We start from the raw sequence: 144179 nt of genomic DNA on the forward strand, positions 1-144179 counted from the left end.
CTTTCATTAGTTATTATTTTTTCAACATGGACTGGAAAGTTTCCCTTTTCAGATTTCCAATATCAATGGCAAAAATCACACATGAAATGCCGGGCAAGAATTTGTAGTGATAAAAAGAGCCTGTTGTAGTTCCCCTCTCCCATAAGATTCTTGAAATCAATAATAGGGTCATCCAGAAGAGACAGACCACAGAGGGGTTGCAAGGACTTCTTTCACTGAGTAGTTTTAAAGAACTAATCAAAAACAATTTCTTGGATATGAGCTCTTTCTAGATTGTTGTCATCTAGAAATAAAATATTAGTGAATCAGTAAGAAAAAATCTACATAATCTAAAATCTTTACAGTATCTTTCAGATGTGTTCCTGGGAAAATAGTCCTACTATGCTGGAGGAAAATTAATAGAAAATGGCCTATTAGTGTCTTTATTTATAGTTCAAGACTCAACAACTCAGTGATTTATGTTTTCAATTTAATCACACCAACTGATATAAGAAATAACTGGAAATGCAGGTATGGCCTTGCTCAAGCAGACTATGTAAAATTCAACGTAGCAAAGCTTGCTTATTGAAAATTGTGCAGTAATAGAATGTTTTTTGCATTGTGCAGCTTGCCAGCTATGTCAATACGAGATAATGGTTTGGGCAAATTACACGGCTAAAGAATTAGAAATGTAACTGGAAAAAGGAAACATAATATTGGGTTTGTGGCAAAAACTCGTTTTATATGATGCAACTAATTTGTAGTTTGATCTTTAAAGCAGAACACAAAAAGAGTACTGAAGCACTTGAAATTCAAAGTCTGTTAGAGAAAAAAGGAAGTGTGAAGACAAAGGAATAGTCTGACTGCAGCCTAGACAAGGGCAAAAGAACTCTTAGTGGAAATAGATAAATCTTGTATTCTTAGGAAAATAATTTGGTTATTTGAAATAAGAAGCTGATGGAGTTCACGGTGAGGAGAACAAGAAGTTATTTAAGAATACAAAGTTCAGGTTTAGAAATTTCATGTAATTGACTGTAATATTTATCTTGGTTTAAATCTTCCTTTGTATACTCAGGCAATAGAGGAAAGTTACTGAACTAGTGGAAGGACAGAAATTCAGCTTAGGAAATACTTTTCCTTATCAAAGAGCTTTCTAGACTCCATGTGCTTATGCTGGAAAGAGGAACAAAGGACTGTGAGCAACTTTGTGCAGTCACACAGGCCAGGAGGGTGGGCCCAGAGAATCCCTCCTTGGAACAAACTGTCTTGGGTGGAACATGGGCATGGCCTTGTGTAGGGAGATGAGACTTTGTTCTGCCTGCACCCTTCCCCACGTCAGCGTTAATCAACTCTGAGCTGGAATTCATGCAAGTGCCTGTTTTAGGTTCAGCCTTATGATAACCAAGGCTCAGAGCAGGCTTACAGACCAGGGGACTGGTTCTGGTTTGAAAAACACTGCATGGACAAACCCGTACACTGCAAGGATGTCACGTTCCATTGGGATTGCCTTCATTTCTCCTTTTCCATCCACACATAACCTCCAAAACTCTTAAGCAGAATAGCTTAGAGAAATGTTGTAGCTCATCCTGGTGATTGTGAGGACTGATGAAGTAGGTGGGGAGCAGTTTCTGATACCCTATTCTGTTGAATTATATTCTCTGTCAGTAAAAGTGTAGCTGCTTTTACTGACCTCCGAGATCATCAAGTCCAACCCTTGATCCACTACCGCTGCGGTTGCCAGACCATGGCACTAAGTGCCACATCCAGTCTCTTCTTAAACACCTCTGGGGATGGAGAATCCACCACTTCCCTTGGCAGCCCATTCCGATGTCTGATTACCCTCTCTGTAAAGAAATTCTTTCTAATATCTAACCTAAACCTCCCCTGGCACAGCTTAAGACCGAGCCCTCTTGTCCTGCTGATCGCTGCCCGGGAGAAGAGACCAACCCCCACCTGGCTACCACCTCCTGTCAGGGAGTTGTAGAGAGTGAGGAGGTCTCCCCTGAGCCTCCTCTTCTCCAGGCTGAACAGCCCCAGCTCCCTCAGCCTCTCCTCACAGCACTTGTGCTCCAGTCCCTTCCCCAGCCTCGTTGCTCTCCTCTGGACCTGCTCCAGCACCTCAATATCCTTCCTGAACTGAGGGGCCCAGAACTGGACACAGTTTATGTGAGGCCTTCGTCTCTTGGTGAAAGGACTCTTGGTGGGAAATGAAGCATTTTCCATTAATTAAGAAAGTAAAACCTGTTCCATCCTGGAACATGTGAGGTGTATAGACATATCCAAATAACTAACTGAAAGGAAATCCTCTGAATAAATGAATATTTCCACTAATGTTGTGTGCTATATTAGAAAATGACCTTAGGGATCAAAGAAAAGTCTATTGAAATGGTTTGAGGTATTTCTTGCTAACAGCACTGATTTTTTTGTCAATCTTCTCATTTACACCTCCGTGTTGGAAGAAGAGGGCCTAACCCCTTCAGTGCAAGCATCTTTCATACAATTTAGATGTATTTTTTCCAAGGGATAGTTTCTCTCCTAGTACAGCTTCTCATAAAATTATAAATTCATTAATTTGTTAAAATACCCTAGCAGCCTGGTACAAGTGCAAGAGGGTGTGATTTTTTCTGAGTTATTAAGGGAAGGTTCATTTAGATGCAGAAGTTCACATTGCTTCATTGAAAGACTCTAAAACAATTGTTGAAATAGGTTTTTGGTCTATTAAACTCCTCACTAATCTTTTGGGGGAACTCATTAACATGCTTGATGATAAAAGGCATAAGGATAGCTTTCATCAAGTGAAATTGTTACTGGTGCACATCATGCATGAGATGCATTATAAGCTGTGTTTATGATGTGAGAAACCTTGTAATAGCATCTGATGCGCTGCATAAATCACTGCATTCTTGGGACATGATAAATGCAGAGAAATTTAATTCTGGGGCAGTTCTCAAACAAAATATATCACCAAATAGTATAAAAAAATCCCTCGTCATACCATTCTTTGGCCTTCAGCATATAGAGTACAGGAGATGCACTTCCTCTCCTTTCTCTATACGGCACAGCTGTAAGTATTGGGTGTGAGTGAAGAGTGCCAATGCTGAAATGTTTGGCCTGTGTCCTCTGAGTTAGGTAGAAATAGTTAATCACATGTCAGAAGCAAGCTTTGGGCTATGATTAATCCCACATGTTGAGAATTATCTTTCAAGAAATCGTTTGAGAGAGGACATGAGCCTTTTTTGAAAGAAAATGAGACCACTTGCCAGAGGAGTATTTTCAACATTCTGTTTGTTTAATAGATACCTGGTGAGAGAACTCAGCTGAATATGTTTGAAAGAGTTATTATTCAGCAAATGAAACCCTTTCAGAGGACTGTTATCCCAGTTTGAAATCTGGTAATGTATCTTGGAAAGATGAAAAGCACTTGGGAGTGTTGAAAGTGTCAGGGAATATAGGACATCACAAACTTCTATTCATCACATTTTTGTATATTTGCTCTATTTTACTAGTGCTTTTATAATAAACTGACAGTTTGATCAGACTTTTGCTTGTCAGTATTTATTTTTAATTAAAATGCTCAGGAAAACCCTCTAGTAGTAGAGTTCTCCTTTTTTTTTAATGCAGGTAAGTATGCCTACAAATCCAGGGTGTGCTCTCATGGTCTTTATTTACAGTTCCTATCTATCTAATGAGTAGTCCATGTGCAAACTCAGCTGTGAAATGTCTGTAGAAGGCTTAGGACTATATCTATGCAAGCTGCAGAGAAATATTTTAATAGATTTATTGAACTACATGAGTTTGATAAAACAGTGCAATGTGCTTCACTCCTCTGCTTGAGCAGAAGTACTCCGTGTGTTTGTTCAACAACTTGCAGTTGGTTAAACCTCTTTCATCTCAAAGATAAAACTGTTAATAAGTTTTATTAACAGCATCCCCTGCAATTGGATGTTCAATCCATAATTCTCATCTGATCTTGCGTGTTCTTTGATACAGAGAGGTCGTGTTACATTGGGGATTTACATTGTCAAGATTTACAAAGCAAGAGGCAACATATAAATGGAAAAGCTCTGCTGCTGAACTAAATAGGGAAAGCATGCTTTCTATGTTCGAGTCTAAAGGGAATTTGTGCCTTGAATATGGATTTCTCCTATGTTGGGAAGTTTCTTCTTTGTTTTTTTTTTCATATGAAGAATAATTTTGGTGACAATCCATAACACTGTTGTGAAGAATGATCAAATGAAAGCATAAAATTAGGTTGTATTACCTGTTTGGGGATGACTTTGCAAATAGGCACAAAGGGCTTCATCCCTGCTGAAAAGGCCACAGAGCAAGTAGGTGCAAAGAAGCCTGAGAAAAGTTTCCAATGATTTCAGTAGTTCTAAAGCTTTTTCTCATGGGCAAAGCTTGCAGAGTGATTTGTTTGAAAGTACTTGTTATGCTTACAGACTGTACTCTGATTTATGCACTTTTATCCCACTTCTTCCTCAAGACTGGGATAGCTTTGTTCACTGTTCCATTCAGTGAAGGGGACAAGGTGTTTCTTAATTGCTTGTGATGCAATCAACAGGTGTCTTTTGCTTATGTCACAGGTAAAACTAAAGAAATAAAAATTCGCCATTTTCTCAGTGTGGCTGTTACCAAAATGGTTCTGAGCATGTTTTATAAATAGTGTTGGTTTGATTTTTTTAAAATGACTTTACAACAATTCTTTTTTCCTTTGTTCACTATTTCTAGCCCATCAGGGTGTGTTTGAAACCGGTATATAAATAAGGTGCAGTGGTTAATAATGGAACTTACGCAACTTTTAGTACTGATAGTATAAAGTTTGCACAGGGGAAACATGAAGCAGATGTTGCATTCCTTTTTAGCAATAGCAAGGTCAAAACTGCACTATAGCCTTTGAACTCCTGAAGTCAGTCAGACTGTTTATGGTTTTACATACCCAAAATAGAAAAGAGGCAAGGAGCAGGGAAATGCAAAATGACCTCCATCCTCAGTTCGACACAAATGTAACTTAGTCTCCTTCTGTAACTATTTCAAAAATAGCAAACCATATATTTAATTTATGTCAAAACAAAGCCAAGTAGTTTTGGTTCAGTATTTTACTTTGTTAAATGGAAAAGGACGGATGATGAAATACCATATCTGAGAATATGAGACTCTTCCACGTACCTTGTTTTGAGAACTCTTATCACTTTTACCCTTCTTTAGTGCACGTTTGCTATATCAGCTCTTTTCTTGTTGCTGATTTTCTGTTTATCATGTTGCTCTGAAAGCTCCCCAGCTTTGTATCTCTCCATAGTTTGAAACAGAAGGAAACATGCTAAACTGAAGGACAATTACAGGTATTGCAGTTCAGAAATATGAGAGTATTGCCCTAATTTCAATCTCTTTTGGTCTCTTTTATTAACATTAACTTTCAGAAACCTTTTAATAGCCAAGGGGACCACATCTTTTGATCTCAAATTCATAAAACTCCATTTTTTACAAGAATGGCAAATAGAACAAGGAAGGCTGTAAATGGTGATATGACTTACAGAAGGTGATATGCAAGTTCCAATCTATACATAAAATAGAGCAAATTGATGTGAACATTAAAAGAAATTATATATATTAGTAACAACAGCTACACTATTAAAATTAATTTGCAAAACTGAAAAGATTGGTCTCTGCTTCATATTGATCACTGGATGCATTCCGTTACAATGTGCAAAACTAGGAAGATTGATGCTCATCAGTGTAATAAGGTAAAGCCTTAACATCTGAGTGCAGTGAATAAATGCATTAATTAATATGAATAAGAAGCGAGTCTTCTTTTGGTATGTTGCATATTTTATATTGCCAGAGTTTTAGATGTCCTTAAGGTACTCAGATATTTGTTCAAAGAGTGACAGTCCATACCCAAAGAGCATATTTGACTGAGAAGGGGAGAAAAATAGTGCTTTTGTTGTGGAATGTCACTGGTGAGATTTATGTCCTAGTTCTGACAGAAGTGCTACATTTCAGAACCCTGTAGCATTAAATGGTTTTTTTTTAATTTAAAATTTACACTAGCAGCAAGAACAACAAAGAGATTTTGAAACAAAGAACCCAAATGCAAATCAAAGCAAAATCTGCATTATTGGAAATAAAGAAATTGTCTTTTATTAGTGTTCAATTCAATTGAATTTATACAGATTTATATTGTTTTGTCTGACTGGAAAGTATGACCTCAGAAGAGGCTGAGAGCTGAAAGCAAAGCAGGAGCAAGCAGTGGCTGGAAGTGATGGGTACAGAAAGGGCTAAACCCTGGAGCTGAGCAATGGGAAGGCTGTTAGATGGCACTGTCTTTTCTCAGGGCATCTGAGAAAATCTTCTCTCGTCTGAAAAAGAAAGATTCAGAGGTAATACTTAAGAAGTCTGAGTTAAGAAAGGCCACAAAAAAAAAAAAAAAAAGGAATAAAACCCAGAAGCTGTAGCAGTGCAGCCCAAAGGTTGGTCTTGTACTTTCTGGAAGATTACCATTTATGTGAGGTAATTTTTTTTCTTTCTTTCATCCTTTTTCTCGCTGCTCTGTATCTTTTTGGGGAATAAATAATTCTGTGCTGATTTTGGGCCCTAGTGATCCAGCGCTGTGACAGGATCCTTGGGAAAAGCTCTGGTAAAATCAAATGCCCCAGTGTTAACCCCTGAAGGTTCAGGGATGCAGAGTCCTTGTTGAAGGGCAGTGACAGCAAGTAGTTACAGGCAAAGAGAGAAAAAGAGAGAAAAGACACATCTGTTGGCAAAAGGTTTTTTCTAAGAGAAAAAGATGTATAGAGGACTGGTAGTGGACCGTCAGACAGCACAGCTGTAGATTTGATGGTCTGTATCACAGCCTGTGCCAGCAATGGCGGCATTGCCTGGCTGGGAGATGGACAGTCAAACCCAGGAATTTTATAGGTTACTACAGGATAGGAAAATGCAGAAGAGTACAGAATATGTCCTTTAATATAAATTATGTAAGAGTACTTAGGTTTTCTCTGGAATATATGACAATGAAATGTGATATATGTGATGTGACTGTGTTCCAGGAAGGACCTTATGCATTTAGAGTTGTGTGGTACAACAGCCATTTTGGTTTCTGAGTTTCTGGGGTCTTAATAAGACATAAATATGTTGTGCCACATCCTGATGATCTTGCCTTTGTTCTGCTTCTTCTAAGCTAAAAGAAATCACTGTAGACTGAAGATGATTTCTCATTGCTTATGGCAATCACAGCTTGAAGAGAAAGGGTAATCAGCCATTGGAATGGGCTGTCCAGGGAAGTGGTGGATTCTCCGTCCCTGGAGGTTTTTAAGATGAGGCTGGACAAGGTACTTAGTGCCATGGTCTAGCAACTGTGATGGTAGTGGATCAAGGGTTGGACTTGATGATCTCAGAGGTCCTTTCCAACCCGTCTGATCCTATGATTCTATGATTCTTAATACTCCTGTTGTTAACATTTCTGTACACTGTACTGAGTGGGGAAAAGAATATGTACAGAAAAAAAACAACTATAACCTTTTTTATTTTTTTATTTTATTTTATTTTTGAGTGCTTAAGCCACTATTAGTTGGCTAAGACTTGTCTGGCAAGTATGAGTGGAGTCATAGAGAGCAGTCATCTATCTTTCTCTTGGACTGGATTGTACATCTTGTTGGCTGGAGTAAGGTCCCTTTATCCTGATATTAGCTTTTTCTTAACCTGTCAGATTAGGAAGATGAAGCCTTGTTAAAGCCAGACACTTCCACTTGGATGCATTTCAGCTGAACTCTGAGAGACATTTAGAAAAATCCAGGTTCGATTAAAAAAAGCAGCTTTAAACTTTTGTATAGGTCTCCATATGATGAGCAGCGACACTGTACATTTCTATCTTTCAAAACTCCAGTGGGAACACAGTCATTTTGATTTTACATCTGTCTTGACATGAGTATCTCCCAGTTTAGCCAGGGGAAGTGTATTTATTTAATGATTGATACCATGGCTTCCTCATGTGTTACCTGCCTGAGGCTGACATGGTGTTATTCCTGTGCAGAGGCCCACACGCTCAGGTTTGTAGGACTGCTCTCTGGAGTCTCTTGACCTAGTGCCTGAAAACTGATTTACCCTGTGGCATTAGCTGCCTCTCATGGCATGTCAGCTTTGCCTTAAAAAGCAGGAAGGATCAGACCAGGAGCAGTAGCAGTAGTAAAAGCACTGTCCATTACTCTTATCAAGGGGCAATAGGAAGAGGGTCAAGACAGGATCCTGGAACTTGCTTAATGTAAGGTACTGTTTAAAGCTGCTACTCATAAAACTTCCATTAACTTTGCAAATGGAACAAACTAGTCCGAACCTTCAGTAATTTAATGTAGATCCCTCTTGAGATCTGTTGAAGAACTTATGAAATATCAAGTACTTGCTGAAACAGCAAACAAAAATGCCTGTGAGGTTTGAGCAGTCACCCAGGAGCCGGACCCATGCACTTCAGGCTGGCTTTGTGTCAGGATTTTTTCATGTTTTCACCATGGATAGGAGGCAGCCCCTCTCTGACAACTTAGAGCTGGCAAATCCCTGCCCCATGGCAGAGCATTGATCTTTGTGAGACCTAACTTAGGTTCTAGGTGGACAATTTTCCATATGCAGTGCTTGCTATTTTACAAAGCTGGTCCGGTGGCCTAAGTAGTATCTTAACTTGTCCCTGAGCACAATGTTACTGTCATGTTAACATGTGTCAGGCAAGTAGGTTTAATTTTTTATGTCCATGCATCTTGGCTGTTCGAAAAAATATCAATTTTAACTGTTCCCTTTAGTCATTCTTTGGTTTTCATCATTGCCCTTCCTCCAGAAAGAGCAGTCAGCTAAGCCTAACTGCTTTGGCTGTGCTGTGTGTCAGAACAGACACATGGCCAGCTCTTACAGCTCACTTAGCACAGGGGACCTTTTAGCAGCACAGAATGCTGGCCATTTTTTAGAGTTGCCCCTGCCATGAGGGTGTTCTAGGTCTTATTGCTCACTGGGCAATGAACAGGTTGAGGAAGAGGGAAAAATCCCCATTTGTGTTCAGCAGTGACTGGCGGCTTCCTCAGACACGAGAGCACACGTGCTTTGTAAGCATGAGTGCAACCACTGAAATGTATAATCCACTTCTAATCTCTTACTCTTCTCCTGCAATGAATTGTCCTGTTTAATTTTATGTTGTATTAAAATATCCAGTTAATCAGTTTTTAATGTCTCTAAATGCAGCCTTGTGATTTCATTAACTGTCTCCTCTGTGTTGTGAGAGAGCACTTGATTTAACCTGCCTATACACTCCATTGCTTTGGGTTCTTCTGGTATGTCCCAAATTAGTTAATCACTAAGGTGAACTGCATCAGTCTATTTAATTTTTGCTCACAGAGGACTCTGTTTCCCTAACAATGCTCATTGTATTCCTCTTAGACTCTTGCTGTCTCCGCTCTTACGGTTTTGGAAGAATACTTGCGGGTTTATAGCATCATTATAGACTGTTCCAGTCTCTGGCATTTGTCTGTGTTCTGGATAGCTTTGCACATGCATCATTGTTTTGTAAGATTCTGTTACATCAATAGAGCACTGCAAGTCAAGTTTTGCAGGGCAGTGGGTGTAGATCTGAAAGCAGTCACAACATTGGTGGTTGACTATATTTAGTTACTGGTTTAGTCTCATGTTTCCACAGTCACTTCACACATTACTTCATTGACTGGAATGGAAACTGAAAGGAGCCTTTTAATGGAATTATTAGTAAGGATAAAGTAGTTCACACAAGCAGCCTTGTCAAATTCAAATTGCCTTGATTTGTGATTAATAATCTAGGCTCAGTCATTTAGATGCATGTTTAAAAAAAAGTTGGAGGTATTGACAAAATTTTGAAAAACAGTTCTTTACACTGTTGAAAGAGACTTCTGGAAATAATAAAACAGTAAATGATTTAAAAACATGTTTTTTAAATTATTGAGTAAATAATAACAATAGGATCAGTAGAAACTGCAGAAAGGTACTCTGTATTTCTTTTGTCTTTTGTGAAGCGTGGGCCAAAATACTACTGTTATTTAAAGATTCATGGATTTTAGAAAGCATCAACCAGATAATATTATATGTTGATATTATTTATATTATTTTAATTTTTTCTAAATTCTGAATATACTGCAATTATGATAGTCCTGTGCCAGTATGGTAAAAGACATGAAACGAGCTTGGTGAAATCTTAGTCTGAAAGAAAAAGGTTAAAGTATGAACATCTCTCCCATTATGTTGAGGAGAATTGGGGAAGGCAGTATTTTGTCATAATAAGTAAATAAAAATGCAGTATGCAAATTTCCTGCTTTTTGTTACCTATTTTTGTCCTTCCCTGTCACATACATGCACTGTTTTTCAGACAAACATTCCTTTTTATTTTTTTTTCAGTTATTAGTGCTAAGTCTTATTTTTCTCTTACAGTTTTTTTGCACCATGTTCTGTACCATTTCATCAGCTGTATCTCTTGGGCAGAGAAAGAATACGTTCCTGTACCCCCTATAATATGTCCTCAAGCAGCAGAAAGGTTCATATATCCCATATGGAGCTTTGTGGCTTCAGGTGAGAAAGAATTTATTGAAGCAGATGAATTTTGAAAGTGAACTGATTTTATGCAAATGTACCAGTGAAAGTTGGTGATTCAAATGTCTGTGGGCTAAATTATAGAAAAAGTGTTTATTGGTTAAAAATTCTTCATGAAGAACTTTAAAATACATTATGAAACAAGAACTGGTAAAATAAATCTCAAACTACTGTAAAGCAGTTTGAAATATAACACTATTTTTTCCTTACTATTACTGTTTCCAATTTTACTTATTTATTGATTTTTGTTGTTAATTTTTTTTGGTCTTCAGGTCAGTTGTTTTTAGTATCCCCCTCTATATCTTTTGCACCAGTTAACCTAAGATGTTTTATTTAAAATATCCTAAAATGCATAGGGTATTGCCATGTTTAATTACAAGGAGTTTTCACTAGATTGGCAGTAGATGTGGTGTTTTGACTGCTCTGGCAGAGAGATTACTTTTCCAGTTTCCTCTTCTGGTCAGATGATTCAGAGTGGAAGTTACTAATAAGGTGAGATTAACATATTGCTGTAACAACTTATGTGGACTCCCTATGGAATAAAGCCTTATTTTATGCAGTGAATATAAAAATATTGAAATATATCTGTCTATTCTTCAAAAAAGAAAGAATTTAAAATTAATACAGCCCAGCCAATGTGCTTGTACACTCTTTTTAATGACTTACCTCTAAAAGAAAAGTTACTTGGCTAATGAGATGCAGTAATAATTCCTGATCTCCCTTGTTTGTTTTGGGGCTTTTTCATTTTGTTTTTCTTTTAATTTTTTAACCATGGAACTTCATCTCTTGCATATTACACTGGTGTTTTCCACAGTGGTTTTGAAAATTAGGTTACCTCTTCAGCTGATTATATTGCAAAGTTTATTTTTAGATTAGTTTTTTTATCACTGCTGGAGAATTATACAAAAAATTTTAGACACGTTGAGATTTTTTTTTTCTTTGTATACTGTAATACTCAGAAATAGTTTTGCACATGGGAAAGGATTAAAATAGCAACAAGAAAATACTGTAGAAAAATGTGGACAGCTTTTACCTTAGGGTTTTGGTGAATCAGCATGCAGTGTGCAAATCGTGCCATTTCCAAACCAGTTCTTGTTCTGAGCAGTCCATGTTACCCTTCTGCAGAGGTTTTGTCTTTGGGTTCATGAGATGGGATCTGTATGTGCTCCAGTCTCTCTCTTAGTGTGTGTGTTTATGTGTCTGTGTGTGCTGACCACCTCAGCTGCACTTTGTTCTCACTGTACTTGATCTGCTCCACAGCTTTGCCCAAGGGCGGGACTTTGCCGACCAGCCGCAGAGCCGTTTCCTGCACGTGTCCTTCAGAAGGCTCCCCAGTACTGAGGAGCTCCCAGCTGGTGTGTGGTTAGCAGATATTTAGCAAAATTGTACGTATTTCTAAGTGTTGTGTGTAAACCTTTCTTTGTGGGTGTGCTGGTTTAAAGGCAAACCAGCAGGGGAAATGAATCCAACTCAAAGGAGAGATTATAAATCAGAGTAACAATTTAATAAAATAATACAGTAATTATGATTATACGGACAAACAATTGGCTTTAACCCACAAAACCCAAATGCATAACCCAGCACCCTGGGGCATGAACAGAGTGGTGTTCGTTGGGCCCCCTGAATCCAAAGTAAAAGGAGAGGGAAAAAACTTGTTGAGAGTGCTGTTGCAGTCTGGTAAAGAGTGGTGGTCTGCAATCTGGTTGAGAGTGATGGTCTGCAGTCTTACTCTGGATCCCACGAGTGGTTAAAAAGGTCCCAAGACTCCAAGATTATATATCTTCCAGTTCAGGCAGGAATGCTCAGTACCTCCCTCAGGGCGGGGAGTTCCACAATGGGTGTGAGGACAGGAGCACCCTCCTGTCTCGCAGGCCTCTTAACACCCAGTCTGTAGCCTGAGGAGTCAGGCTGCTCTGGGTAGATGGTGTAAATGGTCTATTGATAACAGTTTCTGGGAAATGGCATAGAAGGCTGTAGAATACACAGTTTTGAGTTACACCCATCCAGTGATGAACTGGTCCCAGCTATCCTAACTAGGACAGTGGGGCATCATGAAACCACAGGAATTTCAGGGCAAAGATTGCACAACGGAAGTTCTTGACCAATATTCAAGAAGACACTGTGGTACAATCAAATGATAAAACCCCTGTAATTTAAGAAAAGAAGCATAAAAAGTACGTATCATATTTGTAGTTATCACACAGCAATATCCAAATATTGCAAATTTTCATCTTTAAATACTCTTCTCAGTTATAAAGCAGAAAGTATTCAAATTTATCTGATTACTTTCTCATAAAAGTTCAGTTGGAACAATTAGTTAATTTTACTATTTACTGCTGACATTGCACTTTTCTAGTAACTAGTGCCCCAAAGTACCATTTGCTGAAATCAATAGCAGTATATCCATTAACTGTGAGGTTACAGATCAGTCTCTCAAACAGTTTTAACATGATTTGTTATATATGCTCTGTCAGTCACTCCAGAGTTACAAGGTTCTGCAAGACTTTATGCCTCTACCATTTCACCCTGTCAGCACAGTAGTGGATGGTGACAACTGTCACAGTATTTCTAGATCCTCTTTAGAAAATGATTGATGTAATTTCTTAAAGGAGATATACTCTCTTAAGCAGCCATCAGTCTTTCAAAACTTGTGAAATCACTGATGGAATATTAAGATTCTGAGATTGTATGAGTGCTGACAGGAAGGTTTGGAGAAGAGTACAAGAACTTTATATTTTATTCTGATGGTCATGGTGGCTTCAAAGCCTTGTTCTGTGTATTTCAGTTTGATTTAACCCCGATTAGAATCCATTGGATTATTTGCTCTGAGGCATGTCATGCTTAGAGCATGGGTAACACAGTAAAGCCAACCTCAGGGTGTTTTGTAGAAGAGCTGGACACATTAAAAATGCCAAAATTCAATTTCATGGTGGTTTAGGATAAAAGCTTTGAAATTCTTCTGTGAAGGAGAGCAAGGCTTCAGTGCAGTCGTTGCTGCAACAAATGAAACTAAAGATAGGAGAATGAGAATAAGAGTTCTGGGAAGAAATCCAGCAAGGTGTATTGTAGCTGAAAGATGATTTTTTTACAGAAAATGAGGTTGTTAACCCCATTAAGGTGTGGAGCCACCATCCCAAAGGACTCCTAAGAAGGGGCAATGCTAGGGCTGATAACATATGTGCTCTTTCCAGGAGATAGGCTGATAACTTATAAACTCTTCCCTAAAGGCATGGAAGGAGGGAGGGAGTTTGGGTATGGTAGCTGGTGAGTTGTTAGAAATCTCTAGAGGTCAAGAAAGTAATCTTTTTATTGGTACATTAGCTGCCAGGTCACTGGGAGAATCTTTTAACAATTTGATAAAGTAAAATCTCTGAGAAAAAGGAATTTCTCAATTTTGACTCCTTTATTTTTATTTTATTTATTTATTTATTTATTTATTCCTTACCCTTACATTTGGGACTCTTCCATAGTTTCATAAAGAAGAATTCATTTTGCTTTGAGAAATAAAACCCACAGAGGGATACTCTTTTTTCCCCTCCCTGAGTGAATCTTTGTTTATGATCAATGTCTCAGTTGATGATCATTAACTTATTTTCTCATTGGACATCTCATTTAAAAAGAAGACAAAGAAAGACAAAATTCATATGTGCTATTTCATTGACAGCAAATGTCAAAAATGTAGTTAGATATTCTGAACTAGGCTTTCAGTTACAAAATTCCAGACAGAAGAGAAAAATACTGAAGCTGGAAATCTAAATACCTGATTTTGCAGCTCATTATCTATATTATAGTTCACCTACTACAAAAATTCTTGGTATCGATGTCATTATTCAAAGAATGATCGCAGTTGGGAACAAAATTTGGGTTAAATGTCTCTCTTTGCTACAAAGCTTCTCGAGTGACAGTGGCATTGCAGCACAATTTCTCATGTTGGTGGCAGACAGGTACAGGCTGTACAGGGCCACTTGTGCCTCGACAGCAAGGCAGCACCTGAGAGGTGCTGGTCAAACACATGCAGGGCTAATTGATTGCTGAGCAGCTGCACAGAGCACATTGCACCTGCCGTAATCTCTTTGTAGCCCAGCTGGTTGCTTTTCCTTCCCTCATATATCTCTGACTTCACTGCAATTTGTCTTTGTTGTTGCAGTTCCGATAGTTTATCTTGCTGCTATGTCTTCTTTTATGAGCATTCTTCCTCTGTCACTGTCTTTCAGGGACACCATCCCGAGCCTTGCTCTGCACCACATGGGTATGTTAGACCTGAGCCAACCTCTCTACATTTCACAGAATAGTGAAAATGGATGAGTTTTTCATTCTTTAAATAAACAACCTGAGTTCTTGTTAAGCATCATCTACCTCTCACTGAAGCTGTAGTGCTTGCAAATCCACTTGGTGTGTGTGTGCAGTGTATATGTGCAGCTTTGGTGCAGGGATAACCACAGACCTCTTTGGTATGGGGGTAATCGCAGACCCCTGCTTGGAGTCAGTAGCTGTTCAAAAGGGCACCAGCCACGCTCATGGCTCTTGAAATGTGGCAGGATATTCTGGTTATGGTTATGCAATTTCTGCTCATGCTGTGGGAGTTGGTTTTGCAGGTTTTTGTTTACTGCCTATTTACATGCACAGATTTGGTTTTGGATTTCATACCCATACATAAATTTTAGCAAAACCAGAGCTCTTCTGCTTAGCCATCTGACTCCAGCATAAACAGACAGTGTGCAAGAGGGGGTCCAAATCCTTCAGAGATTTATTGGTGGTGTTATAAACCTCAAAAATAAAAATAATGAATTAAATCCCTTAAATTGAGGACTTTTCTGAAAATGTAATGATGAATGTTGAGTTCTTTATACATCTTTTTTTCTGGTTCTGTATTACAAGGTTGGAAATTAATTTCTTAATAAGATCTGATAGGTACTTTTGGCAAGATCATCTTGGATGGAAAGTGTGCATGAAATCCAACCAGACCAGCCAGGTGACTGCAAGAAGAGCAAGAAATAGTGGGTTTTCTGTATGACCATTGGCTAGATATGTAATTTAGCTGGGAAATTGAGATCTTGATGAAATATAGTCTAGCCATTTGAGTAACTGTGCCTTACAGTATGATTTGGATAGTGTTTTCCAAGCATCTTATTTCTTCCCTGTGGGGAATATGCAGGCTGAAGGCCTGGAAAGAACCAGACCTTAGCAGGTTTCGGGCCAAGCAGAGTACTGAGCAACAAGGATGAGTTGCAACCACGAAAGCCTACCGTGCCCCCATGTGACAGCCAGCAGCCAATGAGATGCTGTGGTTCCAGTTTTTGCCTTAGAAAGAATACTTCCATGTTTGTATAGGTTATAAAAGGCTGCATCCTTTGAACAAAATTGTCTCAGTTCCTCTCCCCTCTGAGTCGATGCCTTCAATACGCCATAGTCCAGATCTCTTATGGTCAGATTTCTTGCTATTAAGAAAAGCAAATCCACAGGTGTGCTGAACTAAAAGGATAGTCAGACAGATTCCAGGGATCCTGAGTGGATGCACAACAAAGGAAATATCAAGGGCTTAATCCAAGTCTGTGAAATTGCCAGCACTGAAACTCCTGTCCTTGAGGCTGACTAGTTGCTAATGTGAAATTCTGGCAGTACTTCCCGGATCTGTTGAATCTGTAGAAGTTTGCAGCAACAAAAGCCTCAGAAAAATTAAAGCTTTATGTGTGGGCACGTTTGCATTCCTGTAAGCCTGTGTCTACAACGTATGTTTTATTCTGATAGCTCTCAAGTAAAAGAGCAATAAAAATTTTAAGCAGCTGCCCTTTCTCATATCTGCTACCCTGGGGCTCATTCCAATGCTCATTGAAAGTCAATGACAAAGATCCCATTATCTTTAATCATGCAGGATCTGGGCCTTATATGACATGGTCAATCTTGCTGAGCATTTGTGCAGTGAATATTCTCTTGAATAGTTATGCTTTTAACTGCACTAACTCATCTCTGCATTAGCTCTTTGTAAATATTCTGGTTCAGGCGTGTCGGTAACCAGGGATGTCTGTCCATGGAAACGGGCAGAGCTGAGTAAATGTTGGAACCGGGTCTTGAAAACAGGTTTTAAATCTATGACTGTTCATACAAAAACATCTGCTCTGGAGGTGCTACCTAGCAACTCAAACCCCAGAAGGGGATCATACAATTCATGGGTTCAGTAATAACCAGAAAAGTCTGAAGTTTAAACCCCAAATATGTCCTGGTAACGAACTGGTCACATGCAGGCCACAGACGGGGAATGATCTACCCATACTGTGTGGAACAAATATTTGTGAGGCTGTTTTCTTACTTGGACTCTCCAACCATTTACAAAACCAGAAAAATCTCCCTTTCTAAAACATAACATATTTGCTTCCTAACTGTGAACACATATTTTTGAGGTACAGCCTTTGTCCATGGAGATGGCAGAATCTTGCTTTGTCTTAGTAGAGTCTACTACTCTTTACTGATTTTGATGCCATCCTTCTTATAACAACCAAGTTCATTCAGACCAAAATACCTTGACAAGAATTCTACATATGTCACATACATTATGTTATTTCAGGAGGGAATAGGAAAGAAAATCCTCAGCAGAATTGCTACAGAAACTCATTTTTGTTCTTGGCTTTGTTGTTTTATCTCCTCTGCTTCATTGTGGCAGGAGAACTGAATGCAAATGAGAAAACCAGGGCAATCTCAGGCACCAATTCTATGGGATTTAATTTAGGAACTGAAATTCCATCTTGAATTTTTCCTAGGCAATTTGCAAGTCAGATTATTTGAAAAATCCCATCAGTCTAAATATTTTTCCTAGGCAGAGCAGTGTTTCAGCTTTATCTTATCTACATTTTTTTTTTCAGAATCTGGTGATAAAAGGCTCCTTGCTTTGGGACTGTTTATGTGGATGTGACATTATCTCTCTGTGCCACTGCCTCTCTAGGTTCTAGCAAAGTGCTTTAGAAGTCCAGGGATGTCTCTTCTGTTCTTTTGATAACAGTTTTCTCTTGTTTTCTGTCTCTTCTTTCTCTACCTTGGCAGAATCTACCGTGCAAATAGCACATAGACGAAGGGTATCTTCTGAAATCTGTGCCAATATTTTGTATCTTTTGTAATTAACTTAAGACAATAATGCTTCCTTCTTGGAGAACATTTTTTCACCTTACCTTGCTAACATTTTACGCTTTAATCAAAAGTAACAAAACCTTTTGTGGGGAATAATTCTATAGCTTTGAGTGTTTGATCATTTCTTCAAGGTGATTCTTTATATGAGGATGCATATGCAGCTGTTTCATTTGAACGGCTGTGGTAGTTTGGTCTAGGCCTTCCTTGGTGACCAGTTTGTAGTCAAGGAAGGGCCCAGATTTACCCAGTATTCCCTACGATTTTTACATAACCCAGACTATAAGAAGAAAGGAGGAGAGGCCTTTGCTCTCTTTCCTTCCAGCAGCTTGGAGGTGCAGGTTCCCTGCTGTTGAGTCTGCCGTGTTGGGGAGCGAGGCCTGGTAAGGCCTTGTCAACCTTGGGAGACGGAGGTTGCCGGCGATCATCCCGGAGCGACTCTCGGTTGTCCCTAGGAGAGTAGTGAGACATTTCTTTGCTAACGCTTTTAGTGGATAGATATTGGGCTAGTAATTGGGATATATATATTTTTTTTTTTTTATTTTGGTTTTGTTTCTTTTCCCTTCCCCCTTCCCTTTCCCTTGTGAAATTGTATATATTTCAATTGTATATAACTGTAACATAAGTGTAAATATATTTATATATATCACTTTAGCTGTCTCTCTCTCGTTTCGGGTTTTCTTAGTTGTTTTTCTCCCTCTTCTCCCTGAGGTTTTGGGGGGGGAGGGACACTTCTTGTGGTAAGGTTTGGAGACTTGGCAGGGAGCCAGCTTCAAACCATATCAAGGGCCCATTAAAATCTTTGGTCATTTTTCAGCTCTGGGACTGGATGAATTTTTATTCAGGTCTGCTTCGCTGGGAAGGCTGGGAGGAATGTGTTTGCATTTTAAGTAACTTTCACTGGTAGAGCTGATATAGCTCTGAACTTGGAAAACATAGAAAGGACGTTATCTTAATTTTGTCTAAGTCACCTCCATCATGCAAGTTGATGGCCACTTTTCTTTGTAGCTATTCCTGTGCACTGGACACCAGTTCCTGGGGTGTGAAAAGCCAGAATTTCTCATCTGCTGTTTGAGAGTAGACCTGTTTCCATTTCCCATAACCCTGTTCTAAATTCCCCATGCACTCATTTATTTCTCTGTTTGGACCATATCTTTTCCCTCCAGCATTAATTTGGGAACTTCTGCTTGATCCACACCCACTAGTTTTGTAATTTTGTTACAGCACCCTCAAGCCAATAATTCATGCAAACATATAATGTGCACATTGATTTGGTTTTCATGGAGTAAAAACCAGTTCTATTCTCCATTAAGTGTGAGATTAGGTTTTTCAGCAGGGATGAATGAGCACTGAAGTAATTCTACCTCGAGTTGGCTGGGTCCCGTGGAATCCTGGAAGAGCAGGTGAGATAACCCCCTCCTGGGAGCAGTTGTTCCCACCTTTCTGCAGAGGGATGGACTAAATGACCTCTGAGGGACAGCTCCAGACTCTGTTTATTTGATGACAACTGTGTTTTCCTTCATCAGCTTGTGGGTTTGCTTGTAGGTAAAAGCAGCACACAGTGAGGTAGCACAAGCCTAGACTTCAGGGCTTTCCCTTTTGATCCAGAGCTAAGAGAGGGGATAAACTTCCTTCCCTTTTTACCCTCTCAGGGTGACCTTTCCTCTGCCCATCCACACCTACTACTTGTAGTAGCTGTGCTCAGACAAGGACACCCTTTCTCCTTGCTTCTTCTGCATTTGCTTCTCCGCAGGTCACTGCCATGTGTGAGCCTGCCCAGTCCTGCCCTAAGAGTTAAAACGGTTTCCTGCTGCACGTGCCCTGCTCCTTTCCAGCCCTCAGCTGCTGAGGCTTTTAATTTACCTCAGAAGAGGGAGAGGTTTTATTCTGGATTGGTGCTTCCTGCGGCTTGTGCATTCCTCTCAGCTGCTTTACACATAATCCCAGCTGAAAGGTTGCTTATTATACCTACAAGAAAATGGTATTCTTAATACAAAGGCATTGTGAGTAGGTTGGCAAGTATCCTAAAAATACAGATGCATTATTAAAGCATTGTCTGTCTTGCTCAATCACCATATCTTGAAATGTATCCTGTGGTTTTTTTATTCTGTCTGAACCATTTTTAGGGTTAAGCTCTCTGCAATCATCACTTAGACTTTCTTTGCACCTCCTAGACACAGTGTATTAGTGTTACTATTATTGGCATAGCAGTGGTTCACACCAAGTCAGAAAAATCTCAGCCTGGCTGCTGTAGTGATCCCCTTCTGAGCAAAATACAATTTTAGTTTGCTTATCTAAATTAGTCTGTGTGCTTACAATATAGACCTAATCGACAGGAATCTGCATTTGTGAACAAGACTAATGAAAATGATCCGAAGGAAGGAAGTATCTTCTGAACTGTAGTCTCTCTTAGGTTCTTCATGGTGCAATACCCTCCTTTTTCAAGGCAATTTGGTACTTTTAGTGTTTAAACTAATCCGTTGAGGAAAGTCAGAGCCAAACTGTATAATATAATAAATACCAAAAGCAGCTTATTTTACTCTTTAAATCTATTCCTTCAGTGCTGCACAAAGACTCCTCCTTTGGTTTTTAAGAATTTAGGGCATGGATAAATGTCAGTGGGAGTCTGTGGAAATAATTCCATTGACTTCAATTGGATTAGGATCAGTTTCTTATGAAATAATTGCAGGAAATCACTGTGTAGGAACTGTTGCTGAAATGCATAACTCAGAAAAATCAGACTAAAAGGAATAAATATCAAGGCCAGTTCCTTGTCATGAGACACAGACAAGTCAGATACCTTCCACGAGCTAATTAAGAAACATATCTCCTTTAATACATCCACAAAATGCTTCAGACATGCAATGTTAATAAAATCAGTGTTAATTTGGGGCTTAGCTTTACTGAGTCAGGGCTTGGCAAATTTTTCTGGATTATGCAGAGCTGCTGTCACAGAGAAAACCTGTCTGGTACTGCATTTGAGGTAGGAATTCACATAATAATTTGCGGGAACTTTATAGCATTATGAGAAACAGAACTTAATGGTAGAATATCAGATTGTTTCCAGATGCATGAGCAAATATACTTTGTTGAATCTGTGAGAAAATGGTCCCTCATATTATCAGCCCATACCTAAGCATCTGTCAAATTACTTAATGCTTAGATATTATTAGGTAAATTTTCCCTTCTTTTCAAAGAAAAAGTAATGGATCTAGATTAAAGTAGTACTTTTCCTGAAAGAAAAAAGAAGTTATGTGAGGTGTTTGAGGGCTGGTGCAATCACTGAATTAAATCTGACTTCATTTTTTTACTTTTCCATGTTCTGTTTTTATACAAACTACATTTATCATCAAAGAATTAAAATATCAATTATTTGTCTCAACTGACACAACAGCAAATCCTTATGTTTTATAATTCAATATATACTAGATTGATTTCTCACAATTTTTGATCTCTGATAAAAATATATACAGTATTCAGCCACTAAAAGTGTTTCTGCATCATTCTTATTTCCTTCTGACCCCCACTGAACTTAAAAATAGACACTGTGCACTCCTTAACTGAGGAAAAGTTTGATTTCTAATAGCCAGAAAATATTGTTTTGTTTACAGCTGAACAACATTTTTCAAGGACATTGCTCAACATGTCCATATAATCAAGTTCAAGAATATTTAAAATATCTCGTATAATTTTGAAACTGTTGGGAGAAGAGTAAAACTCATCTAGAAGCTGTTATAGAAGATGAAATGAAGACTCATCTATCGGTTTCTTTAGCTGTATATCAACTGAGGTTGCTATACAATTAGATGAAAGCAGATATTTATTTTCCTTTCCACTTGATTCTCGGCAGAAAGGAATCTTATGTATTGATGGTAGCATTTTGCAAAAGAATACGTATTAGAATTCAAACCACTTTAGTTTAATGCACATTTTAAGAAAATATTTGTGGTTTTAATATGTTTTCAAACATTCCTTAAGCAGCTTCATTTCCATTTTGCAGGTCATAGTGAAGGTGATGATCTTTCACATGAATGACAATGAATAGCTATCAGAAACATTTTGGTATATGTTTGAGGCAAGGCTGGCCACAGAAATAACAGGTCTGTTTTTCAGCCAACTCTTTCTATTTTCTCAATGTAAAAAGGAGCTACTCTACTGTTGGTATAATTCCACAGTGACGTGGCTTGGGGAAGAGCAAGTCATCAAAATTCCTGGAGAACAAGGTATCACATTTTTGTCTCTCTGCCATTCAGTGCCCTCTGGGCAGGTTCTTCCGTCTCCAATCTGGTGGAGCAAGGCCTACAGTACCTTCCCCAGCTCAGAGCAAACAGTGCCTCTATGCTCAAGCATAATTTCAGTCCAAATCTTTCTGTCCTCCGTTCTGAATCAATATAGACATTTCCAAGAGTTTCTTGTGAAGTTCCTGCTTGGAAATTGCCAGACCTTTCCAGGAGGGTATGTTTTCTGCAGTGTCTCCAAGCAGCGCTGTGCTTGCTGAGCTCTTGCAGTGGCTCCCAGTATCACTAGCCAGATTTCCCTGGTTGCACAGCCATTAATGAGCCTTGCACAGCCTTTCCCTCTCCAGATCCTGAGCAGGACATTTCAGGCACAGCTAGAGACCTGGATTATTACATTATTTAAACAAGCCAAGCAGCAAACTCTGTCAGATTTTTGTGTGTACAATTCAACGCTGGTTTAAAACAATAAAAGCAGAGAATAGTGTTGGGGGGGGGGGTTGTGTTGGGAGTATGGCTAAACTGTATTAAGACGTCAGGTTTCTTCAGGCCAAGTTCAACACTAAAAGCAAGGTCTAATCAATAATATAGCTCTGCACAGGTCTGATTGATTGATTCAGCCTTTCTTGTGCTCATGAGATGGATTAATGAAATAAAAAATGTTCCCTGGAATAAGCAGTTGATGGTCCTTTAATGTAAATGGTTGTTCTCTCTTCTTGGGGCTAAGCCCCAGGATGCTTATTCATGTCATGATTTATTATTCTGCTGCAACTATATTGTCTCATAAGACAGGCTCTCACTTCCCACATCATCCTGGTGATCATTCACTTCATCTGTTCCAACCTCGATTCCTCTCTTCTGAATAGGAGAAATCTGAATGGCACCTTCTATTTTTAAGTGAGTTTTCCTCCAAGTCATGGACATAACCCTGATCTTTACAAACAGAATTTCAGCAAAAAAAACAAAACAAACCTTCCAGAATTTCTGCACACAAAACTCTGGAAACTCAGGCTGGTGAAGTATGAACTCAGTCCCAGATACTGCTTCCTGTACCAGATAGAAGTCTTCTAAGATTAACTTGAATTTTTCCACATGAAACTGAATTTAACTATGCTTATGCAACCAATTTATGCTGCAATATATATGTAAGCACAGTACAGGGAAAAAGGCACTTTCAGAGGGCTTCTGAGGATACGTATAAATTGGTGAGGGCACCCTGATGATGATACACACATTATATAAAGGCAAACTACTAGTCTCCATAACTTTATATAAAAAGAAATGTTGTTAATGGTTATACAATAATTTATTTATAGTATATTATATAATTCCCTTTGAATTCTAGTGACAAAGACTTGTGTCAGTCCCATACATGCACTAAGATGCACTTCAGTTTGGTTCATTTACTATTTACTGGGGTTTCAGTTCTGCTCTGCTCTGCCAATAGTTAATTAAAAACTTCCATAGTACTCAACTACCAATAAAATAAATGTAGCTCAGTGGATAAAAGTTCCCCTTCTACAAAAGTTGTGATATTTTTATTCAGAATGTTCCCTTGCACTTTTTGTCCTCATGTAATATTGGTGGCGATATTTTTATCTCTGTCAGCCTTAAACTTTTAGAACTTCATTTGATAGGCTAACATTATTACAAGATTTAGTAAACCAAACCAAACCAAAACCCAACCAAACCAAACCAACCAAACAAAAACATCCAACAAAACTAACCAAAAAAAAGAAGACAACCAAGGAAGGGTGGCTTGCATGTGGAATTTAAGATTGGCAAATACAGTTTTATTTTACTATTCTGGATATTTCTGTTGTTATTACTTTCCTGTTCCTTTAAATATCCTCCTTTTTTAGTTTAATGTCTTGCTATATTAGGTATGTTCAGCAATGCATAAAACATTTGAGAGGTTTCTGAACATACTTTAAATTTTAATTAACTGGTTAGCTTTTCTGCCAGTGCCAGTATCTTTCTATATCCTCTGAGCTAGGTAACCATCTCTGGTGACTAATTCACTAAGAAGATTTTGATTTAGGCTTTAAAATCCAGTTATTAGAAAATGGCATTTCAAATAGAAATAGGTGTTGGTGAAGTTCAATTCATTTTACCTAGTCTACATTAAAAATGTCAACTACATGAATCAGCACATCTGCTTGATTGGGTTTCACTTCAAATGAGAGAGTAATGTTTAAAAAAAAACCAAACCCCTTCCTCCAGGGCCATTGGTGAAGCACTAGTCATGTTAATAAGAGTATTCTCAGAAACAGCCCAAATTAGAAATAGATTAACTATGAAAATCGTGTAACTGAGACTAATTTTACTCCTATTCTCCTGGGTTTCTGTCTTGAATGTGTCTTGGAAAGAGGAGGTACAACTTTTACATTTTGTTCATCTTAACTAGAGAAACACCTGATCTTTTTTCCTCGAAAATTTCCTATTTGTGCCCGTGCTTGGCCTTGGTTTGCACAGGCCAAGTTCTCTGATTTGCCAGTGCTTCTCTGGCAACAGGGAACCCACATGCCAACAGAGTCGTTTGTTTGCGCTGCCTATACCAAAACCAATCCCAGCTGGTTGCAGCAGGTCGGTGTGGAGCCTTTGGCAGGCATGGATTCCTCCTAGAAAGGTTATTAATATACTTGAAGTAAAACACGGATTGAAATGTCTTCGTGGGGGTAAAAAACCACAAGTTGCCCTCAGCAGAGTTTCTCTTCTAAACATTTGCTGAGTTCTCAGTGCATACCAAGTCTCTGCTGTTAATTGCCAAGGCTGCATTTGTATATGTGCAGCAGAACCTGAGCTGTATTGACAAGGCCCAAAGGTCTCATCGGGGATAAAATCACTTACAAGGCATCCCTGGACTTGAAACAGTCACTTTCTGTCTTCTTGTTCCTGGCTATTCATAGAACATGTAGACATTTTTTTCATATGCCAGGGTTATTCTTTAATAGTTTTCTCTAGTATGATACTTTTTTGCTATCTCAAGTGTCAGTTACTGATCATCGGATTCATTTCTAAAATGAATTTTAATGTCTAACAGTTCCTTCTCCTTCTATTTATACTCTAGCACAGAGCCTACAGATAGGAGACAATATCGAAATCCCTCTTTTAATGTTTGTGTTTATGTTCATAGTGTCTGTTAACATTAAGAAACTATACACGGGTTTAAAAATACATTTTACATAATCACTAAATATATTGTTTCTGGAACATTGCTAAACTTTTTCTTTTTAAAAGCAAATACCATACCCAAGAATATACAGAAGATTATTATTTCAAAATAAGATATTGGCAAGACAGTGTACCAGTATTTATATATGCACACATGTACTTCCTCTTGTTGGAGTGTGTTCTAGAACCTTTTCAGTTTCTCCTAACTTTGTGCAAATGTGCTTGGTAGACTTGAGTTTTCCTCATTGATTGCTAATACTTCTTTTTTTAAAAGAAATTTTCAGCCAGTTTCACATAGTTTTCATATATCGGATGAAGGAAAAAGAACTCTCTAGCAAAAGGAAATGACAGCTAAAAATAGGTTCAATTTAATATGCTTTCATGTTTTCAAAAAGACATAGGAAATTTAAGAAGGTGTTGGTTTACCATAGTCATGAAAATACCTGTCCCAACACAGCCAAATTAGGTTTAAGAAGTGGAACTTCGTGGGTATGTAAGGGCAGACTGAAAGCTCCCAGGACTCTGCCTTGGCTGAGGATACTCCGTCCCATCCCTCCGGCGCTTGTGGCACTGTCCAGCTTGTATGCACTGAGCCCAGGGAGCAGCAGAGCAGGCTCTTCACAGCTCTTGGGGCTGAGGACACAGCCCATGTGCCACCCCCAGGAAGGAAACTGGACTTCCCTGGTGATCACCATCCCCAGCTGCTCTCCAGTATGTCTTGGATGCTTTCAGCAGCACCCATGCTGGGAGTCAAGCTGAGTGGATTGAAAGATGGCAGGTTTAATCTGAATGCAGAACAGCCTGGAGCCAGACCAAGGACAGAAAAGGGATATTTTGGAACAACACTAGTGACACTAGAACTGAGGGGCAGGCAGGGGGGAGAAGAAACAGTGATCAGTTTGGCTACTTTGAGCTGAGGATATAGGAGTGGCAGGCAAGGAAGTGGAGCTTTTTGTGTGCAAGAGGAGCTTGGGATGTGGTAAGCCCTGGGAAACGACAAAACCGGGAGCCAGTGATGTACAGTGGGAACACACACATTGAACGTGACAGTGAGAGACAGCTTTAACTTGGTCAATAATGTGTAAGGGCTAAAGAGGAAAGCAATCAGATTATTGCAGACGTGAGCTTGGGAGAAAGACTGTGATAAGGAGTTACAAAAACCCAGTTGTGAGAAGGAGCCAGAGTATAAGGAATCAGGTTGGTATTTTTATTATTATTATTTTTTAAACTCCATCTTGGGGAGTTTAAGCACTCCGTCTTGGAGTGCTTGAGTTTGATGTTTTAATATCACATTCTGAAGAACAGAAAGTCAAAATCAGTCCACGAAGGAGATGAATCTATTGAGTAAAAACCAGCGGTAGATATTTAATGCAACAACTTGGATTCATTTGGGTAGTAGCAAAAGATAGCCAGTCAGTGCATCATAACTATTTTCCTGTTTGTGTTAACACAGCCTTGTACTGTCACAGTTGTAATTAATGTCACCATTGAGGTGGAATTGGGGAAAGGCTGTGCCAGCCAATTAAAATGGTAATATGACTTCAGAATCTGTTTGTGATTGTATTGATTCCTTTAATGGAAAGCTTCTCTGTGACCTTTTCCAAGCACATATTGTACTTTTCACACTTTTGTAGATTAATCTTATAAAGCACTATTTTAAATTGTCGCACAGTAGGCTTGTAGGATTTTATAAATTGCCTAAAAGATGATAAAAACTACTGTGATTTTGTTATGAAGAGCATTAGAGCACTGCTAGCAGATCACGAAAAGTGCCTCTGAAAGTCTACTGGGAATCCCCCCATGGCAGAATGAAAATCACAGTAGAGCAATTAGGAAAAAGAAGATGTCTTTTATTAAGACACAGGTATTTGTTGTGGTGGAAAACTTGTTTTAAAAACGCACCATAGCTATAGCTATCAAAGAAAATTTAGAGTGAGAACAATCTATGGTTCATAAACTCTAAAAATGTGAATAAAAGGACCTTTCTGAGTTTTGGAAGAAAGCAGGCACTGTAGCCGAGTCTGTTGAAGCATAAAACATCAGGCATGCCCTTCATTCGTCAGATACTCCATGTTAGAGATGAACCTAAAGCAAAATTCCACACTGGAGTCCAACTCCTCTCAAGCTTTACTAGCCTGACTCTTCAGATAGAAACCAGTGAGTCAGATGTGACAGGATTTGAATTTTCTGGAGAGAGAGGAATACCTGGGGAAGAGGCTGTGTGATGAAAAAAGGCTTTTGAATCTCCAAAGAGCAGGAAATTAATGTGCTCCCAACTTTACTGTGAGATTCCTTGTTGCTCACTGGGAAAATGTTAACTCATCGTTCACAATTGTTGATGAGCAGTTTTGTTGTGATACAAAACAGGCACTGAGACTCCTTTCACTCTGAGAGGCAGAAGGCAGCCTGGGAATGCTGCTTACCTCTGCTTATAGATGTAAAAGAAAGGTAAATGCAGATGAACTGCCTATTGACTACTTGCTTATTTGAGCCAGCTCTACCCCTTTTGCAGAAAATATGAGGAATGTAATTCCTTAAGTCTTTCTTGATGGGTGGTGGGTTTTGCCTCACACTGCCAGGTCTCTTGGCCTTTAGGCTGCTCACACTGTTGCCCACGCTCTTTGTGTGATTCCCAGCCAGGTCCTGCACAATCCTTGAGACCAAATCAAGGCTGAATCTTCTCTTCAGAGCTCTCTTAACAGCTGCCTTCTGAAGTAGTTTTTGCTGGAAGCTAAACACTGTGTCTCTCCTTCCCATTCCAGTCCTGATCAATCACCACATCCTGGATGGCCTGTGGGTAATATAAACACAAAGTGGAATTCTTTCAATTGAGGCCCGTGGGTTTATATTCCTCATTCACTGGGATATTTGCTAATTTGATTGTAAATTCTAAGGTCTCTTAACCATCACATTCTGCTCAGTCTTTCCTTTCTGTTTTGATTTGTATTACCTTGTCTCCTTGATTATCTGCCTGTAATCAAATTTCTTTATGTGAAATACATTGATACTTATCAATTAGATTAGCTAGACCTTCCAGTTCAACTCCTCAGTGATGTTTTTATGCTTTGAGTGTTTGTTTCGTGGTGGAAGTGTTGTGTCTGCATGAGGGGGAATAAATAGACATCTTACTGGGCAGTATGTGCTGTGAGGTTTGTTCACCCTGGTGTTCTAGTCCATCATGTACAATAATGAGCACGCTGCTGTGCATCAGCAGAAGTGGTCTGATAGCTTTGTCAACATGTGTTTCACTTGCTGGTGCAGGAAGATGTGTATGGACATACAGAAATGCAGGAATTGTTTGAGTGGTGTTGGAGAGTTGTTCAGCATGGCAGGCACAGAGGCTCATCCCCACCACCCCCGCATAAACTAATTGCTCTGAGTTTTGTCACAGAAGGAACTGCAGGGAGTGTGGATGATAAAATGAGAGTCTGGGAGCAAAGACTAAGACTGAATTAAGCTGATATGCTAGGCACACCCAAATTTTGAAAAAATTTGTAAATATTGAATCAGCTGAATGTAAATAAATACCTTCTACTAGAATATACTCCTGGGCAACATATGTTGCATTTTATTTAGCTTCAAGTCTGAATTTCTGCTGAGAAGATAAAGATTTCTTTGTTGGATCAATTGTGCATGATAAATTGTCCAATTTATACAACAGTGATAGAACTGTGGGTTTTGCAACATTCATCTGTGCAAGTCTTGGATCCGATGACTCCACCCTGTTAAAGGTAGTATTAGTGAGTCCTTGCAAAGAGCCCTCAGATCCATCCCTGAAGACTTTCTGCTTGGGCTGCTTTCCACCCACGGGTGGATTCCAGCCATTAAACACACAGGTGACACGCAGTGGGAGCAGACAGGGCTTCCACACCTTTGCTTTGCATCCACATGGAAAGCCTGGGCAAAGCTAATGAGCTGCACAACAATCTCCACCTGTTCCTATGCCCTCTTTATAGTTCTTTCCACATCAGTGGTCATTAATGATGGGCAGTTTACTGCAGGAATAAAATACCCCAGGGTATCCTGAGCGGACAACTGGAGCGTTTCCTGCAGGAGATGGGGTGTGAGGTCTTTGGCTTGGTCAGTCATCATTTCCAGGGGACACACCAATGCTCAGCCACCCAGGTCTGTTGGGGCCATCTGAAACAACCTCTCAGTCCATGCTGCTGTTTGCCTGTATATACAACTCCTCACTGGAATTTTGTGGTAACTGTGCAATAACTGAAGCACAAGGTCCCCAGTCTGGTGAGACACTCTGTCAGTCAAGTAGAACTCTATTAAACTATCAGCTTCTGGTTTGAGTATTCCTATATGAAAACAGATTTTTCTCTCCAATATTCACAGGTTTGACAGAGAGCAAAATATTTCCATTTCCCCCAGCAAACAGCTTGTCCTCATGTAATGACAGTTTTCCATCTGCAAGAACTGCCTTTTTGATACCACAAACCACCTGAGGTGAAAATGTAACTGACTTGCTTTGCTGTAAACCTGCCAAAAGTAAAATTATTATTGCCTGTAGCAAGAACTGTTTTCATGCCAATGTATTCTCCAACTTTGCTAAAAGTTACATACTTCTGATTTTATCAGAACAGAAGAATAGCTGTAGTGTATCTCTTGGCAAATTAGCCTATTCTATTGTGAATCAAGGCAGCAGTTTTATGTGGGACTTCAGGTTTCATATTCACTGAAGAAATCTCTGATGTGTCAAATTATGCCTTGTCAGTACCTGAATCTGAGCTTCTAAATCACAGGTAAGACAGAAAAGCAGACCCATTTCTGGAAATAAAGGGAACTGCAAATATGCATTTGTAGCTCCTTTTGAAGTCAAGGTAGTTTTGTTTGGGTTTAGTAATATAGATTTAAGTACCTAACTTTATGTATTTATTTTGAAAATATTTGACCTGGAGAATCATATATTAATTAAAAATGTTCCAATTAGATGCATTTCCAGAGTGCAGAAAGATGACATGAGAGAAAAGAAAATAAAATCATTTGGTTTTTTAGAGGTCGGCATTGTAATGTTTTGGCCAACATCATCTTCTGACAGACTCTGAGGCCGATCTCAAATATGATTATTTTAAAATGATATGGTTTCATAATGTACTCTTAAAACTGACTTCTAACTGTGACTTATTTTTTCCGTGAGCTGCGATCGTCCTTATATTGGGAGATATTTAATAAAAAGGCATTACTTGCTCTGACCTTGCCAGCATTCCAAAGGATTTGATAATTTGTGTCATGTCTTTAATCCAGCACAGCATTCTAGATGCTAAAGAAGTTATCCCTTGTGTGTCTGTGCTAACTTTGGCTGATGAGGGGACTCTCAGAACAGAGTACAAGCCACAGAAACCTGCAGGCTTCTTCCTGCTCTGTGATCTGAACCAAAGAGGGTTTTCCTTCCCATCATCTTGCCATTTCAGGAATATGCTGGTGATGGGCAAAGCTTCTTCCTTACGGGGCATCCCATTTATGCAAAAATCCTTCTGCTGTGGTTCCTTTATGCCAAACAACATGTCCTTTTTCTCCCATTACCCATGACAACATCTCACTGCTTAGTCCGTTATTCCCCAGGGAGGTGATTCCCCCTGGAAGGCAAAGAGTAACAACTTTATCCTGAATCCAGTTGTGTTTCTGGTGGGGGTGAGGAGGGCATTCTGCAGTCCTGCCTTTTTGAGTAGTCCCCAATGTCCTTCAGAGAGGCCCTGATGGGAGGAAAGGACTTCAACCAATACCTTTCCCAGTTCATTACTGAAGAAAGGATGGAGATTTCTTTAATGAAGTTTTATGCAGTGTGAAATATAAAGTGCGAAAAATACAAATACAAGGTACACAAGTATCCATCACAGTTGCTTCCTAGGAGAAAAATATTTGTCCCTGTGAAATTGATATCAATAGTAGTGTCTCTGTTGATTTTTGCAGAGCTGAGAAAAATGTCAGCATGGAATAACAAGCCTTGGATGCCTCTTTTGCTGGGTCTATTTGCATTTCGTCAAGTAATGGAGTATCAGCTACAGCACATTAGAAAAGCCAATCTATAGGCTCAGCAATTTGACAGCTCTTTAAGTCAAAATTATTTTAAAATAGTTTTAATCACAACAACATGAAAAATAGCAGGGATTATTACTCCACTAGCAAGTTAATGTAAAAATGTGTAAAAATGCAAGACAGTTAAAAAAATAGCCCTACTGCTAGAAGAGACTCTCTTTAACAATATGCAGTAAAGCTTAACACTGTGACAGTGTAAAAACTGACAGTTGAATCATCTTAAAATAATGCAATTAGAGCTGTGCAAATGTAGTGTATCAACAACTGCATAATACCAAGTGCCCTAGAAAAAACATTGCAATCACCCAGGTTATAACAGGCATTCAGAGTTTCAAGATATATCAGTGCAGTAGTGTTTGCATGGTAAATATGCAGACCAGTGTTAAATCATGTCTTGACTGCTTTTGAACCAACCAAAATGTTCCCCAAATTAAAGTACTTAGAACAGAATATAATTTCACAAGAAATTAAAGAGACATTCCACATATTGATATATATTATGTACATAAAGCGTCTTGAAAGGATTTTGAGTGCCACATTGGATATAAGCAAAGAGGCATTACATTTTCTGTGTGAAAGAATTATTAGGCTGCAGCACCAGATTGGGGCTGAGGATATTTTGATTCTAACAGTAAATAATTTCAATAGAGATGGAATGCAAAATGTTTCAAGCCAAACCTTTAGGGAAATGTATAGGTCCTGTCATCATATCCTTAAATATTCTAGAAAAGAAAAACAAAATTAAAAAATGAAAAGGGTCATCACAAAAAGAAGGACAATCTCAATCTAGAATTTCTGCTGGGAATAAAATTGCTGTGGTACCCAAAAAGGTCACAAGGTTTCTTCCTTGGAGCTGTAGGTCAAAATAACAGAACAATAATGCTGTGTTTGCCTTGGAAGTCAGCAATGCATAGGAGAAGCTAGATGAAATAAGTTTACTATGAAGATCCTTAAAAATTCCATTGTTTTAAACAAAATCAATTGATGCAGTTCATATCTCAGTACACAGCACTTACATCACTTGGAGCAGTTGCTTTCTGCATGCTCAGTGTGGCCTTACAAAGGCTATGCTTGATCTGAATCAGGATTCAGAGGAAGATCTGTAGCTATGTCACGGTGGGGGGTATGTATTTTCATAGTAGCCCATGAAGACAACACAATAAACCTCTACTCTTTAAAATAAAATTTTAGTTTCTAGGAGGGGCAATATCAAAGTGACCCCTGTTTATCAGCATGAAGTCTTAACTCTGTCAAGCTGTAATACATGGCAGCAACAGAGAATTAGTATCAGATCTTAATAATAAAATTTTTCACGAATTTTTATAACACAGTTCCAAATACATGTAGTTGATCTTTTGAGTAGCTTTCCAGCAATACTCAGCTGATTTTGGAAGTGCCTTGTAGAGACATTCTAACTCGTAAATGTCAGCACTGCAGCTCTATAGTGAAAGTCCACTTGCTCAGTCTGTTTTTATTTCAGGCAAAATGACAAACTCATCCCTTATTTCCCTCTCTCTGGAAGCAGAAGAAATACTGTTTAAGTATTCAAAAATTCACACCTTCTGGGGGACAGTCTCCAGCCTCTGGGGAGAGCTCTGTGTGAAGGTACTGTTTGGAACCAGGGAGCATCTTCACAGACTCAGGCATCTTTTGAAGCTCTAAAGCCTTTGCTTTCTCCTTTACCATTCTCTCTCTATATATGCTGTTGCAAATCCTTAACTCCCTCAGCCACGGATTACATCAATCCCGACTTTGTAACTCTGAGGTTTGCATGTAATATCTGAAAATTACACAGCATTTTTTTTTTGCTTTCTTACAATTATTCTGGATCAAAACCCACTGTTCTTTTGTCATTGAGAAATTTCATATTTCAATATTTTTTAATGACAAGAGGTGGAAATGACGAGAACTATGTGTTACTACATCTAAACCCAGACTTTGCTGCAGGCAGCCTGTGCTCTGCTCTCCAGGCTCCACAGGTGCCATGGTAGTTTAGTTGTTGTAGCATGCCTAGCAAAAATCAACTTGATCTTTATAATCTGTTGTTCAGCAGGGGTATCCTGTCAATGTCAATGACCTGAGAAATGAAATCTGTTATGGCTACATAATTTTCTTACAGTCATTTGAAATAAATCTTTCTGTGTTAGCTGTATGGGATATTTTTTGATTATTACCACATGATAATATGTTTTATATGACCTCATTTTTATGGCACATAACACAAAGCCAAAGAAATTATTAGTATTGTCTCTTGAGGATTTTTATTCAAAACCTGGTATTTTTCTTCTGGCTTATTCTCTCTCTTCCCCCCTGTCATCCCCCACTAACATCTTAAAAGCCCTTTTCTACTGTAGCTAAATAAAAACCAAACTGCAACTCGTTGCTTCCTATAAACTGTTTTAAAAAGCCCAGAACATTGCTGTTAGAAATGCCATCTTCATGTTTGCAGACCTCACCCTGTACTAAAGTTCTACAGTCACAGTTTACATGACAGATTTTAGCATTCATATAAAAGCATCGCTGTCATAACCAACCATAGCACTAGATGGCTACGGATCCTGGAAAGGATCCTCTCATAGGTAGCTAAGTTTTGTGGTTACTTTTCCCAGTGCCTCAAACTCAGGTTTCTTTAGTTCAGGTGTTTGTTTACTCAGAACATTTTATTCAAATGTATTTCCAATATAACCTTGTATAGCAAAGTTTTTGGACTTTGTGTTTGTACAGCTGTTCTGGATCTGTTCTCCCAGGAATAAATTAATTTTCCCACTTTAAATCACAATCGTATTAATCTTTTCTGTCTTGGGGAATCTATGTTTAATTTTTTTCAAGTTTTTCTCGGTGTCCACATCTTATATTCCATCTCCTCCAAAGCTTGGATTTTCTGGTGGCAGATTTTCTGGGTCAAGACAACCTGACCCCATGGTTCTGGTGCTGATGAGTCCCTTCTGGTACCTTTCCTTTGCAGGTTCTTCATTCCCGTTTTTCTTAGCTTCCCCTGTCTTCCCATATTGACTCTTCTGACTGTCTTTGAATGACTTCAGAGGTAATTGCTTTTATCCCTTTGTTCTGCCTCCTCTTCCTTCCTCTTTCCTTCCACCATCTCACACTCCAGTGTAATGAACTAATCCTCAGTTTATTTCTCCTGCATTAGCTTCTCTCTTTGCCTGTTGTGTCCTTGAGGGTACATGCACATTCTAACGTGCTTTTTGTCAGCTCCTTCACAATCTGCGTTTGAGGGTGATGAATCCAGAATTTAAATTAATTCATGGTAAATTCAGAGATAGTATGATTTGTAGTGTCGTCTGTATGATCCACAGTTCATGATGTAGTAGAAGAGATTGTGGGAATTAAAAAGCCTGAGGTGAAGTCAGAGGTGAAGCCTCCTGCTCCTGCATCCTTTTGCTAGAACCAAGCTTGCTGGCTGGGCTCAGTAAAAGGACAAATATTTGTGGACTGCCACTAGTCAGGACATCATTCACTTTGGTTAAAGTCAGGAGAACATGCCTTTCATGCAGAAGGAAAAGCTGCAGTAGCTCATTCGTACCATCAGCAGCATTTCACGGTAGTTTCCATTTCTCGTGGTAACTGTTGTATTGGGCTGGTAGGGATGCCATGCTGCCTGCCTGACCCATGGCAGGTGTGGGCTGCTTGCACTGTTCATCCCTGCAGGAAACAGCTGCAATCACAGGAATGGATCAGGGTTAATGAGCACGTCTATCTGCTTGCAACAGTCTGGGAGTTTGCTTGCTTATTTGTTTCCTGTAATAGAATTACGGTAGACAAATGTTCATTTAGGTGATATTAGTAAGGTCTCTGACATATAAATTGTGTTTTTAAAAGTTTCATCCTGAAGAGAAGTAAATAGAAGATAATTAGCTGCATAGGGCTGCAACGATCACTGCGTAGTGGTAACTGATGCATTGAAAAATGGTAAGACTATTCAGAAGCATTTTCAAAATGTTTAAGTGGTTATTAGTGTGAAAACCTATCAGTGGCCTGGGAGATGTATTAGAGGTTATCAGTTGCCTTTCACTGTCTCGTTCTCATGTCAACTGCAATGGGGGATTTTTGCAGATACCAAAGAAATACTTCAGTCTTGATGTTTTTCTTGTAATTAGCAGGTTGGTGTGGGAAGATGTCAGTGGGACATAAGTGATGTCTCCTGATGTGCGGGAGGTAATGCTTCTGAGTGTAATCAGCAGCTTTTCAAAATGGATTTTGCAGCCATGATGTGACAAGATATCAAAGTGAAACACTTCAGTAATTTAACATAGTTTATTTCATGTAGCTTTCACGTACTGCAGTATGTTTATCCATTCACTGCATGGTCATTTAAAGGGTTTAAACCAAATAAAACTCTGTACATATTCAACAAAATATGTATTCCTTTTACTTAGCATTGAAAAGTAGGTAAAGATTTTCCTCTATTTATACTTAATATCCCAATAGGTAAATAGTGTTATCTTTGTGAGTACACGTCATCTAGTTTCTGAATTGGGCTAACTACAAATACATAAGGTTGGGGAAAAAAAAGAAAAAGGTGTATTTTGTAGAGAATTCACATCTGTGAATTAGTATCTGCCCGTTGTCCCAGAAATCTCAAAATCCAGATAAAAATGCCTTCATTTACATCAGTTCATATACATAAAAGAAGATTGTCAAATATAGAGTAATCATCTGTAAAAAGGCTGCCTAAATATTTCAGGGCCATGTTGAAGAATAATAATAGGGACCCTAAATATGAGGATCTATTTTCATCCTAATAAAACTGCAACTCCAGAAGAGGCAATTGGAGAAACCTAATTATTCATTTATGTTCTAATAAGGAAGGGCCTTCAGAGATAGAATGCTACTGGCAGTGGAGTGGGATGTCATAACTGGAAGGCTTCAGAAATTCTGCAAAAAAGGACAAACTGTCTCTTACTTGTGTGGCCTCTTCACCTTGATCTGCAGGCAGACACTTAATCCTTGTGTGTCTATCAGTGTAATACTCAGACACCCCCAAGTAACTCCCATTGCATTCAAAGGTAAATGATTTTAGCCAATATTCAGAAATTAAGTGAAAACATAGCACATACTGGAGCACTCAGTTCTTGCTAAAAATGAAAATAAAAGATGACAAAAAGAAGAAAGGGATGAGGGAAGGACATAGCCAGGCTGAGAACCATACCATCATTTCAGAACTTCTCACCTCACACACTCAAACTGGAAGGTGTCTGGAGGATTCAAAACCATACAGTGAGCTGCTGAGAAGGACAGAGAAGATGCTTTATGACTCCCCTACTACAAGAAACCGAACAAAAGGTGAATGAATAAAAGCCCCAAGATAGAAAACTGTGCTGCTAACAGGATAGAACAGCAGCTGTCTCAGGAAAGAGCTAAAAATATGAGGTGTAAGGAGCAATGGTGATGGTGCAGTGAGCTGGAGATGTCCCTAATCCAAAAACTAATGAGAACCAGAGAGTGTGGTCTTGAAGTGAAGCCAAAAGCTGTACCAAAGGAATTCAGTGGAAACGGAGGTAGCAGCTGTCATCAGGCAGCAAGGAGAGCTTGATTTGTGGGCTAATGAAATGTTCAGGGAACCTGTTAATTTGACTGAAAAACTTTAAAAATGCTGACTGGATGAGAACAGACCCAGTGGTTCTAAAGGACATTGAGGTGTATTATGGGGACAGGAGCCTTGAATTCTGGGCAGAGACAGCTTGTATGGAGTTTAACCTTACACATGTGAAGGAAGCATCCATGTAGGATGTACTAGGGTGGCCCTTTGAAGGCCAGTCCTGCATGTGCTGACTGCATGTGCTAGATAATCTCATCCAGGCTGCCCTTTGCCAGAGGATTTGGCAAGGTTCCTTCCAGCCTGGGTTGTTCTGAGATTCTGAGCTGTGCAGATGATGTCCATGTAGGTGGGAGGAGGATGGAGATGGGATATTCTCCTAGAACAGGCAGTGTAAGCAGCCACAGTAAGAGCTGCCTGCAGATGGGAGCACCTACCAGAGGAGCCAATCCCAAGGGATCCCTAGGGACTGTGGGAGCGAGAGGGGATACAGCTGTGAGGCCTTGCCTGCACAGAAATATGGGAAGCTTTAGGAGAGCTGTTAGACAAGAACCAACAGAAGACTAACAAAAAATTACCTCAAGGACCATAGAGAGAGTCAAAACCACAGGTGTGACTAGAGATTCATATCCTTACTGACCCCCAAGAAGGATGCCCTGAGAAAGAGGTTGGTTGGTGCTGTCCTGAGAGGGGAGATGCTCCTAAAAAGCTATTTTCTGGGCTCTATTCAGTAACCAAATTAGCAGACACAACCTAGAAGGCAGATCCCAGCTCCTCCCGATTTACATACCCATATTCATTTTTGTATGATCCAAAAGTACTTTTTCCTTCCATTTAACACTTATATACCTTTAATGAGAAGTAATATAGTATTGAGTCTGTTTTATTAGGTAGATAACAAGTCCCAACCCAGTAAATTGAGTCATGCTTGTAACAGTTTCGAAGCAGAAGAATTGAATTTCTTTGTATGTCCTACATCGTACAGGAATTTTTCCTAAATTTTGACAATTCCCCAAAACAATCAACTTTTTTTTTTAAAATTTTAATATGCATCCATATGTGTACCCAGCAAAGGAATTGAGGCAGTAGAGAAAATCACTGTGCTGCAATTCATAACTAGTTTTCAGTGTGCTCCCAGCCTGCTCTTACTGCAGGAGTGAAAGGGACCACAGGAATATTCAGAGTAGGATCCTCAGTGCTCTTTATTGCTTTAAGTGAAACACTACATGTTTCTTTATAGCTGTAGGAGCGATATATTTATGATCATAAGAGCTCACATTTCATGGTGAAAGATATTTGGGGTGATGGCAATTCTACTAAACACAGATTTCCTACAAAAAGGTTTCTATGCTGATTCCAATCTTAAAAGAGAAAAAAACGTATTATGGAAGCAGATGGTGGAGCTTGGTTTTGTTCTTGTTGTTTTAGTGGAAGGTTCAGAAACTATTTTTTTTTTAAAGACCTGTGCTTTCTGGTGAGAGCACTGGGTAAGCCTGTGCTGTGTGCTTGGGTTTTAATATATGACGTGGGATCGAAAAAATTGAGCTATTAGGTAAAATACCAAGTCCTTTAGGAATCTGTCTTTTTAATCTTTTTCCAAAAAAATAATAAGGAACGACTACTTTCAACTGTTTTGCTCAACATTTAACTGTTTCTCTCAAGTATACTTACCATGAGTTAATGTGGTTGTCAACTTCCAGGCCTGTTTTTAGTATATATTGAATTATTGCTGTGTTCCTGTGTTGTTTAACCTGCTTGCCCCTTAGGTTCAGCACACAGTTTGAATTGGAGCGTGCTCCAGCTTTTAGGAATTGGGTTTTTATGCATGTTTTGAACCAGCCCTTGCTTACAAAGCTTAAATCCCATTCATTGCAGTGAGAATAAAGTGTGTGTTTCAGTATTATCAAAGCCTGTGGTTCTAAATACAGGAAATGGTCATTAAAAGAGATTGCATTCCTTAGGCTGGCATTATCTTGTGTTAAAATATAATTATAGTCATAGAATTGCTAGGAGAAATTACATAGTAATGAGGAGGTGTATTAGGTGAAATTACAAGAGAAAAATCATAAGTGGAAACAGCAGAGTATTTTCATTTTGAGTTAGCATTATTTATAACAAAGTGTGTTTGTCTTGCTCTTGTTAGCTACCTGTTTTTGGGGGAATATATGTTTTTTAAATGGTTTTATACATGCAAGTAAGGCAACTAATTTTTTCTTCCAGGATTAGCTAAACAGTGTTTTAAGTAGGAAAACTCAATTTCTATTTCAATTTTCAATTTTTTCTATTGAAATGAAAACCGCATCAGAATATTACCAGGTATTATAAGCTAAAAAGCAAAAGCTGTTTTTAAAATTAGTATTAGTAACACACAGAAATATGAGAAAAATAAATAGATAATGTGTGATAATTTACAAAATGCAATATTCTGTTGTAAGTTGATTTTCTGGAAAAGCATTTGCATCTAAGAAGTTGTTTTCTATGGGTGAGGGGCAGGTGGAGTATTCCACTACTTCCTGTCATTAACTGAGCAGCAAGGTGCATTTGCACACACAAAGAATGCTATTATTTCTCATGCCTATATCTTAAATGTGGTTTAAAATACGTGTATTTTTAAAAAATGCATGCATTGGAAAAGTTTTCTCCTACACACATGCATCCAATTTTAGGTTCCACTTTTTTATTGCTCTTAGTGAGTGCTATTCCACGAAAGAAATTCCAGGCACATTATGATTGAGTTATACATTTTTGTTTGGATTTTGTAGTTCAATTGTTCCATATACATTTTGATATTAAAAAAAACCCCTGTGTTCTTCTACCCCAGCTGCTTGTGTTCCATGACAGCAAAGAAGACCTCAGAACAGATGGTTATCCTGCTGTGCTGGGCAAAAACTGGGTGTAAGGTGGTGTTTTTACTGAGGTTTCAGTTAAATGGGAATTATGGGATGTCTCATTCTATTCTTAATTAGACTAATTTGACCCCTGTGTATATCACGTACAGGTCCAGAATAGAAATAGTGCTTTATTTTTTTCCCAACACTTTTTAGCTTTATATGCAATGGACTATTAAAATGACATCCTGTAACTATACATACAAAAAGAAGGGAAACTGTGTATTATTAGTGGCATTTTGGACAAGAAAAGGCAATAAAGAGTAGGGATATTTTCCACAGTCCATCCGTATTTTGTGCACATCCTGGTATACATGAAATGTGGCATATATATTTGAGAAAAAAATTCCTTCTTCCAATACTTCCCAGGCAGGAACCTTTCATGGTAAGTAGTCAGCTAAAACTAGGGTTTTGTGGCAATTTGTGTACGTTTGATTTGGATCCCTCTGTTATGGAGGAGTTTTCTCCCGTTTTCCCCAACTGAAGAACAATTCTGAATCAAAGCTTTTCTGCTATAAAGAAGGTAAGCAAGTCCATTATAGACTGAATATTTCAAAATGGAAAAAAATAGTCAATCAACATTTTTAGGTCACTTCACCAATTGCCTTGAAATTTTACAGGACTTTTGTCCTTTCTCTTCGAAGAGAATAAGAGAACCAATCTAAAGGTAATGCAGGGAGAAAAATCGGAAATTAAAATGTCAGATGCACTTAGTAGTGTCTCCATAAGAAGTACATTCTCTGATTAAATTCTGAGTAGTCAAAGCTTTGTGTGGGCAACATGCTTTTAGGCCAGATTTATGACACTGTGAGAACAGGGTCTGCTTAAGAGCCAAACCTAAGACAGCTTTATTAGCTGTATTTTAATTAGTATTTCTTCCTTGAAAACCCTAAGATAATGCTAAGTGCTTAAATATTCTCAAGCCACTTTATATCGGTAAAACTGAGGCACTGAAGAGAAAAACTAGGAACCTTTAATGGTCTTTAAAACATTATCGAAATTAACAGGCTCTTAACTGGGTGTGAAATACATTTGAGATGCTTGAAGTCTGATATTTTATGGATCAGAAGTGAGTGGCAATAACTATTCTGAGAGAGCTCTGGAGCCCTGAGCGATCTGCGGTCTCTTTGCTGGTGTGTAGGGTTCGCTGACCTGCGCTGAGGTGGGGAACTTCCCATTTTTATCTCATTGCTCAGTATTTACAACCTGGTTTGGGGTTTTCCTAGGGATTTTTAATGGTTGATCAAAGGACAGTAAATGTGGATCACGATATTAAACTGTCTACACCTGAATGAAGTCTTCTGTCCTAAATTCTTGTTCTGTGGTGGCTCCTCAGTCCTGCTGAACAGTTGATACTGGTAAAAATAGCAGGTTTTGAACATAAGTGACAGAATGTTGTTTAAAAAACTAACAAGACTTAAAGTTGTGACAAAACAGTAAGAATTTTTTTCCCGTTTGATTTGTGAAAGTCAAATAGATTAATTTCCTCTTCTTTTTCTAACATCCATACCACTGAATTGTTTAGTTTTCCTTGTATATGCACTACAGGTAAATTCTTGCATCTCTAGCTGCAAGAAGAAAACACAAAACAGGCTTTCTAATGCTTTTTTCCCACCTGTTCTGCAAAAAAAATTATTTTTGCATGTATACAACTTTGCTATTTTCACACTGCTGTACTTGTAAATAAGTTATGATCTCCAAAAGGATATTTCCATTGCTAATAAGATTAGAAATACCTTTGCTGTGAGATATAAATAATTCATTGTTTTTCATGTCATCTGTTTGTAAGCAGAGAAACTTGTGTCTTTTTATTTCTTAAAATAGCTAACAAAACTCCCTACATGTGGATTCATTTTCTTTGGAATGTTTTCATCCACTGTTCAATTTTTCACTTTTTTATTTTTAACTCCAGTTATTTCGGGGGTTGGGATGTTGTTGAGTTTTTGTGTTGGGTTTTTTGGATTTTTTTTTTTTTAAAGTACCTGACCTCAATGTATGGTATCTATGTGATACTCCATAGCATCTGATTTGCTACAATCTGTGTAGTAAAGACTAAATTTCCACTATATGCTTCTGACACCTAATGTAACAAGGCCCAGAGACATTCAAAGGTCACGGCCATGGTGGCAATAAAGCATAATAATATTAATTATAACTTTAAAAATGACAGTGGATCAAATCTAAAATTGACATAAAATCATTAGTCTTAAATAACAATACCCATTTCTCTAAAATACTTCTCAAGGCTTTTCTAAACATACATTTACTGCGTTCTTTAGGAATATAAAAATAGAAAGCCACTGCAAAGCCCTGAAAAGCAGTGATGGAGTTTGCAAAGGCAAATGGCAAAGGCTGGGTTGGACCAGCCCCATACTTAAATTACACTGATCCTGCAGATGGGCAGAAGCATGAAATCAGTGCTGTGGTAAGCGTGGAATGGAGCACAGAATTAAACCAGGCACAAAGACTTCAAGGGGATCTGGTTGCAGAATCAGATATTTGCCACCGTTCCTATTTTTTTACTACTCCCTTCCCTTTGTCCTCCATTTCCACAGAGCTGATTTTCAGCATTTTCTTGATGATGGACTTTCTGATTTTCTCAGGGCTACTTCCACATTCTTTGAAATTTTTCTCAGACTTCCAAGACTTGAGTTGTATTAGTTCTATTTTTTTTCCTTTGTGTTTCAAATACTTCTGTATTCTGTAAAGTACCTGGGTATCAGTTTCCCAGTAGCCTCTGTTTTATGGTTTGATGGCTGTTCTTTAAGCATATACACCACCTATTCTCCAAATTAATGGCCATCTTTGGAGGTGCAACTGTTGGATGAGTATTCATTGGAATGCTTTTATTTAGACTTTCATTTTTGTGAAAACAAAAAGCAAAACCAAAACAACAACTTGTTGACTGCACAGACAGGGACTAATTTTAAAAATCTACTTAGTTTTGAAAACCTACTGTCCTCTAAAGTCTGATTTCAAAGCCTTTATTTTCTAGTGATGTTAAAACCAAAGTGGAACAGAGGCTTACTAGCCTGATCTGAATCTCTTAGAAGAGGACATAAATTCATTGTGTAGCATTCCCCCAGGAATTAGGTAGAACAAATCTTTTGTGGATTATAATCTCAACTCGAAGATTTTATTCCCATAACACAGCTAGTTGTGTGAATTATGTTTGCTTCCTTACACTGAAGCTTATGATTTATTTTGGTTTCAACTTTGTAGAATAATAGAATTTCTCACTGGCGTTGTTTGTGTTGTAAATCTTTATAACCCAGGAGTTGTAATGGATAGAGTTAGTGTTCATATTCATCCATGCTCATTTTTGCAAACAATAGGACAGTATCAGCATGTGCTAACCTAGTACAGAGGAGGGGATTGAAGGATTTGGAAAATTGGTCCTGTACGGTTTAACGGATCACTACTATTTAGAGGAATGTGTTTTGACTGCAGAATACTTTTCTTCCCATTCCTCCTGCTGAGCCTCCCAGAACATTCAAATATAGAAGCAATTAAGTGAATTGCAATAAAAACACTTCATGCTTTCCCCTTTCTGTACCATGGACATGGATCACATTTGAGTGTACAATTGATTGCAGTGGATAAAAACTGATCTGTAAAGCCCAAGGAAATAATTCAAAACAGTTACTGCTTCTGTCTAGCAGTTCCAAACTTCTTGTCAGTCATACTAGTGTATGCAGCTGCCAGTTAATATTCTAAGAATCAAAAGAGAGAAGCTTGTAACACAAAGACACGACAGAGAGTCCCTTAAATTAGTTTATTAGAGTATTCACATAAATGAATGTAAAGCATTTTTATGTGAAATACAGCTAAAACATTAACCTATGGAAGTAAACATCAGTCAAATCAACGTTCTGTGGCAGCTGTTTGGTCACAGGTATCAGAACTGATAGCCATAAAAAAAGGTTCTTGGAACACACAGAGCTTGTCTGACATGCACGTTTTTTCTCTCTGTCCTCCCAGTTACATTTCTCAGCTCCATATACAGCTTCTGGCGGGTCCCTGCATTTGTGGGACTTGTTAAATGACTGTTACAGCTGTGCCTGTACTGGCTCTATCTTCCCAAAATACTCTTGGTGAGTGAATATCCAAAGGTAGTCCTTTTCCCTGGAAGTCAGTGGTCTGTAAACCTGTGAAGTAAGAATGCTGTGAAGTAATTATTGGCTGTTAAAAAATATTTGCCAGACACTTTACACAACCAAAGCTGAGACTGAAGTACAGTGTAATATGCACCTTATCGCTTGTTGGTGAGAAGTCATTTAAGCCGTGTAAGATGCTGAAAAAACTTTGCTATGAGTTACACAATTTCTTTACATTATACAAAAACTCTTCTAGAATTATTTGTAGCTGGTTAATAAGACTGGAAAACGTGGCTGAACAAAATACTTACTTAGCATTTGATTACACCTGTACACAAATACAGAAACCAGTGTTGCTTAGGCTGCAAATCAAATACTCAGAGCTTCCACAATTATGATACCAATGTATCCCCTTCTCCGTTTGCAGTCTGATAGTACATGTATGCCAAGTTACAAGCTGTGAAGGGAATTTGTACAAGGAATAAAGAAGCTCTGCCTGTGTCCTTCAAGCTTTACATTCCCTCTGCACCATCTCCATCCCACCTCAGAATGGATCCTTTTTTGCAGACTCCTCAGCCTGGTCTCTTCTTCCTCCTGAGGAGTATTCAAGCCAACCCCACTGAGGATTTTTAATGACACTCCTACTCTTCCTGCCTTTTAAACTGTAGCCTTCAGAGAGTTTTCTGGGCTTTTTGTCCAGTCCATGTATTTGCTCTTTGTTCTGCCCTAACAGAGATATGTTGATAATATCCTGTTGGAGAAGATGGGAAAAAAATGGCTATGACAGAAAGGAAAAGTTTCTTTGTTCAACAAGGTGAGAATAAGAAGGCATTTCATGTACAGTCAGCAACTTTTTTATCTTTGGGATTTGGGGGTGGAGGCAGCAATTACTTTCCTTGGTTGTCTTATAAATGTCTGAGTAATATTGCCTGAGTTTTTAATAAGTCAGTCTGGGGCAGAGTTATGACTTAGAAGGGCTTTATGCAAAATCCATACATTTTTGAGAAATGCTGAATAGTTATAAAAAGACTCTAAATAATATAAAATATAAATAGAATTTTTTTTATGCTAAGATGAACACTAATTATACAATTGTGTTAGTGTAAAATTTGTTTCTGTGATGGTACAGAATTTCTTGTGATGTGCAATTCTATCAGGAGGGAAACTGGCTACTGGTGACGTGTTTTCCTGGTTCTCACTTGGCCACATCCACATGGAACTAGTTTTTCAATCACTGTGGTTATGTCATGAATCCAGGTTAAAAAACCAACCAACCAACCAACCAAAAAAAACCAGAGGATTTGTAGTTGAAATAATAAAAAAAAGTTTTCCTAGGCAAAAAACCCCTGAGCTATGAGCATTTACAGAAAATGAAGCTTTATATGCATATTATAATTACTAGTGTTGCATTTACTTGAAGAGATATCATTACATTACAGCACAGTTATTTTGAAAGAATGTCTTACAAGCTTATTTAGACATGTTTTCAGCTCTTACATACAGAGTTTAATTTACCAATTACTTCTGGCTTTGGTATAATGTTATTTTACTTAAATACATATGTGCTTATACAGTGAAAAAAGATTTTTTTTTCCTCAATGCTTAGGCAGAATTGTCAAATCTGAAGCTTTACATTTTAATGTTAAAATCTGCAATGTTAAAAAAAAAGTGTTTAGCATTGACAATTACAGAACAAAAAGTCATGGCAAAGAGGTATGCACCAGAAAATGTTTGGGAAAAATAACCTGTGACATAATTTCATATAATGTAATATATTTTCTTTGTCCATGATTAACTGGATAAGTAGAAAGAAACTCGAATTTCAGAAAAGAAAAAGAAAGATAAAATGATTTATTAGAAACTATTTGCAGCAGAAAGAATGAAAATAGGTTGCCTGGAAAAGCTGTGTAATCTCTAGCATTGGAGATATTTCAGAACATATTAGATACAGATATGTCGGAATGACTTAAATAAATTTAGACAGCTGGAAAGAGGATAGGTTAAATAACCCCTGTTTTTTTGACTGAAAACTGTGAAGGCACTGAAGTAGTCAAAATAAATAATATGTAATGTTTTTAGTTTCACATACAGAAATATAGGCAAATATTTACACAACAGGTGTTGGGAATTTCTGTGCCATTCCAAGGAGATTTTTACTGACCTGATTCCTCAGTAATAATGAAAGCTTACGGATTAATTTGGGGGGACTTAGTAATGAACAAGAATAGAGATAAATGAAAAGAATGCTAATGAAATGTGAATATTTTCAAAAATCAAAATCCACTTTTTTTACTCACTTAACTCTGCCCAGCTCCATTGAAAATCCTAGTTCCAGGCACTGTTTCCTAACATATTCTCATGCAGTTGGTGTAAGTTTAAATATTCCAAAAGCAAGTGAAACTGTAATTTGCTTTGCTGGACAGGGCCACAGTGCAGTTCAGATCCACAGCCCGCCCTCAGTCACACCTTCTCCTCACCACCTTCTCTCGGATAACACCTCATAATGCCTGAAAACATAAAGATCCATCCCAAAAGCTCTGAGGGACCTAAGTTTATTAAAAACACATGTTCATAACTCTATATAGGAACAGATTTTCCCCTTGAGGATAGAAAGGAAAGGGCTCTGAATTAAATGTGAATGTGACTTATTAGCCCCATGATAGCAACCCATTTTCTTACCTTACTGTCTGTCTCCTTAGCAACTGTTTGTGGTTCCCAAAATGTGTGCTTTAAATAACTCTAAGAATATTATTTCAGTCTTAAAGACAAAGTGTTGCTGGTGTCAACTTAATAAAAGTGAACTATCTACTGCAAATTATTTGAAACAGGAATATTGCCCATTATTGATGTTCATGCCTCAAACCAATTAATACAGGAGTTCTGGTATGGGTTTCTTGAAAACAAGCTGCTACCATTGGAAATGACCTGGTAGTTAATTTTTCCCCTCTCAGAACTGGAACATTTTCCATGCCAAGAAATGTGGAGAAGAAACTACTATGCAAACTGTATGATTTTTGGAAACTGCTAATTACATTTCCCCTGGCTGCATCAACCTCAGGGCTTACTATTTTGATGTTCTGCTGAGATTATCATCAGCATTTCGGCTCTTTGAACACAGATCTTAAGATGTTACAGCCACATCCACATGTTTTTATGCTTAAGTTCAACAAAGGCCTTTAGGACATTAATGGAAGTGTTTGCTCATGAAAATGTGTGTCAGGACCATTGTGCTCATGAGAACTTCAGGGACCTTTGTTACCTGAAAAGGAATCGCCCTTTCCTGTTCTGCCCCTGTTTGGCAGCACTTCCTTGAAGGACCTCTGGAGGCAATGTCACCCACCTAAGAGTGTGGATCTGTGGCAGTTTTGGCCTGTAAATTCACATTAACTTTAGGACACCATCTTATTTGCGGATTAGGCAAAATCTGTGCCTGTTGCACATCTGCAGTAGTGATGGGACTATTGAGCGAGGCCAAAGGAACCTGCAACATGCAGTGACTTTAGTACATGATCACAGAGCTGGTGGTCAGAAGAGATGTGGAATATTTCAATGGAAAGATCCAAAGAACTCTTTCCCTTTCGCCTGCCCTATTCCCCTTCCCCCTTTACCATCCCCCATATTTTCATTACTGAAGAATGAAAGGCAGTTCAATACAAATTAAATTAAATACAAATACTTCAATACAAATTAAATTAGTTATTACCATATCAATTTCAATTGGGCTAGTAGGAACAAGCAATTATAATAAGTGGGAACTTAAAAGGTTTACTACTGGCCATTTTAATTCACAAATGGCCTGGTTAAGAATTTCTTACATGAGAAATGCTCCTGTTGGGCTTCAGAGGAATCTGTGCTCAAGCAGCAGCATTTCAGCACGTGGCCAGAAATGATGAATCTTAACAAACATATTCATATACTGTGTTTTGGAGATTTTTTATATGGCACATCAGTGCAACGTCTACAGATATTTTTAAAACATCAGCATTAAACTGACAGGAGAAATTACAGAAAGTGATTTGAGGAGATATAGTAATAGGAAGAAACTAATTGAAATATAGTAGATTATTGAGGGTGGAGAGATACTTGCATCAGGACTGGGACACAGCAATAGATTTTTCAGCCTGATGGTTAGCACACTGATTTCATGGTCACAGTGAACATTTAAATTCATTTATACAAAGTCCTAAGCAGAAAAGGAAAGAACATGGGCTAAAGGTTCCTGTAGAGTTCATGCCAGAACTTTTTTATATTCTCATCTTCCCCCCTCCAGGATATTCCAGATCCCTGTCACCTCGCTGTTTCTTGAAGACCTGAATCTTTCACCCTGTTCTGTCAGCTTGCCCAGTTGTTCAATCCAGCTGCTGTTTTTGCTGCCAGATAGCCTGGATTAAACAGGAGGAGTTGATTTCAAAAATACTAATGAGGGTATGGTTTCTGACTGCCAAGGAAAAGGTGTGAACTGCCAGTTTGGTGGCAAGGAGGGCACTGAGCATTTTCAGAACAGGGAAGGATTGGGAAAGGGTTCTACAGCAGTATCTGAACACAAGTAAATATATATAGTTTTGTTAAAGGCTAGAGATGTGTTACTTTATTACAGCTAAGGATTAAACCCTGTCTCTGGAGCTCTTTCCTGACATTGGTGCTCATTTCATATCAAAGGTGTAAAAATCTGGTTTAGATGTCTAGGAGAGATTCAGAGCTATAAAGCAATATAAAGGATGAGTAAGAAATGTCTTATAGGAAAATCCATGGATATCAAGGGATATAAGTTGTATTTGTGCAAGTTATGATTGTGTAAATACTTTTGCACAAATTTCTGGGTCTGCCTCCTCCTGTGGTTACCCAGAAGAGCACATGAGCACGCAGTCAGAACTAGGCTAAAAATCCTGCCTTCCTCATCTCTGGACTCTGTACTGGGTGGTGCTCCTGGTGAAGGATAAGCAGGCTGCTTTGCACAGCAGCAAAATAGGATCCCTGTATTTAGGGATTTTGCAGAACTGCTTGTTTTCAAGGTTTTCTTTTCAGCCTGTTGAAAATTTAAATCACAAAAAATCTGCACAAGTTATAAATTGTAATACACTCTGTTTAGATGTGTCTTGTGGTTTGTCTCATAGTCAGAGTGTGATGGATGCACTGAGCACTTTTAAAATATTCATTCTCACATCCTTTAGGATGTACCCCAAGAATTCACAAAGCTATCATTGCTCAGTTCTACTGTACTGTTTTTACATTGTCAGTTTTTGGCACTTAAGCACATTATTAACGTGTAGCTCCATTGTTTACTTAGTATTACAAAATCATTTTTCATTCTGTAGAGGATATCTGGAAATTACATCCTCTTCCATTATATCCTCTTCCTTTTCTACCTGGAAATTATATCCTCTTCCAATTATATCCTCTTCCCTGTAAACCACCTATACTTTGTGAACAGCAGAGCTTGTTTCTCTAATGAGAAAGAGAACAGTACTTGGCATGTGTTAAAGCATTCCAAAGTGATCCTCAGCAGTTGGCTGGGTTTTAATTTTTTAATAATATCTAACAGTTTATTTGATATAAAGTTTGAAGACAGCTCACTATGGTTCTGTAATATAAAAAAATAAGCAAGAAATTACAATTGAAATAAGATTTAACTGTCTTTTAGGTTGATTTTTCTTACAAGTATAACATTGTATTATTTTTTTAATGTGGTTGAGTTTGTCCTAAAGAGCACTGTAAATGTGTGTTCAGAGTTGAACATACATAAGATCGTTTACTCTCTTCCAAACTAACCTTCATTTGTGTTTGCATTACTTTCTGCTCTTAAGGAATTTTTCCATGTTTTTGTGCCTGTGGTTAGCAGGGAAATTTCTGCTGATGGATCCTGAAGGGATGTATGATGGATCCTGCTGTGATGTGTGGATCCTGAAGGGAGTAGCTGGACGGTGGTTTCAGCCCTCCCTGTTAAGTTCAGTAGTTCAGCCCGCAAAGACAGATGTGGTTGTGAATCTTTCAGCACAAAGATGTGTAAACAAAATGCCTTTCCCCACACTTTTTAAAGAATAGAACAATGAAAATGATGAAGAATTAGTGATCATTGAACTCCCTTTTATATAGCTTTGTAAGCTGTAAATCATTTAGCTAGGCTGAAAACCGAGATTTTCATTTTCTTTCTCCATGAGACAGTATGTCATGGCATCTGCAGGTGGAAGCCTGAACCATTCAGAGGAAAACTGGTTTGGAATAAGAAAGGGTCTCCTCATACTTTGCTGAAGCCAAGGAAAGCATCTGTTTGTTTAAGCTGTGTTTGGCTGGGGGAAAAACCTGAGGTAGTGCAAGATCCCTCTCAACTTCTTAGAGAAGAAAAAGAATGGTCATTTCTTTTCTACAGGATTTGCTAATGCATAAACCCTTGGACCTCTACTAATCATCCATAAAATCGGTGGGGACTGCTCAGTTCTCAAGATATTGAAACTTCTGAGCAGGGGTGAAAGCAGAACTGTCCAGGGAGCTTTTAATGCATGTGCAAAGCCTTTAAAGTAGGTCAGCAACATTTGAAGTTGGGCATCCTGAAAGCACGAGGCTGCTCCTTTAAATTGCAGGGGAGGGGGAAGAGGAACTTAATGATTTCCACTTTTTGATCAGAAAAATCTTTATAGCCCTTAAATCCTTTCTAAATCCTTGTGGGGATCTTTTAGTTTTATTATGTGCTTGATGGCCACGAAATATTGGAAGGAAATTGGATGTGACAGTGTCAGGAAGATTCTGTATGTAGCATTTCCGTGTTCGTTGTGACTCCAGTTGTGCTGCAGTTCCCTGTGTTCCATGCTGACCATTGCATGAGTGAGATGGATGAGCTGCTGGGAGAGGAATTCAGACACTGGGACGACGCAATCAGTGGCTACTGAGCTAGCACGTAATGTGGAACAAGGGTATGGAATGTGGAACCAAGGTATCCATCATCATCATAGACATTTACAGGTGTGATTCTGGAGGTATCCAGCTAGAGCCCCATCATGTAAGGGAGTGGTACTTTAGGATTCCTAAATGCAAATAGGATGGAAGTACTGCCAATACTTCACAGGAGAAACCACGTCCTGATGCAAGTCAGCAGATACTTTTCCATAAAAATTTAGTGAGGCCAGAATCTCATTGTGTATCTAGGTTGGCAGGCTGGTTTAGGTCCTATATTCTGTGACTATCCTGTTAATTCAGGGACTTAGGAATGTTCTTTTTTCCGGTTGGAAGTATTACATTTTAGCAATCTTTTTCAGTATTTTTCTTTCTCTGTTATACAGGTATTTGTACTCACAAATTATCAACAACTAAAAATTCACATTTTTTTGTGATTATATCACCCAATATTTGATCAAAGATTATCTTAGTTTGCCATATAAGTATAATTAGATATCCTACACAATAAGATAGATGCTGAAATTTTTCTGTTTGGTTCTCCTAAGGTGCAGAGGGAGCCCTTGTGAGCTGTATAGTTCAACCAGCCCTGTGTTCTGTACATTATCTGTAGCAACATGTAGTATCCAATAGCTCTGGCAGGAGCCTGAGGGTGTGGGAAATACAGAAAGGCTCAGAGGCACCGAAGAGATCATAAGCTACTTAAATTCTATATTCTTTGTGACTTTTTAGGCTAAAATTTAAAAAGGAAAAGGTTAAAATTTCAAATAACAAAGGGATAGGTTAGAAAAAAACCTACAGCTACCACAGGTAGAGTTGGAATAGCTGGTGAGTTTTATACCAACTGCTTAAAGGGCATAAATAACTACAGGGATACGTATGTGTGAATTCTTTTTAAATAGTATTCTAGGTCTTGCAAGCTCCACAAATTTTGAATCTGGAAGGCTAATGTATTTAACTCATACAATGATCTTAAAAGAACATTAATTTTAGGGTACATTTTAGTAACGTCTTCGCAGCCAGTGTGTGGGCAGTGCTCTGTCAGATCCAAAGAGAGGCACAAGCCAGCAGCTGAAAGTTCTGTCATTCCCATCACGTATTAAGAAAACTGAACAAGGACTGTGGTTTCTGTGCTGGCTTGTTGCCATCCAGGCTTTGCAGCTCCAAAGAAGGTGGAAAACCCAAGTATTTCTCACCCTTCAATATTACATAGTACTGCTGAGGTAAATGGTTTGCCAAATACTAGAACCCTTGGTCACATTTCTTATAGTTTAGACTTAAGAAGAGAAGATACTGTATATTGTAATTGTAAATTCAGAATAACTGTGCCTTACATGGACTGTCACACTGTACTCCTGAACAGAAATTGGATTTTGGGGTTTAATTGAAATCATACCCTTTCATTTTCGAGTCCTGTTTAAGGAGTTCAGATATTTCTTTTGTTTTCCCCCACCTTAAAAGCTGACTGGATATTAGGTGAATATAACACTGGAAAACTTCTGTGTGTAAGGGTGCATAAGGTGTTGTTATAAAACAAATAGGATTGAATTGCTTATGCGAGCTGTTACTGTTATACAGTCATTGCATTAGGGTATTTTGAATTGTAAATAGGAGGAGAAGGTCTCTTTTGGGGAAATTTACTCCTTTTTGGATTGTTACGAAGAAATGCATTTGTGTGTGTTTTGAGATATTCTTGAATTAGGGAACATAAGGGTTGCATAATCAGGTCCTATTTGTACATCTGGTAGACTCGGGGTGGCTGTCTGGGAGTTTTCACACAAGGTGCAGGTAATTACTGAGAGTCTGAAAATTCTTCCTGTCCTGTTCTCTCACCAGCCAGGTTTAGGTAATGCTCTTCCACCATGGCCCTGTACCAGAAACAAAGGGTAAATGTAAGGAAAAGTCTTCAAAATGCAAAAGCTTGTCAAAACTGCAGTTCTCCTAAGGAATGATCTTTGGGACAATTAAAACAATAAGTAGTCTTTGCTATAGTTCAGATTATGTGTCCTTGACATTAAGTGTACTTTTATGTTCTCAAACAGGAAAACACTTCATGACTGGGTGGTAAAATGCTCCAGCACTAACAGTTTTACTGCTTTAGTGGTGCTGTTCGAGGGTCGCTTAGTGGGGCTGCTGTTGGAATACTGAAGAAGTAACACTGATTAGTCTGTCTCTGTTCCCTATTGTATTTCCTTACCTGCTTTAATTGTGATATTAGAAAAATCATCCTCTCACCCCTTTTCCTGTGTTAGGGGCTCAGCACGGTCTGAATACACAGAGTCGTTCTCAAAATGCCTTCAACTTTCTGAAACAGAAAGTAGGAACTGAGGGGGAAAAATCTACCAGTTAGATTTCAGTCCTTTACTTAAAGTTATTGTGTGCTTATTATTCAGTAAGCAGAGCAATAGGCTCTCTGTTGTTTTTTATTATGTATTATTTTATCTTCAGAAAAGCATAACATCATAACTGTAGCTGAAGAACCCAGAACTTCAATAAAGATGATTTATACTGTCTTTAACAACAAACTATTTGACAAGTACAGTAGGAATAATACATCAAGAGATTGGTTTCTGAATATACTCTGAAATTTTGATTTCTCTGTAGTAGGTTACTTCATCCTAATAGATTAATGAAAGTATCATTCTTATGATTGTTTACTTTCCACAAAAACTCTGGGGTTTTGGAACAAAGGAAATAAGTACATTTATTCATTAGAAAACATTTCATTATTTCTGCTTCATTTTGCGTTTCTTTGTCCTAAAGCATTTAAGCTTCCATTTTTCTCCTGTCTCAAATAGAAGGTTACTGACTTTAAAAAATGACCAAACAGAAAACAAACAAACAAAAAACCTAAGAAAACTCTCCCCCCCAGAAGGCAGCTGGTTTGATATGATGAGGAATAATTTTGTATCACACCTGGGGAAAAAAATTAAAATTAAGTAATAGGTATAAGTTCATTGACTAAACAAAACAGCTGCCCTTTTAATGGTGGTGGGTTTACATATTCCAGCTTCTTGGAGAGTTCACAGTTAGAGAAGTTAGGATGAAATCAGTATGAAATTATCTGAAGTTGTCCAGGAGAAAGCTGGTTTGAGTCCTTTGATTTTAAAGGCAGAGGAAATAAGTTATTAATATATTAGAACAAGTTTAAGCACCTCTGACATCTCTTCCTGTAGACTGTGATCCACTACTGGAAAGTGCTTGATGGGGAATTCAATGTTCTGCAAAGATGGGTTTCCCAGTAAACATAAGACTTAAACTATCTTGGAGAAATTGTAATCTTCAAAATATATCATGTCATTAAATAATTCTTTTCTAGTGGCTTCCCCCCGTTGGTTCAAGGTGCTGTTACTAATTCACTGATATCATTCTGATAGTGGAAGTAAATCATAGCAGCACAAGCATTCCCGTAAAAAAAATATTACATCTTTGGTAACATGGTTCAAAGAACTCCCCATAAAACAATTCAGGAAGGAGGAAGAAAGTTTTAATAACCATCCTTTCTCTTTTGGTTTTATAGAGTGTGGCTCTTCTATCCTCAGCTTTTTTTAGATGTTTCTTAAACCACTTAATTTACTATTGTTAGGGTGACAACACCCAAAATAATAATTTAATTATTATTTTTGTCTCACTAGAATTCTTAGTGCTCCAAAAGATTAGTTTTGTCCAGAAGTTTTCTAACCGTGGCTTTATAGAGTATTTGGATGTTTTCTAGATCACATAATTTGTATTAATTATTTAAAATTGTATGGATGCAGGTTCTGTTGAATATATATATATATTGCTATGTGCAAAATGTCAATCATGGTTTGCTCAGTTTTCTGAAGGAGAGGAAGATTTAAGTAAATTCTGTAATGAATACAACACTGTTTAGGAGCATTACGTTTTCAGCTGGAAATTTTCCTGTGTCAGAAGTTCCCAGGCAGTACCTGGTGGTTGTGTGCACTCTGGCCTGCTTTGAACTGTGCACCACAAGCTGTTCAGCCGAGTAGAAGGAAGGTCCTCTTGTGTGGAATTACCCCATCATGGAAACAAGAGGCAGATGTGACTCAAGACATCTTCTACATCATCTGCCTGCCCTGGGAGTGCAACACTGGGATGAAAGCATCAGTGTTGTGCGTTGTTGTGTAAGGTGCCACCCATCCTACCTCGTGCAGGGAGCCCTGAGCTGCTGCCAGGCAGTGCTGATACCCCAGGAATGCTCTGCAAGTGCTACGACCTGTGAGCATCTCGAAATGGCAAAGGAACCAAAGACCTTGTGACTGTTCAACTCTCCTGCCAAGAGGCTCTTGAGATCATGAGTGTCTTAAAAGTCTTGAGATGTGAGAGTCCTTGATAGTCTTAGGAGTGCTGCTGGTTCTCCCCCCTACTTCTTGAAAACACGAAAAATCCCACCTGCCACAGGCAGTCTAGAAGCAGCTGGCAGAAACACACGCTGGCTGAGAGCAGGTGTGTAAACTGGATTAGAGATGTTCAAATATTCTTGTAAATATAGTTAACCTATCCTCAGTGATCAGACTCAGCTGGATGAGTACTACAGAGTTCTGACACTTTTAGAAAATCTAAAACTGGCTATGCTGTCTCAATATCTTTTTCAAAAAGAACCATCTGTAATAAAGCACATGCGTATATTAGAATAATTTTAAGAAGATGTTTACATCATAATGAATGGGAAAAAAATATTGCAGTACATGATTTGCATCCTTAGAACTCAACAGCCTCAGTGAAACTTCCCTGTGTCAAACATTAGAAGAATGCGAGCTCATATTAGGAATTTTAAGGAAATAGAAATGGAACAACTTCTAAGCTGTCCTAAAAGTCTGCCTTAAACTTTAAAGAGATTTTAAAATTGCTAATTTTTTTAAAGGTTCCCATGGCAATGCTGTGGTTAAATGGTACAAATTTGCTGAAATACCTAATGTAGAGCATAATTATCTACCATGGAATATTCAGCTGTTTTAAGTTTTGCCCAGGAAAGCCTTGGCACAGGTGCATCTGTTTATTAAATGAGAACTACAGAAGACATGTTTTTCTAGTGGGGACTTTGTTTATCACTGTGAGAAGGCCGTTCGAGGTGCATCCCATAAATGACCTGTGCATCTCTTGTTGCCAGCAAGGGTTTGGACCCCCAGGTGCACATAAAAAAGTGGTTTGTGTAAGAGTGATATGTACAAGGACTGAAAAGAGAAAATGTAGTCTAATTCCAGCCTGCCATAAGGCTGAGGCCAAAACCTAATCTGATTTTGCACTAATAAGAAACTGCAGAATATTTTAGCAGATTTTGCCTAGTTAGTTCGCAGACCTTCCATGCATTTGCAGAGGATCCACCAGTAATTTTACCAGGATGAACATGACCAAGAGCTTGCTTTCCACTCATCAGGAACCTAATGATCTTCTGGCGTGGCTCAGTGGGAAATAAGGGTTCAACCACTCCAGAGTTAGAGGGTGAAATGGTCATTTATTGAAAGGTGCACTGGCTTATAAAGAGTAGGGTTGGAAGGTACTGGAAAAGAAGGTGGGTTCTGGGTGGAGCATGCAAATGGAAGACATATATGGAAGACAGGAGTTGGACATAACCATAAATGGAAAGGGATAACCATATAAGGGATTACCATATAAGGCAATGCTGCAATGCAGCACTAAACAACCAATCAGGGGAAAGAGGAATAACGGGGAATACAGAACAACGGGGATTTTTATGAAAATTGTGAAATAGGGTAAAGCGAAGGGTAAAAATACAATAAACTTAAAACATAAACTTGGGTACAGAGTCACAACAGTCCAAGCAGTCACTTAAATGTGCTACAGGTGTTGGTTTTGGGAGTCCCGCAGATCTCCTCGCAGACATCTATCTCTTTTTTCAACATTTCATAATCAGACTTCTCTTGGTCTCCCACAATCTTCAGCTGTGACCAAGGCAGGTCGTTAGAAAGAGCCAGCAGTTTTGAGAGACAGTGTGGGCAACAGGTGGAGCAGTTGGTTGGGGTAGGTGAGAGAAGCTTCCAAAAGAGTATTTCTCCAGAGGCAAAGGAGCCATGCAACAGTGAGTAGGAGCAGCGTGGGTAAATGGTTAAGGAAGGAAGAAATGCTTCTTGGTTGTTGAACAAGAACAGAGAGGAGAGTCTGGAATTACAGGTTCGTTTCTTCTCTCAGAGCGGCCGTGCCAAGGGTCCAAGGATTCCCGTGTCAGATCACAGAGAGGCCCCGTGCAGTGCACAGGACTCCTCTGCTCTTTGGATTATGGTTTTAAACACCACTTTTTTCCCCTCTGCTTTCAGGCCCACTCCTTTTTGGAAGAGAAGATGGGTGATTAGGTGGCACCTACCCCAGGTCTGGATGTTCTCATACCAAACATTCTGTTCTGCTTGATGCCTTATCCTTTCTCAGTGATCTAAGTACAGATTTCAACAAACATTTCTATTTGGACAGTTGGATGGGAAGGTTACTGAACTTGATTTTGCTGACTTCAGGCCAGCAAATAGGAAGCATTTGAGGTGCACTTTTTATAGTCTTTTTCCCTGTAACATTTATTCTTGTGGAAAGCTTTTTTAGCACGGTGCTTTCACTGTTAGACGTTCCTCTTTCTTGGAAAAAAAAGTCTGTTATTTATTCAAACCAAGGTCTGGCTCATTTCCAAGGCTGCAGGTGCATTATCTCAGGGAGCAAAATTGTCAGCAAAGCTGTGCAGACTACAACATCATAAAGTCATGACACTTTTATTAAAGACCAGGACAAAAAGAAAGCAACTGTCTTAATTTTTTCTCACAAACCTGCTGGTGGCTTAGAGTATAGTTTGTAGTAAGTATACTTTCTGAAAGGATAGATGTACTGGACTCACCCTTCTCTTTGGAAGAAATGGTAACAGTTCTAGGACTTTATTAAAAATATGAGGGGGTGGTATCTAACTTTTGGAAAAGATGTATTAGGAACTACTATGCTAAAAGGTTGGGTTTGTGTTTATTTATAGTCTGATCACCACTTTTTTATTTGCTTTATGACAATATTAAGGGCTTGTTAAGTCTTAATTTGATGTCATACACACCATCTTCATAATATATGTTTGGATTTCACACATTATCTCTACAGTAGACAATAAGTATGCATAATCACCTAATCACTTCTGTGGAAATGATAAATCATAAGATGAATGGCTTTACCAGTTTGAAAGGGAAAGAAAAATATATATTTTATAAAGGAGGTTCTTCTACAGGAGGTTATGAAGAGGCATGATACAAAATGAAAACCTTTTTTATTTCTGGGTGTGATGTTTTTAAATAGCCTCTTCTACAGTAACTAGATTTTCATGTTCATTCAGGGTACTGTAGGTGCTGGTACCTCACCTACACTCACGTTTATTTCCCCTCTATATCAGCAAGAGTGAGGGGAGATGTTTCTGAGGAAAATACTTGGGACCAAAGGATCCTAAAGAGCTGACAAATTTATGTGTTACCTTTGCCATCACAGACGTTTTCTTTAATGCCCAGAAGTATAACCAGCTGAATGCGAGCAGACTGTTCAGCCTCTGGAGAACCCCATTGCCTTCAGGAGTAATCAGCTTGGGCACAGCAGTATGACCCTAAAGTGAACTACTGAGTACAGTCATGGAAACATCACCAGCTTTATCCCATTGCTTTGGTTCTAAGAGTATGATTGTGAGAATGAGAAAAGCCACAGTAAATCAAAGCAATCTACATAAACACACCAGGAAAATTTCCCTTTATTCAACACGCTATTCTTCCACTCTATTTATCAGTCCTTTTTTACCTTTCACCTCTTATTAAACCTAAATGGAAAGATCAGAGGGGAAAAAAAACACCAAAGGGAGGGAAGGATCAAGTAAGTTTTATCTCACTGAAAGGAGTGATAAAGGTCCCATTGACTTCAATGGACACGTCTCCTTCTGTGCTTTACTTTGATTCAGAAGCGTGCTTTTGAAGCAGATCATCAGCACTTGCTGTGCTTTGGCTCACATCCTGAAGTGTTTGTAGAGACACAAACTGAGTTCCTTTTGAGTTAGACTGAACTTAAGGATGTATTCCAGACACACACCTAATGTGCTTCAGCCTCACATTCAGACCACAGGATGAGAGAAGGGCTAATCTGAAGTACAAATGCTCTCGAGTGAATGTTAAGTAGACATTAAGTTCTGTGCAGCACCACCTTAATGTTTTAAGTCTTCTCCTGCTAGGCCACATTATTGGCAAACACAGACAGGAGCAATGAATCCAGGATTAGTCTATATGTTTGTTGTTTTGAAAGACATTGGACTCTTTGGTGTGTTAACAGCTTCCTTAAAATACATTGAGTGATGTGATGGCTTCCAGAAATGAGGAAGGATTCAGCTGAGATTCAATATGGAGCTGAAATTATGAAAAAAAAAAAGAAATATCTGAAATTAATTTGGGATTCATCTTTTGAGTTTAATAATATTGTGGATTATAATTTAGGGGGTTCACGTATAAAACTGTTGTTATGAAGTACTGTCAATGTGCTTGACTGGTCTAGAACATCTTGAAGAAGATGACATTTTGAGAATGGGTGTTTGTAGAACCAACTTATAAATTAAATACTCTGTTTAGAGTGAAATAGCTGAGCTGTATTTGCTTTCTTTCTAGCACTGTAATAGTACCTTGTGAGGCATCATTATAGTTTTTGAGGGGTTTTCTAAATGAAAATTTGAAAGGAAAAATTGGGCAGCTCTTTTGTGACAGGGAACAGGAACATACACGGATGTGATTTTATGCATTATATTAACTTTTTGTGGTCTTACAGCACGTCTTTTTAATTGGGACCGCTTTAAAATATATCATTAGTGATCTGAATTAATTAGAGGTAATGTAAAAATCAAGGGCTTAAAAAGACATGTCACATAGCATGTGTTTGTTCATTAGATATGACAGTAACTCTGCAGGGGAAATTAATATTGATATGTATATTGAAACAGAAATACACTGGAGAGGAAGAGAGGCTGAGGAGACTGCTCTTTGCCAGTCTTAATACTGGAAAAAAATTATATTGACTACAATTTCTAAGCATGTTCTGTTGGTTCCTCCCAGTATGATTCCATTTCTCTGAGAGAAGTGATGTTTCAGGCAAGGAAAGCTCCATAACTGAGTCAATTTTCCTAGCTACCATTACACTAAAATAATTCTGTGAAAACTTGGAGACTGTGCTACCACCTACACAGGTTTTGTTGGGTACATGAAAGCAGGAGCAGTCAGTCTACATATTAAGTTTTACACAAATTTCTCCATTTAATTTTCTGACTGTCTTTGTGGAGTAATCAAATCTATGTCGGTGTTGCTTCTATGTTCTCTTTGGTAGCAAGCCAGTAGGTTTTGTGTATTTGGAGTAGGGCAGTGGGCTTTTGTGTCAAGCATAGATTTTTTTTTTTTTTATTGTTTAATTTTTAACTGGGTGAATTTAGAGCTGTATCAAGATGCATATCTTACATTTCAGAACCATTTGTAAATGTTTTGATTAGCAGGAGTTTGTCTGCAGTTGGGTAAAATTCTAGTATATTTTTTTAACGTAAAAAAATATCCAATGGTCAGTTGTTAAATAGCTAAGAACATGAAGTGTGATGTGCCTGGTTACTGCCTATAAGAAGAGCCTCATCTCTATTGGGATTCTCTAGTGGGACAGTAAATCGAACAGAGTGTTCTGATAGGGTTTCCTATCATTCTTAGTTTTTTTGCTTTGTTCCTGCTTTCTCTTTTTGAGATACACACCAGACATAAGATCCTCCCACTACAAAAGTTCCCATAGTAACATCCCCAAGGAATTCAGAACAAAGTGCATGCCATCAGCAGACTCCTAGTTTAGATGCAGCTGTGCTGATGAGTGCCTTGGCTGGCTTAGCTTCTGGTAGCTGGGAATTTCTGTCTTTCCGCAGCTGTACCACAGAAGAACTCTCACCTGTGATATCTCCAGTAGAAGTGTGTGTGGCTTCAGCTGTGCTACAGTGGCTGTGTGGGATTAAAATTTGATCAGTGCATGAAGTCTTGAGGGTTTTAAGTGCCTTGAAGTAAAGAAGACTTTTGTATGTGTGTTTGTGTGCATTTATATAACTTCCCTGAGTACCATGGGGTACCTGGCTTCAGTGCTTTGCAGTGATGTTCTAACACACGCTGGTTATCTGTAAAAAAGTACTAGTTCAGTAGTGAGTGGATTGTAAACTTCTGACCCCTTTCTCCCATGTGAGATTATGGCCCATGACGCAGAAGGTCAGGGCAGTTAATCAGAGCCACTGCCATTGAAACACAGTTTTCTGGGTATGAGCATCTAAACAAAAACTTGCACACATTTTTATTCTCTCAGTGTAGCCCAAAATAATTTGCCAACAGTCTTGTCTTCATTGTTGCCTTTCAGGTTTGTTCCAAAGGATTGTACAGAAAATTAATACTTTTTCTAACACTTTCTCTAAGAAGGTTCATTCTTGCATTCTTCTTGCTGTTAGGTTGTTGGTTTGGGTCTATGTTTTTCTTTATAAGAAACAGAGCCTATATTCTTTTCAGTTACTAGCAAGCAGAGAGCCTTATTTATGTTGAGCATAGAAAAGGTTATTTGAATGTTGAAATAAAATCCTATTTATGTTAATCTGTTGTTTGAGTGCTGTGACGAGGATATTTTTTTTTCTGTTCAAGACAACAAGGTGAAAATTAAGTGATCAGCTGGAAAGGACTATAGGGCATGTGAGGTAGTTCAGCAGCATAACCAACTCTATTTCCTGTATCCTCTTTCTAGCAGGATTGAAGGTGTGTGCCTGGTCTGAATAGCAAAACCATGTGCAATGGCTACAGTTCAATTCAACGAGTTCCTTATTTGTCATAATTTATGCCAGAGAAATAATACTGGAGTATTTCCTTTGTGACCAAAGGGACGTAGATCGCTGAGCTGTCTCAAGATTTATTTCACAGAAATAATAGGAGTGCTTAGTATGTTGAAAGTTTCTGTCATTCTGGTGGGGTGGAATCCTGACACACTCCAAGAACTGGCTTACCAATGGAAAATTTGAGACCTCTCTGATAAAGCAATCGAATACTGAGACTTTAATTCTTTTTAACAAGAGTTTACTTTTATTGCTTATTGATAAAATCATGTGATATTACTCAAAGTCATGAATTATGTAAAATTACCCTGTAAGCTCAGAAAGGCCAGGAGTGTCTTTAAAAGTGCTGTTTCAGGACAGGCTGTACATTTTTTTGCACTTGGAGAAAATTCCCTTTCTTTCTTCCTGTCCATGTCTTTTTACAAACAGCTCTAATGATCCAATTTATATGTCTATCAATACCTTATGAACTGAAGGAGTTGAAACTTTGCAGAGCAGACTCATATCCTTTCAAGGGAACAGAGGGAAATTAGGGTAGATTGCACTGTTGCTTGTACCAGTTTTCTCTGAGGATGTGAGCCAGCAATGGCAATCCTTAAGGGTTTGCAGAAGGCCAAACAGGTGATTCTGGCAATCTCAGGAGCAGCTGGGAGCTCTGAGTCGCTCTGGCTTTCACCTGACAACCAGAGAAAAGCCGTTGCTCAGCCATGGAGAGCTAGCTTAGGTCTGAGGAAGGACATGGAGTCTTTTAGGTGTCATCAACTATTGTGCTCTGTCCTTCAGCATCCCAATGATCTGTAGATATTCCTCACCATCTGTGAAGTAGCTGATGAAGTAGCTAACGCCTGTGAAAACCATTAGGATTAGCAGGGCAAAAGGGTGCTCTGTTGGAGAAAAATGTGTGCATGTGTGTATGTACAAGTGAATGTACATCCCCTAGTCACTTCCAAACTACATACACAGTGTCAGGAAGCTTTGGGACAGCTGCAAGGGCTGTTTTCACTCTGTTAATTGCAGGTGTAGAAACCTCTGCAGCACTACCAAAAGTTATTTCAAAGCAAATAATGTACTCTACTAAGCACTCTGCTAAGATGCTAGTGACCACTCCTTTGATGGCGTTTAATTTCTCCAGATAAACCCGGAATTCATGGAATTGTAGAAAATGATTTTTTGAATGAACTTGAATTCTGAAGCAAATACAGGTACTGACCTAGAAGTCAAGAAAAACACTGTTTTATGAGTGGTGAAATCTGGATGCTATTTCCACCTTTGTTAATGAAGGAATGAAATAAACCTTCCATGCAACAGGATGAGGTATAAATTATTTTGAATAGTGCTCCTAAGATGAGCGCAGGAGTCTGCAATATTTTATGGAGGTGGTAAAAATTAAGGAGGCATTATATGCTATTCATATCAATCAATCAGCATCTAGCTGTGATATAATTGTGTGCATTTGACAACAACCTTTCCTACTAGGTTGCACTGATCAAGAAAAGGCAGTTCTTTGAAGCCCCACAGCACAGGATACGTTTGTGCTGTATGAACTTTATATTAGTTATCCACTTTATGCTGGAAATATAATTGTAAAAGTGTGAGTGTGGACTTCCAGAAAATAATACATATGCAAATCTTTCTAAAAAAGAGAGAGAAATTGGTTTTGCTTGCTGTGCTGAAATTTTCAGATATTAAAAATAGTAAGTGCAAATTGAGCTGTGTTTTTTTTTTACTTTATTCCAGTGCATGCTTATTATTTAATAGAATTTTCTTTATAGGCATGCTGTATATTTTATTACTAGAATGTGGGAGCATATACTGCATTTTGCAGCTCAAGTATCATAGACACCTAATTTTAGATTAAGCAAGCAAATCCAGGAGTAAATATGGTCATGCAGGTTTAGTTGTACAGCACCTCACCGTACCTGTTTTTTCTTAACCACTTTTCTTAAGCCTGAAAAACAGCTTATGATTTGATACATTGGCCTGTGGTAATCAGTGCTATTAATCTCAAAGGAAATGACAGCAAATGGAGAAAAAAACACATGCAAACATGCTGCAGTGCAGTTGCTACCTGATGGGTGTTTATAGGTGTATGTAGCACAAATGCAGGCAAATCAAAACCATTAAGATAGCTGATAAGCAGGAGGTGGACAATAGCCAAATGATAAAACTGAGCAAAAAAAGAATTAGCCACCCAGGGGAGCAGTCTGTTCTTAAAAATAGAATAGCAGTCAGACAGCAGTCAGGGGCAGGGACATCAGAGCAATAATGGGTAAAGTCGGTTAAGAATATTGACAGGAACGGCAACAGTGGGGTTATGAAATTTCCTGTTTCAGAGGAACTTTATATTAAATCCCATGGACCTCATCCAATCATTATGCACAAAAAATCTCTTTTAGCCAAATATCAGAGTCTTTGGATAAATTTACTTGCACTTCTGAGAGTGGAGGAGCTTACTCATACTTACCAGTCCTTTCCCCTTGCACCCTGATGCTCTAACTCTGCATCCTTGGTCGAGGTGGATTCCAAATGGACAAAAACATGGTTGGATCTGTCTGGCAGAGTTTTGTTCTTTTACCATAATTTTATTAATTTCAGTAAAATAAAAAAGAAAGCGGATTATGACAGAATAAATGTGTGAACACAGAAACAGCTATTTTGCTCTAATTTGAAACATCCTTTTTAAAAAAAAAAAAGATGAGTAGTGAGTAGTCACAGGGTAAATCCTTCTAGGAAGCAATACCATCACAGGCTCAAGACTGCTTGGCACAGGTAGAACTTCAACTGGGAATTATTTGTTACATACATAAGTAGTCTTGACTATGTGCAAAGTGTGAATGCCTGCACAATGGTGGAATGTCGAAGGAAGGACTACTTTGAACGTGCTGTATTCCCTCCAAATTTTTTGCTTCCTGATTACTGCCTGGAGCCCCTTGAATCAAAATGTAGGTCAGAGCAACTTGAGGTTGCTTTAAGTTCCCATGTGACCCAAGGAGGCATTTAGACTGTACTGTAGTATATGAATTCCTGATTGCTTTCAGCTTTGTTTCAGTCAAGCACAGCTCTCAAAAAATAAAGCACTTCCAACATAATAACTTTTAATGACATTCTACCAGGGGATTTACCTCGGCTCTCACTTATTCAGCTTGAGAAATGGGTACTGGCTCTATGTGTTTACATGACACGCTTTGTAAAAGAAAATCTTTGAAGAGGAATTATCAAAGTGTAAGTAGCCTGCTACTATGTTGAAAACAATTTTCTAGATTCTGCTCTGTACCAGTGGAGGGCCATCATGAAGTGTAAACTGGAGTGTTTTTCTCCCAAGATATATGTCAAAGCTGCTCCCTGGAAGATGTGCCAAAAGCACCCCTTAAAGCTGGATTTTTGAGAGTGCTTGACCTCAGCTATGCTGAAGCTATTTAGCTGAATGCTAATGCTATTGAAGTTAAGAGGAACACAACCAGCCCAACAGTGAACTCTTCTGAAGGATTATTCACCTCCACATCCCTGCCTCCTAGCATTGTACTACAGGGAGAAATCTTCAAGAGAGTGTTAGTGAGCTCTTAGTTCTGGTACATCCTGAGTTCCTTTTACAACTGTAATAATAGAAAACTATAACTCACACACTCTGTCATGCAGTCTTTCTCCCTCTCTCTCTGAGTTCCATCTCCCACAGTGCTGTATAAAATCAAAAATGCAGCAAGAAGATGCCTAATTAAAGAGTATCTTCCTGTGTGCATTAATCTTCTAAGTAGGAATCTCTGGTTTTCTTTCTCTTCTGTTTTTAAAATAGTCAACCTTCCTAGAGTTTTATGGAAATTTTTTTGTAAAAGGACTAGTTTCTTGTCTTTGTCAGTATAAGTAGATTAGACTTTTAAATTTACAATATTGCCATTTATTTTTAGTAGGTAAAATACTGTGTGTTGTGAAGGAGAAAATTGCAGCTTTTAATTACTTAGTATTTGTTTAATTTCCTAGTAATCACTACAGCTAATTCTGATGGATCATAGCATATTTACTTTAACTTTTCACATTATTTCCTCTGTTTGAGTTAGAAATGCATTATTTTACCTTTTGCACTGTTATTCTGGAGTTCTCAACTATGCAGTAATCTTTATTAGACTTTTGAATGGAAAGCATTGTCTCTTAATGAAAATAGACTTGAATTGTGTTCTGGAATGTTACCATCACTCCTTAAGAAATTTGTAAAATAATGACATGAAATAGAGATCTTTGGCAGTGCCTTGTTGCACAACTGTTACAAATATGAATAAATGTGCTAAGATGAACAAATGGGAGATAAGGACCTGCTGTGATTTGAGTATGTGCAAATACTCCACAGAGTCTGGGAGCTAGTTTAGAAAATTCAGTGAGTAACTTACAGAGTGTATTTAAAATAATTCAAGGCATAAAACTCCAAAATAAAAAACCAACCAATCAACCAACAAAAAACCACAAACAAACAAAAAAAAAACCCAAACAAAAAAAACCCAAACCAAACCAAACCAAAACAAAAAGGCAACAACAACAGAAACAAGTAACTAAACCAAACACACAGAGAAGGTGAGTGGGGATTTTTCATTATCTACTGTCAGATCTTTCTACAGGAAATATTTGGAAGCTTTCACATAGATTGCAACGTGATAATCTCGTTAAAGGTACCATGAATGGTGCATTTCAAGGGGAACCTCAGATCTGCATTGTCTTAGCTGCTTGTGGAGTGCCATGATGTAGTTAGAAATTGATCTCTGGGGGAAGCACAACTCAGGTTGTGAGTACTCAAGATTTATGCAGTCCAGAAAACACCCTGAACACACACAGCAAGGCTTGTGGGTTATGTTTCTGTAACAAACTGCAGAAAAATGCTGTATAATTTTACACACTAGTTGAGAAGATAACCTTCTTCTTGTGATCCTTCAGCTGCAGTATGGTAGAGGCTGACAGATGTAGGGAGCTATACTTTAAAAAACCCCACATTATCAAAGCAGTAACATGAAAGCCTGGAAACAGCAGAGCTCCTGGTGCTGGGTGGAGACCGTTGGATAGCACATGGCCCATGGCTGGTTTAGTACACCCTAAGTACTGAGAAACGAAATGAAATGATGTGACACAAAGCATATTTTCAAGGAGATATTGGTGCAGTCCTCAGGCAATAGCATAATCAAGATAGTGACTAAATGATAAACACTGCTTGAAGGCACACTTTTTAACCCACTTGTTGAAATGGCACCACAGAGCCAAGTCCAGGGCTGTACTCAATCTTCTGATTGGAATAATTTTAAATAGCGCTCTCTCTTCAGACTGAGTACATGCAGCAGCATCCAAGCTTATGGTTGAGACAGAAATTGAGTTAAAATATTCAAAGTATATGGCAAATTAAACCGATGTAAAAATAAAATGGTAGCTGTTTAGCCAGATACATAGAGCTCCAGTTGCTTTATACTGCTTGTGGATAGAGTGGTTTGAGTAAATGTCTTTAGGATTCCTGTGAAATATGTGAAGAAATATAGAAAAAATTAAAGAGGTTACTTTGGGTGTAGAGGTAAAAGTTATCTAAGGAAAAGATACTTTCAGTGAGCAGAGCCAAACAGGACCATCATTTTCAAATTATGTAGTAGTTTGGAAATATTAATCTTTCATGAGATTTTATGAGTTCTTTACTGGAAGATGCTTCCATTAAGCAGGAATCATCCATGTCAAGTCAATATTTGTGAACTATGAGACAGAGAGGTCTGAAAATATGTCGATATGCTTTCTAAAACCTCCATGGAATCAGAAAAAAGTTGTAATTAGTACAAGTCAGAGGCCGTCATTGTTAAACAAGACATCAAAAGGCAACCAGAGTACCTACCATGGCAGTGTCTGACAGAGGAACCAGCAGTTCATAGAAATATAAACATGTAAATAAGATTAAGAAAACGGATCAATATAATGTCCAAGGGGAGTTGAGATATTTTCAAGGAAATTATTTACTGTTTTCCCAGTAGTAATTGTTGACCATAAAGAACCAGTGATATTCCCCAGAATATATTTCCAACATAGCCTGGAGAAGAGTAAGTAATATTAAGTCCATAATTTAGGAAGAAGAGAAAGTTGTCCTGAGGGTGGGGTACTGCCCAGAAAGGTCTTGGGCAACCCACAGTCAATGTAGAATGTGAATCTTGGAGTATATGAAGATAGAGCAAAAAAAGTCATAGGCCATTAAAAAGTTATTTATTTGGCAATGACTGCTTGGAGAAACTAAATTTTATGTGGAAAGTATGAAAGACATTATTTTTCTTAACTTCCATTTTATGTTGTGAAGTTGTCCTGAAAATTTACAATGTTTAGTATCTGATGCTTGCTTGGTGTCATGGACCTTATTTTGGGATTTGGCAAGGCAAAATCCCAGTTTTAAGACTTCTACTTGTAAATCAGCATGGAACTGTTACCATTTTAATACAAGAGTTTTGAGATATTGCAGCACTGAGGAAAGGAGATGTCAAAATCCCCTCTAATACTGATAGGAAAAAAAGGTGAAGAACACTTCAGAAACCATTACAGATTATTTAGGAGGGAATAGCTGTGGTTGATTATTTAGGATTGAAAAGGAATTATGTTAATTTGAAAACACTGTTAATGATAATTAAATTACGGTCAAGTTTCTGAAAATAAAGATAATCTGATTTGGAGAAATTGAAGTGGCTCTAGAAGCAACTTTAGAAGGTCTAAATAATTATAGCTTTCAAATGCATGAAAAAGGAAGGGGATAGCTGGTTTTTTCACTTGTTTGCAAAAACATAATTGCAAATTGGGACTGGAACAGATACCTTCTCTGTTATTACCTGCCTCTAATAATTCTTATTAGAATCAGGTTGCTTTTAAATGAATATAAAAGATCTTCATAGCTGCCTGTTTAAATTTATCCAAGAGATAGGAATAGGCTCAAATAACTACATTAGTATTTGTTGTTCACATCTATTTATTTACCAAGAACAGCCTCCTTCAAGTCTGTTTTGTATGCCCCTTTTTTAACATTTCCTTATTTCTGAGAGCCATTGTATTTTCAAAAAGTTATTGTTTCATTTAATGTTCTAATTTATAAAACTTAATCAAGGTATTTTTATAAAATGAAAGATGATTGTGGTGACAATGATAAATGAAACAGCATTTGTTGAAGTAACCAAGCTAGGTAGTGATTTGGAGTCATTAATGCTGTACGTTCCTTAACTCCTCACTTGCAGCTGTAAAGGGACAGTGCACAGCAAGTGCTACTAAATATTTGAGGTACAGAGGCCATTAGTTATTTTGGTAGTCCGGATTAATAACTTTGAGCTGCTGCCACAGACACTAAGGCTTAGCTCAGAAGAGTGTGTGATGATGGAACTGCTGATTGAGTTGTTTCAGTCTTCGATTATTACGATGGTGATTAAAATTATTTCTGTTTAAAATGTGTATTAAAACAGCTACTAAATGTTATTGTTACAGTAGTGATTAAAAATTACTTACATTGTACTCCATATGGTTTGAGTTTCAGTACATTGAGGTTTACTGGAAGAAAAAGTTAAATGCTCAGTTGAAGGTTTATGTGCTGGGAAGAATGAAATTACTTGGTAAGAAACAGTGCTCTGGAAATCAAATCTCTATTCCTTGAGGGCACAGGGCTAAAGCTGGTTTAAGCTTGATTTTGCTCCTCTTTGATGGTGAATTAAGAGGTGTCTAGCACAGCTGATGTGCCAGTTACCCTAGCTGTGGTATATGGAAGGCTTGTCCCTTGAGGACTGCTTTGCTCACTATGAACTTGCAGTCTGCAACTTGGAGTGGAGCCTGAGCTTGATGTGACCTAAGTGAAACCAAAGAAAAGGTTTGAGCATAAAAAGACTTCGGCTATAGAATTTCTTTTTTTTTTCTAAGTCGTTTGCATGGGCACTTAATTATATTATTGATTATTTATAAGTTACTCCTTTAATCCCTTTCTCTTAAAGATCTGTTTCTTTCATCTTGTTGGAGTTGACTCTTTGAAATTCATGCACAAAAATAAAACTGTGTCTAATTCTCTGCTGATTTCTTGGAATTAATGTGATTCTTGTTCTTGCATTTTTTTTGCAAAGAAACAGGCTTCAGGCAACCAACTACATTGAGGGAATGAACAATTACGCTACACTTAATGAATTCACAAGTTTCATGTCAGTAAGTGGCAGCTCATTTTCAGAGTGCAGTTTCATGTTAATGTTGAGAAGAGGAAGAGAGTGTAGAACTGTGCTTTTTTTTCCTTTTCCTCCTGCTTTTCCAAAGTCCTTTGTTTCTTTTCCAATTGTGATAGGAGATAGCTAATACACAGATGCTTTATTGTCATATGTAACAACACATAGGCAACCAGGTCAAAGTGGGTGCACTGTAGAAATTGAGAGCAAAGTGTTTACAAGAAGCATCCATCAGAATGGATGTGAAAATCTGAGAATGTATTACAAGATCAAATTGCTTCTCTTTGTTTAATAATTGCAGATTGCTAATTGAGCATAAAAATGTGGTTCTAAAGTTTGGGTGATAACTTGTTATGGAATACTGAGTCTCCATATTGTGAATAACTCAGTCTCCCTAAACTGCTCGTGAGAAGAAACCTCCACATGTACTATTCTGAGTGGTTGGTTAAAATAAAAATAACTTTTCCTCTATAAATTACCATAGAATAAAAATTTTTCTATTGTGTAATTCACTGTCCTCTGAAATTTTTAGTGTTTCTGCAACTTTCTTCAGCAAGGACCAGACCTGCTTGTTATATGCCGTGTGCCTTGAGCCCTGCCCTGTGCCGAAAATTCTCAGTTCAGAATGTTTGTAGGTATTACATTTATTTGTGGTGCAAAATCCTGCAGTTTTCTGTCACAGTCAGAGGCTTGCCATTTGTCCAGTGTCTTCAGTCATTAGATCAAACAATTATAATAAAACCATTTGTCCTTTATATCATGCACCTAAGCAAACAGTAATTAGGTATTTGACCACTTAATGACAGTTTTAAATCTACCAGTCTTAAAATTCAAATAAGTTGCTTTAGTTGTGATTTTACTTGGAGTGATCTTTGCTTATGAGGGTGAGATAGTTACTGGGAGGGGCGAGGAGGAGTCAATTACTAGGTACTGGAAACATTCTTGTTCAGTAAAGGTTGTGAAACCATTGCTAATTAAACAAATAAAATCTCACAGACTGTTCCCTCACTCTATCCTTTTAGTCTGAGGTTGTTCTTCATGATAGTTACTCTTTAAATATCAAAAATGTTTGTTGATCACCACTGGCAAACTATTCTAATTAATAGTGAAATTCATTAAATAAGTACCTGGGAAACAACTCCATCTGGCTGTAGAAAATGAAATGAATATTTGGTAGTTTGTGAGTTTGTGATTGCTGTGTAAAAGCCACATGAATAGAAAGTGGGTTTAGAAACATTTTTAACACTTTTGCATATGAAGGTTATTAAAATGTACCTTGAGGGAAGTGAATCTTAAAAGTACTTAGTTTGTAAGGAAGGTTAATGTAGAATTACACTGTTCTATAATCAACAAAGAGCAAGTATGCTAGAGTAGATTCAGGCCCAGAAAAGTGAAGGGATGGGAAAATGGATTAGGAATGACAAACCTTACAAATATTCTGATCCTTGCAGAATCACATAATGTACAGTTAAGAACTATATACACAGAGAGCAAGGGAGGCTGATAAGCACAGAGAAGGGACAAAATTACAGGAAGAGGAATATTCTTAGAGTGGAAGCAGGAAATGGATGTTGACAAAGAGGAACAAAAACTAGATCAAACGCAATGGTAGAAAATAAAATTTTGCTTCAAAGTCCTAAAAATACTTATTTTGATAATGTAAGATATTAAATGTATGTTACACTTGAGTTTTTCAAACTCCTGTTTCAGGAGGGGTGCCCTAAATCACAGTCTAGACATAACCGAGAAACATTAACTTGGAAGGCAATGGTGTATCTATACTTAGCAGAACCTGTGCTAGGTACACCAATAGGCATAAAGAGTTTTAAATCCAGTCTAGGCAGGGATTGTCACAGAGCTTCTATTTGGTGTAAATTAGTGTGAATATTCTCATTTTTCTCAAAGTTGAATTTGGTTAGAAAATGGTGTGAATAAAGCAAACTGACAGTGGTTAGTCACTTTAAAATTGCCATTTTAATGAACCTCTTGCCTCTGTATAATCTAAATTTAGCAGTGTAAGTTTTAGCAGAAGGGAGAGAATTCCTTTAATCTGATAAAATGTTCATGATCTAACAAGGCCTCTATTCAAAAGCAGCATCTTACAAAAATCCTGCATAAAGAAGAGATTAAAACAGACAATGGTCTAACATTTGTCTGAGAAAATAACTTATCAAAGAAATTTTTCTGCAGTTCTGTAGTGTTTTTATTTACTGTAAAAGACTTCTGCTGTTAGAAAGAGATTGGTAAGAAAATGTAGCTGAAAGGTAAAATACCTCTCTTTAATAACAACATGAAGAGGTAATTGAAATTAAAGAGTTCTTGAGGAGTGAACCATGTGCTCCATTAGCTTGAGTATATCTTTTTTTTATTAGGATACATTTTATATTTCAAAGCTGCATTCACATTAGTCAATGAGTTAGATTTAAGTGAAGCAAGGCTGAGTCTTTTTTGATTGCTTTTGATTTTGCTCTACTGTTAGTTCAGTGTCCAGAAGGATTCCTCATTCTGAAGCAGTGTTTCCATAGACTCAGTGTTAATCATTGTTGGGATAACTCTGTTAATTGACACTAACTTTAGTTTCTTCTGTTCTTGACATGCTTGCAAGTTTTTTCCCATTTAGTGCTTCTTTCTTCTTTGAGTTGTTAATTCCAATATTAGTCTTTTTTTCCCCCCCAGTGTTGACTCATTCCTTTGTTTCAATTTACTGTGTTCTTCCAGTCTTTCTTCACTGTGCTACTCAAAATCATAACTCATTTTCTCTGAATCCATAAATGGCTCCAAGGGACAGGCATTTCTAATAGAGGACATTTTGGAAGTTCAGATTAATGATTCATGAATGTGCAGGTGAATGCCAAATTCCCAGGTTGCTGCTCTAGCATTTCACTGCTCTGGTGTAATATAGATTTCCAACACATGGGCCCGATACTTCCAGCAAGATGACTTCAAAAGGCCATTATATTACTTTATCCATTTCTATTTGTGTAAATTGGCAAAAGTAGTATTATTTTTTCAAATTATTTCTGTTTTGGTTTTTTTTGTTTGGGTTTTTTTTAACCTCATTAATTATTGCTTTATTATCTCTTAATTTAGAAGTCACCATTTTCAAGAGAAGTCTCCATGCACAGTATCACTAGTAAATGCTCTAAATATATAATGAAATAGAAATACTGCTGGATGCCCGACTTTATTGGAAAAAACCAGAACTCTCACAGATTTCAAACAAATGTCTGAGATTTGAAGCATGGGTGTGTACACAGTTTGTGCAGTTTGTTCTGAAAACCATTAGAAATGTCTCTGCTGTAGCAGGGTGAGAGAGATCTTAAGACAGAGGTCTGCCTTTTGGTAATTCTGTGTTAGGGGCTCTTACTGAATGTTACCACAGAATGACAATTCCTAATGTTTCTCCCTTAGAACTTGACATCTTTCTTCATGTTAGGAGAGAAAACACCAAGGAACTAACAGAAGGTATAATGTATGCTGTCACATACTGCATGGGCTTAAGCAATATCCAGAAGCATATCTTCTATGATATTCACTAGATAGAAGAGTATTTATTATACAAAATGCTATTTTATTTATCTACACCTGTCAAAATATAACATTTCTGTCTTTTAACAACCAAAGGGCAGGCTCCCGTTAGCAGAAACTGAGCTGGTGACATGAATTTGCAAAGGCAGAAGACGCTATCCCTTCGAGTAACATATCACAATTTTTAAGGGTAATTATTCATCTGAAGTTGAAACCAAGTGCATTAGAAATCCTAGTAAGGCACCTGGATATATATTTAGGTATTTGAATACCTTTGGCTGGTAGAGCTAGCAGACAGATTTTCTATGTGGATCAGCTGGAAACAAAATGGAGGGTAAACAATTTACTGCAACATTACAGTGATGAGACAGAATATGCTGGTGCTGGAACATGTTTAAGAAGCCAGCATGGGGAGCCTCAGATTAGACAAAGCAGTGAAGGATGTTGGTGAAGTATATTGTGTTCATGTTTTCAACTTTTTGACTTGACTTGTTCATGTGTACAATTTGAGTAAGGGATGTTCTTGCTGAGAATTCCATCTTGTAGATCTTCCACATCTAGTAGTGTATCATGGCCAGTGTTACCAATAGGCTGGAGGTAAAGTTTTGAATCTTAGATTTTGAGTGATCTGGAGCTTGGATGTTTCATAAAGTATGAGAAATTGTGACTTTAGAAAGTGGATGCACTGATCTGTATACATATATCTCAAACAATCTCTTTCAACTGAAATGAGAAGTTCTCCTATGAAATCCTAATTTCCTTTAAAGGAAAACATGTTATATGCTCCTGAAGGAGCATTTCATCTTTTTGAGGGTTCAGAGTTGTCTTTTTCTGGAGGTTGATGCTTCATGTAATTATGAAGAGTTTTGCTATGAAATATACTTTCAAATTTTTTCTCATTGCCTTTTGTTCTTCTGATAGTCTACATATCCATGTAAAGTCAGGAGGAAAAAATGAGAGGAGAACAATGAATTATGCTTTGGTAAGCTCTTTTTGTAATGACTTAATTTGGTTCCTCACTCTAAAACAGCTCACTGTCATCAGTTTGTCACTTAATGGCTGTACTAGGTCTAAATCATAGGTGATGGTCATATTTTTACTTGGTAGTCGTACAAGTCTTGGGTCAGCATTGGTTGTGGATGAACGTGCACACATATGTAGTGCCTTGAACCCACCTAGGAAATGGTTAACTGCTTTCACTTGTGACAGGGAACAGCAGCTTTATTTTCCTCTGCCTGCTAGAGGCAAGTGAGATGTCAGCCCATAACTGTTAGAACCCTGATTTGGGGATTTAGTATCACAATCAGTAAAAGAATTCAGAAAAGCATTTAAACATGCACCTCTGTGAAAATGTTATCTATGTTGCCTGTACTATTCAGTCAAAACAGACTATGGGCAGTAACTTTGGAAAAAGAGGTTAATATTCTGAAAGGAGAGGACAGTGATATGAAAGGTATGGAAGTAAATAATAATAAAAAAAAAAGAATAAAGAGCAAGGCAGCAGCTAGAGTAGCTGGCAAGTAGCTTGAGGAAGTTACACCTCAAGGGAGAATGTGAGGACAGCAAAAATGATGAAATAAGAAGAGGTGGTGCAGGATTATGGAAGAGGGAATGGCAAGGAGGCAGTAAAAGAAAAGTTTGATCATCAACAAACCCTGAACAAATGAAATCAGGGTCACAAAACTAATTGAAAACACTTTTATTCTGTATTATGTGGAAGGAGTAGTGGTCCTGTGCATTCTGAGTACTCCTTCTCTGCTGTAATTTATATTAAGAAGCTTCTTGTGCTGATTTGGTTGCAGAAGCTGATAAATCAGACAGAATCCAGAAAACAGACCCTCAGCAAGAAAAGCTGTGACTTTGTGTATTTGGAGGCAAGTGGAGTTCCTGCTCCGCACTTTAGGACAGGTCAGGGATGCTTTTCCTTTCTCCCTGTTTCCCTCCCCACTCTGTAGTTTGGTTGGTTTGGGTTTTTATTTTCACCTCGTGTGGAGCACAGTGCTTTTTGAGGATCTGCGAGTTAATAACTGTCTGGGTTCAGATCAAGTTGCAACCTGAACTCAGTTTATTAACTAGTCCTGTAACTCTCTCTTTCCTGTCTAGTTTTAAGAGGTCCATGCATTAAGTCTATTCTTAAGTTTGCTGTGTTTTGTTTTATTTTTATCCTTTCTCTTCCCCTCTTACACAGGTGCTGAAGGTTTACCCCCCAGTCTGGTTTCTGAAACTATGTGGAGTTTATCAAAGATCAGTGCTGAGGTGATCTTATGTTAAGAACATACAAGAATGAAAAAAGAGTAAATTGCTTAGATTTGCACATAAAGAAAACCAAAGGTGAAATGTGCTGCAGAGCTGTCCAGAGGCTGGGCAAGCAATTTTTATGGCCTTGGTGTTTGAAATGGGAAGCAATGAGTCTGGTAGAGAATAATTATCTTTTATTATTGCTTTGTAAGTGTTCACAACTACACCAGTCTGCTCCAAGGCTGGATTATGGTGGATAATCCAATCCTAAATAAAAGCATGTAGGATTAAGTTAAATTTGAGCACCTGCAGTGTTGCACAGATCAGGAGGACAGTTAAGTGCGGAGAACACTATCTCAAGATAGTGTCCATTGAAAAACAAGGGAATGACCTAAAAAGGAGAAACAAAGTTGATATATCCTCAATCTATTTCGTTAGGAAAACAAGTTATATGTTGGAGAAGAAAGAATATTTTTATTTCTATGAAGGTATGACTGTAGTTCAGTTTCATTTAAGATAGTCACAATGGGGACAGAATGGAAGAGAAGGAATACTTCAGGTGCTTGGTAATTTTAATATATGCACTGCTAGTTATTGTGCTGGAGAGAGCTTGGTGACACATGAGGTCCTTGAGAGAACTATTGGATTATTGGTTCAATGACTGGCCTTGAGCAGCTGTTAAAATATTTTATCTTCAGTTCAGTTTAAAAATTCTGTGATCCTGGACTCATCTTGTAGATCTCACTTGGAGTCCCCGGAGGGAAAGGTAGAAGAGAGTTACAGTAAGAATAAAGAATCAAGTCACCTGGGATTTCAATTTTTTACACATGTGCTGCCTTCTTTATTTTCTTAATAATGGCAAGCCACTTCTCCATCTTAGGTTGATATCATGAGGAATATTTATTAATACCGATAGGATTTAAAGCCTTCCATAGATACTGTTACCAGGCAAAAGCAGAATTGGGCATTCTGCAATTCCCTGAAAAATATTTTACTACACAGTTCAGGTTGTGTTTTATTTCAGTGAATTTTTTCTTGATTCATGCCTTGTATTTTTTTTAATATACAGTACTTTTCATCTCCTTCACTTATCTCTTGAAAGTGTACATCTACTCATCTTTTCACTCGTGAGCTCTCCAACAACATTTTTAGATTAGGTAATGAAACATTAATCACTTGAAAATGCAAACAGATAAGACAATTCATTAATAACTTGGAAGGCAAAGAAAGAGGGAAACCCATTCTTTTTCTGTGACATGGCACTTGTTTTGAGTAATATTTTATGGTTTCTTCTTCTCTGACATTTTTGAAAAAAATTGCTGAACCACAGTCAAATTAGTTCGTACTCTTTAGTGTGGCTGCAGTGCCACAATCACTTTGGTTGTGCCAAACAGGACTGTCCCAGCCTTTTTATGCCTTTTTGCTGTGCCTCTTGTGCTGACCCTTCTGTGGTTGTGCAGTCAGACAGTTCAGGGGCCTGATTTGGGTTTAAATCATCACACACCACAAAGCCAAACCAACCAAACCTCGAGTGGGAAACTGTGATGGGACTGCCTCATCTGCAGCAGCCCAGGTTTGTGGTGGCTGAAAAATACTATGAACCAGCCATCTGAGTTATTTAGTTAAGCCTTCAGATAATGTTTCATAAGCTTTGCTTTAGGTATATTTATAATCCTGTTAAAAGAGATGAACTTGTGTACACCTTGAGTATTTGCAGCATGGAAGCTTCATTTTGACACATTTGGGAATCTAAATCAAATTTTTTGCTTTTCAATTCCATTCAAAGCTAAATGAATATTGAAATGGATACCTTTGAAAGGTAACACAGGCCACTCAGAAGATATAATCCTGCTCTGATCTTGTTTGGTTGCTGATCTATAGGAGGCTATGTGTGCCAAATGCAGTTTTCCACAGCTGCAAGTGCTCTTTAGACAAAGGCAGATCAGTTAAATATATATTCTTTCAATACTTTTCTCTAACTGTGTAGTCCCATGTAAGCTGTGAAAGTTTTCTCAGGAAGTGCTTTTGCTGTTTGTGCGGTAGAAATCATATGGTCTAGATGTGAACATCTTTGTAACTAGCAACAGTAAAGAATGAAGAAAGGAAAAATCAAATAGGGGTTTTTTTACTCTCTGCTTTTGTTTCTTAGCAAGAATAAGACAAATGACAACATAAGATCTGAAGCTACAGAAGTAGTCTTTTCTCATAAATAAATATACCCTCAGAAATGACTCCTGTCTCAAGAGTGTCCAACTGACATTCAAGTTTAAAAGCTTCACACATCAGTCAGATAGACAACAATATACGTGGAATATCTTTGTTTTATTCATTTTGCACCTGCTCTTGCCTCCCTCCCTTTATGTTATTTTGAATTTAGTAAATCCTCAGTGTAAATCTGATTTTTTCATTCTCACAACTGTCTTGAAAAACTGTTGCAGAATTTATGCAAACCTGGCCAGATACTCCATTCACAGAGTGTAGTTTTCAATGATCTGCTACTGAATTGGAATTAGCCACGTTTCCAAGGGAGACTGTCCAGAGGTCTGTATCTTCGTTAGTGGTTCTACTGATTGCCTGTTATACCTGACAGCAGCATGCAGCTGGGAAGAACAGAGCAGGCTGGAAGGCAGGTCTGTAACTAAAAAAAAAAAAAAGGCATGAAAAATGGAAGAACTGGTCTAAAAATCAAAGCCTATGGTTCAGACAGAAGTATACACTGAGTTGGAATTTATCAAGCACATAAGGTAGGATTAAGCACATTTATCAAGCACATAGGTTCAGGTAGGATTAAGTAGGAAATAATTTTTTTTTGTTTTGGGTTTACTTTTGGGGTTTCTCTGTTTTTTGTTTTGTTTTGAGTTTTGTGTGGTTTGTTTGTTTTGGTTGGGTTTTTTTTTAAGGATCTGGTATTTGAGGCTCCCAAGCTGAAGAGGAGTGAAAAGTACCATGCTGTTGTGGAAGAGAAAGTAAATGCAGTACTTCATTATATACATAGTGGTAGGATTTGTCAGACATAAGGTATATAAAATAAAATAAAAAAATCCTTCTGACCCAATTTCAGTGGAGTCAGATTCACAGTTTGAGGGGAAAAATCATGAACCACGTAAACCATAGGAAAAGGGTCCAGAGGAGAGCATAAGAATAATTCTCTTTCTCTGCATTTTCCATAATTCTTCAGACACAGTAATGAAGTTTCTGTAGCCTATAGAACAAAGATATGAGGTAGAGGAAGGTTTAGGAGGAGATCTTAAGAATCTTCTTAGGTGTGAGAGCAGACTTTTACAGGGATGTGAGTTCAGGAAGCTGCACTGCAGTACAGTAAATCACTCCATTGCTGTGCAGACAGAAAGTCTTCACAAACCTCTGTGCATTTCCCACCTAGAAATAAGATGATTTCTCTCAGAATTTAAAAAGCCTGTGACTCCAGAAGGGATATACTTGTTCGTTCCCACGAAAGAGTAGCAAGTAGAATATGTCCAGCAAAAGAGAGAAATTACCATGCAAGGATCCCTTTGTGCAAATCTCAAGGGAATAGTTTTCAGAAAGCTGTTTTAAGTTCTGACAAAATAAAGAACCTAGCATTAACCACCCTCTTCTTCCAAATATGAAATATCTGAAAGAGCAAATAGAGTCCCCAAGTTAATCTCTGTAGAAAAATTTGGCTGCTTGCTTTTTTTCATATAATGTCTTTATAGATAAAATTTAGTGGATTTGAAGGTTGTGTTTATGTATTAAGAAGACTTTAGATTGCAGTTCTTGACAACATGGATATACAGGATTGTGTCAACATTGCACGGATTCTGAGTTTTAAATTGTTAGGTTGATTTCAGTGGCATTAGTGAAGCGTATGTTTATTTTCTTTCCTCTGTGGGAACTACACAAGATCAGAAGCATAGATGTTATGTCACTGAGGAAGGGCACATGTGCACTTCAGAAACACAGAAAACAAGGTGTTTGAAGCAAGTTCTGATAGGCAGAGAGAACAAAATTATTACTTTCAAATACTGCTCTGAAATAGCTTTCAAAAAGGGAAAAGCAGGAAGTTGGTTTCCCAAAATGTATTCTGCAGACAAACTGTTGCAAACCATTTGCTGCACTGGTTTAGCTTTTTATTTTGTTTGCAAACTGTTTTACAACAGACTTTGAATTTTACAGTTTTGTTCTCCTGAGTTATTTAGCAAATGCTTAATGAGGAAAATCTTCATCTTGCAGATTGTTTACTAATTGTGTTTTCCATATGTTGATATGTTCAGCTTTTCTGTTGAGGGATTTCATCACTTTTGTCATATGCTTGAGGACTGTTTTTTCCAGAAATGATTATATGTAGCATAGTGCTGGAAAAAAAATATGTAAGCACTAAAATCTTTACTTTCTCTCAGATGGTATCTTTGAGACCTTGCATGCTAAAGATTCTATAGAACTTTGTTTCATACATATCTTGAAAAATGAGCTCATAACTCTAAAACCTGGTGATACTAAACCCAGTGTTCTTGGCAGCTTTCATCTATATGTGGAGCTTATTCTCTGTCAAATATAAGCATTCATTTTCAAGGAATGATAGCCAACTACTGTGTCCACATGCCAGGCACTGTGTTTTATGTTGTGGGTCTGGTGCAAACTTAGGATGTAAAAAAGCAAAGAATGTCTATGTGTGACTTGAAGACTCTGAGTTCAGTTCTCTTCTGTTGCCTTTTTTCATACTCATCCTTGCATTTCCACTTCCCCTTCTCTACTGATTTATGTTCCCTGAGGCCCTTCTAGCTTTCTGCTACCCTTTTTCCATAGTGAACCTTTAGGGTGGCCTGCCAGGGTTCAGATGGGGGGCTTTTCAAGGTCTCAGTTCTACTGCTTGATAAATATATTAAATCACCTTACGAACTAGAAAATCTCATCTGCAGTCATTTCCTGGTTCTTGGAAAAGTAATTGGAGAGAGGTGGATGATTAGGCTGATTCAGCATTTCAAGTAGGCAACATGTTGGTAAATATGATGTTTTGCTATAGCTCTTTTTTTGGTTTTGAATATGCCTATGGTATCTTCTAGTAGGCAGAGAAAAGATTGAATTATGCTTGTTGTTGAAGTGAAATGGGAGTTTGAGACTATTAAGGGGTTTGGAAGCATTACAATTTCTGCACTGATGAAATCCACAATTTCTTTATGAAACCAGTCATAGAGCATAAGCCTAAGCAGTGTGAAAGCAGTTTAAAGTGCAATGCTTATTGATTTCAAAGCAAAACATGACATGGCCGTCCAACTCCCACTCTGTGTTTATTTTGTAGTAATTGGGGAAAAAAGAGGAAGAGAAGCAGCAGAACAGGATATGAGTCTACCAGTCTGTCAGATATCATATGAGCTGTTCTTTCCTAAATGAAGTCACTCACAAAGATCCACTCATTTCCATATGAATATAAATCAACCTTTGTGGAAATGGATGTTATGGGGCGTCTGTCTGAAAGGATCTCTTTAAAATTGCACTCTTTAAGTCTGAAGTGTGCTTCTACATAGTATTGCCTGGTTCTCTCTCTGGTACAAAGAATATTCAAATGTATAAACACAGTTCCAATTAATATTATTACAGGAACAACTATAGGAAATTATTATTTTTTCTAGAATGGAAAAGTATGATTACTTGACTCCATGAGGTTTCATGTACTCAAGCCTTCTCTGTTTCAAAAATTCTGGTAAGGTGCTTTAAAAGTTTGAGCTACACAAGTTTAGTACACAAGAGAGGCTGACTGTAAGCAGGATTGTGCTGAGCAATACTTGAGCCCTGTCTAAAGACATACTTAAATAGTTGTGAGTGAAACAGTAGTAGGACAATTTCATGTCAAGCCCAGGTGCTTTCTACACAGGTGGAACTACATTTTATCTTAGATTCCTGTACAGAAAATCTAAGGTCTGAGAGAACTGACTTATAAAAAAATTAAAATTAAATCAGCTGTTTTGGATTATTATCAGTGCATGTCTATTCTTTCTCAGGTGAGGCAGATTAACGTTACTCACATAAAATTATATCACAGGTGTAATAAATACACGAAAAACCAGGTTGGATGTCACCCTGGTTTTGATCTAAACCTGGGAAGAAGCCTCTCGTTGTTTCAAGAGCTGGCATCTGCTCTGAGTGCCACCTACACATCTGCCCAGGTTTGATCCATGCAAACCAATGAAATGCAGCAGAGCCTTCTGTAAGGCCCACAATAGCTCCAGAAGCCACAGACTGACCATATCTTCTGTCAGCATCCAGGGGTGGAATAGCTGGCAGAAGTGTCAGCCTCTGGAGAGGAGTCATTGATTACATGGTGTCCTTTTCTTCCTCTTGTAAAGGACGGGCCCCCTTGCCAAGCTTGGAGGAGCTTGGTAGAATTTCAAGAAAGCACTTTGCTTAGAAACATTGTTTAAGATCAGTTTATTGACTCTCAGAATATTTCAGAATTTTGGGGGGGTTTTTATCCCAGTTTTTGGCACGTAGTATTTTTAACACATTGTTTTTCCAGGACGGTAAATTTGACTTTCAGCTCTCCTTTCTTGCCATGGCCGTGTATAATCCACATTGTTATTTTGTTATAAGTGGTCTTTTTTCTTTGTATTTTTTGTTTGAAATAAAAACTCAGAAGAATGTTCCTTAAACATTGATTTCTATGATCAAGTGCTTAAAACTCCTACCAGAAACTGCTTATTTGCAGGACTCAATTTTTTTGCAGTCAGTTGATTTAAGATTTGCTGACTTCTGTGACAATACAGAGGCAGGGAAAAGAAATAGTGAAGTAAACTAATATAAAAGTGAAAACAAAAGGATTTTTTTAATTGACCTAAATTATGAAAATGAAGATACATACAGAATATAATCTTTACATATCTTTTTTCATTACTGCATGCTTTTAGTTTATGCTTCCTTAAAACTTTAATGCGCTTTAGAGTTTTTAGCTGACAGTTGTTGTTTTTATATAGAGATTTTCAAGTGAGAGATGAGGTCTGGGAATTTGTTGAAACAATAGTTTAGAGATTAAACAACCCAACCCTGAGAACACTTGGTACTTGCCACTAAAGGTTGAATATTAAAACTATCAGGTGTCTGAATTTAGATGCCAAGAAAAGAAACTCTCCATGTGGATCTAAGTTGCTGTGGGGTACTCTTATTGGTGTTTTGGAAGATGATGTAACAATATGTAATCTATGAGAGTGTTTTCAAAACATTTCACTTAATTGGAAGATTTATAAAATTGGTGTGGGTTTCAGGCTTCATGTGTGTTTACAAATGCACATGCATGCAACCAAAACATAAGTGCACGCACATATGGACATTCATGTTGAACAAAATAATTATGCAGCAACTTCTTTGGTTAGAGAAACTTAGATTAAGTGGACTTCTTATGCGGATGCAGTTAAATAGTTCCAAAGGCCTGTGGGAGAGTGTAGTTTCAATGTCAAAAGGTAGCCTTCACAAATACAAATATTAGCTGCTCTTTGTCACTACTTCTTCATTTTACTTATATGTTTATTTATTTATTTATTTATTTAAAAATCCCTGCACTGTGCTACTTTTGATGTCAGGGGACATTACTTTGGCACCAGAGTGCCAAAAGATGTGGTCATATTGTCATTTGATCACTAGCCTAAACAGAGGAATTTGCCTGAGCTCAGCAAGACAAATTGCCATCACAATTTATGTAAATAGTCTCCTCTAAGTTCAGGACATTGCACTGTCCTTCAGGTCCCCACCAGTGGGTCACATGAATCAATTTTGTTCAGCCTGTAAGGGCTTTAGGGGGCAGCACCTACCACACGTCCTGTGTTAGCGAGGAATTTAGCCATTGACTCAGGAAATACTGGATCTCTTGGCCATGAAGAAGTAAGAGTCATCCTCCTCGTTGCCTATGTGTGCTGTGACTGAAAAACAATTAAAAAAATCCCCAGACAAACAGAACCAATAAGCACAAATTTGCTCCTTGAAAACAGACCTGACAGTGATCCGTTTCCTGTTCAGGGACATTGGGGGTTTTTGGACCCTGAAGGGACTAAGGCCAACAATACAACCAATCATTTCCTTTGTGAAACATCAATGCAAGTCATAAAATGAGCCTGTTAATTACAGCCATAATACTTTAAGATTAGAGGGCAAAACCAGTGTTGTGCTCTCTATAGTGCTATAGGGGGCATTAATTTCTCTCTCACTTAAACTGTTCTGACAGGTGGTGCTGTACTGGGTGTAATCAGTTGCGGTTAAGGTTACTTCCAGGGAAAATATGGCAAGGTAGTAAAGCAACAGATTTTTAGCTGGTAAAAACTGAAAACAAGGATTGTCTAGAATTCATTCATAATTTTTCAGACATTAGATCGAGAGCTATCAAAAAAATACTGCAGAAAAAGGAGACATTATGACAACTAGCCTTAAAATTACATCACTGTTATGGTTTGAGATAGCCCAAAATCTAATTCCCTAGCTCCATTCCCCCTCCCACATCTCAACCCAATGTGAGATGGGTTTTTCCAGACAAAACACAACCAGATTCAGAATGGGGGAAAGGGAATATATTACAATGACTGTACAAATAAATATCATAATACATTATACACACGACCACAACTATCTCTACCATGACATATAGTATTTAAAATGGATCAGATCTCCTCTCCCCTCCAAATAAAAGTCCAGGAGGGAAAGAAGGACAGAACCCTTCCAGTCCCAAAGCAGGAGTCTCTTCTAAGGCAGCAGGTTTCTTCTTCTCATGCATGCAGCAGTAACTGGATTGTTGTAGCTGGATCTCTGTTCAATACACACAAGGGGGTCTCCAAGCCCCTCGGCTCTCCTTCGGTCCAAGCGAAGGCCTCACCTGTGGACTGCGAGCAGGGACAAGACTCGCGTCACCACAGGTATATCACGAAATGCAGGGGCATCTTCGTGAAAGTCCCTTCCTCAGGGGATTCAAATTCCCCTTTGCAGAGCTCCGTGCTCTGTCTCAAGGCAGCGGGGGGGCGAAGCCCTCCTCCACATTCCTCTCTGTCCCGGTCCAGCTTCCCAGGACGCTCTGAGCTTCTCAGCTCCTCTCTCTCTCTCTCTCTCTGGTGCTGCATGTCCAAAACTACTCTCCAAAATAGGAGTCCATCTCCCTCTTTTTCTCAGAGGGATCAAAGGAGTTTGGGGGGTCTGGTATCAGTTCTTACCCCCAGAACTCTGTAACTCTGCTGCGGGCTCTCTTTTCCTTGGCTCTCCTTCCAGGAGTTCTTTCTCTGGTACTGCATGTCTCTGTTGCTCCGTCTTATCTCTTCTGGCTCTCTGCCACCACTTCTCTAGTCAGTGCCGGCTGCTGCTTTCTCCGGCCGCTGCCCATGATGGAGAGAACATCTCCCGGCATAACTACAGGCACCTAGCCCAGCTTTATGCTGTTCCAGGTCCCTGCAGCTCCCCCAGCCCGGGGCTGGGAGGCCCCAGAGGCCCCGAGGGGCTCTGGGTCCCTTTCCTCGTGGCTCCTACAACATGGCCACCTCACCTACAACCCAAACTACAACTCCTCTCTTCCGGTCTGGTTGTGGAATGTTTACATTTCTGCAGGAGCGCCCATTGGACAGAACTTCAAAACTTCCAGGGGTTTCCACCCCTTGGGGGTTACCACTTTTCTTAGCCTCTGGGGGAAAACAAGGTTCAAACCACTACAATCACATAAAAGCAAAATAAGCAGATGGGACATGTAAAACTGTGGAGGATCCACAAAAAGCTGCAATATAGCATCAGGTGGTAAGATGACCTAAATACACAAAGGTGAGCTTACACTGATAGCAACAGCAGTTTGCTCACTTTATAGGCTGCACAATTACACTACAGCCAAATGACAAAAAAAGGGAGGAACAATAAACATAAAAAGAGAGGAGATGTACCATGGGACCTACTTCTTGGTGTTTTTCTAAATACAGTGCACCTCAGAATTCTACTTCCATCACTGTTGAGGGATGGCCATGCCAAAAAAAGCCAATTTCAGTGGTTGCAGTTTAGATCAGCAAGCAGAGAAAGAAGCAAGGTCTTTGTAATACAACACAAACTAATGGATTTTATCTTTACTGGAAGTTTTATTGTGGCTCAGATGAAACAGCTTGATACTGTTAAGGACAAATGGGCTAAGTATGTCAAGCCCTGTTGCTGTGCTGCTTTTCAGCTGGCATCATTTTATTTGGACAAGCAAGAAAAACATCTCAGTGAATTATTTTGTACCTACACTTCCCAACTTACTCTAACAATGTCAGAAGTATGGAAGCAGGGGAACTGGCTTAGCCCAGAGGCTTCATTTAAAGCTGAATGACAAAACACCAACTGTCAGACAAAAGATAATAATGACATTTATCATCCAAGATATTATGTAAGAATGAAGAAAATCTTCTCAGGAATGATTTGCAGGAAGAACTATCTTGAGAATTTATATAAAATACATGGAGAAAAATAATAGATGATAACCGCGGGGGGAAAAAACCCCAACACACACACAAAATCCCAAATCAACAGGTGTAGCAGCCAGCCATGTGAATATGGAATAAAGAAAGTCACTACAATTGCCATGGTAAACCACTTTTCACAAAAAAGAGAAATATCAGAATATGCTTCCTGTATAACCATTCTGAGAGAAAATATTTACCTAAATGTCTATGTTACTTGTGCTGGTCTTCCTAATATGTTTCTTGTCTGTCTGGTGTTAAGCCATAGGTCAGGTTCGAATCTTAGGCTAAGGAGAATGTTCTGGAGGGGTTGTAGGGTTGTTTTGGTTTTGCTTTTTTTTTTTTTGTAAACTGAAGACTAAACCAAGCCATTTAATGAAAATTAATTGGGCATATCATTTAGCTTCCTAAAATCTATGAATTTTTGCTCTTTTTTTTTCTGCACATGTAAACATCAAGGTGGAAAAAGGTGGAATTTCTAGGAAGAACAATCCAAATTTTCAGACTGTGGTCTCAAAAACAAATAACATAATTAATGTATGCATATAACTCAGCTTTGTTCTGAGTTTGTATAAGGTGGACAGTTTGATGAACGAAATGTGTTCTTAAAATTCAGTGTCCCATTTTGGCTTTGGCAGTGTTTGTTTTTTTTTCTGAAAAATCTGTAGCACTGGTAACTTTTATCAGACAATATTGCCTTTTAATTGACTGGGTTAGAAATATAATTTGGGGAATGCATCCAGAAAGAAATGTTGAGATTTATAGAGGTTTTTGGATTGGTTAATTTTTACTGTTTTGGGTAAACTAAAGAAGGTGGTCTGGGCACTGAACTAGATTGTCTTTTGAGGATTTAGACTTAATTACACTAAGTCTGAAGGGGAAGTTCAGAAAAAGAATTAGATGTGTTCCTGGACACATGGACTCATCTCATGAGTTTTCATATCCAGCTTGCCAAAAAGCCATCCAGACAAGCAAGATTTAAGAACTCTCCAAGTGGGGTTGTTTTGTAGGCATCCTGAGATAGCTGTGATTACTCCTAAGTACTACTCTAAGTTAAGAAAATCTTTAATTACCAAGTAGGGCATGTATTCAAATGATGTTTTAATTTCTAAAGGCTTTTTTAGCTTTGAAGAACCTGACCACAGCTGATAGACCTTATGAAGCCCCACACGTCTGTTAAGATTAAATAAGCAGAATTGCTTGTAAAAACTCTGGTAGGTGTGGTAATTATTTTTTTCCCATCAGAGAAAAATTCCAGAGACAACTTGAAAGAAACAATTAAAGGATGGAGGAGGATGAGGAAGATGAACAGAGAGGATGAGGAAGATGAACAGAGAAAGGGATTGCGTGGAGGGGCAGGTGTGACGTTGACCCCTATCATAAGTACTTGCAGACAGAGTTGTACAAAGGAGACAGAGCACGTTTATGGTCGCAGAGCTGATGGTGGGGTAGCACAGAGCTACCTCCAGGGTCTGTAACTGAGGTCAGCCAGGTATTAATTGCCCAGATAATTAGCAGTATGTGTCGTTGCTAAAGTCAGGATGGGCAGAGCAACATAGAATCTTCTTCCAAAGTAGGAACAGGATTACAGGAAGGCTGTAATCACTTTATTGTAACAGGTTGCAAACAATTATACTTTTCACATATCACACATCAACCTTCTATTGGCGTCTTCATATATCAGGCTATACACATGTCATCCTGCTATTGGTACACATAGATCAGGTCATACTTGTCAGCTTAATTATTGGTATTTTTATGTACACACACATCAGGCCATATTCATGTCAATCTACTATTGGAGTCTTGATGTATAAATAAATCAGGATTGGCTGAAATATAGTAAACACAGTTTTTGTTGAGTCATCCTGACTTGCAGAAAGTACAGGAAGTCCATTTCTGTCTTCCATCTTCTTCCTGTCTGAAAGTTGTCCACATTCCTCTGCATGTTGTGTTCTCCTCCTTTCAGGGGTATACTGTAATCATGTCCACTGCTTCGTTGATAAATGCCAGGCTGCTGACAGGCTTGCTGTCAACCCTGACAAGTATGTGCTCTGTACATTCAGCGGCAAATAGGAGCAAAACCAGCAACTCCTGCTTTGTCTGTAGTGCTCCTTCTCCCACAGGAATTGCCTAGGCCTGTTCCAATACCCTTCCAGAGCTGAAAACCTCACGTTACAGCACTGAAGTGTTTCAGTGCCGGAGAACCAAGGTGTGTGTAAAACGGTCCAGCTCCTCTCTCAGAACAACAAGCTCAACATGCACATGCCCCTCCATGAAGAGTGATGGTTGCTCTGTGCTGAAGATGACAAGGGAAAGACAGCTCAGGCATTCCTTAAAAAGTGTACTAGATCTTAATAATTCAATAATATCAGGGCGTTCCTTGACAAATACCCTAAAAGCAGAGAGACTGAATCACTGCTATGAGGCTATTTCAGCCTTGTGTTCACTCCTCCAGAGGGCTTTATGGGTGTGTTCTGTTTTCTGTCTTTTTATTTTCCTTATTTGGTCTTTACCAAAGATACAGACTTAGCATTTTATCACAATTGCTTTTTCATCAAGCAGGAATTGGTTTTCTACTGTGGATAGGTATTGTCCAGTGTATTATATTAGCTCTAATAAGCAGCTCTAAACAAACGGAGATGTTTAGATTTCATAAATTTATATATCATATCTATTAATGACCAACAATATGATATTAAACATTAATAAATTGGATGGTTTAGATCTGATAAGCACCTCCAAACATCCAGAGAGACTAATGGAAGTTGGAATGTGTGTGAAGGGAAAACAAAGCCCACTTGCATTGACCCTAGGAACAGTGGTTTTCAGTCTGTCTGTTCTCCACTTTCATATAGCAATTTATACCGAAAATTTGTCATAATTCTTCAGTACAGGACAAGTTTTAAGCCATTTTTGCTTCGTGATAATGGGTTCCTGGAGTTCTTTGTTTTAGTAAGTTGATTCCTCTACTAAATAATCTGTGCATTTGACCGTTCAAAATAAGCTCTCTTACAGTTCCTCCTCAGAACCTAGTATTTTATAATATTTTATTTAGTGGAAATTAATTAGCTTGTTAGAATGGAATTGTGTGAGATCTTGCTGAAATGTAGTCTCTAAACTCAAAATCAGTCATGTATCTAGTTTCTGCCTCATTTAATCAGACTCTTGGAAATTATATTAGGCATCACAAGAAAGTTATACTGGATATTTCAGGTCCCTGGAGAAATAAAGGTTGTGAGTCAGATCTGGTCAGGAGTTCTGGTTTAACTGGCTTTAACAGCTGTATTCTTACACAATGCTTAAGGCTTAATGAATCAGAATTTCTGATAGAGAAGAAAGGTTCCTCAGCTGTTGAGGATAGAGATGGACTCAGAAGATGTGGTTTTGGTGCTCTCCCACCTGCAAACCATTGTTCAAATTCTGCTCTAATTATTATTTAGTTTAAACAGTGGAAGAGCTCCAACAGGAAAAATTTGGATAAGCCTATTTCAAACTAATTCAGAGGCTGTTTTTCTGGTGGCATTTATTAACACTGTGGGAGAGCCAAATTCAAATCCCAGGTCTGCCAATAAATTACGCGACTGTGGAATTGCTCTGTTACTTCTTAGCAGTTATTAATTTTTCCCCCTATTCTCAAAGCCAAGTTCAAGGATTACATTAGAACATAGTGTTGATTGTATAATGTAATTTACACAGTCAATAGCCAGAAGAGAAAAATAGCTCATCAAGAGAAAGCAGCAGAAAAGCACAAGTTGAAAGACAGAGTTTGGCCTCTTCTATACTCTTGCATGTCCTGTCTCTATAATACTTTGCAGCTGCTTCAGGCCAGCTGTCCTACCTGCTCTAAGCAATTCCTGCTCCTCTTGCTTTGTAGCGCTGCTCCTGATGGTCCTGAAAAACAGCTGTGAGAGCTGTACATGTTACACGTGTTGGAGAAGTTAAAGAAACATTGTATCATATTTAATATATATTTGTTTTAGGCTGATAAGTCCTTGGTTGGTGCTTAGGAATTGGTAGGAATGAGCTTAAGGGTCTGAGAACCCTTTAAGCCAGCAGTGACTGGCCCTTGATACACAGTACAACTAAGGCAAACTTATAATGGAAATAAATGCTCATTTGGGTGCTTCATGGCCTCACCAAATTTTGCTCTATGTGGTCAGGGACCAGTTTATCATTGTTGCCCTAATTATGCAGTGCATTATACATATGATAGCCACTTGCTCTCAGCCAGATGGCAGCCCTCATCGATGTTCAAAATTGAAAAACCTTTTGAAAGGAATTGCAAACAATTGAATGCTGAGATAACCTTTGCATCGTAGCCAGCACTGCTGGAAGAAGTTTGCTTTACCTTTTCTTTTCTTTTTTTTTTTTTATAAATAGAGCACTCATAAGAACTGTTAATTATTCTTCTAATTAACTTTCTGTCATGGAGACATTTGCTTATTCAAAGTTTTCTAAAAACAAGAGTATAAAATATTTATGCCAAGTTTGACTGGTACTGCTTTTGAGTTACAGGTAGTATTTGACATTATCAGGGCTTGAAACAAAATCCCAAAAGAATGCTTGCCTTTCCCTCTTCTGTATGGTTATGTTATGTTTCAATCAAACTTCATTGGGCAGGTGTTGTTTTGGTTTCGATATTAATTGTTAATAATTACTAAAATGTTGCTCACATGCTACAAACCGTATTGTCATTCTGTCGGATTAACTCATTTAGAAAATCAGGACTGCCTACGAGTATTGGAGTGCTCACTTTCATTAGGATAAACTGGTGTTAGATTTTGCTCTAATGCATTAAACTCTTGCAGTATTTTGGACTATACTGTAATTCATTCCAAAATAGTTATCTAGAAAAATGGCTGGTGTCATACAGAGAACCCAGGGTGGCCTTTCATATAACTCTGCTTGGGACAGACTAAGCTGCATGAGAAACTATTAGTTTACTCTACATTGCTTAGTTCCTTTTTGTCTTACTATTCTGGGTTTTCCTGGGACTGATTTTCAAGACTCGAAGCTGAGCAAAACTGGAATTTTACAGACCTCTTCAGAAAGAATGCAGAGAAAGAGTGAATGAGACAAGAAGGTCTCAGGAAAGGAGACAGTCCAGAGGAAAGTAGGAGAGGAGCTTGGCTCTTGAGGAAGGGGGGGCATGGGATATGGAATATTCAGCTTAATTCTGTGGAAGCTAAGAGTAGAGAGACTTTTGATACAACTCTGAGCAGGGTGTTAGGATAATTCTATTAAAGTAGGGTGTTGGCATTAACTTCATTTCAGATTGCCTACTGGTACTGCTTGTCTGTCATCTGCTGTGGGAGAGCACGAGTTCTTTTCTGCTTCTTTTCTGGTTTAAACTTACACACCTGACTGAAATCAGCCTTGGTGTGACCTGTACAATTCCCACCGAAATCTTATGCCAGGGAGAAATAATTGATGTTGTAGGCTTTCACTGATTTATAGAGAAAAAATTACCCTGAATATTGATTTTGGTCTTCCATTAACTGTTGGGGTAAGTGTTTCTTTGTAGGGCAGTGACACTTGAAGTTGTTATAATAGTTTGAGAAAATCCAAAGATTTGTTTCACTTGATACTATTTCATGGGGTTTGTGTAAACCTGTGTGAAATTCAATTTGTCAGTGAATGGATAAAAGCCACAGTCAAAGCAATATAAATCAGTCTGACTTTTGTGTTAAAATGTATAACATATCTGTGGGAAAAGCATGGTACAAATTAAATAGAAGTCATGTAATCTATAAAAGCTACATACTTCTTCTGCTTTGAAATTTCATTGAACTTTAAAAACTTTTTAATTTGGTAAATTCCCTGGCCCAACATGTATATGCTTTCAAGGATGTGTTTGTTAAGAGGTAATCAAATGATACAGCTGATCCTGGTTAATATTTTTCTTTTTGCATTCTTGTCTGAAAAGAAAAAAAAGAGAAAATGATGAGCATTTAAATAACAAGAAGAGTGGCTCAAGATTTTCTTTTTGGTTCTAACTGAGCCATTCCTTCCCAGTATTCTTAACTATAGCAGGAGACTTTAGTAGCTAAATAGCCAAAAAGCAGTGGCTAGAACTGGAAGATTCAAGTGTGTTGTAATATTTATATTGAGGTTTGTAAATGAAATTACAAGAATTTTAGATGTGCTGATTCACACGCAAGTGCCACTTCTCTCAAAAGGAATCTGAAGACCCCAGGAACTGTAGGATGTTGCTGATTTTTTTGAGTTTCTGTTGCATTGGCTTCTGTGAGGAATTTTGTCTGTCCTAATTCATGGAAGAGAAAGGATGAACTGGATTGGAGCTTCGATAAGTTCAGGCATAACTGTAGGACTCCAAAAAAGATGTTAAATAGCTGTCCTTCAGTTGCCTGAAGTAATTTCTCTGATGTAGTGAGAGCTTGTACAAATGTGCAGCCAGTGCCTTGGCCCCCCAAAGGCAGCTCTTCATTATCCGTTCAGGCTCAGGGGCCAATTCCTCCAGCCTCTGTCCACGTCCCCTCCCCTCCACAGTGGCTGTTGAGGTCACAGGTGCTTGGTCTGTTGGCAGTGGCCCCATTACCACAGAATCACAGAACTGTTTGGGTTGGAAGGCACCTTAAAGTCCATCCCATTCCACCCCCTGCCACAGGCAGGGACACCTTCCACTAGCCCATGTTGCTTCAAGCCCCGTCCAATCTGGCCTTGGACAATTCCAGGGATGGGGCAGCCACAGCTTCTCTGGGTAACCTGTGCCAGGGCCTCACCACCCTCATTTGGTTGTGTAACTTTCTGGAAGTAAAAAGACAGCTTTCTTCTGATCCAGATAGATTGATGTCATGAGAACAGTTACACGACAAGATTACAGCATTTCGAGCATTTTAAGGATGGATAAAATTGCCCAACATTACATATAATCTATTTGACTAAAACAATTATAGGTATTTTTTTCTACAAGTTCTGCTTTCTTGTGTTTCCCCAACCTCAACACTTAAAATGTGTGGTAAACATTATATTTTTTGAACCATATGTGAACATCAACAGTTGGGCTCCACATTTCTAATGGTGAACTTGTCTGTAAAGCTGCTTTTGTACAAAAGGCATCCAGATTTTTAAATTTTAAATTGCTTTTAAAATAGAATGCAGTCTCCTAGTCAGGTTCCTGTCTTTGGAAAGCTAACTACTAGACATATGATAAGAACTTCAGAAACTAAAAGAAAAGCTTCTGGAACTGGGAGATCTAAATTTGCACTTTCAAAGTTTTTCTAGCATTTAAAAATTGCTGCTCAGTTGAGAAAGAATTGATTTGTGAAAAGAACACTAGTTACGAATCATTGTCATGAAATAGTGCAAATTGTGTTAAGTATATACTGAGCCAGGGAGTAAAAGTGAAGATAATTAATCGTCACCTTTTAGTCCATATCTTTGGTGTGATTGGTGGGGGAGGCTGCTTAACATTCTTGAATACCAGGAATAAATTGTCTTGGGCAATTTGCAGTGGGAGTAAAGAACAGCCTCTTAACTTTTGGTCCATATGTGTATTAATTCACCAGACAACAGAATATGGCTCTAAGAATATTGCTGTACTATGCAGTGAATCAAGGCATTTTCAGTCCAGCTGCTTTAGCCCAGGCTGCAGTTTTATGGCCTCTTGTCCATAAAACCAACAGCTACCTGTCACCTGTGCACTCTGTATGCTCCACTTTGTTAGAAGAGGGGAATACAGTTCATTAAGGAGATGGAAGGCAATAAAAATTTCTGAAGCTTAATAGCTTCCTTGTCTCAAAACTTTTAAGGATTGAATTTGTTTCTCTTATATGTAATAATTTTTTAACATACAAAAGGGTAGCATAGTAACAGTAAGAAGGTATTCCTTTCTTCCCTTCATTCTGATAATTCACTTTGCTTCATGAAGAGCTTTTCTTTCCTCAACAAGCCCTACAGGATGGTGTGACTACCTTTGTATTATCTTTTGCTTTTTAATTTTTTTTTAATTGCCTGCATGAAGATCATATTTGGAGAGAGTTTGAAAAAGAGAGATTTCCCTTAGATAGGTACCTTTTCCAAAATTTTAGCTAAACCTTCAGGAGCGAGCCTGGCTAGTCAGCAACTTGCATTTGGCAGGTATGACTTGGTTCCTTCACTGTTTTTTGGAGTTTTAGTTATGTAAAGGCAGCAGTACTGGATAGCAAAATCCATAAACAACTAGCAAAAGAGGTTTCAGAATTGTTGGCAGTCAACTTTGGTGCTAGGAAAGAACATCAGGAAGTATAGGAGAAGGGAAGAGGACACGCGCCCACCCAACAGACCAATCTGATGCTCTGTTGCATATGTGAAGAATTGCAGTCACAACAGGGTACAGCTCATAAAATAAGTGGCAAACAAGACTCTCCCATTTTTCAAGGTGGAGTAAGCAGAGAGACCACAGATTACTGATAAAGTGAAAGTAAAAATACATTAGAGGAAATGCTATGTGGCATTTACAAGCCTGGTATTTGAATATACACTGGTTGTGACACAGCTCACTCACTGAAGTCTGCATTTGTACACCCCTACTTATCTGAATGTTTTCAGGTAAAAAAATCAATGAAAACAGGAAATCCAATAGATTGAGATTTAACAAGTTACATGACTGAGGTACATGAGGTTCTGAAACAATGTGTTCACTGGTTAAAAAATTGAGCAAGAAAATTGTCATGAGAAAATAAAGCAAATTAAGGAAAGAATGGAGACTGCAGCAATCATATTTGTTGACAAAAATTAATCTAGGAGAGCTTGCTAACATTTGTGAAGTTGGACATAAAAGGCTGTAGGAAGCAGGGCAGTTAACAGAGAGGCAGATGTTAGCAGAGTAAAATGTAATCAAGATGAACGCTAAGAGGTTCTCACTCAGTATAAAAGCCAACAATGAAAAACATAAAATGTGGGAATGCTGACTAAGAAACAGTATTAGAGAAGCGGGATCTTGGGAATGCTAAACTGAACATAAGCATGCAGTATGGTGCTGCTACAAAAATGCAAATGTGGGCATATATCTGAAAGGGGACTTATAATTTCTCTTTCTTGGGACTAAGAAAAATGATAGTTTTCTTAGAGAACATTCTCTCACTGAAGCAGTAACAACCAGAATTGTTATGGAAACTGTTGGGTCACTTTATCAAACCAACACTAACCAATGCCATTAAATAACCTCAGTAGCACTACTCTACCTTTCTTCAGAACTGACTTTTCAAAAGGATTTGGAGACAAAAGACTACCCTGAGTTATGGTAATTCCCTACTCATGACATTAGAGCAATTGTCCCTTATAGCCTCTGTTTCTGTCTTTGTCCTGTTTGTAGAGCACTACTCCTCTTCTGCAAATAACAACTAAAATGGCTGCTGTGTTTATTCTGTGTAACGTATTTGTCATTGCATCTCTTCATTGAGTTTTCAACTTCCGCCTAAAGAGCATCCTAGAATAAGTATTCCTTCAGAGAGCTGTTTTTCCAGTTTTTCCCTGTGCTGCTACCATGTTCAGCTGACCTTTTGTACATAGTCTCTGCTGTTGAGAACTAATTATGCTGCAAGAAATAGAGATGAGAACTTACTTAAGACAAATGTTTTTGTTTCTCCTTAGGTTAATCTTCAGCTTTTCCATTGCCACTAAGTTAAAATAGGCCAGTTTTGGAACTGGAATTCAAAGGAGGAAGAAGCTGGATGTTTTTGCTGCTATTACAGTGATTTCTACTTTCAACAACTTTCATCTGATTCATGCTTTCTAAATGGTCTCTCGCAGAGATCTTTCAGAGCCTTCTTTGCTTAATTTCCTTTTTAGCATTCTGTTGATTTATTTCCTCTGTTGCCATCTGAATCTCACTTTATATGGCTTTTGACAGATGCTTCTGTTTTTAACTTGCTGCGAGCTATGGCTGTTAGATTCACATTGTACATTTGCTCTGCTATTGCATATTCTGGATTGCACTTTCATATTATTCCCTTTTGGTCTAATAATGCAAAGACATCCGCGATTTTACCTTGAGAGTTATGAACTAGACACATAAAATTCTTCACTCATAAACAGTTACTCTCTTTGAAGCAGTGGCTGTTCTTCCTGCGAAGTTGTCTGAATGATAGGATGCCTTTTCCTGCTTCCAGACTCAGTACCATGTATTTCATTGAACAACTCCTAATACAGGTGGCATATGAGTTCTGTGATAGGCTGAGGTCATTACTGTTCAAAAGAAATAAAACTATTCTTTTACTGTCGGTGCCTTTTAATTATTTTTAAAATTATGTCTGTATGCAGTACTATATAGAATTTTACTTTAACGTTATCTGTGCTGTAGTAAGGTAAGATTTAGTTACTCGAAAAAGAATTTGGAAGTTCTTAGTTCTCATGGAATGAAAAGTAGGTAGGGTTGTTTTTTCTCTGCAAATCCCTCAGATATATGTAAGCTTCTGGGATAACAGCTCATGTCAGATACAACTGCTGAGAAAAAAAGGACAGATAAATCAGAAGTAACTGCCCTTACTGATAACAGCTGTGGTCATGGAAATTAGGAAAGATTTTTCAAAATGTTGGATTTGGGGACAAGATCAAGGACTCTCTCAGAGACAACAGATAGTTCTTGAACAGCAGACAAGGACGGCAGCACTTGTGCCACAGCACAATTCAGATCAAACATATTGTCAGGAACTGTGCAAGTAAATTTCCTGCTCTGGTTCATCTAGTTCTTGATACTTGAGCTGAGCAAAGGAAAATGGATGAGAGAGAGACAACAGTAAGTTTGCCAAAGTGAGGAGGACAAGGTTTCTACTCATGTAACAATTTAATACCTTTTCTTCTATAACAAAACTATAAGGCTCTATCTCACGGGTCTTTGCAAATCAGGCAGATGAGGTGTGAAACGAGAACAATTAATGTATAGTAAGGCTTGCCCTCTGGAAATTTAGCTGTGAAGAGACTGTGAGGGACAAAGGGACTTGGTCATTATGGGCTCAGCTGTATGACTTATGAATGGAGCTGCCTCTTCCATTGAACTGGAATTCATATTTTAGCATGAAATCACCATGAAATAACAAAAGATAAGAACTATAGGATTTGGAAGAAAAAAGCAATCACATTTACAATAGAGGAATTTGCTTAGTTTATAACAAAAGGGATGTTTTGATCTTTTCATTTAATGATGATTCAAAAGGGCAAAGTCTGCAATCAGAGTTTGCTCAAGACAATGATGAAGATATGAAGGCATGAAGTACATTGTTGGACTTGCCAGTGACTTCAGTGGAAGTCACATCCACAGTCCTTTACTGAAACACTGAATATGTGCCACAGTAATGGTAACAAAATAGTAAAAAGCACCTTGTTTTGGTAATGACGTGGTATATGGCATTGGAGAATTTGCTTCATGTGTTTTTTTTAACCTGCACTTCAGGTTTAGGCTGTAATTTGCTTGAGGCAGGGCTGTCTCCTACTGTGTGTAGCTATAGAGTCTTTAAAATGGAGCTTTGATCATACACAAGGCCACAAGGTACTGGCTCAAATTGTTGCTGAATGTAGGTACACTGGACAGAAATCGGTGGGGTCAGTGCCCTCCTACAGCGAATCACAATTGCGTCTCGCTCTCAGTAGTTGAGGAACAGAAGAATACCACACTTCCAAGGATGTTTTACAAGAATTCCTAAATTAACTGGATTTAATGAATCGCAATTTTCCTTCTCAGTTCATTATTGTCTAGACACGTGCTTCTGTACTTGCAAATCTTGGTAAAATACCAGTTTGTCTAGAAAAAAAGTAATGTCAGAAGATCAGGCTGGCAATTAAAAGCCTAAATTACACCTATAATATGCTTTTGCTGGATTGTAATTAAAAATCATATACACATATTTTTGCGTTATTATTGAGTAAATCTTGCAGTCTGAAGTCTTCTTTAAATCCATTTTAGTGCAGAAGGCTGCAGAAGTCGTAAAGAGAAGAAAATTTACATAATTCTCTTCTGTAATTCTATAAATTGCCATACCATGTTATTTCAAAAGAATATAATTAGATGGAAGACTTCATTAAAACAAATAGTCAGTTGTAGTAGAATGTAACTTCAGAAATGGAGTTTATCTGCTGCCCTTTGATGACTTCGATTATTCTAAATGAAAATGCATTTTGAAGAATGGTTTTGTGGTGTGGCTTTTCATTTTTTAAAGTTCTAAATTGGTAAGTTATTCCTAAAATTTAAATTGGATTGTGGAGATTGTAACTTGTATTAGAGCAACAAATATAGCTGAGAAAAATGAGATGTGCTTTCAGGAACATGGGGGGAGAACATCTCTGTTTATACTTGAGACATAGTTATTCCAGTTTGAATTTTGATGAATACAGTGAAATTTGAGTGCAGGAAATCTCTTGCTTCTAAAGGAGAAAAAACACATAAAAAAATCTTTGCCTGGAGAGCTCATAATTGTCTCATGTTTTCTTAAGATTAAATTGACACCATCTAGCAAGATTGGCAGTAGCAAGATCTTTCCAGTTCGTTGCACCATCATGCTGCATCCAAAGTTCCCTCTGCTTTTGTGAGCCCTCATTTTGAGCTACTCCATTTCTGACATTTGTGCTGGTCTGCTCTGTAATCTGCCTTCTTGCTTAGAAGTTCTCTCTTCTGAAGTCCATCCTTTGATCCATATAAAGTGTAAGATCACACCAAATAGATGCCTCTGCTGTACCTTTTCTCTTCCACATCTTGTGTTTACTCTCACCAAGACCTAATTTTTTTCCTTTGATCTCTTTTGGGTTTGTTTTTCTTTTCTCTAGTCTAAACAAACTGTCCTAAAGGCAGTTTTTTTCTTCCCTCTCAGTACAACACATTTCCTGGCCTTGAACCGCATCTTCTTCTTTCCTGCCAATTATTTCTCTTCTGTGCCACAGGTTTAATGTATTTAAAGTTAAAACGTGTGTTACAGTACTTTTTGAAAATAGAATGGTCTAAACCTCTAGAAAGCTTCCTTTTCAGCTGTCTCTTCTTGCTCTTTATGTGCAATGTATCTTTCTCTGTTTCCAGGCTTTTTACTGCCAAGGGGGAACACAACAAAAAATCTAAGCCCTTTTAATTTTACTACCTCACTATGGGCTTACCTGTGACAGAAGAGCTTAGCATAAACCCTGTGAAAGTTACAGTCCAAGCTTCAGATTTTTGTTTAGAATTTCAGTACCATCAGCAGGGGACAAGAACATTTCTGTTGGATAATTAAGTACATCATGAAAAGCAAAGAGGAAGTTGAAGTAGGAGAGATGAATCTCCCTCTGCACCAAAAACAGAATGACTGTCTTTCCACCCAGGAAAGCATGCCCTTACCCTCCACCTCTCCTGTGCAGTGTGTGGGCCACTCTTGGCACTCCAGGGACACATAGAGCTTTGTGTCCTGGCACCTTTTGTCTGGCAGGAATCTTCATCTGTATGCAATTTTGGGAGTGGGACTGGCAGTTTGAGTGCAGGGCTGAAAAAAGCAAACAGCCCTTCTCCCTGGCAAAGAAAGCCTGGAACCTTTGGTTTTCAGATGCAGTTGGTGGGCTAGCCTGGGCACTCCATGGGCAGTAAATCTCTGTGTCCTGGCACTTCTTGTCTGTGAGAAATCTTTGTCCGTATGCAATTTTGGGAGTGGGACTGGCAGTTCAAGTGCAGGGCTGAAAAAAGCAAACAACAGCCCTTCTCCCCAGCAAAGAAAGCCTGAAAGATTTGGATTTCAGGTGCAGTTGGTGGGCCAGCCTGGGCACTCCATGGGCAGCAAGAGCTTTGTGTCCTGGCACCTTTGGTCTGGCAAGAATCTTCATCCGTATTCCATTTTGGGAATCAGACTGGCAGTTTCAGAGCATTGCTCCCATAAGCGAACCACTGTGTTTCTGCCCAGGTAAGAAAGCCCTTACCCTCAGTGTCCCCTGTGTAGTGCGTGGGCCACTCTTGGCACTCCACTGTCAGGCATCCCTTCCTGTCAAGGCACACTATCACACTGTGCCATCAGCCAGGCCTGTAATTTAAGTACCATGAATGAAGAGTCATCATAGTCCACATCGCATGTATGTGCAGCCCAACTTCCAACCAAAGCTGGAATGAAAGGTTCAATCACACACATCAGCTTTTCCAAGTTTTCCTTCCTGTCTCCCTTATTGGAGGTCTCATGGATGAGCCTTAACTATGAAGATGATTAAGCTTTTTACTTTGAAATGGGAAACTAGTCTCACTTGCCCTACAGGAATCTATCTGAAATGGATTCCATTTCTTTGCTTGTTTTAAATTTGAAAAAAACATTTCAAAGGTGGTGTAGAACTTGCAAAATAAAGAGCTCAGTTATCTCAGGGTTGTGAACCAAACAACAACTTTAGGCAGGAATCAATCTTCAGATGTCTCTGTATTCATCTATTCTTTTTTAAAAGAGGAGGAAAGCAAAATGAAAGGAGTTATAGGACATAATGCCAGTAAATTAAGGACATTTTTATTGAAGAACATCTTTCAAGTTAAATCCAAAGAAACATCCTTTTAGTGGGTCATCTTTGTGCATGAGTGACTAGCAGAATGCTCTAACTATTGTAAGGTAAAGCCTTCTGGAATTATCAATACGACGCAATTTGGATTTGGGGTTTTTTTATAAAAGATATAAAGATGTTACCATAAATGTCATGAACCATGTGTTTGTAACTAGAAAATAACAGAAAAAGGACAATATCCTTTCTGCTAAGAAAAAAACACACAAAAAAATTAATGAAGAACAGTGAAACAGCTCTAGTTGCCAAAAAATTCTTAGAAAGAATTGTGATTTTTCTTACCTTGAGCTTGCAGAGACCACGTCAGGGAGGGGTGCTGAAGGAAGTCTTGTCATGCAGTCATTGCATACACCTGCAGAACTTGATGGAAAACTGGGGACTGCCAAAGGAGAAAGCCACACTGTGACATTTTCCTATCAAATTCTCTTTTAAACGATCCTTTCCCAGGTCCAAGTGCATTATTTCAGGGACCCAAAGCCAGGCCTTGGAAAGGTGTCAGCTATGTTTTATAGGGCGATTGCATCTATTTCAGCACCTGCAAATGTAGTAAAACAGAAGTTTTGTTGGGAAATTACTGAATTCTACGTTCTCATTTCAGTCTCTAATTCACGATGTTCACCAACAGCACATTTTGTTTGTTTAGGGCTCAACTCAGTGGTGCTTGAGCTGAGTTTGACCATCAGTGAAGTGGTTGGGAGGGAGAAGGAGGAGGGTTTGAAGGTGTGTTTTTACCTGTGCACTGAAAGAGATGATGTTTTAGTGGAACACAGCTAGTGTGTATGATATGTCCTTGCTACCCAGTGTTTCCTGTTGATCACCACCCACTCTCCACACTGAATGCACGTTTGTTTTCATGCAAACAGCATTTTAAATTCCTGATCACAGCACTGAGTTACTGTTGCAGCTGTCTGGCCAAGAGTGCATCATTTAGCAGTTGGATTGATAAAGACATGATCAGGTTCAAAGCAAGACAGGACTCCACATGTTGAAACACAAACTATGTGTGAACGGAAAACCACAGGACCATTGTAAGCAAGCCTGAAGCTTTGCCACCAGAGATCAGTCCTTCTGTCCATCACCGGGGAAGGAGCAAAGGAAAATTTTATGGAAATCTTCCAGATTTCCATAAAAACCATCTCACATGGATAATATATATATTTTTTTTTACTTCATTTTCATGTCATAACCAGGGCTTCAGGATGAGAGATGCAGAAACACTCATCTGGCATTAATCAGTCTTTAAACTAAGTGTTGAATAACATGCAATAAATACTTTGACACATTAATGTGCTTTATAAAGAACAATAAGGATTAAACAAAACAACACCTGCTGGGTGCTTAATTGACCAGCATTCACTCTGAGCAATAACTGAGGCTGGAGTTCTTCAGGAAAAGCAGTTGTGATTATGTAATGAAAGATAATTACAACTCAAGCACAAGGGAATGGGTTTGTTTGCAAAGATACCAAATGTCAGAACTAATATAGTTTTTGCACTTATAGGATTAAATAGACCCTTGATGCTGAACAATTACTTTCTTATAATCTTACAAAATACTTTTAATCCACACTTGTGGAATTCTTCTTCCCACATGAAAAGAGACAATTTTTTCTTTTGGGCGTGAAAGGGTGCGACTCTACCAGCCAACCTCCCTTTCCCTTTCCCTGATGCTTCTTAGCCTCTCTACCTCTTCCTTGAGCTCTGCCACCAGGCACAGCAAATCATTCACCTGCTCGCATCGTACACAGACCCCACTCACACTGTCCTCAGTTACTAAAGCCAGGCTTAAACACCCTGTGCAGCCACAGACCTGGACAGCTGCGTCCATCCTGGTGTCCTTTGGGGGTTCCGTCTGTGAACACATCCCTTGTGACAACAGCAGCAACGGCTTTCACTTTTTTGGAAACCATTGCTGGCTTTAGTTGAATTGTGGGAAAAAAAGAAAAAAAGAGCTCACCCGAGAGAGCTGGGAGGTGGTTGTGCCCCTCCTGCTTGCCCGAAATGCAGTGCCACATCCCCGTTTGCCTGCTCCGGGTCACCGGCACTCCCAGCCGCCGTTTAAATCCCCCGTGGATGGGCGGGGTTCCGCCTCCTAGCCAGCTAATGAAGTAGTATTCTTCAAAGTTGATTCTGTTTCTCTCAGGCCAATATTCTGTTGGAATGAGGCTTCTTGAATGTCAGCAAGAACCTGGAGCACTCAGTCACCTTTGTTACTGGACTTTCTCATTCAGGAGAATATGCAGACCCTTCTTATCCCAGCTCTGCAGGGTGATTAGCTGCACTGTAAACAAAGGATTTACAAGCAGGCATAATGTTCTATTCCATTTTAATGTGACTGTCCCTAGAGTATACAATTTAAGTTTTAATTGGTTATTAAGAGTAGCCATTGCAATTAGATAATTCCACGAAGAAAAGGGAAAACATATTACTTGCAACTAATCTCTGTTCCATTTCAGCACCCTGAAAACTAAGAGTTGCCAGGAGAATGAAAGGGAGGAGGAGACACAAACATTGGTTGAATACACATCATTTCCCCCCCCCCCCCCCCAAATGTCAATAACAGCTAATTCAAATTTGTTTCCGAGATTTCCAGAGCATTAAAAGTTTTTGCACCCATGGACAGTAACATGGTTGTTGGATGTGGAAAACTGTAATAGAAGGAGATGAGAGTTACAACCCCCAATTATGTAATAGAAAAACACTCAGTGCAGAAGCTTGTTGAAATCTTCTTTTCTTCTAGGAGTAATATCGTGGTGAAAGTTGTTTTGTAGCATTGATGGGAACACTGCTGTTTTAGGAAACAGGTTTTATTAGGTTTTATTTTTGGTACTTTCTGAGAGACTGAGAAGCAAACTTTGTGGTCCTCACTGTAAAAGGTTACAGGTTTTTTAAAAATTCCTCACCATAAATACGCTATGAGGAATAACCTGAAGCAAACTGGTATTCTATGTACTAAAGAGTTTTAGTCAAGAGTTTCGTAAAACTTTGTGATGGAAATTGCCTTTTCACAGTGTTTGTAAAGAAAGGCAGATACAAAATGACCTGGACACCTGTAAGATTGCCAGGGGAAAAGGCAACTCATCCAAAGAGTTAGGCTTTGGTCAAGAAGGAAGTCCAGAAGGCATCACTGACATGATGCTAGGATCTCTTAGGGAAATAATCTTTCAGGTTTCCTATAAAAAAATATTTTGTTTTATTTATGCTGACTTACAGTCAGCCTACAGAAACAATTGCCATTCTAAAACACTCGCTGCATTCCTACATAGCATGAGGGTCCAGAGCCAAGCACAGAAGGAGCGGACCATGCAAGTCAGCAGGCCTTAAGACATGCTGGAAATGAGATGTGCTGTCTAAAACATGATGCAGAATCTGATAAGGTAGGAAATATTTTATTCACACTTTGGTACTCTGAGCTCTTTCATTGTTGAATATTAAAAAAAATAAACCAACAATTGGAAGTTTTGTGCTTGAAATTATTTTTTTAAGGGATAAGCGTAACTTTCTTTAGCAAACTGCAGGTCCTGGGGTTTGAAAATACCTGGGAATGTGGTGAATTTTACAAGCCATGAGTAATGTAAACTAGAAAGAAGGTGTTTCTATAGTACAAACTAAAATGCTCACTGTTGTATCTGGTACGGGACAGGACTTTTGCCTCCAGGTAAACACAGAATACTATCCTTCAGCTCCAGTAAGTCGGCATCATTCCTCCCAGGCTGAGTGTTTTATTAAGATATGTGTCTCTGATCATTGTGCTAACAGAGTCTGATGTTATTAAGCCTGAATACCTGCCTACTGCACAACTCTGGTTTTACAGTGCCATGATTCCATTGTTTTCAATGGAGCTACATGATTTACAATGAATACTAACAGAGATCTGAATTATCTCCTGCATTTTTCCCTTCTTAGTGATACGAGAGGCAGGCAACTTTTGTTCACTTCATTTAGTCGTGTTAAGATTTAAAATTCTTAGAATAAAAGACTTCCTGGAGGACCGGAATGATTATTTGTATTTGTGTTGAACAACAGGAGTTAGAAAAAGTTTCTTCAGACTCAGTTGTCTTTGTTATCTCCTGGAGCTGAAGCAATTAGGACTCTTTTTCAGCTCAGTAAAGGTTCACCTGATGATTGCCTCTGCCTTGGTCTTGAGATGAGTCAAATCTCCATACTTTCAAATGCCGTGCTTTCAGAACATTCTCTCTTTCTCACTACCTACTTCCCCACAGTATTTGAACCTTGCAGTCTTTCAACTCTCCAGGACCTTGTGCATCTGGGAACACTATTGCCTTTCTGTTGTTTGTAAAGGCAATCATTATGACCTTCGATAAAGAAGTGGGAAAGTTTTCACCTCATAAGACTGGTCCCCAAACCTTCTAATGAGCTCCTCCACACTCTCCCAAACTTCCTTTTACAAAGTTATTGTAACACCCTGTATTTGAAGGCAGATTCTGTGTTTCACTGAGTCTGCAGGACTCTCTTCTTCACAGGTATGGGGTTTTAAGGAAGTCCCTCAGGCACACAGGCTGCTTTTATTGTACAAAAGTACTGCAGTAAAATCTTGCCTTGGAGAGCACAGCCATCTCACTCCTGAAGAAAGGCCTTGTAGGAAGAAAAGAGAAATATTAGTTTGAGGGCTCTCTTATCCTACAGGAAGCTAAGGAGGCATACAAACATGTTCTGAAAAGGATGTGGATTTGCTAACATATACCTTTTTTGTTCTTTTGGGGGTTTTTTTGGTGGTGATGTTAATGGGGGTTGTGTTTTTTTCATATGGATCAACTAGGAAACAAAAATCAATAAAGAAGGGAAAACTATTCTGTTAGAGTTGAGCTTATTACCTATGAAGTATTATCAACCAGCTAGTGAGGACACCGAGTGTTGGAACTAAAAGAATGAAGGATACACTGCAAGGCAGGACTTAAGTTTCAGAGTGCAAATGCTGTTATCGAGACTGTGTGAGTATGAAGAAGATCTTGGATGGGAATGGTAATGATTAAAATATAAAGTACAGTGAAGAATCTGATAATATCACGATTTCTTCCGATGCAACTTGGTGGTGTACTTTGAAATTGCTTCTTAAGTTTTAATGTCAGTGATATTCCGTGTTTTAGGTTATCATTAATAATTTACCTCAAGTACCTTCAATGAACTGCTCAATTTCTAATCTGAATTTATGAAGTCTTTAATAATACTGTGCTGGAAAGTAGTGATGAAAAGAAAAAAAATATACACTTCTGATCTTCTAATGAAACTTTTTTCTGCAAGGAAAAATGTTTTTTTAGTAAGATTCAGTTCTTACTTAAATGATAAAATAGGGAAAACACATTTTATGGGCACTACATTTACATAGTTGTCTCATGTTATTGTTTTTACTTGAATTAGCCTTCTGTCACCACCCACTTTTCAGTTAGAGAGGTATTTTTGAAGGGAGATGTTCTCTGCAGTGTCTTAATTAAAATCCAAGGAAGAAGAATGTGCCTTTTTCTGGTGTATTTTTTTTACGTTATCTTTTAGATGTTTTAATAAAAGATCCAGCTGCAGCAAATAGGAAACATTGGGCACAATATTGCACCAACATCGGTGCAATTTAAACCATCTGAAAATGCAAATGATGAGCACATTTGTCCTGATCATGTGCATAACTCTTTATGCACTGGAATGTCTTGAAGTATTAATTTCTAATGGTTTACAGTGGTGTTAAAGCATTAACCCTGCACTGCACTGATATTCCAGGCCTCAGTTCTCCATCATTAAATAACGGGGAATAACTCCATCCTTTTGCCCTTTTGTTTTCTCTTTGGTATACAGCTTAAATGTGGGGATCTGGGTCCCTCTCCACTGTGTTTGCTTCATCAGCAGGTACTTTTCTCATACCAGCCCTCCTAAGAAATAATAGCTGTTACTTATTCAGCCATCAGGTTTTCTGTTCAGTGTTAGGAAGGTTTTTGATAAAGCCCTTTAAACATTTTTTCATTACTGTTCTGCTCATTCTGAAGATCTGTTTCCTATACCCACTACACTGGGCTTTTATTTGAGTTCAAGCTTATATTAGCTGACAAGATTCAGTAACTTCTTATATAAATCAACCCATAATTGCTCAAATGAATTTATTTTCTCCTGAATTATTCTACCCCTTTCCTCTCTCCCAGTAGCATGTTTGTGCACTAGGAAATGTATGGTGCTTTCTCAGGGGAATATATAATAATGTTAGTTTTCAGAACCATAGAAAAAAAAGATGCTTAGAGCTCCCATCATAAAGAATACACAAAGATGGATTTGCCCTCAGCATGCACACAATCCTTACACTGTCAGTTATGGAAGTTCATAGACAGTAATTTCTGACCTAACTTACTACTCATTCCTGATTTCTAGCAGGCAAATAATCAGTGAAATCTTTAAAGATACAGAAAGAGTACCTGCAAAAAAAAAAGAATATGAGTGCTAGTGATTTGAAGCAAAAATGATTTGCTTATGCTCTTTCACAGTAAAATATGTTTTAATTTTTTCAGCTACATTGCTGCAGTGATTTGAAAGCCAGATCAAGTTTACCAGGGGCATTATTATAAAACTGGAATTAAAACTCAGCCTACTCAATTTATATGTATCATAAAGCAGTCAAAAAGTGCTGATGGCAGTTGAACTATTGATAGTTTATCAAGTTTTATGGACTAATGCAGTGTAGATTACCCGACTTGTGTTAATAATGATTTTATAGCACTGTTTTTAAACAAAGATAGTGATTAAAGAATATCTAGATAATGATTAAAGAATATCCGTTAAACAATATGTCTGATAATTCTCTAGAAAATATTTCTTCTTCCTTTTTTTTTCCCCTTTAATTGAATGCAGAAGTCAGAAGAGATGCAGTTTACTTTCTGAGGAAGAATGTGTCAATAACCATAAATCTAAGAATAGCTAATAAATATGCATGGATCCTTTTAATTAATTCTTGAGTGCATCATATCAGAATAACGGTCACTCCCTTTGCCTCTCTTTATATTCATCCATGTGCATGTACCTATCCACCCAGGTACACATTCTATAGTAATGCCACATTTACTTGATCTAAACTGTAAAGCTACTTATTTTGCATGATTTATAATTTTTTAGAATCTGCAGATTCTAAGAGCTGTTTACATGACAGCCATAACTAGAAGCTAAATCGTGATGTAGAAGACCACAATACTGCAATGGAAATTTTTAATTCCAAAGTTTACTATTATACCTTTTCTACAAAGGTATAATAAAAAGGTAAAGTGATATTTTTTTTCTTTAGACTCTTTTGAACTGAACTGTAGAAAAGAACCCTGAAATCTAGATGACATACTAAGAAATGTGTGATATACAGAAGGATTTATTTGCTGGTTTTTTCAGTCAACTTAAAAGATGTCCTGTTTTTCAGAAGTGGCTCCAGTGGGAGATCTGCATTATAAATGTATCCTAAACCATTTGGTGTTGTGAAAAAACAAGTTCTGTCATAGCTATCTAGATAAGGACTCTCCTGCAAGGAGAGCTAAATGTGGGAATTTTGTCAGCCAGCCTTTAGGACAGGTTGTTCCCAGGCTGTGCAATCCCTTCCCATGGACAAAGATCCCTCTTCAGAGACTGTGTGTCAGCTGGGGCCTGTTCTGGTCATGTCTTACTAGTCAAGGACTGCCAAGTTTTTGGATGCTGACAGAAGTGATCAGTAATATCATCTGAGGCAGGTTGGGGCCTACCTGAAAACCAAATTTTGTTGCTAGAAACCAGAGTTCTCAAAACCCACCAGAACAGGCGAAGCATGAGACATGTCTTGGTTGATATCTGAAATGAGCACTATGTAGGGCTGAGTCATTGAAATCCTTTCTTCTATCTTGTGTCTGACAGTTCTTAGTAGAGCATTGTTTAAATCCTTGTAAGCGTGAACTAGTTTATAAGAATCAGTTCTTGTCATTTTACTGGCACAAGGGAATTTGTTAGTACCTTCAGAGCTCTCAGCTGTGGTTTCTGATTGTTAGCACCCTTTTTTTTTTTTGGCTAGGGAACAAATGGATTATTTTAGTAAACAAACTTTCAGTAGCATATAATTAAAATAACCTTAACTCCAAATCTTTTGTACCACATGTCATTTGTTTTCTTTCTTCACTGAAAAGCAGTTTCTCACTATCAGTTTTGACTTTATTTTATTTTTCCTATGTCCACCTTACCTTTATTGTGGAGTTTAGTCGGATGTGATCTTTTTTTTTTTGTTAATAATCCTTTATTGTTGGATACAGCTTCCAGGCATGTTGGGTATGGTTAATGTGCTTGGAAGCTGTATCCACTAAAATACCACTCAAAAAAATATCTTCCTTTGGTCCGTCAGAGGAAATAATAATACTAATGGCAATATAAGTACTGTCTAGCTAATACCTATGCAGTCAAGCACTCAGTTTTTATAATTTGAGAAGTCATTTTCAGTTTGGATAGTCCTGTACAGTGTTGGCATGGACTAATTTTACTCCTGTAGTGAAACATGCACGCACCTTGGCATTGAAGGAAATTATTTTTATGCAGAAGTAGTTCTTCTAAAACTAATCTGCATTTAATACAAGGATAAGCTAATAGTTCATCAAATCACAGCATATTCGTCAGAGGCAAAGCTAACTTGACTCAGGAAATTTTACTTAATTTATTGGCAGTTAACATGAATTTAATTAACGATCCATATATTGAGAAAAAACCTCAAACAAACAATCTAACCCTTAGAGAAGCACCCTCGCTCACCTTTCCCCAGGCTCAGCTTCAACCAAGACCTAACATTTACTGCTTCTCATAGTTAGTCTTTTGAGGTCAACTAGAGAGTGTAGAGAGTGTTGCCAGGACAGAAAGACCTTTGCATTTCATTCGCTGTTCTAATTTGTGGTGCTGTAAGGGCAGGAGTGCAGTAGGAATAAAAAGATGGGAAAGAAAGATGTTTTAAGTGAAATTAACTGTTATTGTACTGAAATAGCTGATACAGAAATCACTGTCTCCTCCCCTCTGATAAAAGGTACATCTTTTCTCTGTAACTTCAGAAACTGTGAAAGAGCTTTTTCCAATATTTTAAATCCTTGGAGAAAAACAATAGAAGGGATCAACTTGTAGCTTTAAATTATGTAAATAGCAGGCTGTTAATTTAAAGCTACATTACATGGTAGCATCAAGCAAGGGAAGGGATCCCCTCTTCTCATAGCATACGGTTTTTGGATGTCTACTTCATTCCACATTTGCCTTTAGATTCCTAACTGTCATCTCCTGCATAAGTCACAGGTCTGAGAATTGAACCCATGTGGCAAGTCTTAACACTTTTCTTTCTTCTCAGTTGTTCACAGCCAGAGGAAGGAGATGAAAACTCAGGCATCCACAAGTAAGCAAAAGTCCTGATCCATCAGCGATAGAGGAATTTTTCATTGACTTCAAAGCATGCTTTGAGAGACTGATGTTCAGCATGAGACACAAGTCTCAAAATTGCTGATGATATTCCCTAAAAGATTTCCTGTGCAAATGTCTGAAGACTAAGCCTGAACTAACTTATTTATGTGATATTTTGTCATTAGTTTACATAAGTGAAGGATCAGTCCTGCAGAGGTCATTGTGTGCCTAAGCCTTTCACTGAGACCTCCAAACATGATATTTTGGAGATACATAATGTAGCAAGTCTCTAACTTTCTCCAAGGTCCCTCCAGGTTTGGTGCCTGATCACTGTAAGAGTTGCCTAAATCAATGTTGTCACCTCAGCTGGTACCTGCTGGGATATTTAAACCTTGACCTTCTTAGACCCAAGAGGAACAATTGTCGTGGAACAGTTGATGGTAAATGGTTCATTAATTCTTTACAGGCGTTCCACTCTACCCAGTGTGGTAAAAAATTGAGAAAGGCGTCTGGAGAACAGAGGTTAGTACTGGTAGGAAAGGGTGCAGGTAGAAGATGAAGGGTCACTGAGGTTGCTGGATGTGAGTCCAGGTAGAAGGCTGTAAGGGGGTTGAAGTCAAAGGCTTAGAAGACATTTCCTCTCTTTGTTCAGGTTTTTAATTGGTTTTACGAGGTTAAGAATATATTCCAAGCCTGTCTGCGTATGAAAGCTGAAAGGTCTCATTGGTTTTTCTTGTCTGCACAGTAGGAGTTGTAAGGACTAGTTGTGGAAAGGGCATTAGGAATCCACAGGAGATGGATGAATTTTCTCAGGCTGTCCTAGATACCTTTCTTGTGTTAAAGAAAGCTGACTATTAGAAATAGTGAAATTTTGCAAAACCAGAGTGATACATGGATTCTTGTCCCTTAAAGGAGTGCTTCCCAGATCTTATTGAGTTCTTGTAGGCAGGGGAATGCTGCTTGTTGGGGTTCTAAGTTGCAAAGCTTGAGCTGTTTGCCTCTACTAACTTAATAATATTCCCTAATCTTTAATCCCCCCTCAAGCATTTCATATTGGTTTATATTATGTGTAAGGTGACTAGGTTTTTTTAGTTCAGGTTTTTCATGCTGTACTGCATTTCTGTACTTTTGTAATTTGTTTGCCTTTAGTGTGATCTGTGGATGTGAATTGATGAAATGTAGATAACTCAAGGTTGTATATGACTTCTGAGTTACCAGAAGATGTTTGAGGTTCATTGGAGTAACTCACGTAAGGTACTGAAGGCCAATTTCTTATGGATTTAATTATATTGTCTGAGTATTTCTGCAGCAGTTGATTCCAACAAGTTTAATTCTACCTTCACATCTTTAAGGTTTGATGATAGGTACTTCAAGATATTTAGCAGTAAACCTGTGCTAAGCAGTGGCACTCTTAAGCGGTAGCTTCAGTTGGTATATTAAAGGCAACATAAAAAAAAAGTGAGTCAAGGAAAAAAGCTAGAAAAAAATATGAGAAAAATAACCTAGAAGTGATGGAAGTGTATTTAATGGAAGTTAACTGAAATTATATTTGCTCACCTCGGGTCAGGCTCACCTCAGAAGTCATGTGTGTCAATGCAGAGGGCTTGGTTGGTTTTATAGTGTTAAGGAATGAGACAAGGAAAGCTCCTAAGAACAATAAAAAAATACCTACCTACCTACTTAGGTGAGCTGCAAAGTTAAAATATGCAGCTTAGAGCTGCTATTGGTGCAAAACTGCACTTTCCTGACTGTTATCTCTGCACACATACTGTGATGAATATCAGTGCACCTTAGTTGGTATTTAACTGTGTGTGATCAGACAAGAAGTACTGACTCGGTACTGTCTCCTCTATCCAAAATGCCGTCAGTAAAAGAGGAAACAACTCCCGTGCTTGAGTTTTGGTCAGTTTTGAGAAAGGCAGGTTGTGTTACTCCGGATAATTTCAGCAGTAAAAATAAATAAATCGGGAATTTCCAAATATCCCAGAAAATGATCTGTGAAGTTTGCAAGGCACAAGTGCCTTCTGAATGTCTTTATGATTATGAAGGTTGTTTCTTAGGGGGAGGAAATGCCTCCAGATTTTTTAAAATCCTTATGTTGTTATTAATGCAAGCAGTCTCTTACTCCTCTTTCTCTCTCTGTCTTGGGTTGTGAGGTCTTATTAAGCACTGAACTATATTCTCTAAAGATTGCTAGTGCCATGGGTGCCAAGAGAGTTTCTATGTCATTACCTCCAACAATTTGATCAATATAATACTTTTTGAGGTCTTCCAAAAGTGTAAGTGAAGTGAATTTATTCCAAGTGCGGTTTGATTCGTATCATTCATCTTTACTTGAGTTCTTTGTTCCAAAGGTGAGGATGCAGGCAAAGAAAGGTTTGCAGGGTTGAGTTGTTTTTATGTATTTTTTGTTTCTACAAAGAAAATATAATTCAGGATCTCCAGAGGAGAAAAATACTGTAAACATTATTTAGAAAATAACTTAAATAACAATGTTTGCTATTTAGTTACAACTGTTTAAAAATAAGTGGCCAATGAAAAAAGCTCATTATGTAGAGGAAAAATACATACTGTGAATCCTCACAGTTGCCTTACTAAAGTGTTTGTACTTGTTCAGACTTACAGGATATGGCAGTAAAACTGCTTTTTGGTACAATGACTTCATGCAATACTCATAGAGTATCTCATATAGTCTGCTCTAAGCATAAAATATGTTTTGCAATTAATAAAATCACAACATTATTTTTACTTATAGATTTCAGAGAGTCCTAATGGAGTGTGTGTGGGTTTTGTCTTGCTGAAGGCAAGGGAAGTAGGGTACAAGGGATAACAAGGACTTCTTCAGTGTCACAGGACAGGTGACTGTCAGAGCAGCAATACTATGGGATGCTTTTCCTTATGAAGCAAGTAGAGCAGCTGGTAAGTATTGCTGTCAGGTGCAATAAAGACTATCCATATAGATTATATACCTGTACATAAAGATTTTACATGTATTGCTCCAGGTTGACATATCTTGCTTTGTCCCAAAAAAAAGTAATTATGCTCATAGAACAGGATTTCGGTCTGTCAAAACAATCCATTGCAATTCTTCCACAACCTGGTAACCCATGGAATAGCATTTGGACTGCTGGATTTATGCTTACTTATTCTGTGTTGAAGAAAGGTGACAAAACTAAGGAATGCTGAATGAATTTAAATGGCTGGTTCTGATCATAATCTAATGATACGAAGCAGAAAGTCTGAGTATTAAAGTAAATTATTCTAATATCTGCCAAAGGCTTTAAACAAAGTATGCCACTCTCAAGGTTTGTTATGACAAATAATATGCCAAATAATTTCTGTACTATGAATCCTTGGAAAAGAAGTTCTGGCTCATAAAATCTCTTATGCAGGGTGACCCAATTTTTAGCAAGAATAATTTATCTTATCTGGTTACGACTAGAATAGACCAAATATACATCCTAACAGCACATATATTACAGCAGCCACATACAGTGATGTTCTTATTAACTTGTCTGTATAATCTGAGGTAACAGATGAAGCTGACTTGCGGGGTGCATTATTCCTTTGTATCTCCTGACAATTCATAAAAGTAAATAAATCTTGAATTGTGGAAATACCTTGCTGACTATATAGTATATATGGCCTTTATATAACTGATGGACAGACAGACTCTGTTCTATTCATTTCCATGGTTATAATAACATGAAATTCCATATATTCAGCATTTATTCCACATGCATTCTTTTTTTTTCTTTTAGGCAGTAATTTTCCAGGAAGGAAACTGCTCTTCCACTTATAATTAATCAAATATTCTTGTCTTTTGAGTCTTTCAAATTTTATTTATTTTCAGGAATACCTTTCTTTTTATTTTGGTTTTGCAATTCAAGCAGTTATTCTGCTGGTGGCCTCTCACGTTTTCAGGACATTCCATGTTAGCTAAATGACCATCAGCAGACCTAAAATCTGCACTGACTGATAAAATAATGTCAATAGACGCAATACAGGATTAATTAGAGAGTATGGCTTTTGGAAAATCACTTTGAATACTCTTTCACTGCCTACATTACCATTCTTAATGAGAACTACAACAGGCTGATAGCAAACACTTCCCATTTGGAGAGGACTTACACTGCCACACCTTTTTTCTGTATAGTCTCCCAAGCTCACATTCAGTGAATTTTTCTGTCTGACCTCGGATATTGGGAATGCTAACAGGTGATGGTGGGGTGATTTTAAATAACCCTCTTGCTAACAAGTTGTTTTAAAAAACCCTCAAATACTTCTTTCCCCCCCCTCCCCCCAGTCTGAATATCTCTCTTGGAGGGGTACTGAAATTCATTATAGTCCAAGGGGAAATGATACTCTCTAGGAGTTGTGTGTGTGAGGGGAAGGGAAAAGGAAGGAGGTTGTTTTGTTTATTCCCCTCAGGATCAGAGTCTTAAATTTATTAGGCATAGTAAGATAAAAGTAGAAAAAAAAAATCCTTGGAGCTCTCTGGCAAGACTTTAACCACTGAGACTCTCACAACAGTAAAACACAGGAGAGCTAGAACTTTGGTGAAAATAAAGGATTGTTCAAAAACAAATAACTGACATTCTGTAGGAAAAGGATCCCGAGTTTACAATATCCAAGGGGAGTCCATATAAACAAAATTGGGGAAACAGAGAAGAGGTTGGGAGGTGAATGCCTGCTCCTACACATCACAGTCCTTGAGGAAAATACTGGCTGTTCTATAGCAGAGAGAATTTATTCATCCAGCTTCTAGCTCTGCATGTTTCTTTAGGGTAATAGCAAGAGAAATTATTTTAATAGCTTAAAAGGAGATGTTTTAGGATGATATTATAGAGAGAGACCAATGTTTATTTTATAGTAATTTTATTTTCCTGCAGGTTTGCAAGGTCAGTGAGTAGTTTACCAAATATACTCCTTACACAGCACTCATGTTTTGACTTGAACTCTTCCTGGGGGAATGGAGCTTATTGATGGGAAGCTTTCAGTGGTGTAAACAAATCACACAGAAACAGCATTTGTTACATATCCAGAAAATATGGCACATGGTATTACAGCATAATTTAAAAGAAGATATTAGTAACTGAAAGCTGCCCATCATCATTTACTCCAGTGCTTAATGGAGGATAAATGTTCTGTATCACAGAGTTCTGGCTCCCATTTTGCTGTCAGTTTATGGATGCAGCAACTCAGCTGTGGGTGAGAGTGAGCTTGTGAGGTGGGGAAGGGGAGAGGAATTAGAGTTCTAAAAAAAATTTTATGTAATTTAAGGTCTTTTGTTGGAGCCAACTAACTGCAAATAGATTTACAATCTGAAAAGAATCTCTCACAGTAGGAACCTAATTTCAGTAATATGTTAGGGAATTTTTATTGTGCTCCTTGAGGCAAATTAAACACACATTTGTGCTTATATCTATTTTTAAAGTGCATTGAAGAGAGTCCTACTGCCATTGATGGTTCTACAAGGAGTCTGCCAAGATGCATCACAATCTGATGTCTTACAGACACTTGCAGTAGCACCAGTCCAGTGAGCATTGGCATGAGGTGCCTCAGCCCAGCAGTTACCATCTGAATTTCCCCTTCAAGTACTTCAGCAGCGACACTAAGCCTAGTGACACTAAGCCTAAGGAGACTATGAAGTCTCCTTAAATAACTGAAGTGAAAAAGGAAAAAGAAGTGAAACTACTATGTTGAAACCAAAGATAACCATCTAGCTCGGGATTTGAGGCCTATGTATTCATGCCCTTTCCATGCTTTCTATAATCAGTAATATTCACACTTTTTGTCAATACTTAATTAAGTTGTGATATTTGAGTTGTATCTGATCACATGCATCCATGGTGTCCTGGCGAGGGAAGTATTTCTGGTGTCTTTCATCAGGCTGCTTTTATTTGAATTTGCCTTTGCTCTGTGTTTTATGCTTGTAGTAAGATACTTGTGAATCTTCATATTTCTAGGGAAGACCTTGTTTGACTTTGAAACTGTGAATTGTGACCTGTTTTATATCAGAATCTTACATCTATTTGCACAAGTTAGAAAGTTGTCATTCTGGGAAGCTATTGGTGATACACAATGGATCTCCAAAGTCAGCGTGACATCACTGATTATTCCTGAAAACTAGGTCATTTTCCTAGAAATTGGGACAACAGGAACAGGGGTCCATGAAAAGAAGCAGGTCCATGAAAAGAAGCAGGTCCATGAAAAGAAGTCAGTTGCCTGTCTGAAAATTAAAATATCTCTCTTCCTCGTGATCTGTTAGCTCAGATCCTGGAAACTACTTCAGTATTTTTTTCCTTTTTTTTCTGCTCATTTGCATCATAATGGATTTCCTTGAAACCAGCCATGTCTTCTTTTCATGATTTAGTGGTAAATTCAATCATGACCCCTGGAGCCGCTTTCAAAGCAATACAGAGTTGACAGTAACATCTGGAATATGAGGAGGGAAGAAAAGGCAGCACTAGCGAGAACTCTGTGGTACCACCCTGTGTAACTCTATGTGACAAAAGTAGTGACACAGAGTTTAAAACCTAAATATTTGACTACTAATAGCAATATAAGACTGCAGGTTTCCACTCAGTAATGTAAGATGCACAAAGGCACTGTGGCCAAAAGCCATAGTGAAGCTCTCTTGACAAGAGGTTTACAGCTTGAAGACGGACACTCTCCAAGTGTCACAGGCAAAATCCAGTGGCCAGCTGGGCCTCACACAGCTGCTCACTCACTTGCCCCCAGTGGGATGGGGGAGAGAATTGGAAGGGCAAAAGTGAGAAAATGGGTGTGTTGAGATAAAGAGAGTTTAATAGATAAAGCAGAAGCTGCGGGCACAAGTAAAGAACAAAGAATTCATTCCCTATTTCCCATGTGCAGTCAGGTGTTCAGCAATCCCCAGGACAGCAGGGTTCCATCAAACATCATGGTGACTTGGGAAGGCAAACACTATCACTCTGAATGTCCCCTCTTCCTTCAAAACAATGTGCAGGTTCCAAATCAGTGCAGAAGACAAATCTGTGTTTACTTGTGATTTCAATTCATTCTTCTATTTTCTTACATCTACTTTCTCCTCATCAATCCCCAACTCCTCTTTGTTAAAAGGGTATTGCTTCAGATTGGATTGTTTCGCACTGATGCAGCATGTCCTGTCTTGACTGCAGGAGGGTATTGTCAGAAATTTTCTCCTCTAATTATCAGAAAGACTAGCAACCTCAGAGGATGTCCTCTGAAAAAATTTCATTTTCAATGAACACTGTATTACCAGCCTGTGCCTGCTTGCATGTTCTGATTAAACATGGCATCTTGAGGCTCTGTTGTTAAAATTTTGATAGAAATTATTGCCTCTGAGGGTATACGGGTTTTTTCTTCAGCTATCCTGACTTCTTTAATAGTGTCAGCTTTTGTTACACAAAGAAGCCAAGCAGTGTGGACCTTCTGTTCTCACCTACTGGCTAAATTCTTTGCCATCCTCTACCATCCTCTACCACTTCCCACTTCATCAACATCATGTTGACCATCATTTTTTTTAAGTACTAAAGACCCCTTCAAACCTAATTCAAGCAGGGATAAGAAAGGTGTCCAGCATAAGGCAATTCAACATACAGACTTCGTGGTTACTCGTCAAAGTAGGCACAGCTCTGAAATTGCAGCGAGATCCACAACTCCTGCTTCCAGAGGGTCCTTTTCCGTTCAAATTCCTGGCCCCATTTCAGGTGGAGCACTGCCTCCCTTGAGGAGAAGAACCAGTTTTCCTCCCAAGTGCTCAAAGCACTGCACTCTGCAGAGCGTTCTGTACCTGTGTTGAGACCATTAGGAATATTCCAAGAGAATCCCAGGGAAGAATACTCCCTACAGCCTTGCTTTCTTGCAAACTATTCTGTTTCTCTACCCTAGCCCCTTCTTAGCATATGCTCCAGGAATTTTCAGTGAGTAAATAATGGTCTGCTGTCATCAGTGCTTGGCATCAAATACCTCAGCAGTGAGACAGATCTACCAGAGAGCTGAAAGCTGTTAATCCTACACGCAGATCCACCACCCATAACTTCAGTCAAATGTCTTTTCAAGGATAGACTGACAGATTTAAATCCTAATGGGAGTCTATAAATTCTGCAAGACAGACTTTTAATATCCTAGGCTATGGCTATACTTTCTAATTCTTGAGAATACTTCAATCTATTCCTCCTTCCTCATCTGCTTTCTAAGAAATCATCACAGGATCTTGAAATCCTATCATTATTTTATCTAGGTGCTCTAAAATGGATCCCCTGTACCATTTGATGCAAATGAGTTTTCAGAAACTTCTCCCCAGTTAAGGGTAGAAAATGTTTTGAATTTTTTGATCAAAAACTTCTCATTTGGAATAGTGCTTCTTCTGTTGAAGAAACAAGTTAATTCTCAGGCTACAGGATATATACACATCTATATCTGCATCAGATCATTGCATTAATTGTCAGCAAGTGAAAACCAGTATCAGTCAGTTCAGAGCCCTGCTTTTCATTTTTCTTGTGGCCCATTTGTAGAGATTTTGCTTCCTGTTAGCAGACCCATTGGAAATCAAATGACATAGGACCTTCTTGATCTGGACAATTACTTGTTAACAAAGCACTGTTTCTGCCTTAGTGATGAACTCAGTATAATTTAGGGTGAAGTAAGATCATTGAAATTACACTGTACTCTTACCTTAGCATCTGGAAATTACAGAAGTATTCACCTCTCAGTGTCATTTCCAGGCCTCCTGAAACTCAGCAGGTAATTTTGTTACCAAACATAAATTAAAACTCCCTCAAGATTACATCTCCAGGTGTTGTATAAGATGGGAACATGACATAGCCTGCCATGCTCGCCCCAGCCCTTGTAGAATAGCACTGATTTTCTCCTGTCAAAACAGAGAGATGTTAGCCAGTTATCCACACGAAAGTCTCAGGGAACAAAGTCTTGAGCAAATAATTCAGTTTGTTTCTGTGGTTATTCATTTGGATTTTTAATCTAATTAATGTCAAGTGCTTTGAAATAATTCTACATTTACTGTTCTTTTCTATCTGGGGAATCAATTTCTCTCGTGAATTCTCACAAGTAGCCTGAGCAGGATCCGACTGTGAACTACAAAATGTGTAAATCAAAATTCCCACTGCTCTTTTTATCTAAACTACTCAGTAAGGAACAGAATACAATTTAATTTCACAAATGATTGCAAAGAACTTGTTTGTGAAGATAATTTCTGAATGTCTTATGCAAATTAATATTGATTAATAAATCTATTCAACAATTTTTCACAAGATGTGAATTTCATCACATTTATGAAATCATTCCTTTAGAATTCTAAGGTTTCCAGTAGGAATTGTGAATATGCAAAGAGAATTTGCTGTTAAGGCCATGAGCTAGAACTTTGACCTCAGTCTCCTCCATATAAAATTGACTTTATCACTACAAGCTTTTTCTCAAGCTTCAAATCAGGGCCAGTCTTTTATTCTGTGTTCGTAAAATGCAACAGCAAAATACCTCTGTTTTCCACATAATTCTTTTAATAACTGAAGAAAAAAAAATTAAAAAACAACACACTGAAAAAGAATTATCTGTTTCCCCAAAATTAGTAAAAATGTTGTTTACAATAGATACCTTCCCAAAACATCTTCACATTTAAGAATGACAAATCCTATTGAAAAGTCAATGGGAATTTAGAATACCAAATCTCTCACGTAATTTTAAAAAATCCTTTAATATATGCTTAGAGTTGTATAATCGTAATGAAATAATAATTTTATAATTATGATGTATTTGAGCAGTGTTATGCTGAACCACTGAGTTCATTAGCAAGGACTTGGCTAAGTAACCTCCTGATCTGTTCCACTGCAATGTTCTTTATCTTCTATCCAAAAGAGAAAACTCTTTGGTGTATTACATTCAGAAGTTCAGCAAGACATAAGAAGTTTATGAGGTGCCATGAGAAATACAGGGAGATTTTATACACCATTACATGAAATAGGATTAAAAATTTTAAGGAAATAACCTACAATTAAGCAAAAATACAGAAAGCAGCTTGAGGTCAATTGTTGAAGAAAGCACCCTCAACAAAAGCTGATTTTTTTGTTCAGGAAGCTGCTGCTTAAAGTAAAACACTTTGCTTCTAAAATTTATGCTTTCTTCATGTTCACTGTAGCAGTAAATTCCGAATTCATTATAACTTATAGTTCAGAAAACAATTCACTTTTGAAGTATGGTAGAAAATAGGCAATGATAAAGAAAATAATGAGTATATACAACTATATATGCATAACATAGAGATAACATTTTAATACGTGTCCATCAGCAATTTAGAGCAACACTTTTATGTGATAAATCCTAGGGTTTTAAGGCCAGATATTGTAACTGTTCTATGTGGAACTATCATGGCTTTACCCCAGCCAGCAGCTAAGCTAGTTCTAATTTTTAAAATAAATTCTAATTTTTTAATGAACTTTTTACTCTCGTACTGTCTCATCACACCAACTCTGATTAGGTCCAGCTTGCTGCAGTTCATCTTACAGAGTAAAGTTTTGTGATAAAGAAAAATTTTGTGTAACTTCTTTTTGGTGTTTCATGTTCTATGGAATTTAGGAACTGTAGCTTGAACTGTGCTGAAGTCAGAAATGGGGTGCTAGAAACCTTGTGGAATTCAACATGAGGAAATGCAGAGACCTAATAAACTGAAGCAAGTTCAGAAATCCACCAGGATTGATCCAGTGCACCAGCATCTCTGGAAATCACTATGACACAATGGATGCTGGTCTAAAAACACAGATATTATTTTTCATAGAATATTTAGGTGAGAGTTTTTCTCTTTTCTTCTGTCCATTTCTAAATGTCTCTTTTATATTTTTGCACAAACCTATTTATGCCATGGTTTTACTCCATGGAATTTAACAACTCCTCTTCTTTACATCAGCATCTAGAAACACATTTTTCACATGCAGAAACTTTGAGATGTAAAAAAAGAACATCAAAAACTAACCCTCCAAATGTATTCCATTCTTTTTCTAACAGGTTAAAAGCACAGCAGTAGGAGTTAGCTGGCTGATAAGAAGAGCAATCATTAAGGGTTTTTTTAAGGGTTTTATAAAGTTGAAGGGATTTTTTAGATTAGAGTTTTCACTTAGACAAGTCTGTAATTCACCTCCTCAAATCAAAATTCAAGGGGAAATAAATACACGGTTAAAAATATGCTCTTAAAAAACTAACTCTTAGAACTTCTAATTTTGCTTCAGGTGCACTTATAAATGGAAAAAATTAATTTGGAAGGACTGAGGTTTAAATGTAAGTAGACTTAGGAGGCAGTGTGACAAATGGGCTGGTTGTCTGTGTGTCAGACTGCCTTATGTTGTGTACTGTAGGAACTACCTCATCCAGCCCTTTTGTGCTAGGACAGCTTGGTTTTCTTGTGCTCTTCTGTGTTCTTATTTATATAGGTGTCAGTACTTTTCTGTTTATCACAGACTTGCTGTTTAGCTTTCAGTGTAGTAGTTGAATATTCAAAGAGCTCTTGGTGTTTGGGATTACAGATACAGTGTTTTGGTAAAGCATTTTTGCTTGAATTCAATGCTTAATCACCAAACTTCAAAATTTAAGAGTGTCTTGGCTAGATCTCTTGCTAAGAATTGTAGTATATTTTACTGTTTATTTTTATTGTTTAACTGGTCATAATTACTGTCCTCATTTTTAAATGGAGATTATCCTGTAAAATTTTAGCAGCTGATCATGTTTTCAACCTAAATGTAGCAAACTATCAATGTGGCTCCTGCATATTCCTTCTCTATCTCTCCTGTTTGATTGGACTTTTCCAAGGTGCCCTTTCTCTACTTGTTTCAGTGTTTTCCTTGTCATCATTATTACACCTGCAATTTTCTCCCAGCAGAGTGTGAGATTGTAATCTTAGATTCTTCATATCAACTGAACCTTTATTTCATGAATCCCATCTCTACTACTAACCAATTATATGATGCAAATCACAGGAGGAGATGAAGCACATTCAAGACAGAGATAGATGGGTAGAAGTGCTTTTTTGTGTTATTTAAGCCAAACACAGGACAGTCATATCTCTTCACCAAACATAGCAAACAAAAAGATAATTTCAATTCAAACTGCTAAACCCCAGTTAATCCTAATATGACCTAAAATCAGCATGGAGTCATATTTTATGACATGTTTGCATATGAAAAAAGTTAGAATTACTTTTTCTTTGTGTTTCCATTTAACTGCTAACTGATTTTTTAAGTACTCTCAGAACACATACTCATACCTGCCAAAAAAAAGACTGCTGTACAACATTTAGGATTATTTCCTCACATTGACTTGGAGAATTATAACTTTCTATTGCAAAGAAGCAACTCCAGTTTTGCTTGTAATTTTTTAGAAATGCTGTCAGCCATTGCATTTTCTCTAGCTCTGAGATACTCTTGTTAATGTCAGCTAATATCGTTACGAAAAGAAAGAGAGTATTCCTCTCAGTTTTTAAGCAGGGACCGAAATACTGCTAAAAATTATTCATAAATTTTTGAAGAAACACACATTATACTCAGTAGCATTGCAGAAAACTGGCAATTCAGAACAGCCTTACCTTTGAAGACAAAGTGCTCTGAGCCCACAGTATAAAGCAGAAGATCATGTGATGGGAGTGAAGGGGGGGAAAGATATGAAATCAAGTCAGAGATCCTCTGATCAAACTGACAATAAACTTCTTTCCTGTTCAGCAACCACGAGCAAAAAGCCAAAGTCTTGCAGGAGAACCATAAGCATCTGCTCATCTCTGCTGAACAGTTTCCTGAAGTGCAGTAAGAACAGACACAGAAGTAAAAAATAATTTATGAAATGATCCTAGTACTGACTAAAATGCTGAGCAGCTTGTCACAGGAAAAGATCCTTAAGGAAGGTTTACAGTGCTCCAGGTTAGGAAGGGCTGTAACAGATAAAGGTATTCTGTGATTTTACGGGGGGGGGGGGGTTTTTTCCTGGTTTTTTTTGGTTGTTTTTTTTTTTCAGTGATCTGTGTATTACATCAGTTACTTTACTTTTAGATCCTTATTTTAATATGATATTTAACAGAGTTTTATTTGGGCAGGAAGCAAAAAAATCCCAGCATGAAAGGGAAGTGGAAAACGTATCCATAGTGTTCCCTTTAGAGGAATGGTGGAGATGCCACCCTTCTAGTATGCATTCCCCTTTCTGTGTAACACAAAATTACCTGTTCCACAGGTCAGACAGTAGAAACACAGCTGAAGTTTGTATGGTTCCCCAAAGCAGAAAGTTTAGAAGTCTTTCAGGACTCCCCTAAGGTGGAAAGTGGAAAACAACACTTAGAAAGGTTAATCTAAAAACTATTCCAGAGCATATGAGTTATTTAAGTATCTAAACCTGCATTTTTTTTTTTGGTCAGGCTGACACCAAAAAACATACTGGAAGGAAACTGGGACTAGAAAATGCACAGATAAGACACACGTAAAAATTAAGGTTACCTTACCAACAAAGAGCATGATTTGATTAGGAAGATTTAGTACATCATTATTAATGCTACATGTTGAAGGTTATATTGGTAATTAATTTGACAAGTAGGACATGTTTCTTGCGCCTTGTTTGCAATGTGTTTATCAATAATCTTTGATTCCAAACCATCTGAAAATCATTTTCTGACCACTCAAAAGAGTAGCTACTTATTTTTCCTGATCTTATTCTCTCTTTAATGACTGTTATGGAAGGAAACATTTTATCATCCAGCTGGTGACTCTAAATAGAGTTTGCTTTTTTTCTTGAATCAGAATTAAAGCAAAGGATTACAAAAAAAAAGGTTTTGACTTCTGGTAAGCTTTCCATATTATGGGAATTTATTGCAACAATACGTTAACCTTTCCTTCATCCAGAATGCAGTAACTCAGGATATCCACTTGTGGTGAGTTGAGCCAGGCTGGACACCAAAGCCACTGTCACTGCCCTTCTCAACTGGGCAGGAGAGAGAAACAGTGAAAGGCTCATGGGGAAATCAGGACAGAGATCGATCACTCAGTAGCTACTGTCACAGGCAAATCAGACTCAGCTTGGGAAAATCAGTTTAATTTATTACCAAGGTAGTAAATCCAAATCTTAAACCACTTTTCCCTCACCCCAGGCTCAACTTCTCTTCTGAATTCTCCACCTCCTCCCCACCAGTGACACGGGGGGCAGGAATGGAGTTATGCTCAGTTCATCTAATGTTGTTTCTACCACCCTTCCTCCTCAGGTTAAAGACTCCTCACACTTTTTCCCTGCTCCAACAGGGGTGTCTCTTCCATGGGGCACAGTCCTCCCTGAACTGCTCCAGTGCGAGTCCTTCCCACAGGCTGCAGTTGTTCATGAACTGCTCCAGTGTGGGTCACTTCCCAGGGGGTGCACTCCTTGAGGAACAGGCTGCTCCACCATGGGATCCCTGCAGGATCACAAGTCCCAGCGTGGGCTGATCCTTCCACGGGGCTCATGCCAGGACCCTGCTCCAGCACAGGCCTTCCATGGGGTCACAGCCTCCTTTGGGTTCCACCACAGGCTGCAGGGACACAGCTGCCTCACCAGGGTCTTCATTCACCACAGGCTGCAGGGGAATTTCTTCCAGCAACTACAGCACCTCCTCCTACTCCTCCACTGACCCTGGTGTCTGCAGGGGTTTTTCCCAGTATCCTCTACAGAGGAAAAACACTGAAATCAAATCTTGTAGAGGAAAACTCTCGTATACCAGTAATCCCTAATAAGCAGAATTTGGATGGTGTATGTATGAGAGAAGAGAGAGTAAGTACAGAAGGTAGATTTAAAACTCTACAAAAAGTATAATGTTACTTTTTTGCACAAATAATTATGTATTTATTTATTCCATTCTACCCTGGTGTAATACTTGCAGCTGAGAACCCTTCCAAAGTTTAAGATTGACTATAAGAAATATTTAATAAGGCAATTTGTATGTAGAAGCTATGATTAAAAAAGCCCAGACTATTGCAATATTTTTAAAACTATTATGAAACAGAAAAGAGGGGTTTTTTTCTTACACCATTTCACACACTGAGGAGGGCAAGACAATTAACTCCAAACTGTCTTTATAAGCATAGAATTTTAATGAGAAATCTAATGTAAACCAATAATCTAAGCAAGTATAAAAATCAACACTACACATTCTGTTCATGCTGGTCTTGAAAAAAAAAAAGAGTAGCCTGTTCTCTTTAGCTCAGTGTGAATTATAAGAGGTGTGTATGAATCACATCAGGCTGATCTACTCCAAAATTTATCTAGTTTCCTATTTCCAGCAAAGACTTGCCCATGTAATACTAGGAACCTTCACAACCTCAAGACTCTCCAATTCAATGACTACTCCAAAATACAGGACAGAGCTCCCTTCTGCTGCATTGAGATCGATGACCACACTACTCTCTGTTTCCTCACAGCTGTCCCATATTGTGGGACATATTTAACAATGAACACCGTGACAGGGGCATGACTTTTGATATCTGGATCCCTAGGGTGTGTTCTTATTCAAATTCTTTTCTCTGTGGGCCAGTAAATGTATACATTTGACCGTGGAATGTGGAACAGCTCTCACAGATAAGCATAACAGGTGGAAAGCTCAGACAAAAAGTCATAGGTTGCATGGACTATAAAACAGTGATTTTTGCAAAGCTATACCGAGGAGATTTTCAAAAGAGAAAAGTGTTACTATTCTATAACTACTCCTCTGTTAAAAAGTGTGTCCTACCCTGAGCTTTTTTATACTATTTATTTAATGGAAATAAAGACTGAATGTAGATAAAAACCAACAAGCAGAGTTGGCAAAAACCTAAAGTGATTGATATATAAGAAGGTAACTTCAAATTTCAGAAGGTAACTTCAGAAAACAAAAAGGTCTGACATACAAACATCCTATCACCTAGTAGAAAACATAACCCTAATCTAGCCCTGCATGTTCCCTGTGGATGAATGTTTCAGTTGCCTTGCTGAGTTGACTCCTAATTCATGAGCACCTCTTCAGAAATAGCCCAAATAAAACCAGATTTTTTAATCTTCCTGATAAATTAACTTTTAATTGAATTTAAAGAAATTCAGTAGGTCGAATATCAAGTTTCAACCTCATCTTTTTGACTGAGAACTTGTTTAAGACTGGAAATGGACTACAGCTCATTATATGTACTACTTATTAAAACAAGTCTTAGCAGAGCATCAGTACTCATAGTGAAATACTGCAGCACTGTCAATGTAACTACAAACTAGAATGGTCAGCTACTCAATGACATCAAACCAAGAAACATTTCTGCTTTGTTTATAAATTAAAGCAGATATTTAAGATTTTGCTGCATTTTTACTGCTGTCTACAGTAAAGAATAAAATTTCATAAGCACTGGTGTAACTAAAATTTCTTTTAAGATATAAAGCACTATTTCTTTTAATGTAAAGTACTACATAGATCAGAGCCTCTTATTGTATATTCAGACCAACTGAATATCCCAGCTCAACTGGGAAAACTTCCTTTTTGAATGTTTAAACTTTAAGAAATCTAAAAGCCAAATTACCTTGGGCAGCCTGTAGTGCTTGTAGAACAGATTAATATATCTCAGAATGAATACATTAGCAATGAAGTCCCAGAATGCCTGCAACATTTCATGGTATATTAAATAATTGCTGCCACAGAGCAAAGCAGAAACATAGAAGTGTATTTCCAGAAAGGTAGAAATAATGCACATAAGTCTGTATTACATGTGCACTGCTGTGCATTTTAAAAATTCAGTGGATTGTGGAAGCACTATCCACTAAACACAGTACATTCACTGCACCTCAAATATGGGAAATAAAAATGGAAGTCAAAGGTATGACACGACTCACAAAACCCCAAGAGCAGCCTGTGTGATCAAAAGCTTTATTGTTCCTACCTCCGAACAGGTAACATGGTACCTGAGCAAGTCTACTTGGATGCTTGGTAACTTCTAGATACAAACTGCACATTGAAACAAATTCTGGACGTACATTGATTAACTTCATTAACAATACTGTTGAGACTTGGTTATAAGAGGGAAATATGAGAAACAAAAACAAACAAACAAGCCAAACAACACACACACTCAACAAATTCAAAATCTAAAAAGAACTCCACAGCTAAACTATACATAATAACGTAAGGAAGCTCGGGAGGGAATAGCTGGACAGCTGCCAAGGAAGGCCTGCAGAAGTACATTAAATCATGAGAGGACAGTGGAAAGGAACTGGAGAAAAAAGATTAGGCATTAGAAGGAAAGAAGACAGACAGACTGACTTCTGGGCCATTGGTTAAAGACCTAAATAGGAAAGTGAGTGACTGAGGATGAACATCAGGGACTTGATTAGGAAAAGAATTCCATTCCTTTTCTTTCCATGTAGGGAAAGTAGCATTTTAAAAATAGAAGAATATAAGGAATTGACAAGGTAAAATAAAACACATCTGGGACAAGAAGGAACAATTAGTTAATTAATACCCCTGAGCAGATCAATCTAAATTTTCAGTTTGTAGGTTCTTAATATACATTTTAAAACTATGTAATGGAGCATCATCTCTTTCTAGTCCCTGACTGCTTCTTTCTCTTCTCCCCTCCACCAACCCCTAAATAATAAAATCCAATGTCAATTGAAATCCACGTTAGTACACTGGATCCAAGACTCAGTATCTGCAAATGGCAGGTACAGAGATGCACCTTTGGATACCGTTCCATCCTTTACCTTCTTCGTTGGAAGCTCTCTCTTCTCTTTCCAGAGCTCACAGAAAAGGTGATGGTCCTTTCCTGCTGTCTCAGGACACAGAGTTGTATCAGCATCAATGCAACTGGAGCACAGAATTTCAGCTGAAAACAGCATCCCAAAGAATATTTGCAATAAGAGACAGTGACAGATGTAATTTTTGAGCAATGTTCTTTGTACCATGCCCATCTTCCAGCTGGTTCCATGGATGTCAGCTGTAACTACCTGTGCTTTAAATTCTTCTAGGTTTTTGCCATTCTCACATCCTATTTCTTTTCTGTTCCTCTACCTTCTCTTTCTAGCCATTCCCCACAATTTGTTTTATGTTATTTGCTTCCTCTATTTTTTGCTTCCTCTCAAATATTACTCTTTTTTCCTTCCCAGATGATTTTTTCCAGATACTCTATTGCTCCTCATTCCGTGAGACAACCATGGAAGGTAATGTTTGCAACTGTTACCCTTCACATATCCTACAAGCCTGAAGTTCAACATACTTTAGTAAATCTCAGGGTCAATAATTGGTCAATCTTTTTTTTTTCCCTTTATACTTAGGACAGGGACAATCATCCACCACAGATAAAACAAGGCCTTGACAAACAGTTTCTGAGCTACTTGAGTTGCATTTCGCTGAGTTATTTAGTAGCCAGCCTGAGAATTTCATAACACTACAGAATTTCATCTGATTTTTGAACACACTGTGTGCGTGTGTGTGTGTTACCTGTTATTTTGGCTTTCCAACAAAAGGTCCTAATTAATCATTTTGCCAGTATCAAATGTATTGCTTAATTGCTCAGAAATCAAAATTCATTTATGCTAGCATTAGCTATTGAAAATTGGCAGAAACACCATTAACAGATGAAGCATCATTTAAATTAAATGCTTCATTTGTAATTTTTTTCCTATCAAAATTAATGCATAGGAAATGAGCATATCCAGCTTCAGAAATAATACTTCTTTTCTGGTGAGGAAGAAAGTGAAAATGAATTTCCCACTGGATTAAACTCAATTACATTTGTTTTGTTACATGTAATTTTAGAAACGGAAACGAACACTTGACCTACTAATTTTCAACATAAATGCAGGCACTTTTAAAAGAAATGTAAGTGGTTTCCAAGATGAATTTAGATATCTAACTTTGGATATCTCAGGTTGAAAAGCTCTTGCTAGCATTTTCTACTATAGCATGTATGATTCAATATTTGTATGATTCAGTATTTTATTATAATCTCGCCAGTGACAGGTTAAAAATAAATAAAATAGGGGGGGTTATTCAGCTTATAATGTTGGAATTTACTGCCACAAAATGTAGCAGTAACTAAGAATATAGGTGGGTTAAAAAGGAAATAATATTGGAGGAATAAAAAAATAAAAAGGAGAAATAGGGTTGCCTCATAGATATTAACATAATGGGTGGGCAAATCCCTTGATCAGAATTAACTTCTTTCAGGGATATTTTCCTACTTTCCAGCAAAGAATCTTGTTATATATGTCCTGCTCATACACAAATTGCCTTTGAATTTGCTACTGCACAATTTCACAAGGTATGAGCCAGACAAAGCTCTATTTAGTCAGAGCTGAATGGGGAAGTTTTATAATTAAACAATAACGTCCAGCAACTACAGTATGACTAAGCTACCCTTGTAGAAGGCACAGATACAGGGAATTGCAACAGTCAGAATGTTCTGATAATCAAGAATAATGTTTTGTGTCCTTAAGGTAATGTAGGTAACATAGCTGTTCGTAGTTGTGTCACCCTCAGTGGCACTGAAGAGTTTCCTTCATGTTGAAGCTCTATAAAGCAGAAGCTGGGGATGTTTCAGCGGCACTGCAGAACTGTATCCTGCTCAGGGATTTCTGTAAGGGCTGTCAAAAACTGAGCTGCGAGATTATGTTCAATAATTAGCCAAGTAATAGACAATTTTCATTGCAGTTATAGAGACTCCCTTGGGGTTTTATTCCTAGCGGGGAACAGGAGGGATTTATTGTAAGAAAAAATACCTGCCATGTTCTCAGGCAACTGTATATGAAAGAAATTAGATGCAATTTAAGTAAATTCTAATTATACTGGAGGGTCTTAAAATCTTAATAAAAACCTCAATATCAAGATCAAATAAGGGTCAAATTAATACATCAATAAGTTAGCCTCGATGTTGTTTGAATTAAATGAATTAAATTAGAGCAAAAGATTAATACCATGAGTAATCAAGCTCTATAAACACTAAAGTTGACAATAAGCTAACCTAGTTGGCTGGTTATATACTCAGCTAAAGAATTTAATTTGTTTTGGTCATAACTCAGCTTAGGAATTTATTAAATATCTTAAAAATGAAAGCAGAGTCTAAGCCAATAACAAAACCAGCTCTTCTCATGTAACAGTGATTTTGCTCTAGCCCCACAGTCTCCCTCCCCCAGCAGGAGCAAAAAAAGTATTAAAAGTAGTCTCTAAAAAGCAAAAATGTTATAACCTTTGTGACTTCTACTGGTAGGACATACCACAATGAGAACTTTTATGACACACACTCCATAGGAACTTTTCCCTATTTTCCTACATCAGTTTGAAGCCATTCTGTAAGCTCTGTTCAAGTACCAGCACTCACATGCACATGACTACAGATTCCTATAGTAAAGCTGATGACTAAAAAAAGGCTGGACTGTCTCTCACTGTTTATATTTTTAAAGAAGTTAAATAAAATAGCCATGAAATAGAAACAGCGTGAAACTTCTTCCTGAATCACTGACCTCTGACAGGCCTCTTGCCTGGGAGCACAAACTGCGGCTACAAAGCATATTCTCCTGGCACAGAGGATTCTGATCAAAGATTTTTTTCCCCAGAAGGAGGGACACAGGTCAAATAAAATTTCTAAATTTCTAAATTTTCACCACTACTTCCACCTAAGGCAGATTAGGTGTTCTGAGAGATTATGAAGCTTACCAGTATCTCTTGACATTTTTCACTACTACAGAAGGCAACAAGGGAATTTTTCTATTGTCAAAGTTCAACTTGCTCTCAGTGATGCCAGGGGCTTCAGGGAAATCTGGTAAAATGCCACTCTGGAACCACAGAACTTGGTACAAACCGGAATCAGATCAGCTGTTGAACTTCTCAACTGTCTTGAAAGTAGATTATTAGTGTCTATCTCTTCCTTCCAGTGGTATCTTTGGCAGTCTCATATAGGAAGGTAGATAGTTCATGTGCTTGTTCAACTATTTGCTGAAAAAGACTATCAAAATGGAAATAACATAGAAAATACAGACCAAAAAATGGGTCAAATTATGGAAACTCAGGTGCAAGTTCCACCTTAGAACCTCTAGCCACTAGAGACATCCCTAAAAATTATTTATTCCCCTCACTGGATTTTGGATTTTAAAGCAAAATCCAAACATATCACTTTCAATTAACTTACCAAAATCTCTGGTTACATATGCTACAAAATGAGCATTTTAAAATCCTCTAGCCATGTATTTACATTATAGGAGTTATTTTGCTTTTTGTGTCATCAAGTGAAAAAAGACCAACCAAAAAATGAAAACAGTTTTCGCTAGTGATACGAAACCGACAGCTGTGTAAATAGAAAAAACACCACTCATTTCCATATCTGTAACAAAAATACTGTTTACAGCATGTCTTGCTTGGTGGGAGGTTTGGTGTCAACAAGCCTGCTAACAATGGACAAATATTTGAATAATTGTCTCCCTTCCTGCCTACCCAGAGAGAAAAGAGGGTCCTGAGCTTTATAGGACAAACTCATAACTGGGGCTCAGCCAGGCCAGAAGTATGACCCCGTGGCTTTGTCTGTTTTTATAAAAATACTCCAGATACATCAGTGAGAAGGGAAAAAAAAAGAAAAAAGGCAATATTGGAACTAAGATCCCGTAGTAAGTAAAAGCATGAAACAATACTGTTGTCATTTAACATCTCTCATTGTATTGATTACAGGAAGCTTAACATTGTAACTCACTGATTTTTTGGTAGATGTCAAGCCAGCACTTAGAAGTTCTTAGTCTGTTTTTATAAAAATATTCCAGATTTACAGGAGTAGGAAAGGTCACAGGGCAAACCAATTTGTTTTTGAAAACTACATAATAAAACAAGCCAAGAAGGAATCACCAAAACCAAACAGATGTTTCATATACATGTTTGGCTTAACATCCAAAACTGAACAAAAGCAGTTCTACACAGAAAGGCACCCTGGAGTTACCCATATTTCACTGACTGCTTTATAAAAGCAACAATATGTATTTATAAGTAGAAAAGCATTTATTTGAAATTTATATTTGGCAATGTGATCTGGATTTGAACTTTCTGTGAAACATGCCAAAGGACACTGAAACCATATGGTAACATTCCAATAAGCTGGTTTTGTACATCTACTGGTTTCTGCATGTCAAGTGTTCCAAATAACTTTACTTGTGTCTCTTCATCACGCACAAAATTAGTGTAAAAAACCAATTCAATGAGTACATGTAACAACACCTGGCATATATCCAAAGTTGCCCAGCAGAGAGTTCCTACATTTATTTTTATTTCCATTTTTCACTGAGTGTATCTTCACTGCAAGGATCATTTACATATTATTTTATATATAAATATATAACATATAACATATCATATATGATATATCACATTTCATATATCATATACAATTAGTGCCTCATTTAATATAATCACCTTGCAGGCAGTTTTAAATTGAAAATTTAGTAATGTTCTTTTTTGATATCAAGAGATTATTAACATAGAGTTCTAAGTATCCTACAGCCTGAGAGAGACGAACCAATCTCCGTTTCGAAAACAGGGGTTTTGGACAAACTGCTACGCCAAACATCAGTTTTCACATCAAAATGGCTCCCATGTTTTCCACCACTCTGTTGTTGTTAGAATGCAGGAAAACTCCAAAAGCACCTTTTGAGTTTTAAGACTTGAATGTTTTAGCACTGAGGCTCCTATAGGAGACTCTCACAAGAGCATTCCCTCAGAAGGGAGAAGGAAAAGACTCAGAGGCAACTGAAAGGAGGGCTGGGAACAGTGTATTTTTGACAATAAAAAGTTCAGAAAATTATGGGGTAAGTGTGCAGAATCCAATGTGGTTTTTTAAACTGTAGGGTGTCCAATCTGATTTTTTTAAACAAACGAGCATCCCATTCCTGAAAATATATGAGTTTGCAAACAGCTCTGCAACATACCTGAAAATTTTGTCATGGTTCTGGTTTGAAGGCTAAAGAGAGAAATCTCAAAGCTGCAATGTTTCCCTCTAGAGAGCACAGTATTTCCATTGAAATTACCATCACACATGAGAGCACACATGCTATGCACTTGCTATAAGAAACTAACTAGGCCTCATTAACGAATAAAGGCCAAGACAACCTAAAATCCATACAACTTGAAAGCAAAATTTAGCAAATACCACAGCAATGAAAAAAACCCACCGAAAAACGAAAAAACCCTTCCAGCTCAGACAGTAGATGAAATGAAGGTGTGTCATGTTTTCTACCCATTTAATGACCAAATGGTGCATGAGGTAGAGGCTCAGAAATCATACAGGTGAAGTAAAAAAATCACACAATTAACAGTTCTGGCATAGATATTCCTTAAGTGTGACGCACATACAAACAATAACCTGAAAGAGAATTTCTGAAAACAATCAGAGGGGTGGTGGGATACCTCCAGGACTAGCCCCAGGCTGACTGAAGACAAATACATGCTTTTCCCTCTGGACTGCAAGGTTGCCTCAAAACTGCCATTATCATCCCTCTACTGTTGGAATAATTTTATCTGGACTTCAAATACTGGTATGAATCTTGTATTTGATTTCTGTTTCAGAAGCAGAACCATGGGGTAGATCAAAAGCATCAGTTAGTGATAGATAATTATTTAAGTACTATTTTTTTCAACTTTCTGACTGAATGTGGACTCAAGCTGACTTAGGAAGTTAGAAGTTGGATTCAAGTCCAAATCTCAAAACCCTGTAAGTTAAATTCTCTCTGGAGCCAGTGCTCTGGTTTGCAGGTCTCAGAGTCTGTGAGCCTTGTTTTGAAGGATATCTTTGTTGTTTCAGATAGCTGCTGCCACCAGCCTTCACAGCATAAAGCTCTCAGTGTGAGAGATCAGATACAGTGTGGTATTCTACTTGGAAGAGTAGGTATCAGGCTAGATAGTATTATTCTTGAGGTCCATTTTTACATCATCATCAACACTAATCCTTGCTCCTATAAGTAAACAGGAGGGAAAAACGAGTATAAACTGTACTTCAAATCAGTGTAGTGGCATTTTCTGTTGTAGGCAGAGCTCATTCTGATACGTAATCAATACAGCTTCTTCTTCGACTAGAAAAAATATTTCTTGGTGACAAATAGCAATTTTGGTCTTTAGATCCTGGCTACATTCATTATTCTATTGACATCAATGGTTCAGTGAACACTTGTGTTGCCAATACTCTTTAAAGCACACTTTTGAAGCAGTGGTTTAGTAACTATAGGTTTTTCAGTTCTGTGTTTAAAAAAAAATAAAAAAGCATTCAAGAGCCTTTATCCAAACACTTTGCACATATAGCAAAAAGGAATAAACATTTTTGTCTTATTTGACATCTCAAGGATATTCCCAACATTTGTAATAAGAGTAAACCAGGTGGAACAAATCTCTGAAGAGTATAAAACAGAATATCCAATCTCTCCTAATTACTTTCCAAAATCTTTATGTCTACTTCGCATCTGCCTCCTCCATGCAAGCTGAATTTCCCCCCAAGTAAACCTTGAAGCAGTTGTTGCATTCTCTGACTACTAAGAACTGTGACATATGGATCCGGAGTCAGCCAGATGGCAGTTATTCATTGAGGACAAAATTTCACTTCCCACTTGACCTGCTTTAATCCATGTTGCCAACCCCAGCAATAAGGGGTGTTCGGCTCTCCTGTGCTCTTTCAGTTCTCCTCTTTTTTGTCCCTTATGCCTCAAAGAAAACCGAATTGTAACGCTGGTTCTCTGCTTCACACAGTCTTGCTCAGGAGGCTGCATAAACTCTAATGTAGAGGAGTGGTGATTCAGAAAGAGAAAAGCTATGAAAATAAGATCAGATTTCTGGTACTTAAAACCTTTCATCACTCACATTCAGGTGATAAATAAATATGTTCCTAGAGAAAATAATTATACTCATTAAAGAATCTATGCATAACTGTCCACAACAAGAGCAGAAGCAAGTTCTTTGCCTTTCCCAATGCACAGGAAGTCAATATTCTGTTAGGGCAGACTGATAAACTCAAAGAAGAGCAGAACTCACTGAGATTCCCCTCAATCCTGTCCTTCTCTCATTAAAGTATGAAAGCAGCAGTATGATGATGGAAGATTAGGGTTAGGCTTTGAGAAAGCATTTTTGCTTTATGATGTAGTAACTTGGACAAATTGAGCTGTAGTGGCTATTGAGTAAAAAAAAAAATCAAAAATAGACCAAATTTAAGAAAAATACATTACTGGGTGAAAATCTTAAGTATCTTGCACTGCAGTAATTGCATTAACTGTAAAAGAATTTTTAATTAATTACAGATAGCAGATATGTCAGGAAATGTGGCCATGAGTCACATCAAAATAATTTAAACACATCAGTAAAGAACACTGGTATTTTATACCACTGCAGGGAGTCATAACCTACATGGTTACTTCTGCATTATGAATGAATGAATGAATGAGTTAAACAGTTATATTTTCAAAGGGAGAGGTTCTTGTGTTTTACTGCGATGAATGCCAAAGTTGGGAAAGATGAAGAAAAAAAAAGTCAAAAATGAAAGAAAAATGAAAGGAAAGGCTAGTAGCTACTGGAATGCTGTATTGGAAGCCTGTCCAAGCAAAGCATTCATAACCTGACACAACCAAACCTGGTACAGTTCACGATTCGTTAGCTGTACTTGAGATTCAGAAGGTAGAAGGAAGAGAAGTCCTTGATATTATGAATTTCAACTTCATGTAGGTAACAGAACACAGACTCTAAAACCTGTATTTAAGCACTTTCGAAACTGAAATAAAATCGAAATCCAACACAAAGTAGCAGACCAAATATTAGTAAGAAAATATTACTAATGTTCTTGACATACATGACATTAGAGCAATACTGAGAAAAAAGGCTCCCTCCAAAATAAGCTACCAAGTGTTGTTTAATTTTAAAAAAATATAATTAGAGAATAATTCATAGAAGCTCAACAATAATTTGAAAAATCTGCAATGAGTAGATCAAAAGGCGTATGAAGAATCAGAAGATGTCAAAGCAGTTGACTCAGGATACTTTTAGCACTGTCAATGTAGTGTTGCTGAAAACCTCCCATCATAGGTACTCAGTCAAAGGTGACAGGATCTGGGTAGAAGAAAAGCAAGTAATCACAGACAGAAAGGATATTGGCAGAAACTGTGTAAAAAAAAAAGCAGGTGGGTGCTATTGATTGAGCAGGTAAAGCTGAACCACCACCATTACAGTCTAAAGCAGCACATGCTGCTAAAAGAATGAAGAATGGAAAAGTTCAAAGACAAGATGATGCACCAATAAAGCTTCTTGGGCAGCAACAGTAGCGAAGTTGCTTTCTATACTCCTGCAGTTGTGAGAAACTGGAGGGCAGCCAGATTCCTGGAAAAGATCAATGTACATTCCAGGACCTAAGAAAGAGTACTGAAAGAAACATACAATTACAAATCAATCCCGTTGATACTGCATGAAAGCAAGGTCATTATTCTGGAAAGGATTCAAAAGTTAAAAAACCAACTCAGAATATCAATGTGAATTGGTATGACATACACTGGGACAAGGTACAAGGGACAAACCTCAAGCTCATGATCAGTCACATTCAAATATTTCAGTAATCATCTCTTGTTTGTTGACTTCACTAAGGCACTTGACTCACTGAGAAATGATTGGCTGTGGCTGACAATGCTTGAAATGGGTTTTCTATCACACCTAGACAAGCTACTGTTTCTCTCTTTGTTATATTCTTTTTTACTGCTGTTTGTATTATCATTATACTATTTTATTACGATTGTTAAACTCTTCTTTTCTAAACACACAGTTTTTCTCACTTTAGCCCTTCCACTTCTCTTCCCCCACCCTACTGACCTGGAGTGAGCCAGCAGCTGTGAGGGGCTCAGTTCCTTGCTGGGGTTAAACCAAAACAAGAAGAGACCATTCTGTGGTTCTGATGGAGGAGAAAGAGCATCACTTGGTTGAAGAGTTTTCACATCTAGGCTCAAGCACTGACCAAAATGATTCTTGCATAAATACTATTTGAATAAATCAAGTACAAGAGAACCAAAAAAAGACAAATGTATGGGAAAAAAAATAGGGGCCAGTGTGTAAAACAGAAAGCTATGCTTTCTGAGGACAATAGATTGCTAAAAAACATACGTATAAGAATTGGAGTCTGAGACAAAGGGTCTTTCAGGGATTGCATTTTGAATGTTTTTTGTTTTATTGAAAAAATGGCAGAGAGATATTTAGGGGATATTTAGCAAGATCAAGTAAGATTGATTTCAGATCCCAGACTTCAGAGCTGCTGTAAATACAGTTTCAGCAACAATCTTATAACCGGATTTTAGAAAAGAATGTCATGACAACAGACCCTGTCAGTATGATTAGCAGAGGAAATTACAGAGATTGTGTGATCAGGAGGAGAAAAAAGGCAACAGCCCAAAAAAGATAACCATTCAAAAATAAATTGCACTGAGGAAGAAGAGAGGAAGAACACAGATAAAAGATATAGAGTGATGGACTAAACTGCAAATCAATCAAGTAAAAAAAAACTAGCAAGAGGAAGACTGTGGAAACTACTGGTTTGTCATGACAAAGTTAAGGAGAAATCATATGGATAAGAAAATTCCTCAAAGAGAGTGCACACAGAAGCCTCACCAAATTCCAAGGTCTTAAATAAAAAGTCCCTTTTCTTCTTCTATCTTCTTAATAAGATACAAACCCCAACGTCAGCTGTTCATCCAGGTGACCTGATTGCACGGCTGCAATGCTGTGCAGAGGTACCTGTGCTGCCTAGACCCTCCCAGCAGGAATACTGGGGTGCCTAAGGAGGCCTATTTGGGTTAATGTGTCTTGACAGACCCAGAAAGCCAGTGTGGACAGGATGCCAATTTTCTCTTTTACAGGCACTGCTCTTGACTTTACTTTCTAACTAGCTTTTCCCTGTCAGTTCTTCACCTCATTGGTACACTCTACATGGACAAATAGCAGTTTTAAAATAGAGAAAATAGTATATGCAATGAAACAGCATAATGATATTGGGATTTCAGTGAGAAGTCCCAATAGTTCAGTGACAGTAGTTAAATCCTAAAGCCTGCTATCCTGCCATGCAGCTTCAACTAATCTCACTAGCAGCTAGGACTGGATATCATTTGACCTTTTAAATCTCCACATTTTATGATCCTTGAAATTTTTAAGTATCCTGCAAGTTGTTGAAGATTGATTAGTTGAACACTATGATTTCATTGACAAGATGAATTTTATGATGCTATTCTACGTATATGTATATGAAAGATGAATTTTATGATGCTACACATACTATACTTTGCCTTTAACTGTAAAGCTCAGTTAAATAATCTAATTTACTTTTCCCTCTGTCCAGTGACAGTGTTACTCAGCCATTCTGACTCACACTTAAATTTGAACATCGAAACAATCACTTCTCATGTGAATATAAATACAGAAGACAACAAAGTTAGAGGCCTGTGTGTTTAACCATGTCAGACTGCAAGTCCTCATAAAAGAAACCAACCAAAAATTGCAATGCATAGGTTTCCTTTCAAACCCACAGAATAGAGTATTTTTCTGTTTCTTTATGGATGCATCCCATAATGCACATATAAATTCTATATACATCCATGTATATTTAAAATTTATAATATTTACATAACCTTTTGTAAATATGGTATTAAATATGGCATTATAGGAAATCCATTTCCATAACTTAGACTTACCAACTGAAGTCCTAAATAACATTTAATTCACTGAAATAAACAGTGTTTTACAGTGATCATAAGCAGGTCCAAAGCAGTTCATATTTCCTTCATTACAAGTGGCACTTCTGAGGTTGTTCTTCCTTCCTTGCCTTCACCTGTAACAGAATTGCACCAGGTATTTGGAACAAGCACCGTTCCAGCTCTAGTATGGACAGAATTCCTGTTAATGTTCATGGACGCTTTGCTATTAGAGTACAAATTTGCCTGAGTTTTAGCCATTCTTTGCACTTAGCGTGGCTATTCAGTCTCCTCATACCTGGACGAATAAGCTCTAACCTCATTTCCATCAGTATCTGGGACAGCTCCAACAAAGCAAAAAATAGTTACCCTTTTTTATATACCAGTGTATGCCAGGAATGTGCTCATAAACTATGCCAAAGGTCTCTTAGCATTACAGAATGTATGCCATGGAAACAACTTTCAGCATACCTTCAATAACATGTTTGAATGGAGTCATATGAAAAGATCACATGCAGCAAGTCTCAAGCTGAGCTATAAGGAATTAATAACATGCTGTCACAGCCACAGGTCTCGAGGTCAAAAGAAAAAACGCCAGGCTAATTGCTTCCTAGTGATCTATTAATACAGTCCTTTATTTTGTTAGTTCTGCATTCAGAAATGTATTTAAGCAATTACATAGATTCGAATTTGTTAATAGCCTCATTAAATTCTCTGGGCCTCCTCTCATACTGGTCATTTAAACCTCTCTGGGTTAAACCTATTTGGATCTGGGACCTGAGACAAGTGGAGAGGTGAAGAATTCAGCAGAGAGGAGGTTATGACATTGCAACACTTTAAGAATGATTTTGTCATCCATTGGGTGCAAAATATTCAGCAACATGAGTGAGTCACAGGTGGGGAGTGAAGCTCTAGTGGACCTCGATTAGATTCCAGGAAGTACAGCTCTGTCAAAGTAATAACACAGGAAATATCTAAACTAAAATTATACAGGCAAAGACATCTTTGGACTACAAGAAATTTGCGTGTAATATACACATGTAATATCCTTTCTCCCTCAAACAGAAATTGATGCAATTTGCCAATTATTTCAGATGAAAGTCTCGTTCCCTAAGTATCCTGCAGCAACAATCTGAGAAGCTAATCTGATAAGAAAGCAGACAATAAAAAGGGCATCTTTAACTCCTAAAATTAAAATGAGCAAATGTGACAAGTCAAGTGTGAGACAAAAGAGCAAACATTAAGAGAATGAAGAAGTTTAAAAAATAAAAAGCAAAAAAACTGAGCAAAGAGAGAAGGATTGCTTAATTTTTTAGAATAAATGAGGAGGAAAATATAACAAATTGTATGAGTTTTTTATGTTTTTTACCTATTCTTGCAAAATAAATTTGCCTTCCTCTCTCTTACTGAAACATCCCTGCTTCTGAGAATGCAGAAATTTTATATATTTAAAGAAAAATTATTCAAACAAGACCAATGATCCTTATCATCATATTTATCTATTTCCATGTAGCAATCCCCCCAAAATGCAGTAGACATGATATGTCTTCTAAGCGGCGGCTGCTTGGGTGAAAATAGAATTGTCCACCAAGGGTTTTATAGTAATCAAAAATATCAAGAGGTTCTTTGTGATGCACAGTTTGTCAATACATTCATGCCATAGGTGAGCACAAGCAAAACAAGCTCCATTTTACTGCTACATTTTAGCCCTATCACAGTACCTGAAAGGTGTGCTTATTATCACAAGTGCACTCTTGTATGAGCAGAGATCAATCCCAGACCAGCAAAACAGAAAGATTCCAGGACTGAAAAAAAAAAAAAAAAAAAAAAAAAAAGTGTGTAGAAAGAGTAGTTTTAAGAAAATATCAGGGTAAGTCAAAGTAACCCATTTCCATTTTCACAGTGATTGTTCATATGCACATCTTGGTGACTGTTACCAGTGCAAACCCAACCTGCAGATGTTACAAACAGGAAAATTTCCTTAGGAAAACAGTAGCTGGAAAGTCTCCTTCAGAAAGCTGTGTCAGGTTTGGTAGCTTCCACAAAGCATGGCAAAGGTGTGCACAAAGCTTCAGACAAGTCTTGGGAATGAAGACATTCATCAGAGGTGCTCTAAGGCTGCCTGTATTCTCCTGAACAATGTTCAGGTCATGGATGCAGCTTGACCTTTCCAGAAAAGGCTTGATATAGTCCTGCTGTTCAGTGGAACAGCCTCTGAGCCTGGTTAACTGAATGCTACAGACACCAAGAAGTTAAGCCTCTCCCAAAATGGCTTCCTCCTATAGGGATAGAAATGGAAAGCATCACCAAATATACTATAATTCTATAATTTTTCTGGTAGTCAGGCAACATAAGTTTTAGGGATACAGTGAGTTGAACAGTTTTTTCACTTCAGTGATAGTTTGAGAAATGATCTGGTGTTGGCAGAAAAGAACAGGTAAAGAAGATGCATTGTTATGATACCCTTCAGTGTCCCATATCTACAATGTTTGGTGATAGTAAACTAGAGGGAGTGGAAAGTATCTATGCATTCTCCTCCACAGGATTAATTTTGAAATAAAAACAGGTACACAAAACATTACTTGTTTTGTTCTGGATCTTAAGAATCCTTGTCCCTGTAGGTTCATTTGGGGATATTTAATTGGGAAATCTACTATTTTTACTCAGAACAGTTTCAGGTAAGTATTAACTTTATTCTACAACATTTACGTACAAGATACTCATCACTGAACATAGAACTTTGTCATTTTCTTGGGAGCCAAAACCTCCTGGATCTGCCACAGAATTAATGTGTGACTAGGTGAGCTGTTTAAACTACATGTCCTCGGGTTCAGAACTTAAAACTAGGGCTTCTATCAAATCTCCGATGTGTTGGGGAAGGATTTAATTAACCTTTATGGGAAACACTCCAATATCCTGTATAGAGAACAAGCGATATTCTTGACCAAAGCAGGACATCCCCTGTGTAGGCACCGAAGATAAAGCCCCTGACCTAAATGCTCAAATATGCTCAAACCAAATATGCCCAAATATGAAACATGGACCACCAAAGCTAATGGACAGTCTTCTAAAGCTAATTTTTATTAAGACATAAACCAAACTCAAATCTGTTCGATACTAGAGCACCTATGAGTGACTTGCTGGTCTAATAAATCCATTATTTTAATCTCTTTGAAAAAAAAAAGGTAGAGGGGTAGAAATAAAGCAATGAAAGTAGTACCTAAGTAAAACTCTACAAACAGTAATTTCCACTTGACTGTGTAAAAATGCTTTAAATTCTGACAAGACATTCCAAGTTAATACAGTTTGACAGAAATTCAGGATGTATTTTAGCAGGTCAGTTGAGTGGATGAGGCTGTAAGATGCTAACACATCATGGTTAGAAAATAAGCCAGATCACAACATTTCTGTTTAAAAAACACATCATAGCGAGTCCTCTCCATCTTGGACAGGTAAGTATTTCAATCCCTGGAGCCCCTAAGACTTGCTTTTGTAATAAATCTTACCTAAGCTGGCATACAGAAGGGACCCAAACTCCTCTGACAGTAGCAGCTGCAAAATGAGAATAGAGGTATAACATCAGAAAAGCATTACTGTTGTGAGAGCCAATATCCTACCTCCAAGAGTGGCAATGAGCACTTTAAGGCAAAACTCCTATAACTCATTTAGCTTTTAAAGTCGAACTCTCCTAAAAGTCAACTATTTTTGCCCTGGGGACTTCCTGGCTTGGATGGTGTTTCTATAAATTTAGCATCCCTTCCCAGACATATCTTCCATTAATTCATTTCTTGAATTGATCCATAATTTTAGAATCCACAACTTCTTTGTTCGGGTGTTCCACAGCACAATTACTTTGGGTACAGGAAACCCTGGCTGCCTCTTAGCTTTGAAACTGGCTCTTACCTCCTTCACTTGATCCACCTCACTCTCGTACTGAAATTAGAGCAGCAACAACTGATCCCAGTTCACACTCTTCTTTTGGTTTCGTGCATCAGCACCAAATCACCACTGAGCTCTCTCAGTATATTCAGGAACCCAGAGAAAGGAATATGCAAGTCACCTGTAGTACTCAAAGGAAATGAGGCACCACTGTGTCAGTGATTTGATTTATCCCCAAGCTCTCAGTACCAGCACAGCCAGAGCTGGCCACGAGCTATAACCCCAGCACAGTAATTGCTTTCACAGCCCATGGGAGTGACCTTTCCTTCATCGGAAGCCCTGATTATTTGATGTATTTATAATGAACTTTTGACCCACTACTTTGTTGATTTTTGGTTTTCAGATTGCTTTCTGACAGATGAAATATGAATAAACTTGGGTTGCTTCTCCATTTTTCTAATTATAAGACAGTTGTTAATGATTTATTTGATCCAGCCTCTTTGCATTCCTTAGTGTATTTGGAAGCTTTTATTTAAAGAGGGATTCAGACAAAACAAAGTGTGCAAGCCCTTCAGTGTTTTATCACTTACTGGGAAAATTTGTATCCCCTTCATGCAAAATAACTGAATGCACTGAATTTGTGCTGCAATTTTATAAACACAAATAAGACAAAGGCATAATAGCCAGTTCCTCAAGTACTGAACAGAAAACTGCTCTTTAGGCTGTTTAAGGCAAAGCTCTGGTCCATGTCCATTGCTGTCTGTAATACAGAGTATCACAGACACTGTGCTAGTGATATGGAAAAAGCTTTCCTGAAAGGGCAACTTCCTTGAATTCATAATGTCAGAGATATACCTATGCAATAAGTGGTTTTTAACAATGTACATAATGAAATAAGACTGTTTTTAGCCAAGTTTAAAATATCTGTTAAGTTTCATGATAGTATTTTTCTGATTTTACAGGGTAACACATCCCTTAACTGAAATCTGAGATTTACAAAAACATTTCAATAAAGACTGGCATTGTATTTCCATTGGAAATTTCTCCTATATAATTCATTCCCCAATAAATAACTTACAAATTCTGCAAACCAGTTCTATATGCCCACTAGCAGACTTGCAAATACATACATGAGCTATTTCCTCCATTCAAAGGATTTCAAATCACTTATTCAGAAAAAAGCAACTCCTAACCCATAGCCATGGTATTCACAAGCCAAATACATTTAATTAAAAAAGAGTATAATTGCTATTAATGAAGAACCAAAAAAAAATCTTCCCTAAAGGGGGCTGCGTTTCCACAGAAATAACCTACATGTTGTTACATACACCCCCACCTGCAGAGTGTCTCTGCATCTTCTGCTGAAGCTAATACACCTCCTACTTCCACCTTTTCCAAAACTCATAAAAAATGCAATTTTCAAAATCAAATTTAAACAGGAAGATGAATCTCAAAAGACAGAAAAAGACACCATTCCTAAAATTGTATCAGTTACTGCACTGATTTGAGTGTGGCACGTAAAAGAATCACGTAAAAATGCCAATCCCATTCTTTTCAGGAGGAGACTATTCATTGTCTTCTTGTTTGTCAGTGAGCAATAAAATACAAAGGTAAGAGTGACTGTAACATTTGTTTGAGAAAAAAAAACACAACCACAGCAGATACAATTATTGTTATCTATAAACACGAGAGAAGTACTGGGGTCTGAAAAATGAGCACAGTGAGGTTGCCTGCTTTTCTCATCTGTCTGCTCATCACTGCAGCTACTACAACTCTTGACTTTTTCATGGCCTTTGGGCAGAAATCATAGTGACCAGTATCTACAAGTTTCTCTGATTCAGGAACCATGAGGAAGTCCCAGATTCTTACAAGTTAAAAATAACTGAAACAACACTGAAAACATTTGCTTGCTCAAAGGATAATTTGCTTGACTTCAGTACTATGAGTGGAAATTAAAATGGCCAAAGCTATGAAGTGAAC

At 38.0% G+C, this 144179-nt stretch overlaps 2 long non-coding RNA genes across 2 annotated transcripts; one reads left to right on the forward strand and one right to left on the reverse strand.

Moving 5' to 3' along the window:
• The first annotated feature begins 6253 nt into the window (after window positions 1-6253).
• Window positions 6254-56944, forward strand: LOC113955438. The gene is made up of 3 exons (XR_003530559.1): window positions 6254-6359; window positions 10414-10551; window positions 56851-56944. It is a non-coding gene; the product is annotated as an uncharacterized LOC113955438 (long non-coding RNA).
• LOC113955436 lies at window positions 44404-46158 on the reverse strand. The gene is made up of 2 exons (XR_003530554.1): window positions 45982-46158; window positions 44404-44435 (listed from the first exon to the last, which is right to left on the reverse strand). It is a non-coding gene; the product is annotated as an uncharacterized LOC113955436 (long non-coding RNA).
• Window positions 56945-144179: the final 87235 nt, after the last annotated feature.

This window comes from Corapipo altera, unplaced genomic scaffold, assembly GCF_003945725.1.
Source record: "Corapipo altera isolate COAL_440 unplaced genomic scaffold, ASM394572v1 133, whole genome shotgun sequence".
NCBI lineage: Eukaryota > Metazoa > Chordata > Aves > Passeriformes > Pipridae > Corapipo > Corapipo altera.